Source organism: Sphaeramia orbicularis, chromosome 8 (assembly GCF_902148855.1).
Source record: "Sphaeramia orbicularis chromosome 8, fSphaOr1.1, whole genome shotgun sequence".
NCBI classification, from domain to species: Eukaryota; Metazoa; Chordata; class Actinopteri; order Kurtiformes; family Apogonidae; genus Sphaeramia; species Sphaeramia orbicularis.
This window is the reverse complement of record NC_043964.1, coordinates 29793046-29930359: the sequence shown is the minus strand read 5'-3', so window position 1 is coordinate 29930359 and position 137314 is coordinate 29793046. Positions and strand designations below refer to the sequence as shown.

The 137314-nt window shown below is 38.2% G+C and overlaps 8 protein-coding genes across 11 annotated transcripts; 6 read left to right on the top strand and 2 right to left on the bottom strand.

Moving 5' to 3' along the window:
• The first annotated feature begins 15745 nt into the window (after positions 1–15745).
• Positions 15746–23448, top strand: rac1b (Rac family small GTPase 1b). The gene is made up of 6 exons (XM_030140155.1): positions 15746–16086; positions 18161–18232; positions 18849–18966; positions 19237–19299; positions 19798–19957; positions 21776–23448. The coding sequence occupies exons 1-6, from the start codon at positions 16052–16054 to the stop codon at positions 21904–21906; spliced, it is 579 nt and encodes a 192-aa protein (XP_029996015.1). The 5' UTR covers positions 15746–16051; the 3' UTR covers positions 21907–23448.
• Positions 23449–24084: 636 nt separating this feature from the next.
• whr1 (winged helix repair factor 1) lies at positions 24085–26606 on the bottom strand. Of its 2 annotated transcripts, none has more exons than XM_030140154.1 (7): positions 26509–26606; positions 26035–26130; positions 25816–25958; positions 25501–25736; positions 24737–24834; positions 24472–24619; positions 24085–24341 (listed from the first exon to the last, which is right to left on the bottom strand). In XM_030140154.1, the coding sequence occupies exons 2-7, from the start codon at positions 26126–26128 to the stop codon at positions 24296–24298; spliced, it is 765 nt and encodes a 254-aa protein (XP_029996014.1). In that variant the 5' UTR covers positions 26129–26130; positions 26509–26606; the 3' UTR covers positions 24085–24295. The 2 variants fall into 2 exon arrangements, with proteins under 2 accessions (XP_029996014.1, XP_029996013.1); XM_030140153.1 differs by having other exon boundaries at positions 26470–26592.
• A 43-nt stretch (positions 26607–26649) lies between these two features.
• On the top strand, positions 26650–34909 carry dxo (decapping exoribonuclease). Of its 3 annotated transcripts, none has more exons than XM_030140150.1 (7): positions 26650–26867; positions 28451–28929; positions 29050–29276; positions 31419–31638; positions 32641–32776; positions 32886–32980; positions 33718–34909. In XM_030140150.1, the coding sequence occupies exons 1-7, from the start codon at positions 26856–26858 to the stop codon at positions 33851–33853; spliced, it is 1305 nt and encodes a 434-aa protein (XP_029996010.1). In that variant the 5' UTR covers positions 26650–26855; the 3' UTR covers positions 33854–34909. The 3 variants fall into 3 exon arrangements, with proteins under 3 accessions (XP_029996010.1, XP_029996009.1, XP_029996011.1); XM_030140149.1 differs by having other exon boundaries at positions 28451–28932; XM_030140151.1 differs by having other exon boundaries at positions 28448–28932.
• On the bottom strand, positions 34405–64886 carry slc25a17l (solute carrier family 25 member 17-like). The gene is made up of 9 exons (XM_030140152.1): positions 64543–64886; positions 41309–41369; positions 39311–39377; positions 38807–38961; positions 38610–38726; positions 38375–38520; positions 36689–36784; positions 36521–36603; positions 34405–36440 (listed from the first exon to the last, which is right to left on the bottom strand). Exons 1-9 carry the CDS (start codon positions 64615–64617, stop codon positions 36293–36295), a joined length of 948 nt encoding a protein of 315 aa, XP_029996012.1. The 5' UTR covers positions 64618–64886; the 3' UTR covers positions 34405–36292.
• Positions 64887–67118: 2232 nt separating this feature from the next.
• Positions 67119–71026, top strand: anks4b (ankyrin repeat and sterile alpha motif domain containing 4B). The gene is made up of 2 exons (XM_030142306.1): positions 67119–67477; positions 69556–71026. Exons 1-2 carry the CDS (start codon positions 67317–67319, stop codon positions 70688–70690), a joined length of 1296 nt encoding a protein of 431 aa, XP_029998166.1. The 5' UTR covers positions 67119–67316; the 3' UTR covers positions 70691–71026.
• A 771-nt stretch (positions 71027–71797) lies between these two features.
• Positions 71798–79038, top strand: LOC115424493 (kelch-like protein diablo). The gene is made up of 12 exons (XM_030141796.1): positions 71798–71918; positions 72250–72552; positions 72630–72764; positions 72851–73042; positions 73438–73581; positions 75074–75260; positions 76111–76257; positions 76378–76506; positions 77222–77398; positions 77516–77662; positions 77746–77911; positions 78184–79038. The coding sequence occupies exons 2-12, from the start codon at positions 72271–72273 to the stop codon at positions 78338–78340; spliced, it is 1863 nt and encodes a 620-aa protein (XP_029997656.1). The 5' UTR covers positions 71798–71918; positions 72250–72270; the 3' UTR covers positions 78341–79038.
• Positions 79039–79568: 530 nt separating this feature from the next.
• uqcrc2a (ubiquinol-cytochrome c reductase core protein 2a) lies at positions 79569–86259 on the top strand. Its single transcript, XM_030141853.1, has 14 exons — positions 79569–79692; positions 81223–81324; positions 81433–81582; positions 81733–81797; positions 81906–81962; positions 82111–82235; positions 82399–82496; positions 82712–82769; positions 84146–84241; positions 84335–84534; positions 84619–84699; positions 84795–84871; positions 84977–85130; positions 85939–86259. Exons 1-14 carry the CDS (start codon positions 79660–79662, stop codon positions 86020–86022), a joined length of 1380 nt encoding a protein of 459 aa, XP_029997713.1. The 5' UTR covers positions 79569–79659; the 3' UTR covers positions 86023–86259.
• A 1893-nt stretch (positions 86260–88152) lies between these two features.
• Positions 88153–110001, top strand: mosmoa (modulator of smoothened a). Its single transcript, XM_030141356.1, has 3 exons — positions 88153–89146; positions 99641–99853; positions 106823–110001. The coding sequence occupies exons 1-3, from the start codon at positions 89041–89043 to the stop codon at positions 107005–107007; spliced, it is 504 nt and encodes a 167-aa protein (XP_029997216.1). The 5' UTR covers positions 88153–89040; the 3' UTR covers positions 107008–110001.
• The last annotated feature ends 27313 nt before the right edge of the window (positions 110002–137314 follow it).

Below are 137314 nucleotides of genomic sequence, written 5' to 3'. Positions count from 1 at the left end.
TGGGAAGTTCCAAGGCCACATTCCTGCTGTATTTATACCCTAAAAACATCTTAAAAGTGAGGCTGTCATGGGGTTTCCTGTTGCAGAGGGTGAAGGGGTTAATCTTTAGGTGATGGTGTGTGTGTCACAGAGGTCACAGGAAGCAGAATTCAGCAGGATTTCCCCCTTCACTTCCACTCCTTTCCTGCCACCATCCAATCGAAGGTTAACACTGTGCTGATTTTTTTCTCTGCTGGATCCAAGGACATATATGAGTGGAGTCTTTATTTGGATTCGTTGTGCACAAAGGCTGCAGTGTATCCCTAATAACCTGTAAGTAAAGCTGTATGTGTGCGTGAGAGCGGCCTCCCAGTCCATACACACAATCTTCCTTAAACCTGCTGTGGTTACATAAGGAGCTGTAAAGGTTACTGCTCACAAAACATTTCACTACAAATTATTTTGGTGGTTCTTAAGCTTTTACAGTGCAACACACAGGCCGCATGTCGTCAGTTGTGGAGTAAAGAAAGATTATGCGATCAGGGTGAAGTATACATGAGTGCAACCGGGGTGCAACATGAGGATCAAACAATAACATGAGATAAAAGCTGGAATATCCCATCAATAGCTATAATGCCTCTCGATAACTATGATCCTTTAATACCACTTTAATGCATGGAAATAAGCTGCACAGTCAAACACAGCTGACAGTTCACAGGACACTCACTTTACATACTTTGACTTATCATTATGTGCAACCATTATCTGATAGATATTAATATTCGGCACGTTTATTCTTGCTCCTGCATATGTATTTTGGTGAATAATTTCCCTTACAGCTTCAAGAACACACAAGAAACTGAACAATTCATGAATGATGGTTTCTTTTCTATATGGGTGCTTCTGTGAAACTATGAAACTAGTAAAACAGGACAGAGGGGCTAAAAATTCAAACCAGATGTAGACTAATGTTATGAAGCAAGTTTGGAAGCACTTTGAGTCTATTTTAAAAATAAATACTGAGATAAAAGAGAAACTATTTTTCAGAAAAAGCACATTTTTTATATTATTTTACATTATATTTAATACAAAAATCTGTATGTAACAAGGTCAAAAGGACACAAAGATTACACGCTACTATTTTTTAAAAATATCTCTTTATTCTCTTACAGGTACATTTTAAGAATTGAACTAATTATGCAAGGCAGAGTGTTTCACAAAAATGACCGCTGTTGCAAAATCCATCGTGGTTTATTTGTGTTTAAATGGGCAGGTTTTGCATGTAACACAAGTGGACACGATGGGTTACACACAAAACCTGGAGTGACACTGCCAATTCATGAAAAACCTACTTGTCTGGATCACAAAATCCACTAGGATCATCAAATTTAACACAATGTCTTTATTTATAGTGGTATATAAGACCATTTCAAGCCATGTTTTCCAGATCAAATGCACTGACACCTGGGTAGTTTTTCATGTCCCAATTTTGGTCCTATGTTTGGCCCCAATATTTCATTAAAAAATCATTAATTTTGGGATGGCTCAGAGCAAGAATATGATATTTTTGCATTTATCTGAGGTCATCATTAGGTACATCCTGGGGAAATATGTCTAAATTTACCTTTTATTATTGGGTCTAAAAAGCTGACAAATTGCCAGGTACCAAAATGAACCCAGTGTCATAGAGGCACCCATATTGTAATTGATTTATAGTATTTTACCTAATGAATTATATTGATATAAAATGCAGAAAAAGGTCACAACCTGGATTTAACTAAGCAAACAAGTAAGTTTTGATTAATGTGTTTCAGCTGCCACAAGTTCTTCAACTTTATCTGACGCAGTAGCTTCACATATATTAAATACTAAAGCGTAAAGAGCATAAAGATTGGGTGGTTTTTCAATGCAAAAGGTCATGTGGTCTGATGAGTCCAGACTGACCCTGTTCTAGAGTGATGGGTGCATCAGGATGAGAAGAAAAGTGGATGAAGTGATTACCCATCATGCCTGGTGCTTACAGTACATGATGATCATGGTTAGAGGGGTCGCCAGTGATCCGGTGGAGTTCCAAAGACTACATGCAATAGTAAATTAGAGCAGAAATTTCTGTTCAAATCCAGAAAAAATATTTTTTTCTATCACTATCTTTAAGTAAATTTGCATAAACTGCATATCAGTATGTTCAGCTGAGTCTGCTCTCCCTCACTGTGTTTTATTAATATAAGGCGCTGACTGTGACTGAGAAGGGGCAAATCTGCAGCGAGCGGTTGGCTGATTAAAAATTTCTGCCAAATTCTCATCCTTACATTTAATATTTTAATGCAGCTTAATGGGAAATGTCTTGGTTTTCCTTACAGTCCTGCAGGAACAGCTTATTTAGCATTTCCGTCTTATTAAGACACAGCAACCTACCAATAAAGCAAATAAACCCAGTTTGTATTTTCAATAAATCTGCATCTACTTACCCCACACATTAATGCAGAAACAATAAAGTTCACATTATGAAAACAACTCGTGTAAACACTAACGCCTCCCCAAAATAAATACGTGTGTGAATGCTCTTTTGGCTGTGTGACCTATTTCAGTTCCACAATATGAATTCAGTAAATATAACACTTCCTCCTCCCTCCCCTCCTCCACATTTCCCTCTCTCCCTCATTCACCCACTCCTCTCCTCCTCCCCCACTCCTTTCAGTTTTGAGGTCACTTTGGAGCTCATCTCAGCACCTGATCTTATCCCTTTTTAGTGCTTTGCATACGCCTCTCCCACCCAGTCAACAACAGCGTTTCAACCGGCGGTGGCATTCAGGCCCTATTTTAATAAACCACAAAGAAAGAGCGTTGGACACAGTAATTCTCTCCGGTGGCACTTCCTCCAAAACCTCAAACTGGGAGTGAGAGGGATCAGTATAAATCACAGTTTAAAGACTAATGCATCAAAGCTCCAATCAAGTGGATTAATGTTTGATTACATTTAGCATTAGTAATCCATTCTCTGTGCAGGCATGTGGCGTGTTAATGTGTGTCACTTTAAAAATGTCCATGTTTCCTGACTATTATGCTGATCAACAATAGAAATCATATTTATTTTTAGTTTTGTGCTATTTATTTGGATTTTCTACAGGTAAGAGAGATAAATGCATATAACATAAAAACATGCCTCATTACTTGTTTGGTCATGAACTACAAAGTTGATGGCAGATGCATGAACAGTTTGGATTTTCAGATGTGTAGTTCAATGCTTTTGATTAAAATTGGATCCATAACAGTAACAACTGCCAAAATAAATAGAAGTTTCTTTCTGGCCTAGTTGGATGAAAACTCTGGCAGCTGCAGAGTTTACTTTTCCCAAGATGCATTTTGTTTTGAAGTAGAAAAAGAAAAAAATTTGAAAGAAAAATGGATGCTTGACCTCCCCCAATGCTGATTCTTTCTGATAAACATGAGCAGTAAAAGAATTGGCTTGTGGTGCTGAACATATTTATACTTCAACTAAACAAAGACAACTGTGAGCATGAGAAAAGCTCTTTCACTTTCAGAGTTTTTTTTTTTTTTGACAGTACGTCTGCTGTTTTACATCTACGTTACAAGTGAGCAAACGTCCTAAGCTTAAACAAAGTACAGAAGACAACATTAAACAACTCTGAACTCATCTGTGTAATGTGTGTATAGAAGCTGTTGTTCATTTAATATACTGCATTGCAGCTTTGACTGAATCCCTGCCATATTCATTTGCAGTATTATCGCTCCCTTACACACAATCAAATAAAACACATGTGAGTGGCTGCAGATGCCAAAGGCTAAAACTCTGTAATCTTTATACCACAACCCCTTTTTTTTCTGAGGGTACAAACTGCGGTTGGCACAAACAGAGTAAAGATAACCCGACTTATCCTTCATCTATAGATCTCACTCTCTCTCTCTCTGCCAGTCCTCTATGATAACCCTATTAAAATATTTTCCTCTGGCAAATCCCTGAAAAATAAATCCTCTTTTTTTCCAGAAAGAGGGGCGGGCAGGAAGGTTTGTCTGTCATATGGAGGAATACAGTTGCCTTGGCAACCGGTGATGATTTTGCACCACAGCCTGGCATCAGAGTGACTGGTTAGGATAAGTTTGCTGGGGACATTTCTGATCGAGGGTGTCAGCAGTTTGGAAAAATCTACTTAAAAGAAGTGCAGATTCAAGGGAAGTGCCAAATGGACCTGCTGGCTAGAGTTCACACTTTACAAACATTGACTCACTGTGCAGATTTTTAATTGACAGAGATCAGAGAAAGATGATACAAATAGTTATTAGTGAAAGCTACATCTGCATTTCCTTCCAGAATATGTCTATGAAAACAATAAATCACTGTGGCAGAATAATATAAATTAGTTCCAGGAGCTATTATTTCAATTATAGCTGTGATGTCTTGGTGTCTTTAACACTGCTCCGGTAACACCTTTGTCATCTTTGTGGTTTTTATCAGCCTGTATCCTAGAGCGGCTGACAGCTGCTGTTTTCATCTGACAGGAAGGATGGTCAGTTGTGTTACAGTCTGCCTCCCCTATGTGGACAGATGTGGTACTACACCCACTGACTGAACATTTGAGTATCACAGAGTAGTTTATGACATGATTCTATCTCAATACAGTGAATCTATGATACTGGAAGGGGCGTGGCTTTGGAACTGGAGGGACGCCGGTTCAAGTCCCATCCCGGACAAGTTGTTGCATGTGGACTGGTACTTGGAGAGGTGTCAGTTCACCACTAGGGCACTGCTGAGGTGCCCTTGAGCAAGGTACCAAACCTCCAACTGCGCGGAGCACTCAACCAGATGGCATTTGACACTGCTGTATACATCAAGTGCAAGTATATTGTTCCTGTTTGTATGTGTGTGATGCTTTGCAGTACAATCATCTATGATACATCATAATATAAATAAAAAAGAAATATGTCTCTACAGAGCAAATAATGTTTTTATTTACTGAACCACAGTGACATTTTAACAATTATTATTTTATCCGGGTGCTGTAAACAGGTTTGATATGATATATTCCAGTGTCAACATTTTGTCTGATCCCTGCAACTGCTGTGGACGGTATTTAGATTGGAGCCTGTTTGCATTATTAAAGGACAGACGGGAATTACTGATCATGATAAAATGAATATTTCTTCTGTCAACTCAAATGACCTCTATAAACTTTAACTATTTTTTCAAAAATTACAAAAGCTTAAAAGAGGGGTGGCTGTCAGTCTGCGTGTTTTATACCATTCATCTCTCCTCACTGTCATTAAATTCAACACATCCCCATTCCCACAATAAATAAATTGCTGCCTTTTTTGCGAGTATGTAACTGCACAGGATAGTATTTTGATTGAGACAGATTGCAATTGTTGAAAAAGCTGAATAATGCTTGAAAGTGTAATTGATGGATTATTTGCCTTTAAAATAAGAAGTCTAAAGGATGGAAAAAGATGTGGCGAAAAGCTTGTTTTGTTTAATAATTCTGTAGAAAATGAGGTGGATTTCAGATCAGATTAACTTTATTGATTCCCTCTAAGAAATTCAATTAGAGAATGCAATTGTCAAATTGGATTTGTAGACATTTCCAATAACTGCACTGATAGAACAATGCAAATGAGAGTAAAATAAATAACCTTTACATTGGTATGGGAGTTAAAAAACAGTCTCTCCAAGAAGATTAATGTAAATTCATCGATCCATCATTGTGTCTTTTTCTACTTATCTGAGTCCATGTGTTGAGTAATTGGGGAAAAAAAATGGACAGATGGATTAATGGATGGATGGTTGAATATCCATTAAAAATGGCCTTTTTGGGGGTGTTTGGTTTGGTTTTTTTGGAGCTTTTTCGAAAACTGGAAAATTGGAAATATTGAGAGGATGTGTGTACTGAAAATGTGTCCTAATAAAAAGATTATCAAAAAAAAAAAAAAAGATTTATGCTTTTCCCACTTGCCTGGTTCCATTACACACTGTTGTTGCTTTTTTTGTTTTGTTTTGTTGTACCTGTTTAAGGTCAGTAGGTCTCATAGCCAACACCAAAAATAAATCTTGCTGTGAAGTCGGTGAACACACATTGTTGGTGTTCCTAAGTGCACACCTAGCGTCAAGTGCAACACACCCACAAGCGTAAAGACCAGGACAAATCTCCATATCTCATACATCTAGAAGGCAACATGTATGGAGCTGGGAGGAGAGGATTTCTTTATTTGCACTTGATAAGGGAGAAGAGTTGAGGAACAAGTGATTAAATTTATTTACAACACCATCAGTCAACAATTCAATCCCAGCCTTTGACTGTGTTTTACTGTGACGACTGCTTTCATTATCGGCCGCAGTTTGAAACTGGATTCTAACTGTGTTTTCTGCTGAAGGATAGAACAGTTCCCAGTTTATTATGCCCAGATCCAGAATCATATTATCTAAGTATACGTGTGCTTTATTATTTGTGCATTTGCTTCGGTAGAAATGCAGATTTGTCATTTAAATCCAGTTGCTGTGTTGTCTAATATTATTATGTTCTAATGATTATCTCTTCACATCAGCTGCTGATCCACCGTTACTTAAACTAATGTGGAATCACAGCAATGTTTCCTTTACTTGTAACCCTATAGGTGGAAAAGGTGGCATCCCCCCCCCCTCCACAAAAATGTCCTCTGTCATTGTATTAAGTTTCTTCACTAATAAACATATCAAGTGATAACATTAGGTTGTTTAATCTTCCTGTATGTGCATTGATGTCAGTACAAATCAGGCTAAAATGACAGTGAGAATGGAAATTGATAGAAAAAATCTACATACATGGAAAACTGTCGCAAATTACTTTACAAATCTGCCATATCACATACAAACAAATGCCGTTACCTAGAAACTTTCAACATTAGGAATGCAAAAATCAATACATTCATGGGGTAAATTTGACCCAGGTCAGAGGTAAAAATGCCCATGTTTTTAATTTGAATTTATCTTGACTGTGTTTAACAACAGGGACTTTAACATGATGTAATTTTAGAAAAAGTAAAAAACTGAGCTTCAACATTTTACAATAGAAAAACAACCGCTACCCCATGGTGATTCTAGTGTTAAGAACTGAGTTATGTTAGAGTTAAAATGTGATGTTTACCTAATGAATAATAATAAAAAAAGACAGTTAAAGTAAATGAAAGGGTATTTTATATTAAGATAATGTTTAAATACAATCCGTGGTGTGGTCCTTGGTTTTGTGAGCCTATCATGTCTTCATTGTTCACTATGAAACTGCATTAGGTGCATTTGAAAGCGTTAAGAAATGTAGCCGTGAGACTGTGGAAGAATCTGCTTCGTATCAGCAGATTCACACCAGGGATTCATGTCAGCTGAGTCACTGATCGCTTTCAAGTCCTATTTTACAGCAAAGCACAGTTTCATCTGAGACGTTTAATATAATTGAACTGTTCTATGATATGTTCATTAATTGTGGTTTTATATAACAAACTGTTTTTGTCTGCTTTCTTAAACCCTTATAGACTTAGTGCTATTTTTGTGGCAACTTCCAAATGAATTTGTCCTTTTCTAGCTTATTTATTGTCATTTATTATGTTATTCTCTGCATTTCTTCCATGAAAAGCAGGTATGTTCCTATATTTAATTTACTGACCATATAGAGCTCAGAGTAAATGCAAATATTATTATATCAGAGCAGGAAAAACTCAAGAAAACATGACCTTTTCAGCAAAATATATCATTAACTAAATGTAATAACAAATGTCTACGAACTATAGTTGTGCTCATAAGTTTACATACCCGAGCAGAATTTATGATTCTTTGGCCATTTTTCAGAGAATATGAATGATAATACAAAAGCTTTTCTTTTACTTGTGGCTAGTGGTTGGATGAAGCCATTTATTATCAAACAAATGTGTTTGCTCTTTTTAAATCATACTGACAACAGGAACTATCCAAATGACCCTGATCTAAAGGTTACATACCCTAGTTCTAAATCCTCTGTATTGGCCCCTTTAACATCAATGACAGCTTGAAGTCTTTTTTGGTAGTTGTGGATGAGGCACTTTATTTTCTCAGATGGTAAAACTGCCCATTCTTCTTGGGAAAACACCTTCAGTTCCTCTAAGATTTTGGGTTTTCTTGCATGAACTGCATGTTTGAGACCTCCCCAAAGTGGATCAGTGATATTGAGGTCAGAAGACTGAGATGGCCACCCCTTCACCTTCACTTTTTTCTGCCGTAGCCAGTGACAGGTCGACTTGGCCATGTGTTTTGGGTCATTGTCATGATGGAACATCAAGACCGTCCCATATGCATTTTGTCAGGGTATGTAAACTTATGAGCACAATTGTACGTGGGTTTTACTGGTGAATCAGTGTGGCAGATGATGACGGTGTTTCCATGTTCACTACAGAGCCCCTGAACATCTAATTAAGAAATGTTGAAAAGATGAGAAACTGTATTTTACCTGAATTGTTTACATATACATATATTTATAGGATTAATAGTCCAAAAGTTATAAAACATTATAAAACAGTGGATGCTTTTAATCACCAGAGGCTGTTTAGGGGCGAAGTCAAGGGAAGGTTAACATCTGGTCAAAAAAATTAAATTACAATAATCTACACCAAATTTATATTTTTGAGTAGGTAATTACTTATATTTTCAGGGAAATGTATTTTGGATTGAGAAAAAAGTTTGAGGAGTTTTATGAGTGTGAATGTTTGGAAAGTGACAAAGTTTTCTGCCGTCATTCTGGGTTCATTTTACAAACTCTCATAAATAAACTAAATTTATTCCAAATACATTGATATTTGACTTGTTCCTTTTTCTGTTATCCTATTTTTGTTTTATTTTTTTCCCTCTGTTTTGTATTATGTTTGTTTGAAATAAACTATTTAATTATTTATGTCATATTCTAAACAGTGTTTAAAATTAATGAAGCATATATCTATGCAAAATACATTTGAATTTAATGTTAATATTATTTGTATATTGTAATTACTGTAAAAAGTATATATATGATATTGATAATTGAAATAAAAAATGTTTAATTTGATATTTACTTTTGTTGTCCATCCGTGACGCTGGCATTTGTCAAAACTCTTGCTATTTAGGTATGATAAAATATTTTTTTCCTCTAACCAATTATCAGGTTGTGAAAATGAGGGTTTAAGGTATACATTGAATACATTTTAGGATGAAAATGTCATAGGAACTTCACTTTTGAGATCTTTATAATTCTTGCAAAAAATAGACGTTAATTTTTTGTCCATCCGTGACACAGTAGTTTTTGATATTTTTCATTTAAAAATATTTGAAACTAAATTTCACCCTTTTAGTATGTTTAAGATGGCATTTAGACCTTTCCAATTATGTGTAATATTTGTCTTAAACTTGTCTGGTTTGAAAGTTGTGAATCAAAAAGTAGTGGACTGTCCATCTGTGATGCCCTTGACCTCCCTCTTAGGTCTTTGAGGGTGAAAAAACAATGATTTTAATTACTTGTCTCTCTTCTTTTACTGCCTTTATGTCAATAATCTGTAAAATGACCACTGATGTTCTTCAAAACATATCTGAAAAACACGCACAAATCAACCTCAAGAAAAGACAAACAGCTGTGATCTCATTAATTTATTCCTTCCTAAATCCAGCAACCCATTTCTTCTTTACAATTATACCAAGCACACATTTTTCACAGACATTAAAAAAACTGTCTGTTGCTAAAAAAAAAATATTTTACAAGTAACATTTCACTCCTGCCACCTCTTTAGTGCCACTGATCTGTAGAAACACAACATTAAGTGTGATAACCTGTATGTCTGAACGTTACATGACAGAAGATATATGGGGATTCCTATTTTGTGACAAGCAGCGTAAACGCAGCGTAAACGCTCAAATATCAAGAATGACGGTTGTAGAAAGGTACCTGTGCTGCTCTTCTACAAAAATCCTCCGTTAAAACATGGTGTACCATACACACAACGAACTCAAACCTCTATGAAGGTGTCAGAGCCAACGAAAAACATGCTTGCTTGTGACATGCCGCGTAGGTATTTACTTTTAAATTAAAGTATGATGATTCCACTTATTTCTGTGAGATGTTTACACTGGAAGCCTAATAAATACACGTCAGACAATAAAGAGTAGCTACAAAGTTCCACAGTAACAATCATCTGTGTTTGCAAATTCACACCGCAAATCCTTGATACCCAGAGAGGAAAAGGCAGTGTCAAAAATCCACAATCCATCCAAAACAATCTTCACAGTTATGACGAGCAGGTGCTGAATCTCAGGTGGCACGTTAAAAGCGTGACTGCGAGGCATCTCTCCCCTCCACCCTCACACATCATGGCTTGCTCTAGCACTTTTTTTTTTTTTTGTTTTTGTTTTTTTTGCGGACATCACCATCACTGTCATCCTTCCCCTGCGAAGGCACTGGGCTCACGTGACCGGGTCCGACTGCGATGGCCGGCCGTGTCACTTTGTTGCATTGTCACACCAGTTTGCAGAGTCAGTGTCCTCCTCCTCCTCGGTGTTGTGCAGTGTCACATGTCTTTTTTTTTAGAAGGTGTAAACATGGCAGTGCTCATTATTTAACATGTAGGTAGGTGATGCGGGCTTTAGTGGATTTCGATGTGGACCTGCGGACAGATAGGAAGACTATCAGAGACCAGACTATGTCCAAAAACTGACGAGAAAAGTGAAAAGCAGTTTTACAAATAAATTCCAAGTGAAGACATGCATGACAGTGGGCCTCATACCACTCATAATTTGCTCTTAAATGCAACATACCAGTGATTTTTCTCGCTGCATTCACAATTTATTCTCTAATGTGAATTCATTTCAGGTATGAACACAATTTACAAGTGGTCCAGGCTGGTTGTAGGAATGGTCTCTAAGTCCATCCAAAGATTTTCACAAAAACTGAATCATCCTACTCAACTGTAAAAATAGAGCAAAACTATCAATAAAGCACTGGCTTAACATACTAACAGACCACTCAAACCTGGAAAAACTCAGTGTAACCATGCAATACAATCTCATCTCATCCCATAAAACACTGGCTCCTTTCCTACAGTCCATCCAGAGCTGACTTCTCTTTACATCACCACAAATAACTACACTTTTATGTTTGTTTGCCATATGACATTTTATTCTATAATGCGCTTGCCTAAATACCACCAGTCAAAACTGTTACCACACAACCAGCCCCAACCTCCACATTTCTAAATTAGAAGTTTGTTTTATTTCATTTTTGTTTAATTTCTTCTTAGATATGTATCTCTTCATCTTATCCATGTACATATATGCAAATATTTATGAATTGGATGTCATGTCTGTATCACTGTGTTTGTCGTGCTTCACTAACAAACTACAACAAACAACACTAACTAAGAACAGTTTCTGAGTTTGTAAACCCTGCACTATATAATCTGTTGACATTCAAATTGACACAGCTGGGATTTATGATTATGTGGGTCATTTACACAGTTTTTGGTGAATCTGATGTGGCAGTTCTTAAGAGCCCATCATACTGAAAACAAATATAAGTATAGTAAGTACAGTCGCGGAAAAAATTATTCGACTACCCCTTGTTTTCTTCAATTTCTTGTTCATTTTAATGCCTGGTAAAACTAAAGGCACATTTTGTTGGACAAATATAATGATAACAACAAAAATAGCTCATAAGAGTTTCATTTCAGAGCTGATATCTAGCCATTTTCCATGTTTTCTTGATAATAACCAAAATCACTTAAGTTCTTACATCAATAGCTATGACATTGTACTGCCAAAAACAGTGCTTTTAGACATTCCATGTTTTCTTTTCTGTTTGTTTTAGTCACATGATACACACAGGAGTTAGTACTTGATTGCATAACCACTGTTTTTGATGACTTTTGATGGCCTAATATTTTTTTCCGCAACTATTAGTAACGTATAAGAAAAAGTTCAGATACAACGAAATATTGTTGCATGAGGTCCATTGTTTAGAGATTATTGAGCGCAAACTTCAATAAATAATAAAATACTAATAGTTGCTGACTCAATATAGCTTTAAAAAAGTTGTGAAATTCTTGGTCAATACTGATTGTTCTGCTTATTTTGCTGTTTGAAGTCTTTCACCATTTAATCAGTGTCTTTGGATAAGCACAAATTCAATGAAAGACTGCAACCTTTAGTACAACACAACAGATGAACATTCTCTACTGCTGTCAGTGATGCCCATTAGATGATCACAGACAATAAGGGCAATGTTTGACATTATATTGCATGTGCAGTTTTCCAAACACTGAAAGCAGATGAATTCCAAATGAAGAACAAGTGACTATTACTGGACAAGTGAGTGCTGAAAGCTGGTAGGTTATGGGTTCGTTTAAACAGCATACAGTGTGAGATCAATAATAACAAATAAAAAATAATTCAAGTTTAATTATTGATTTCTTCATCATCTTCATTTTCTTTGTCTATTGACCTTAAACCAAGTTTCATTACACTATGTGGAGCAATCTTAAAAAATATATATATAAATACAAGTGTTCTAAAAGAAAATTAGATGCAGACTTACTTGCGTTATAAATAGGAATTATTTTAACATCTCCTGTCATTGATATGCAAAGAAAAACTAAAACTAAACTACAGGTACTCCTCAACCTTACGATCTGAGTATGGTTTCACTGATACTGTTTACATGAAGATGTTTATCTGTTGTGTCATCAATTCGTTGGACTGAATTCAGTCAAAAATAGTGTAATGAACGTCTAACAGACTTTAAACAGTTCAGTTATTGATTTACAAAGCAGATTTATGTGGTTTTCTGGCAGTAAAGGTGAATGAATAACAACAAAAACAAAATAAATGATCAGCAAAACAAAGAGCAGCACCTGAAAGTAAATAAATGTAAATAATAATAGCAAATGATGACAGTGGTTATAGCTGACTAGCTTTAAATCTTAGCTGTTATTCACATTAAAGCTGGAAACCCCTTCTAAACACTGAAGTGGACGGTGTTTACATAGAAGTAATTACCTGCAATCTGACATTAAACATCATCGAAGCCACAAGGTATATATATGGGAATCTGATTCGCAGTCGCCATGCAAGATCAAAAAATATCAACAAAGTCCTCGTCAGTCCTTTGGAAAACACTCCGTAGGTCCGACCAGCGGAGCCCGAGAACCGGACCACCAAATAAGACAGACCGGCCATAAAGGCGAAGTCTGCCCCGGTGGCGTCTACGGCGGGGCGGCTACGGTGTTAGCTAGCAACGCGAACGGCCGAGGAAGACGGTGGATGGCAAGTGACAGTTCATATTTCTATCTGGAACTGACGCCGAGGTCCATTTTTCGTACTGGCTGGTTGTGTGTTGGCAGAGGTGCTCCACCCCGACCACCGCTTCTCCACCGAGTCCTGTTATGGGCAGAGGGAGGACCCCAAACGGTGTGACACACGGAAGGAGAGGGACACGGCACGAGGAGCCCCGAGTACAGACTCCCAGGCAAATTTAGATACATAAACATTCATAAATATAAACATCCAAACATACATACAGGCCCATATAATCGTACATATACATAAATGCATACAAACTTATAAGCATAAACATACATACATACATACATACATACATACATACATACATACATACATACATACATACATACATACAAACATTCAAACATATAAGCATAAACATACATATGGGCCTGTATAATTGTACTATACATACATACATACATACATACATACATACATACATACATACATACATACACACACAAACATATAAACATTCAAACTTATAAGCATAAACATACATACATACATACATACATACACACACACAAACATATAAACATTCAAACTTATAAGCATAAACATACATACATACATACATACATACACACAAACATATAAACATTCAAACTTATAAGCATAAACATACATACATACATACATACATACATACATACATACATACATACATACATACATACACAAACATATAAACATTCAAACATATAAGCATAAACATACATATGGGCTTATATAATCGTACACACAAACACACACACACACACACACAAATATGTATAAACATAAATGCATACATACATACATACATACATACATACATGCATGCATACATACATACATACATACATACATACATACATATAAGCATAAACATACATATGAGCCTATATAATTGTACATATACTGTACATACATGCATAAATACATACAAGCATTCAAACATATAAACATAAACATACATACATACATACATACATACATACATACATACATACATACATACACACTTACATACAAACATTCAAACATATAAGCATAAACATACATATGGGCCTATATAATCGTACATATACTGTACATACATACATACATACATACATACATACAAACATTCAAACATATGAACATAAACATACATACATACATACACACCCTACATCGTTCCATAATGCACCTCCTCACTTCATAACTATTACTGTTTTACACCACCCCTACTATCGTAATTAGATTTGATTTACATCTTTCCTATGCTATTATAGTTGTTTTTGTTTTGTTTTTGTTTTTTGTTTTTTTTTTACCACTTATTTAGTGTTAATCAATTGGTACCTGATTTTTTTTTTTTTTTTTTATTGCATGGCATATAATGGCAGGGTGAGAGAGAAATGCTATCTCAATTCTCTGTATGTCCTAACCCTAACCCTAACCCTAGTGAATTGACATTAAAAAAAGTTTTGAATTTTTGAATACATACATAGATACATGCAAAACTTTTCTCATTATAACAGCATAAGTTATCATGTTTTAACAATATACTATGCCGCTATAAGGCAAAACATGATCAAGTTATAGAATGATAACATTATATGTTGGAATAATAGGAAAACTTCTTGTTAAAGCAATAACTTCAGGTTATAACATGAACCAAATATTTTTTTCCTGTCCTGGCAGGAATGCCTCTGTTTTGTTTCCATCTGGTTGTTTTTTCTGTATTAAATTTGTAAAACAAACATTCCAGGCATTTTTGCAGGATTTTTGACTCATATTTACATACAAGAAAACTCTAGTAGTAGTAGTAGAAGAAGAAGAAGAAGAAGAAGAAGAAGAAGAAGAAGAAGAAGAAGAAGAAGAAGAAGAAGAAGAAGAAGAAGAAGAAGGATTTCAAGTGTTTTATGGTTCACATGCAAATGAGCAAATAATAATTACAATTCAATATATCTAATCCAATAAATGTATGTATTAGACCTTTTTCATTAAGAATGTTGATTCTTATAACACTAAATTTCTTTCATTTGTGCTGGATGGTAAATAGGACGGTGGACAGCGTATTTTTTTTTTTTTTTGTATTATTTCATTTTATTTTTTTAAGTAAAGCTGCAAAGCTCCTGTTCACTACTGAGGACAAAAATGCATCGCTGGGTCTCAGGAATCAAGAAAAGGAAAGGAAAAAAAAAAGCCTGGAAGAACACACTCCAGTTACAAAAACCCTTTACATGATATGACGTAATTTCCGGCTGTTTGTGTCACACTCTAAATAGTCCAGTTTTTTTAATTATCAGTTTTAAATAGTCAAATACAAATAAACTATCTAAACCATTAACAGCTGGTTTAATTTGCTGCTGTACATTATAACTAACAGTGGCTGACTCTCTGGTTGTGTCGAAGCCGTTTGGGGTCGTACCCTCTGTGGGCGTGTCCAACCGGAGCACCGGATGCACCATCTGCTCGCGGTGGATAACTTCATTTTTTTCCTTAGGGGTGGTGGCCGCTGTTTTGCTTCATAGCCTCCAGATCAGCCCACGAAAGCATGGGAATGTTGCGAGGGAATTTCTGAGTAAACTTGTTTAAAAGTGACAGATAAGTTACAGTAAGTTTCCGAGAAGCGGTTCCACATCCTAGGAGTTCCGCTGTAACGCTAAAGGCCGGCAAAGACACGCTGTTGGGACACTTTTCCAGCGACCAATTCCGGACAAAGGAAAAGAGAGTTGTGAGCTAACGTTAGCTGGTTCCAAGCTAACTTAGCATTCCTGTAGCTGCGGCGCAATGCAGGCCATAAAGTGTGTCGTTGTCGGAGACGGGTAAGTTTATAAATGCAGATTTAGCTGACTACTAATCTGTGCCTCTCTTATTTTATTATCACTGTATCTTAAATGTGCAGTAATAGAAAATGCTGTCAACAGATTAGCTAATGTTAAAGCCTTTTCCTCCAAACTTAATGTAGCTATCAAGCTTTTACGACTACCTGTTTATGTTACACGACCACAATCTGCACCTTTAGAGAATATTAATTAATGTCTCTTGAACATCATTTTGTTATTTTCCTAAAACATAGCTAGAATACGAATGGCTAGAATGTCCCATGTTTCGCATAAGTTATCCCGATGACATTGTTTTCCTCACATTTGGGTGAGTCAGACATCACCTATCCGTTTAAGCCACACTTTAATATTGCATTTGGTAACAGTTGCTTTTCAGTTGGGAGATTAGAAACAGCTCCTTGTTTATGTCTGTGTCATTTCAGAGGTATGTAGTTTACTGCTGGGTAAACGCACTACTGTGTTACACAAATGGGGTGTTTTCCTTACTGTCTCAGGACAACAAAACATAGAAAGGACACAGTTCACAATTGGTAGAAGATTAAAAAAATAAGTTAAGGATGTCATTCAAATGTGTGGTAACATGGGAGGTTAAATACAGTCAGAACTTGGTGATATGGGTGTGGTGAATACCGCAGGAACAGAGTCATATCTGTATTTATTTTCCAATTTCATTTTGTCCAAGGATATCATGGTAGCAGATGAGACATATGAACTTTCTTAAATCTACTTCCTCATTAAGTCAATGAACTATAAGTGTATTTTTATGGCATTTTTCTAAAAGCAGGGGTTAGGCTATAGAGTGCTAATATGCAAGGAACACAGAAGATTTATCAACAATAAGGAAAATAGGAAATGCCTAAACAAGGGTAACTGAAATAAGAATAAAAAGTGAAGTGGCATATTACAATGACAATAAAACCAATCATAACAATAAAATCAAAATTAGAGAAGTTGTATTTTTTTTTATATTAAGGTTGATCTTTTCAAGCAACAATACCAAAATTAACCTGGGGTTTTCCCTACATTACTACATTTAAAAGTGCTTTTTCGTGCCATCTTAGCCAAGTGACAATGAAATCCGATTTTTTCTTCTGTTCTTTATATTCACACTAGTAATATTATTCATTTTACTCACATTGTACATTTTACATTTTGTTTAAAGTGAGATATTATGTGTTTGTAGTGATTTCATTGTTGTAAGGCTCACTGTACTAGAGACAATAATTAGTTAAATTTTAAACATAAATCAATTGAGGTTATTATATTTAAGGCACCCAGTGCATTCACTCCAATATAATGAAACGATTACTTCAGGACATTGTGCTTACTGTGGTTTATTCATATTTTTGCCTACCTATGATAATAATAATAATACATTTTATTTGTAACATACATTACATTTGACACCAAATCTCAAAGTGTACAGTACAAAAAGAAAAACACAGAAAGAGCAACAATGTACAATAAAAAAAAGAGATAAATCGGGTAAAATAAAACAGATAAAATCAACCAGAAAAGGCTTTACTTATAATCATTATACTTATGAGCATAATCTGAAAACATTACAACCTGTGACTCTTTGTAATAAATATTGTAATCATAATATTGTTAAATTATATGAAGATATTTTGATTAAAGACCACATTTAGACCCCCAAGCCCCACAAAGTCCTAGGATTCCTCCACATAAGCACAGCACCTTTGGGCCCCCTGAAATCCTGTAACCACAAATATATCAGACTTGTTATATAAAAGTGGGCTTACAGGAATCAAGTTATAGCCGGTGTGATAACTGATTATAAGTGATTGCATTTAGGAGACCTGTGATCTTATCAAAGTTCATTCATATTCATATCTTTCTGTTCATATCTGAACAGTTTGCTGAGGAAAATAAGGCACTTTAATACTATTATCTGATATTGTGTTCACCAGGTACTTAGAAACATAAGTGACACATTAAGGATTAAATAAGATATCTTTGCTTGAAATCTACAGCTGTCTTTTGTGAAATCTCAAAAGGAAGGGAGTCATTATTCTCTGTTCTTCCTTTCCAGAGCTGTGGGTAAGACCTGCCTGCTCATCAGCTACACCACCAATGCCTTTCCTGGAGAGTACATCCCCACAGTGTGAGTATCTCGGACAGTAATCCAGTGTGAATAATTCATGTAAGACTAGTGGGTCACATCATTTGCATCCACTCTTTTTCATTACTACCATTTCCTGTAGAGTCAATTTATAGATCAGATAGCATCATACTCTTGCATTACTTTATAGATAAATTTGTGGCTGGTTGCAGAACAGATTGCAGTAACAACTGTGGATGTAACAAAGCTTTACAGTAGTTGCGTAAAAGATGTTTTTGGAAGGTATGAGGAAAGGCCGCTTCATATCTGGTTGTGACTTACTGTAACAGCTTAGTTGCTCCAAGTCACTGCATTTATGGCATGGACAATTCAGATAGTAGCCAGTAAACATAACTGTGGTCCTGAAGAGCCACAGTTTGTTGTTTATAAGTCTTTTTGAAGAAGTGGATAAAGATGCACAGTAGAACAACTGGTAATTAGATTAGATTAGATAGAACTTTATTGATCTTTTGGGCAGAACTCTCAGGAAATTGAAGGCTCTGGAGCTAGTTTTACACTTAAAGAGTTAAAATTTGTGTTATTTTCTATTGTGGTGCTCTTTCAATGTTTTTATATGAAGTCTGATGGGTTAAACTCATTCTTATGCGACTTCCATCAGGTTTGACAACTATTCTGCCAATGTCATGGTGGACGGGAAGCCCGTGAACCTGGGCCTTTGGGATACAGCAGGCCAAGAAGACTATGACAGACTCCGCCCACTTTCCTACCCACAGACGGTACAATTACTGACAGTCAGACAATGATGTATTATACTGCAGCAATTGTGGTTCTTTGTGTTGTGTGATATTTGTCCTAAAGCATGTTTTAATGTGGGTGATGATGTTACATAATCCATCTGTTAAGTTAAGGGTAGAATGAATAAGGAAGTTAGAGGGGGCTAAAAAAAACACCACGCCTTTCTGCTGCAGAAACACAGGAGGGCTTTTCTTTCTCTGAAGGAAGGGATTGTTATGGGCTCTGATTGCATTGTTTTTTTTTACCCCCAGGATGTGTTTCTCATCTGCTTTTCGCTTGTGAGTCCTGCCTCATTCGAAAACGTCCGTGCCAAGGTGAGTTAGTACAGTATCAACATCGCATATCCATCCCCTTTAGGACATGACAAAGTGTTTTTAATCAGCCAACCACCACAGCCTGTAATGCTGTCGTGTTTTCTCAAGATTCAGAATAATAAGATTATAGCAATCACTGAGTGCACATCATCTTGAAACATAAAATAAAACTCTTATCCTGTTTTGTAACACAAACAAAACTGTACCTTGAGCAGAGGCACTGTCTTTTCAATTAAACTGAATTATATGCAGTTGTGTGAAAAGTTTAGATCAAGCTGACAATTAGTGTCACATTATTCCTGACTTGATTATTGACAGTAATTTGTCTCAATCTGCTGCTGCAGCCCAGAGAAGCATTGGGTGAAATTATTGGTATATTTTATACTCCAGACACCATCTTGTTATTTGCCCATCTGTTATTTCCGTTGTTAATCCTTTGAATGTTTAAGATAACACCCCAGGATTAGGAGATTTATCACTGTCGTGTTCTCCTTGCAGTGGTATCCAGAGGTGAGGCACCATTGTCCCAACACCCCCATCATCCTGGTGGGTACCAAACTGGATCTGAGGGATGACAAGGACACTATAGATAAGCTGAAGGAGAAGAAGCTGTCTCCGATTACCTACCCCCAAGGCCTGGCCATGGCCAAAGAGATTGGTAACGCTGCTCTTCATCTTTATAGTTTTTATTGACAGATTAGAATGGGATGTTTAGGCTTGGAGACACTTAAACCATAGTTTAAGAAGTTTTAGGTCTGCCCTGTAAAGCTGTCCAAATGATTATATAATGGTCTTATTGCAGCACTGTAATAATCCTGATGATCATTTACATTCACCTGGATAAAAAGAGCTGGAGAATCTAATACAAATGTTGTATTTCAATAGCTATATCCACATCATTTTCCACTGTGAGACACTTCTATTGTCTGTAATTAGAGTTCTGTCATTTAAAGGTTGATATAATAACCATAATTTGGCATGACCCCTCCACCCACTCAGTTTGACAAACTGAACAAAGTTAAAGCTCCAAATACCTAAATTATTATATCTGAACAACTGAATATCAAGTGGGAGAAAAATCTGTTAGGAACCAAGGTTTAGCTTTTGGGGTAACATTTCCTTTTACAGTCAGTAATTCCAAATCAGAAGCCTAATACCATCATCCACTGCTGGAGCCTGTACCGATTGTTTATAAAACATCGTCTTGACCAAATTGATTAATTGGTTCATCTCTATCTGTGATTATTAGGATTTTATTTCGATACTGGGCTTTGAAATTTCAGGTTATCTCATATTTGCCGTGTGCAGTTTTTGTTAACGAAGCGTAAAAAACAAACTGTGTTCCACTGTTCAGTATCAGTAAACGGCTTTTAATTGACTTATATTTTAAGGGGCATAAAATGAAAAGAGTGTGTTAGAAAAATATCACTGGAAACCAAAATGTGAATTAAAATGGACAATTTATTCTTGCAAGAAGGAGAAATAAATGTGAATTATACAACAGTAACCAACAAGCTCAGACTCAAAGGACTGCCTCCTTGGGCCTCAGTCGTATAGTTGTGGAAAAACAAAGCAAGATCAGTCTGGGAGAAAGCATTCTCTGCCATCCTGGGAACAGTTACCTTGGCTTATGATGTATCTCTAGCAAGGGTGCAATGATTATTTTGTCTAAATGATAGGAGACCAACACATGGCTGAGGCTTTGGTACTTTTCGAAGATCACACATGAATGAACACTTGAACACTGTAATTGAATTGAATGAAGTGTCTAATTAACTTCATTTGGATAGCAAATGACTTTTGTATCGGAGGTACTTCTATTGTCTGTAATTATAGTTCTGTCATTTAAAAGGTGATATAATAATCATAGTTCAGCATGACCCTCCTTCTAATCAGTTTGACAAAAATATACATGATGCAAATGAGCTACAAAGTGTATTAGTGTTGAACTAAAAGTCAAAGCTCCAAATACCTGAATTAATTTATCTGGATGACTGAACATCAAGTTAACTGTAAAAAAATCTAGTTTTATTCTTTGAGATATTATTTTCTTTTACTGTCAGTGAGTCCAGTTCAGAAACTGAATAATAACCATCATCTACTACCGGAGCCTGTACGGATAGTTTGTAAAGCACCCTGTTGGCCAAATTGATTTATTGTTCCATCTTAACCTGTGATTATTAGTATTTTATTTGAATTTCAGGATTTAGAAACTTCGGGTTATTTCATATTTACCATGTGCAGTTTTTGTTTACAAAGTGTGAAAGGCAAATGGTGTTTCACTGTTCAATATCAGTAAATAGCCTTTAATTGGCTTTTATTTTAAGGGGCATAATAAAAATAAAACAAGTAAAACATAGTTAATTGCATTTATTTGTACAACAATTTACCATCAACTAAATGTAATTTTTGTGTTAGTGTGCTAAACACTAAATCTTTTTAACTCCTAAATCTCATATTTTATGTGCTCTTTCAGGTTCTGTCAAGTACCTGGAGTGCTCAGCCCTGACTCAACGTGGCCTTAAAACTGTGTTTGACGAGGCCATCCGGGCCGTCCTCTGCCCCCCGCCCGTCAAGAAGAAGAAGAGGAAGTGCTCTCTCCTCTAAGAGTTCCTCCAGTGGAACGGTTACAGTGGAACATGATCGCTAGCGACGAGGGTGGCTACAGACACAGGAGAAACACACCAGTATACACACACAAACTATGTACTTCAGATTCTTTCCTTCCATAAGTGTAGCTTCAGCAGTTAAAGCAGCTGGTTCCATGATAAATTGGGCATAGGGTCAGATTAAAGAGATTGGGTACAGACCCTAGTTTTTCCTTAACGTCACTCCATTCATACTGTATAGACGAGTCTTTGAAAAAATGAAACTCTTGAGGCCTTCTGAAAATGGATTGGATGTTTTGTAAAACAAACCGTGGAATGTTTTCAATTCGTTCTTCCACTGGTTGTCCACCTTGTCCTTTTTTTTTGTTTACAGTCGTAGTTGTTTGTTTTGAGTGGAAGAAATATTGCCAAATGCATTCTGCAGAAAAGGTGTATTTTAGCTGACAAGAAAACCTTTTGTTCCATTGTCTGAAAACCGTTTTAGCACAGCTGACAGTTTGGTTTTGTGTGCTGCGTTTTGTTCAGCTGCAGGATCAAAAGCATTTATTAATTTCACGTTCACATGCGAGGGCCGTCATGTCATTGCATCGTCAACAAGGAACTTACGGTAAACATCTGTGAAGTTATTTTTGCCGCAAATTACTGTTCATGTACCATAACCTTTTTAACAGTAGTTTTCAGTCTTAGCACATGATTCTTGTTAAAGCATTCTCACTGACTGAACAGCACCTGAAATGTACTGAACCTTCAGACTGTAAGCAGGTTTGCTGACACCGACAGTGCTATTACCCCCTAAAATGAAGACGACCCAGTATTTTAAGTGTTCAGCTTCCATTGGACCTGTCGACTTAATGGTATTTTTTCTTTCCTGTTTGCAACATTTCCCTGCAAGTGTCTAAACTGTATCGCTGCCCAAGTGCAAAGCTCCAACCTTTCTTAGATATAACGGATTAGAACTATTTAGGTATTTTGGTGGTGGGAAACAAGAGCACCTTTAAAGCTCTGTGGGCATTTATCAGAAAACCTTCGTGCAGCAGATTTTAATAGCATCACTACTGGCTAAGCAATGTCACTAAGAAGAGCATTTATGCCTGCTAATAACAGTAACAAAGCTACTGTCGGTTATGGTGTAGTATCTTTTGTTATAATCATGTGATTGACTATTTTTTATCTCTCTTTACAGAAGTTACACTTCACTCACTGTATTGTTAAACTAACACTATGAATATCGTTTGTTTATTACCTCTACAGTTAACGCTACCTTAATCTCCCTACAAGCCTAGCTTTTTGTAATTAATGCTGATAGCATGTATGTGCAACATATACTGAAAACTAAGATTAGAATTGCTACAGTTATATTTTTGCCTATTTACAAATGTATTTGAACTACTAGATCAGGGGTTAAGTACATGTTGCTCATCTGTATTGTATTCAGACATCAAGCTGTGCTTTAATTCAAGCCAATGTTGTGACTCTTTAGTTTTATGAATAAAAGCTATTGTCACTTTTTGAAAAAGCCAATAAAGTCCAAAAAAATAGACTCAGTTCTCTTCCTCTGTTGTGCAGTAGAGTGTGGTGGATGCATTTTAAAGGTATATACTATAGGTTCAAACTAACTTGGCCTGTGCACTGCTCAGTAGACTGAGCAACCAATGGACTGAATGAGAACAGAGTGTAATGAGGAGAAATCGTAGAGAAAAATGAATTACTTCCTTGTTCTGTCACAGTGGTTACATTCTAAACACAGTACACAAACTACTAGAGGCAATATACAGCTGAAAATGTGCTTCCTCATTGTGATGTCTGGAAAAGCAGAGATCTCTGCCAGTAAATATACAATCACATGCTGAAATCTGCCAGTAAACGATCATGCTGAAATCCAGTCTCTGTATTTTACCCATTGTAATACACACAGTACCCAGCATTAGCACATAGCACACATGAGCAATGAGCTGCCATTGAAGGACCACAGGGACCAGCTACAGAGGTGAGGGGCACTGACAGGAGAATTAACCTGTATGTACCTGAACTTGTAATGGCTCACAGTGATTTATGTTTAATATTAGTTTAGTATTTAAGATAAATGTTTTATTTTGTGACTGAAAACCAAAACCAAATTGAAGATGCAATCACAAGCTTAATTTAAACAAATCAGACACCACACAGAAGGCAATGCTGTTTCAACCTTGTTGAAAATAATTTCATTTTTATTACAAGATAATTGAAAACCTGACAAGGTCATGTAAATACATCTCTTCATTCACAAACCCACAAGGTTTTATAACACATTTGGCACAAAAAAAATCTGAAATCTTAAATTAAGTCACTTTCTCACATTCTTAGTTTCACTTCTTCGGTCCAATCAGGAGCCTTGTCTGTTAGTGGTTCTAGGAATCAACAAATCGTAACAATATCCCTGAAGTTGTCTGTATGCTGCAAAAAAAAAAAAAAAAAAAAAATCCAATGAGTGACTTAATGTCAAATTGAGTATGCTGTAAATAGGAACAGAAGAAACAGTTGGCTATGGATTTTTTGGGATTAAAACTCAATATAAAATACGTACCTCTCCACTAGTTCAGCACCAACAATATCATGAATGTGGTATTTCATATGGAATTTCACGTGTGCAGTTGTTCGTCGCTCCTCTAAATCTGCCTTTAAGACTTCACCATATTTCGATTTCTTCACCATGTTGAGCACCGCCTTACGACCTGACAAAAAACAAACGCATTTAGACACAACGAGCGCCCAAAGTTCAGATACTCATTGATTATCTGATATCATTTAAGCAAAGTATTGTTGAGCTTTTCTCCAACTTTTCTTCACACCTTGTATGAAATACTTGGTAAATTTGCCAGAGTTGGGAATGGATAACCACCAGCTGCCTGCATCCCTCACAGTCAGAACCCCCGACTTCACCAACTGCCTGGATGGTCAGAAAACAAAGTATGTGCTGATTGTTAAAAATGCCTTTGACAAGTCTTACAGGTATTTTCACAAAACAGTAGCTCTGTTTACAAGCTGAACTGTAAAATTTGCAGGTCGAGTACAGTTTTCTAATTGATAAGAGAGGTGAAGCGATTATTAATGTCCTGTTTATAGAAATCATGTTGTGGATTTAAAGTTCTAGATATATTATGCATAATTTTACACAAAAATTTGATATTTTTCATCTTAACGTATCTTGAAAAACTTAATCTTGGCTTGGAGTTTGAAATAAATATCCAATGTTTTCGGAAGAATATCTTATTTTAACAGGAACCACAAGGTTATTTTACAAGATTTCATTGATCATGTTCAAGGTACAATATTAATGTTTTTTTAAGGTGCAACACTATGTTACTTTTAACACAGTTCAAATTTCTTATGACTCCTGTGCATGTATATGTACATTTATTATCTTTTCCCCTTATTATTTATATTCTAACTGTTTTTTTTTTTAACATGCACAGTGTGAGACATTTCTCTTTTTTTCCTTAACTCAAGAGCAACACAACAGATTCCAATGTACTTGTACTGTAATGTAGATGTGTAAATGGCAATAAACCCTATTTATCTTTATAAAAAAGATGATACTGAAGGTTTTTCATACGTTATCTCAGAATCTGTGAAAAGAAACTCCCGGAGCATCTTGTCTTTGCTGAAGCTCAGTTCTGTGCAAAATGCCACCACTTTGTCCAAGAACTTCTGCACCGTCCCTTGTGTGTCTCTGCCTTCCTGTTCTGCCAACACTTTGGCCTTGTAATCAGAAGCAAAAACCAGCCCGAAAGCGTCTGCATCAAAGCCTAACTGGAACATCAGCAACTCTCCTTGTTCCCGCAGTTTATTCTGCAAACCAAATAGAGGAAGAAGAGTTATGGTAAGAGAGTCAAAGTTCAATTCAAAGAAACTGACTGCGGCTTCTTACCAACTCCCTATCCACCATAGTCTTGTCATTGTGTATACTGTAGAGTTGGTGCTTCAACACAATCTGAGGTAAGGCATCATTGAAGACCTTTCTAGGGAATAGTGTCATGAGATACTCCAGTGTGGATCTGATATCTGCTGGTCCTGTAAGACATTAAAGCTTTGTAATTAACTCATCACTTTTAACAATTAAATGTCTTTATAAGGTAACAACACTTACCATCCCCTTCACTGACAGTCCCAAACTTCTCTGTCCCATTTTTTCTTTTCTTTGTATTAAATGTGTCCAAAATCAGAGCACGTTTCCGGTTCATTCCTAAAGTAGAAATTTAGCATAAGGTAAAGAAATCAAACACTCCCATTCAGTCCTGTCACCTGTTCATTTAGACAAATAGATCACTTTAATGTAGCAACGACTGACTCAAAAGACATACAATTCAGGCATAGTTATTATCTGAGATTTCAGTTTCTATTGTTTCTTCTAGGACATGTGCGACAGTTTTTTTCCACAATTAAAGCCATTATAAACTCATTTTCTTCTCCATATCTGGCAACGTTAGCCGAGCTAGCAAACAGTTGTTCTGTGACTTGCATTAGCTAGTAACAAAGAATAGGAGGAAAAAAAAGAAATCCGTAAAAGTACTTAAACACTTACCTATACGCTGTAACATATGTAATGAAGAAATCACATTACCTTGGTCTCATTCAACACCACAAACTGCCAGCACCTCAAAAGATTAAATTAAAAAGTCGTCTTTTATGCCGATATGTCAATATGAATATGTAGCTAACTTCTACCCCCTAGCGGACTGGAGGTTACACTGCTTTACGGAAGTAGCGTTAGCGTGTTGTTAGCATTGTAAAGCTAGTTAGTATCGCAGCTAGCTCCCCATTTACGTCTTGTAAACCCCGTTTTTATTTTATTTCTAAAATACACTGACACCAATATCAGCCGCTTGTATTAAATCGAAGTCATGATAGTAATAGAAGCTTAACTAACCCAGCTTCTGTGGCGTTTACTGTAATTTAACCTATGTTTGAATGCACTCTAAGGTAGGTAAAATGTAATTTTAATATGATTTAATATGATGTTTTGTGGCTAAGTATTTTATTATAATGGCAAGAAAGTACACGAAAAAAATAAAGAGCATAAAATATTGTAGCTATTTAGCTATGGATTAGTATCATTTTTAATGAGAATACTTTATAAATTGTTGAAAACTGTGGTTAAGACTAACGTTTTACTTGTTTATGTACAGACCACGTGCACATAAGTGTTTGTTTAGACTAAAAAGGGTTTGTGCATACAGCTCTGGGAAAAATAAAAGACCACTGCAAAATTATCACTTTCTCTGATTTGACCATTTATAGGTATGTGTTTGAGTAAAATGAACGTTTTTTTTTTATCCTCTGAACTACCAACAACATTTCTCCCAAATTCCAAATAAAAATATTGTTATTTAGAGCATGTATTTGCAGAACACGACACATGGTCAAAATAACAAAAAGATGCAGTGTTTTCAGACCTATAATGCAAAGAAAACTAGTTCATATTAATTTCTAAACACAATACTAATGTTGTAACTTGGGAAAAGTTCAGACATCAGTATTTGGTAGAATATCCCTGATTTTCAATGACAGCTTTCACATGTCTTTGCTCTCCACCATTGCTGTTGGATAACTTTATGCAGCTCCTGGCAGAGAAATTCAAGAGGCTCAGCAATGTTTGATGGGTTGTGACCATCCATCTTCCTCTAGATGTTTTCAAAGTGGGTTCAGGTCTGGAGATTGTTCTGGCCATGACAGGGTCTTCATATGGTGGTCTGTCATCCACACCTTTATGGACCTAGCTGAGGCCAGGAGCATTGTCCTGATAGAAAAACCAGTCCTCAGAGTTTGGGAACATTGTCAGAGCAGAAGTCCAGTAGTTTTCAATAGTTATTTTTTGATTCCAATTACTTTTGCGGTACTAATATCACTGTTTTTACCTATTGTAAGAAGATAGTGATGGCCACAGTAGTGGTTTTTATACTTCTCCTTAAATAAGACATGAATCAGGTGTTTATTAAGGGTCAAAACACACTAATGTCCAGTCAGAGAGCGAACTTTAATTGATTGCCATTCCAACATTTATTTCAGTATAAAGTAGCTCCTTGTTTCGGATAATCCCTTATGGTCCAACTAAAGCAAAAATGAATTTAAAAGTAAAAATGTGTGTCATTTAGCAACACTAATTTGTCAAATTGTCTCGACTCGACTCGACTAAAATGTCCCATTAGAGAGATTTCGAATACCGTGTTTTGACCCTTAAGTAGAGTAAGTTGTGCTTGTGCTGGAATTCATCGGTCAGGAATGGAATGGCTGTCATACATGCAGACATTCTGATTTCAGAGGAAATTGCAGTGGTCTTTTTCCAGAGCTATTTTGTAGTTACAGACAGAAAATTACTTATGTGGTAAGATTGCAGCTTAAAACTTTTGTGGCAACAGTGGGAATGAGTTAAAATAGCATTAGTAATAACACAAGTGATAGTGATGAAGAGGTTTCAGACTCTTGTAGAAAACCAAGACTGTCAGGGAGATCGGCAATGATTCAGAGTCATCAGTTCAATTCATTTATTCTGTTTTCTCCACTAGGCTGTAATGAACCAACGGTCCTACAGATCCCAGAATCCCAACTCCAGCTACAAGCGCCCCTCAGAGTATCGACCAGAGCAAAATGATGATGGAAGAAGTTACCGTGAGGCAAAGCACCGCAAACAAGATGACCACCACCATTATCAGTCTCAGTCCAGGTCATTTGCAGGGAAATATACACCCAGCTCTGGATCCTTGAGCACCAGAAGGGAGCTGTATGAAAAAGACTTTCCTTTGTACAAACAGCCTGTGGAAATAGGATGTTTTTCCCTTGATTGTAACAGAAGATTTTTCAATGATGGGAGGCAGATGAGATATTATGTAGAACCTGACAGGAATCCTAACTTTAATCTGAGGGATGGATACAAGGACCGCTTCACAAAGAGAGATGAAAGCCAGAAGGAGAAGCTGGACCACATCCTGAGGTGGATCGTGTCTAACAGATCAAAGCTCAACTCAAAGGGGGTCGCAGCTTCATCATCGTAAGTGTCAAATGTAGTATACAAGGGTCAAAAGTCTATAGACAAACACACCACACATTCAGAACTCCTGCCAACAATAACTGTGTCTCCTCTTGGACATCATTCTGTTCTTTCCAGTGCTATCGATTTTGACTTTGTGACATGGCGTGGTCATTTGACAAAGCTGCTGTGTACACCCTATGAGATGCGGGAGGGCTGGATGCTGGCCGTCACCAGGTTTCAAGGCACGATTTACATCAGTGAAGTGGAAACAGAGGCTGCTCGCAGGGATTGTGAGAATCGCACTGAGAAGCATGAAGAAATGATGTACTGGGGTTACAAGTTTGAGCAGTACGCCTGTTCAGGTAGATATGCTTTCATAATAGTATTACAGTAGCTATATTGTTTTGTGTCAACTGATTACTGACTGTTTATTGGATCTGATGTTCACATTTTTATGATGATGAGTATTTCTTTTTTTTATCTAATTAAATAAATTAATTGACAAGTAAGGGCTGATCAACACTGAAATAAGAAAATAATATTTATTTATTATTTCTCATCATTTATAAGGTTCTGTATGAAAACTCACAATAAATATTGCTGAAATAGTGTAAATAATTTGATCTGACTTTCAGTTAAAGGGCATTTAATGGCGTTTTACTTTGGAATTACTCAAACAGTTGATACCAAGATTTTAATCCTTTCATGCATGAATTATGAGAACCTTAGTCAAGATTTTTTTCCTGAGTGTTTTCATTCCTCTCTAGGCATGAAAAAACAATGTGATTGAATTTTTTTTAATGAACCTATTTTTCATGGAGTTACATGTCCACTCAGTTGGACACCATGTGTTTAATTTTGAAGCAAAGAAACATGCATTTAAAACGCAATATCAGAAAGTGATATAATGTGTGAAAACTATGAAATAAAACATTTTTAATGCAGCTAATCTGATGTTTTCTCACATTTTAACATACTTTAATACTAGCTATTACTCATTTCATGGAGATATTATGCAAAAAAAAATCTTTTTGTTTAAGAATACTATTATTTATAGTCTAATAACCATAAGCAATTGATTTACACTCAAACATGTCACTGCAGATCAGGTTTATCAAGAACAGCAAAGTTACAGTAATGGTATGAATTGCCATGTTTGGGATTGTGCATAAGTGTCCAATATGTTGGCTGATATGCAACTAAAACGACAAAATCCATGAATATACAAGAGAACAGCTGTAGAACAGCTGTCCATTGTAGTGACCACTATGCATGAAAGGGTTAATATTTGCCACAAATGTATCTCCAAATGTTGGTCGTTGATCTCCACAATTACTAACAATTGGTGCTGTATCAAATGTCTGTGATTTCAGTCACTTTTCCCTTACAATAAAAAAACATTTGGTGTTACATTTAGTTATATTAGTAAAGTCCATATCATTTAATTTCAGTTCACTTCAGCATAATCATTATTATACAGTAAACAGAACCTGTACAACAAACATTGATAGTAGCTCCTCGAACTAGTGAAGTAGTTTTTCCATTTTCAGTCTCTGATGTTCATCCAATTCTTATCTGAATTCATCTGTTATTATTATAAAAGATCAGTTAAAAGCAATTCTAATCCAAATTTATCTTTCAGCTTTTTTTTATATTCAATTTTGACATCAAGATTTCAAAAGGCTGCCTGTTTTATTCAGTTATGTTGCTTGTTGCAATATTGTAACTTCGGCACTTAAAGGGTTAATATATGATCATGTAACTAAATAGACCACATCGGCAGCCAGTTCATTGCGCAGACAGAGGTAATGACTGAAGAGAGAGTCCAAGGTTTATTGATTAGGATGTTAGAAGTGTGTTCTTGGGCTCAGAGTTCAGGTGTCATTGGGTAGAGGCTATTTCTGACCTGGAATCTCCATCCTGAGGGCAAAAGTGTGAATAGTCTTTTGTAGGAGTGAAAGGGTCTGTTTGGAAGCAACATCCCCTCTCTAGGCAACATTCACTTCAGATGTTCTCTACTGATGTTCCTGTTATTGATGCGCTGTGTGGGTGACAGTCGACAAATGCATATATACACCAATAAGACATAATATTCTGAGCACTGACAGGTAATAATATTTAATTTCAACGGTACCTTTCGCTGGGTTGGATATACTTTGCCTGTCAGTGGTCATAATGTTATGGGTGACTGGTTTAAAATCAAACACGAGATGGTTTGTATAAAATAAAGTAAGAAGCATGTTAGTGATTAACTTGCTGATGTAATTCTGATTTACAAGAGTATTTTTTATCTGTTCTCTTCCGACCATTAATGTTTTTGGCACAAATTGGTTGTCATATACAGCAGCATATTGCACCCATATCTGATAATACTGTATAAATCACACACAAATATAGCCCAGTATTACAAATCACAAATTCCCCTCATGTTTTAAAAATCTGTACTGAATTGAATGAAACAGGTTTGAAAAACTCATGACTCTGGCTCTTGTTCATTCCTTTAGACGACGTTGACGGTTCCCCTGACCCGAGTGGGGTGGTGAACACTAATGAGGCATTTTGCACAGTGGTGCAGACTCGCCTCGCAGATCACAGACTTCTGTTTTCTGGTGAGGTCGACTGCCGAGATAAAGACCCCAACGCTCCGGCTCCCCCCGCCTGCTACGTTGAGCTGAAAACCTCTGCAGAGATCTGCACCCCCAAACAGCGCAGTAACTTACACAGGTACATGTCTGACAAAACACTTTACTTCTCATTAGGCTGTGTAACTGTGTGTTGACAAGAATCTGGCGATATGATACAAATCACAACACTAGGATCATGATATAACAAGGCAATATTTTTTTTTCTTTTTTGAAAGGATTTCCTGGAAAAATGTAATTACACCAGAAGTAAATAATGTAAATATATATTTTTTCTCTTTGTAATAGTTTAGATTTGTAGGCTTATTTTCTTTTGCATGCCATTCTTAAATTCCATTTTGTTGTTTTTAATTTCCTAGTTATATTATTCTATTTTAAATTTTTATACATCTTATATTCTCTTAGCATTCAGTGTGGATGGCAAAGTAAGATTTTCATTGTACAGGGAAACCTGTTCCTTTACTGTACACACATGACAATAAAACTTTGAATCTTTGAAATATGCACAAATACTACAAAACTTTCCTCTGTAAAAACCTAAAAGTGCAGGATTTGGATAACTAAAGTTTTAACATCCAGCTTTACCAGTACAAAACGCACACATACACAAAAAATAAATAAATAAAATTATGTTTTACAGACATTAGTTCAAGATCCTGCTCAAATGTTATTTTTGTGCAATCCCAACAAAGGAACTAATATCTGCCTCTTTCAGACAGTAAAAAGGGCTTTTAGAATGCTTGAAATAAACATTATTTCACAAAACAGTGTTATCAATTTCAAAAAACTACATGCAAGACCTGCAATATCACAATACTACTTTTTTAGTATACAAACAACAGAGCAAACACCCATGTGAATATGTAAGTAAAAAAGCTTGCTGGATCCCCAAAAATATAAACAAAAAAGAAAAGCATGAAACAAAAATGAGCCTCTGCCTTGTCTGCATTTGAATAAACACCTAAAAATATTGATACAGTATCGTGAATGAAATATTGCAGAACTGATATTTTCTTACATCTCTACTTCTCACATTGTGTTGATGTGACTTTTAGTACATTTTCTGTGTTTGGGTGGTATGCAGGTTCAAACTGCTGAAGTGGTGGGCCCAGTCTTTTCTGCCTGGCGTCCCTCGTGTTGTAGCCGGTTTCCGGGATCATGATGGGGTGGTAGTTGCTGTGGAGACGTTTCACATCTCTAAAATTTCACAGCTCATCAAGGTACAGTGTGTTTTTGTTAGAGAAATAAATGTCTACATTTCAGCTGGTAAATGTAGATTTACTGACACTGGTATGTAACACTGAAACCCTCTTTACTGTATGTTGTCAGAATGAGTACAACTGCTGGAAGCCAACCGTTTGCATGAACTTCTGCAGCGACTTCCTGTCTTTTGTGAAGCGAGTGGCTACTGAAGACAATCCTTGGTGAGTGGACATGGTAGACTATTCTTCAACAGATAGATAAACACAGGTGACGTTGGTCCGTGTACATGGCGGCCATTTAATTTCCATTTTGATATCAATAAATGAAAAACAGAAAACGACTTATTCCATTTTAAAATTGGTAAACGAAAAACAGCTTGTATCTTGTTATTACCTCCGCCAAGGAGGTTATGTTTTTGCCAGGGTTTGTTTGTTTGTTTGTCTGTCCGTTAGTGTGCAACATAACTCAAAAAGTTATGGACAGATTTTGATGAAATTTTCAGGGTTTGTTGGAAATGGGATAAGGAAGAAATGATTAACTTTTAGGGGTGATCCGGAAGAAATCCTGGATTCTGGATCACTTTGAAATTTTCGTTAACATTGTGGTAAATGGGGCCAAAATTTTCGTTTCCCAATATCTCGCTTAATTATTGACCAAAACTCATGAAATTTAACTCAGGAATTGACAATGGGGTCCTCTATCACATTTCAAAGGCTGATCCGGATCTGATCCAGAAGGCGGATATTATTTTAAAAAATAAATGTAGGATTTGTATCACCGATTATGTGGGGAATTTTTGCGCTTGGCGGAGGTCTGCGCTCTCTGAGTGCTTTTCTAGTTTGTAATAAAATCAAAAAAAACGAATGAGTCATTTTCCCTTTTTCATTTATTAAAATCAAAAGAACCATACAGGGACTGACCTTTATCCCTCGGCCATTGACTTGTTTTGCTCTTTCAGTGTGGTGTACCTGTTCTCCTGGGAACCCCGGAGAGATGTGACCTACTCCATCCACAGGGACTCTGAGTTTTCCTTCCTGCCTCACTGGTATGTAGAGGAGATGACCAGAAGACCAGATTCACACACTCAGCCCTGATTTTGAAGGACTGTACATAAAACGTAAATCTCCAATGGAGGGTTTTCTACCAAAATGCTTTTACATTTGATGTGTATAGTTTTACTTTGAATTCACAAAAGAATTTACTGTAAATGATAAAATGCTTCTCCATTACCTTTACAAGCAACTTTGTCATAGAATGTCACGTTTTGTTTTGTTTTGTTTTTTTTAAATGATCCACCACAGCATTATTATTGTATTCAAACTTTATTTTGGGGTTACATCAATAATTTAACTTGCGAAAACAATAATACGTTCATGTGTTAAATTAATTCTGGTTTGTAAATACGTGAAGAGGACTTCAAGTAAGATTTGTTTTTAAGTATTTTCATAATAAACAATTTCCAAAACAGTACAAAGATGTCAAGTTCTTGTCTAAACTTTACAAAAAGGAATGAAATTATACAGAAGACAGTAAAAAGCATGACCAGAATTGAGCTCCTTAACCATTAAATGCACTTGTTTGGTCCTTTTCCTTTGGCTGAATTAGTCAAACTTTGTTTTGTGAGTGGTTTTTTTTTTTTTTTTTACTGTTCCAGACACCTGCCATTCAAAGTCTCCATTTTTGTCTTATTTATTACTCCATAGTCACAGACAATAGCAGCTAATCTTGGACCTCTTGTATACTTACTTAAGTGCACCTGTGAAACAAGGTCTGAGAAAAGTCAATCCAGAACATGGATGACTTTAACTTTCATTATTAACACATATATTGTGATTTTGCAGCATATTATAGGTTCAGCGGAAAAGTATAAAAGCAAAATCAAGTCACAACAAAGATAAGTTAACTGTGAAGGAGCTCAAATCTGGTTTTTTAAACTAGTTTTCAGTTTAGAGTGAAAACAAACAGAAAATCAATAACGGTAGAGTTAACGCCGAGCACTGTAAATTAATGCGAGCCCTGCCTTTCTCAACCTACAACGAACGCCTGCATGACAATGTTCACACTGACCCGAGCAGTCATGAGGACAGTAGACGAATACACCAGTGCATTATGGGTTTCCTACATCAACAGTCACAGCACTAAGTTATGTTGGAGTAGTTCACTGTGATATCAGTTAGAGGCACTTAGCACCAACTCCAGTATTTATGCATAACACATCCAACTGTTCACACCCATTTATATTAAATTAACATATTCTGACTAAAGTCATACCGCTACTGAACTGAGAGGAAGGTAGTTGCAGATTTTATATGTAAACTATATCTCATTTCTGTTATTTATGTTATTACTGGTCAGTTTTTGTAAGTTTGCACTTAAAAAAAAGTATATGACAAATTTGAGACAAGTCAATCTTCTAAAACAGCAAACTTGATTAAATTCACAGTTAAAAACATAAGACACAGGGTGAGGAGGAATCAGGTGGTTTAACTGAAGGCGATATGTTTCACTAAGTAAAGGTTGGTAACTTGGGCAGCATTTGCAGTAAACTGTCATTGTAGGTGGTATTCCTGAATAAAGGCAAATCTGTGATAAATTTTGCCTTCAGTTTCCAACATGTACATGCTTTAAATGTCAAAAAACTGTGCCTCTTTAGTTAACTAGTTAGTTTTTGACTCAGGCAAAACCCATGCTTGTCTATCATACTGTAATGTTTTGGGTTATGTGAATCCCAGCTTCTGTAAAATCACTTCAGCTACGTTCACACTGCCAGCGTTAGTGCTCAGTTCTGATGTGATTTTTATTTTTGTTTGGCATTCACATTTTTTGTGGCCAATATCAGATTCCAGAACATTCTCTTTTGTTAAAGTACTGAGACACAGTGAAAACACTCCACTCAAGTAAAAGTTGTGCATTCAAAGTCTTACTTTTAAGACTCATCGATATTCATTGCATAATAAAATGGTATCTGTCTGTTCAAAAATTCATGGGAAGGAATGCCTCTAGAACCAAAAAAGAGGTTGTTGGAGGTGCTCTTTGGAAAAAGGGATTCATAAAGTAGATGACAATCTATCCTCTACGGTATCTGTCAGTGTTTTATTATTACATGATGTTTTGGATTCATTCTACTTTACTTCATACAATGCAAGTGACTTCTGACAAATTGATGAATTTTGATGTCACCATTCAGACTGAGGTCACTTTAAAAAAAAAAAAAAGATCAAATCTGATTCAGGACCAGAGTTATAAAGATCAGATTCTGTCTGATTTATCTTGGGAAAAAAAAACATAAATGCGTGAAAATATCAGATGGGACACTTGTGCCTGCAGTGTGAACGCAGCCTTAGAGAGGAATTTACCTACAGCGATGAAACCACTTGCTAATAAAGACGACGTACTGGAAATATCACAGCTGTCTGAAACTAGTCCTCGCATTAACATATTGTAAAAGTTTTAGGCATGAATCCTACTGACGCTGATTAAAGGTGTAATCTGGTTCCTGGCTTTCTGACTACCAGACTATTTAACTGAATGTCTCATTTCTTCAGGTTCTTGTTCAGGCCCATGACTTTGAATGTGGTCGCTGTGATCTTTTCATACACAACAAACATGAGGGCAGCTGTCAGTACCGTCTGCAGCAGCTTTGCCTCCAGGCCTTTGTACAACCCGAGAAATCCGTGTCGCCTGTAACACACAAAAAACATGTAAAGTATGAACAGCTAGCTCCAGAATGTGTTTATGTTGCTGTATGTGGCAACACTCACTTGATTCTGTCCATGAGCAGAGTCAAAACGTTGGAGAGGCTTCCCAGGATGCCACCCTTGCCCTCACATTTATACTGACCAAACTGAGGAGAAAACGTCCAGTTGGTTATGTCATTTGCTTGAGGTAGGTATCATCCGAACACAAAGGTTAATTTTCACAGTACTTACCCTTAGAATGGCCTGAACTGTCTGCAGGGGGTACGTCGCTGTGGTAGCAATGGCCTTAGCGATGGCTCCTATGAGGAATATCTCTGCTGAGGATATCTGAGGAAGGGCACAAAGATTGAACCTACACGCACATAATTACAAGATATTAGGCAGAGTTATTGAACTTTTTGTACATTATGCATCAGTCCTACTACATCTACGGTAAGTGTCGAGGGACAAAACCGTAGCAATATAACATCTCCCTTTTTTCTTTTTTTCAAATGTTCAAATGGAAGATGTGGCCTATGCTATTAAATTGGCTTAAATAAATCTTTACCAGTGACACACCATTATTTTTTTCTTAGTGTCTTTTTGTTCTAATTAAAGCTGAAAATCAATACAAAATGGTACTTACATGAAGTAACTAGTTCAAGATAACTTCAATCTGGTGATCGGTAAGTTGCACTTTGTCAATTTCTTTGTGCAGAACTCATCAGAAGTCACAATTTAAAGGGTTATTTTGCAAAAATTTTCCTCTGGGGGAGCATGCCCCCGGACCCCCCTAGTGTTAATAGGTTACCGATACAGCACCGCTGCGACAAAAATTTCTAGGGGAATCACTGATTCGTGATAAGTCAAACTGTTGTTTATAATGAATGGACATATATTATTCTACTCAGTAATGCATTATTATTGGAGACAAAAAAGTTAAAATTAAGATATACAAGACAAATGTCCAGGTCAGAAATTAATCTACATGATGACTGTGAAGGGAAAAAAAAATACTACCATAATGTGAAAGGGCATTATGTTATTTGTGTTAATGAGGGTAGAAACAACACTTCAAGAGCAAAGCAGATCATCTGCTTTCACTTACATAATGAAACAAACAGCTGCAAAGTTCATTTCTGTAAAAATGTCATCTTTCTATTTTTTTAGTGTCATAAATAAACACAATTAAGCATTTCTTTAAAAATAATTATGTTATAATACCTTATTCAAATGTGCAACACAGTCACAGAAAAAATTATTAGACCATCAAGTCATCAAAAGCAGCGGTTATACAATCAAGTATTAACTCCTGTGTGCAACATGTGACTAAAACAGAAAGAAAAGAAAACATGGAATGCCTAAAAGCACTGTTTTTGACAGTACAATGCCTTAGCTATTGATGTAAGAACTTAGGCGATTTTGGTTATTATCAAGAAAACCATGGAAAATGGCTAGATATCAGCTCTGAAATTAAACTCTTATGAGCTATTTTTGTTATTATATTTGTCCAAACAAATGTACCTTTAGGTTTACCAGGTATTAAAATGAACAAGAAATTGAAGAAAACAAGGGGTGGTCTAATAATTTTTTCCCCAACTGTATTTCAGAATTATCATTCCCTTATGTTGCATAAAAAGTATCCTAGAGGAAAACCATAACTCCATTTAAATAAGAAGTTTGTAATTTAATAGGTAAGCTTAACAGTACTCTGCTGTGTATTCCTATAAAACCCAATATTAAGTACTTTTTAGCCTCACAAAATTAACTTTGTAGCCGTTATGGTTATGATTATAGAGCATTAACTGTACTAACTTGCACAGTCCATTCTCCACTTTATATATTGAACAGAAAATTGATTATACGTCAGTGAGTCACAGTTCATTCACGTGTTCTTGATTCAGAAACCGTTATCTGAGGTTCTGGTTGTCATCTGACCTTCCTGCCTCCTTTTCCTGCCTTCCTCTTCATGGCCTCATAGAACATGAACTGCACTGCAGGGTTGAGGACAAGGATGAGCGAGGGCAGGGTCCCATTCCACAGCGTCCTCACCCCTTCCCTGGTGATGATCTGTGAGAAGGCATCTGAGGCACAAACACAGCAGAGTTTCACATGTGCACAAAACAAACAGCATGTCTGATTTTTAACACTGATCTGATCTCCAGGAACACACCATATATGCCTCTGTACTGGGTTTGCTGCAGGTCTTCATTTCTGAACTTTGCCCCCTGCAGCTTCAGTCGGGTGTTGACCACCCACATGGGAGTGGTCAGGATCACATTCACTACCCCTGCATCAACAACACACAGTTAGCTCCCTTCAGTCATTCTTACATCTCTCTGTTTAATAGATTTTACTCTGGGTTTTTACCTGATACGACACCAATGAGTAGGTCTTTTCCAGGTCTGGACCCACGTGGACCAGCAGCGGTGAGCTTCTTCAGGGTGTTGAAGGTGTAAAAGTACACAAAGTTGGAGCAGCAGAGACTGGAGATAACTGGGAACCAACCTCTGTACAAAGACAGTCTGGGAGGAGTAGCAGAGTCTTTTTTTAACAAATTGGGTGGGTGTTTTTTTAATACTCTTAATTACACCCCCCCCCCCCCCCCGAAGGGAAGCCAAGGGCTATTGTTTTTGGTGCAGTTTGCTTGTTTGTTAACACTCTAGCAGCAAAACTATTGGTTGAATTCATACCAGATTGGGTTTATAGATTGCCAGTGATGCAGAATTGATCTCAATACATTTTGGGAAAAATAGGTCAAAGTTCAAGGTTTTTTTTTTTTTTTTTATGAATTTAAAAAAAAATTACAAAAATATGACTTAGGCAATTATGCTATGAAGCTAATGTATGTATAATATGTTATATGATACTTACAGGCCTTCTTCTTTTGCGATCTCAGCCAGGATGACAGGGGTGGATTTAGATTTCCGACTCTCATCCACTTTGGGAGAAACACAAAAGTCAAATGTCAGAGAACAGGTCTTGGTTTGATGTTAAAAGGCCGATTCTCATGAAGGCCATGTCATTCCAGTCCGAAACTTCAGGGTTAAGAGGATGTACTGGTTTCTGTTGGACGTGATTCTGGACTTTTCTTAATCTGTCCTTTCAACATCCTTCAATTTTATGGAAGTGTGACATATAAGGACTAGCAGCTGTGGATATTGATTTTTTAAAAAGTTACAGTTAAATTGCTTTGTCCATAAAAAAAAAAAAAAATCTATATACTCTCTCACCATCAGTGCAACCAAGACTAAAGACATGATAATTGATTTCAAGAAAAATCCTCCACCATTGTCTCCTATGGTCATCCAGCCAGTTGGATGATTACAACTTTATACTGAACTGAAAAAAAACAAAAACCCACCAGTGTATGTATTTTTTTTTATAAGATTTGTGTTTTTAATGTCAACCACCCTTTTATGATTATAAATTTCTTTGGTCCTTTACATTCATTTTTTTTTTTTTTTTTTTTTGGTCAAATGTAGATATATGTGTGTTTTTAAGTACATGACGCCCATTATCCTTGTTTTAGAAACTCAAGCTCCACTGCCTATTTCTGCTCTCTATGTTTATAGTCCTAATATGACATTTGCGCCCATCTTTAATTGGACACTGCCCTTGTCTCTCTGCTAATATGGTACAAATGGCCATGAGCCACCTATTCATTTGCAAAATTCATCTTTGCAGTTACTCTAATAGCTGCTCAGTTTGTGGATGTGCAGGATTGAGTGTTTTTCTTGGGGTTTTTTTTTTTTTCATTTTTCCTATGTTTCATAGTGCTGGACATCTAATTCCTGACAACCCTAACAAAGGCCACTAAAGAAACGCATTGATCTTCATTTAGAGTGAAGTAAAGTTCTTCAATACGACAGTTTGATGGAGTTCTTGACCTGTATTTTCATGAACCTTGGACGTAGGCGAAGGTGTGCCAAGAACCTATTTAGATTTAGACCAGATTGTTGTTTTATTGCCCCGCGACCCCGGTGAGGATAAAGCAGGTTCAGATGATGAATGAATGAATGCTGTTTTATTGCTTTAGTAATCACTTTTTCTCTTATTTGCTGGTTTGGATCACTGTCACTTAGAAGGAATAACTGACTGCAAAGCATCGTAAAAATGTAAAGTATAAGTGCAACCATTCATTCATTCATTCATTATCTGAATCCACTTTATCCTCACTAGAGTTGCTGGACCATATCCCAGCTAAACCCTGGACATGTCGTCAGTTCATCGCAGGGCTGACATACAGACAATCGCTCTCACATTCACACCTATGGACGATTTAGATTTACCTATTAACCTATCACTTAACCTAAGTGCAGACACAGTTTTGCATTATCTCCCATAACTTTACATGGTGACGTGTTCGAAGAGGCTCAGTCAATGATAGCTGACATAAACCCATCCACTCCACAGTGAGTTTGTGGTGCTTCCATCTGGTCACCAACATGCACATAGAAGAATTCCTATGGCCCTGCTGTGATCAGTTCTTTTTATTTTTAATGATTCAATAATGATGGATTGATTTATTATTGTTTTGTTGGTTGTACTTCATGCTCTTCTGTTGGCTGCACCCCATTTGCTTCCTTTGGTGACTGTAAATATTTAATGAACTACACTATTCTTTAAACCGGATTATTTCAATAGCACCCACACCAAACATTAACTCAGTCCATCTGCAGATACTTGTGATATATAAGTAAAGAAAAAGTGGAATGACAAAATAAAGAACCTATGAGATATGACCAAAAGTTTACTTCTTGGGATCAATGGGCCAGAGTTATTATGAGGTTAACATGTAAACTTATTAAACTCTGTGTTTGCTGCTTTATCAGTTCACCTCTAACCAAGATAATAAGACCTCCAACTCACCCTGCAGTCTGCTTTTAGCCGTGTCCAGAGGGAAGAAGACGCTCATAGCTGTCACACTCCCCTGAAATAAAATCCATTATGACTGACACTGTGTGGTACAGATTATACTAAGGCAACACAGCCTAAAAGCTCGGTTGTTGCTCTGCACGTTTAGCCAGTAAAACAACTTTAAACATGACAGTTCAAGTTAATGTATCCTGTTTGTGTGTTTGATTTGGGTTTTTTTTAAAAATTGATATTGGCACAAAGCAAACATATCAAAAATGGGAAAATATTATAGAAGAGTAAAACAGAAATACACTAGGATACATGGTGGAATAGTGAAACAGAACCATTGCAAACATCTGAAACATAATAAACAAAAAGATTAAGACATTTGAAGTGTAATGAAAAGAGAAACAGAAGAAACATAAATAAAAAGATTAATCTGACTGGACAATTTAGCACAAAGGACCAAGGCAAGATACAATTAAAACAGCAAGGACTTAGATCAGGGGTGTCAAACTCATTTTCGTTCAGGGGCCACATTCAGCCAAATTTGATCTGAAGTGGGCCGGACCAGTGAAATAATAACATAATAATATAGAAACTAGACAATTTCCACACGCGGAAATCGTGAGAGGGGCTCGGGGGTCGGGGGGGGCATGTCGGTTCGACGTTACCAAAGACTTCATGGTCGGAGGGGAATTGTGTGTTCTGAACCCCCATTCACTTTATATGGACAATCTGTGTGTCAAAGTTTGGCAGCTGACAGACGTCACCGTTAGTAGTAGTAATAGAAGTAGTAGTAGTATTTTTAGTAGTAGTAGTATTTTTAGTAGTTGTATCAGTAGTAGTTGCCACAGCGACGGCGCTTCACTGACACACACACAGAATGAAACTGACACAGAGCAGCAGGAATAGGCATGAGACTGGAGCAGAACAGGTCCCGAGAAACTGCTAATTACAGGAAAACCGTAAAAGATAGGAGAAAACTGAAATGACCGTGAGCGTCAGAGAGACCTGGGGAACATACAGATGTAGGTTTTTTCCCGTACTGTGAAAAATGACTGAGTTAGGGCAGTTTAAAAACAGTCAACTGACCAAGACAAGAAGGAATCCGCTACAATGGAGAGTTAATGGGAGAAAGAAGGGATGAGCCTCCAAACTAGTGCCTGTCATTTCACTTTAAAAAGAGCTAGGTCTTCAAACATGGGTTCATATGAAGCCCAGGAACCATGGCTACGTTTTTGGAAAAGATCATTTGCCTGCGATGTATCGTTTGGCCGGGAGGGCGATTTATTCAGAGAATTTTCAGTTGAATTTTCACTGCTCTTCCACTCTAGTGTGATGACATCACACACTCTAACTCAGGAAATTTGGACAATTTTCACTCAACCCAGGGGTTTTTGAAGACTCACCTATTGAAAACCGTAAACCCCATCCTCATACCAAGTACATTCGTGCGGAGAGGACAAAAAGGCCTGCGTTTTAAAGTTTCAATGAAGTCTGTAGGTCAAAGTATGGCGAAGTAGTAGTGTCTGGAAAAAAGTGGACTTTTCTGGCTGATTTTTTCCTCTCCCCATTAGTTGTAGTCATGTGTGACCTGATTGGCTGATGCTGATCACCTGACACCTGAGCTTCAACTGTCTGTGTTCTATACTCTGTGTGTGTGTGTGTGTGTGGTGTGTGTGTGTGTGTGTGTGTGTGTGTGTGTGTGAGTGTGTGTTAGTTTTTGAGTGTGTGTTTGTGTGTGTGTGTCAGTGTGTGAGTGTGTTTGTGCATGAGAGAGAATCAGTTTGAATCAGTTTAACAGTAATAGGAGGAGAAGGAGTACAAGTAACAGTAATAGTAGTATTTTTGGTAGCAGTAGTGGTAGTAGTAGTAGTATTTTCAGTAGTAGTAGTAGTAGTATTTTTAGTTGTAGTAGTAATAGTAGTAGTATTTTTTGTAGTAGTAGTATTTTTAGTAGTAGCACCTGTAATAGTAGTAATAGTATTTTTTAGTAGGAGTAGTAGTAGTATTTTTTGTAGTAGTTGTAGTAGCAGCAGTAGTAGTAGTAGTAGAATTTCTAGTAGTAGTAGTAGTAACATTAGTAGTATTTTTAGTTGTAGTAGTAGTAGTAGTAGTAGCAATTGTAGTAGTAGTAGTAATATTTTTTAGTAGTAGTAGCAGTGGTAGCATTTTTAATAGTAGTAGTAATCATAGTATTAACAGCAGTAGTAGTATTAGTAGTAGTATCTGTACTTAACAGACACACAGCGTTGCTATGGACTCTCCAGGGTTGCTATGGGAGGAGAAACATGTCAGACTGATTCAGTTTATTGGACACACCTGGGACACACACAGAGCAGTGGCGCCGTTGCCGTGGAGACGCTCAGTGCAGGTCAGAGAGACACAGAGAAATGGAGCAGGAATAGACTGAGTGAGGCACTCAGAACAGGTCCCGGAAAACTGCTAATTATGGGAAAACCGTAAAACATAGGTGAAAACCGAAATGACCGTGAGCGTCAGAAGGACCTGGGGAACACACAGATGTAGTTTTTTTTCACGTACTGTGAGAAATGACTGAGTTAAGGCAGTTTAAAAACAGTCAACCGAGAAGGACAAGAAGAAATCTGCTATAATGGAGAGTTAATGGGGGAAAGAAGGGACTTGCCTCCAAACTAGTGCCTGTCATTTCACTTTAAAAAGAGCTAGGTCTTCAAACATGGGTTCATATGAAGCCCAGGAACCATGGCTACGTTTTTGGAAAATATCATTTGCCTGTGATGTATCGTTTGGCCGGGAGGGCGATTTATTCAGAGAATTTTCAGGTGAATTTTTCACTCCTTTCTCACTCTAGCTGCCGTTACCATGGGGACCACACACTCTAAAATGAGGATTTTGAGTCAACCTGGGGGTTTTTGAAGACTCACCTATTGAAAACCGTAAACCTCATCCTCATAGCAAGTACATTCGTGCGGAGAGGACAAAAATGCCTGCGTTTTAAAGTTTAAATGAAGTCTCTAGGTGAAAGTATGGCGAAGTAGTAGTGGTTGGAAAAAAGGCAAGTTTTTTGTCACTCCCATTAAAAATGAATGGGGTTTTTCTTCGCATATTTGTGCGAAAACCGTAAGTGATATCGTTACCACGTGATGACACAGATAATCTTTGGGCCAAGCTGAACATTTCTGCGTTGACAGAATATTTTTAGGACAAATCGTTTGGGAATGGTAGCCACTTGAAAATGGCCCCATTCATTTCGGATGGAGAAATTTGACTGGTTTTTTCGCAATTTTAACGAAATCCGTGCATCGGAATGGAACGCCTATAACATAGCACACGATTCCCGAGCAGGACGCACATTTTGTAATAACATGTGTTGGTCTATTTCCAGCGGTTCGGGCCGCATTAACGGACGAAATTTTGTCCGGAAGATGAATAATATACTAGACAATTTCCACACGCGGAAATCGTGAGAGGGGCTCGGGGGTCGGGGGTGGTGGTGGGGGGGGCATGCCAGTTTGAGTCCATGTTCAGGCTGAAGCAGCATGTAGCTGGAGAATGACACTGAGAAATGTTGGAGAAACACAGCAGACATGACAGGAGACTGTATTCATTAGATATTGTCATGTGTGACCTGATTGGCTAATGCTGATCACCTGACACCTGAGCTTCAACTGTCTGTGTTCTATACTCTGTGTGTGTGTGTGTGTGTGTGTGTGTGTGTGTGTGTGTGTGTGAGAGAGAGAGAGAGAATCAGTTTGAATCAGTTCTATCAGTAATAGGAGGAGAAGGAGAAGTAGTAGAATTTACAGTAATAGTACTATATGTAGTAGTAGTAATAGTAGTAGTGGTATTTTTAGTAGTAGTAGTAGTAGTTGCCACAGCAACGGCGCTGCACTGACACACACAGAGAATGAAACTGACACACAGAGCAGCAGGAATAGGCTGAGACTGGAGCAGAACAGGTCCCGAGAAACTGCTAATTACAGGAAAACTGTAAAAGATAGGTGAAAACCGAAATGACCGTGAGCGTCAGAGAGACCTGTGGAACACAAAGATAAAGTTTTTTTTCCGTACTGTGAAAAATGATCGTGTTAGGGCAGTTTAAAAGCAGTCAACTGACCAAGACAACAAATAATCCGCTACAATGGAGAGTTAATGGAGGAAAGAAGGGATGAGCCTCCAAACTAGTGCCTGTCATTTCACTTTAAAAAGAGCTAGGTCTTCAAACATGGGTTCATATAAAGCCCAGGAACCATGGCTATGTTTTTGGAAAATATCATTTGCCTGCGATGTATCGTTTGGCCGGGAGGGCAATTTATTCAGAGAATTTTCAGTTGAATTTTCTCTGCTCTTCCACTCTAGCGTGATGACATCACACACTCTAACTCAGGAAATTTGGACAATTTTCACTCAACCCAGGGGTTTTTGAAGACTCACCTATTGAAAACCGTAAACCCCATCCTCATACCAAGTACATTCATGCGGAGAGGACAAAAATGCCTGCGTTTTAAAGTTTAAATGAAGTCTGTAGGTCAAAGTATGGCGAAGTAGTAGTGTCTGGAAAAAAGTGGACTTTTCTGGCTGATTTTTTCCTCTCCCCATTAGTTGTAGTCATGTGTGACCTGATTGGCTGATGCTGATCACCTGACACCTGAGCTTCAACTGTCTGTGTTCTATACTCTGTGTGTGTGTGTGTGTGTGTGTGTGTGTGTGTGTGTGTGTGTATGAGAAAGAATCAGTTTGAATCAGTTTATTCTATCAGTAAAAGGAGGAGAAGTAGAAGGAGAAGTAGTAATAGAAGTAGTATTTTTAGTAGTAGTGGTAGTAGTAGTTGTAGTAGTAGTAGTAGTATTTTTAGTAATACTAGTAGTAGTATTTTTAGTAGTAGTAGTAGTAGAAGTAGTTTTCATAGTAGTAGTAGTATTTGTAGTAGTAGTAGTATTTTTATTAGTAGTAGTAGTAATAGTAGTCATATTTTTAGTAATAGTAGTAGTACTTTCAGTAGTAGTGGTTGTATTTTTAGTAGTAGTAGTAGTTATCATAGTAGTAAAAGTAATAGTAGTGGTATCAGTACTGTCTCACACACCCAGCGTTGCTATGGACTCTCCAGGGTTGCTATGGGAGGAGAAACATGTCAGACTGATTCAGTTTATTGGACACACCTGGGACACAGAGCAGAGGGGCTGTTGCCGCAGCAACGGCGCTGCACTGACACACACAGAGAGAGAGAGACACACAGAGCAGCAGGAATAGACTGAGTGAGGCACTCAGAACAGGTCCCGGAAAACTGCTAATTATGGGAAAACCGTAAAAGATAGGTGAAAACCGAAATGACCGTGAGCGTCAGAAGGACCGGGGGAACACACAGATGTAGGTTTTTTTCACAGTACTGTGAGAAATGACTGAGTTAGAGCAGTTTAAAAACAGTCAACTGACCAAGACAAGTAAGGAATCGCTACAATGGAGAGTTAATGGGGGAAAGAAGGGATGAGCCTCCAAACTAGTGCCTGTCATTTCACTTTAAAAAGAGCTAGGTCTTCAAACATGGTTCATATGAAGCCCAGGAACCATGGCTACGTTTTTGGAAAATGATCATTCACCTGCGATGTATGGTTTGGCCGGGAGGGCGATTTATTCAGAGAATTTTCAGTTGAATTTTCTCTGCTCTCACACTCTAGTGTGATGACATCACCCACTCTAACTCAGGAAATTTTGAGAATTTTCACTCAACCCAGGGGTTTTTGAAGACTCACCTATAGAAAACCGTAAACCCCATCCTCATACAAAGTACATTCGTGCGGAGAGGACAAAAATGCCTGCGTTTTAAAGTTTAAATGAAGTCTGTAGGTGAAAGTATGGCGAAGTAGTAGTGTCTGGAAAAAAGTGGACTTTTCTGGCTGATTTTTTCCTCTCCCCATTCATTTCTATGGGACTTTTTTCGCATGTTTTTTGCGAATAAGTCTGCGAAAAATTCACGAATCTCTACGAAAAATACATAGCCCGCTATTCCCGATGAAACCGCACGTTTTAATGTATAATTTGCAGGGGTCTTTCCAGCGGTTCGGGCCGCATTAACGGACAAAAATGTGTCCGGAAGATGAAGATGAAAAATAATAATAAACGAGCGGAAGAACAATAGGTGCTCGTGGCTTCGCCACGAGCACCTCTCTCCCATTGCTTTGCAATGGGGGAGAGGTGCTCGTGTCGATGCCCGAGCCCCTAACTAGACAATTTCCACACGCGGAAATCGTGAGAGGGGCTCGGGGGTCGGGGGGGCATGTCGGTTCGACGTTACCAAAGACTTCATGGTCGGAGGGGAATTGTGTGTTCTGAACCCCCATTCACTTTATATGGACAATCTGTGTGTCAAAGTTTGGCGGCTGACAGACGTCACCGTTAGTAGTAGTAATAGAAGTAGTAGTAGTATTTTTAGTAGTAGTAGTATTTTTAGTAGTTGTATCAGTAGTAGTTGCCACAGCGACGGCGCTGCACTGACACACACACAGAATGAAACTGACACAGAGCAGCAGGAATAGGCTGAGACTGGAGCAGAACAGGTCCCGAGAAACTGTAAATTAAAGGAAAACCGTAAAAGATAGGAGAAAACTGAAATGACCGTGAGCGTCAAAAGGACCTGGGGAACATACAGATGTAGGTTTTTTTCTCGTACTGTGAAAAATGACTGAGTTAGGGCAGTTTAAAAACAGTCAACTGACCAAGACAAGAAGGAATCTGCTACAATGGAGAGTCAATGGGAGAAAGAAGGGATGAGCCTCCAAACTAGTGCCTGTCATTTCACTTTAAAAAGAGCTAGGTCTTCAAACATGGGTTCATATGAAGCCCAGGAACCATGGCTACGTTTTTGGAAAATATCATTCGCCTGCGATGTATGGTTTTGCCGGGAAGGCGATTTATTTACAGAATTTTCAGTTGAATTTTCACTGCTCTTCCACTCTAGTGTGATGACATCACACACTCTAACTCAGGAAATTTGGACAATTTTCACTCAACCCAGGGGTTTTTGAAGACTCACCTATTGAAAACCGTAAACCCCATCCTCATAACAAGTACAGTCGTGCGGAGAGGACAAAAATGCCTGCGTTTTAAAGTTTCAATGAAGTCTCTTAGGTCAAAGTATGGCGAAGTAATAGTGTCTGGAAAAAAGTGGACTTTTCTGGCTGATTTTTTCCTCTCCCCATTAGTTGTAGTCATGTGTGACCTGATTGGCTGATGCTGATCACCTGACACCTGAGCTTCAACTGTCTGTGTTCTATACTCTGTCTGTGTGTGTGTGTGTGTGTGTGTGTATGAGAGAGAATCAGTTTGAATCAGTTTATTCTATCAGTAAAAGGAGGAGAAGTAGAAGGAGAAGTAGTAATAGAAGTAGTATTTTTAGTAGTAGTGGTAGTAGTAGTTGTAGTAGTAGTAGTAGTATTTTTAGTAATACTAGTAGTAGTATTTTTAGTAGTAGTAGTAGTAGAAGTAGTTTTCATAGTAGTAGTAGTATTTGTAGTAGTAGTAGTATTTTTATTAGTAGTAGTAGTAATAGTAGTCGTATTTTTAGTAATAGTAGTAGTACTTTCAGTAGTAGTGGTTGTATTTTTAGTAGTAGTAGTAGTTATCATAGTAGTAAAGTAATAGTAGTAGTATCAGTACTGTCTCACACACCCAGCGTTGCTATGGACTCTCCAGGGTTGCTATGGGAGGAGAAACATGTCAGACTGATTCAGTTTATTGGACACACCTGGGACACAGAGCAGAGGGGCTGTTGCCGCAGCAACGGCGCTGCACTGACACACACAGAGAGAGAGAGACACACAGAGCAGCAGGAATAGACTGAGTGAGGCACTCAGAACAGGTCCCGGAAAACTGCTAATTATGGGAAAACCGTAAAAGATAGGTGAAAACCGAAATGACCGTGAGCGTCAGAAGGACCTGGGGAACACACAGATGTAGGTTTTTTTCACGTACTGTGAGAAATGACTGAGTTAGAGCAGTTTAAAAACAGTCAACTGACCAAGACAAGAAGGAATCCTGCTACAATGGAGAGTTAATGGAGGAAAGAAGGGATGAGCCTCCAAACTAGTGCCTGTCATTTCTCTTTAAAAAGAGCTAGGTCTTCAAACATGGGTTCATATGAAGCCCAGGAACCATGGCTACGTTTTTGGAAAATGTCATTCACCTGCGATGTATCGTTTGGCCGGGAGGGCGATTTATTCAGAGAATTTTCAGGTGAATTTTCACTGCTCTCACACTCTAGTGTGATGACATCACCCACTCTAACTCAGGAAATTTTGAGAATTTTCACTCAACCCAGGGGTTTTTGAAGACTCACCTATTGAAAACCGTAAACCCCATCCTCATACAAAGTACATTCGTGCGGAGAGGACAAAAATGCCTGCGTTTTAAAGTTTAAATGAAGTCTGTAGGTGAAAGTATGGTGAAGTAGTAGTGTCTGGAAAAAAGTGGACTTTTCTGGCTGATTTTTTCCTCTCCCCATTCATTTCTATGGGACTTTTTTCGCATGTTTTTTCGCGAATAACTCTGCGAAAAATTCACGAATCTCTACGAAAATAACATAGCACACTATTCCCGATGAAACCGCACGTTTTAATGTATATTGTGCAGGGGTCTTTCCAGCGGTTCGGGCCGCATTAACGGACAAAAATGTGTCCGTAAGATGAAGAATAATAAAACTAGACAATTTCCACACGCGGAAATCGTGAGAGGGGCTCGGGGGTCGGGGGGGCATGTCGGTTCGACGTTACCAAAGACTTCATGGTCGGAGGGGAATTGTGTGTTCTGAACCCCCATTCACTTTATATGGACAATCTGTGTGTCAAAGTTTGGCAGCTGACAGACGTCACCATTAGTAGTAGTAATAGAAGTAGTAGTAGTATTTTTAGTAGTAGTAGTATTTTTAGTAGTTGTATCAGTAGTAGTTGCCACAGCGACGGCGCTGCACTGACACACACACAGAATGAAACTGACACAGAGCAGCAGGAATAGGCTGAGACTGGAGCAGAACAGGTCCCGAGAAACTGTAAATTAAAGGAAAACCGTAAAAGATAGGAAAAAACTGAAATGACCGTGAGCGTCAAAAGGACCTGGGGAACATACAGATGTAGGTTTTTTTCTCGTACTGTGAAAAATGACTGAGTTAGGGCAGTTTAAAAACAGTCAACTGACAAAGACAAGAAGGAATCTGCTACAATGGAGAGTCAATGGGAGAAAGAAGGGATGAGCCTCCAAACTAGTGCCTGTCATTTCACTTTAAAAAGAGCTAGGTCTTCAAACATGGGTTCATATGAAGCCCAGGAACCATGGCTACGTTTTTGGAAAATATCATTCGCCTGCGATGTATGGTTTTGCCGGGAAGGCGATTTATTTACAGAATTTTCAGTTGAATTTTCACTGCTCTTCCACTCTAGCGTGATGACATCACACACTCTAACTCAGGAAATTTGGACAATTTTCACTCAACCCAGGGGTTTTTGAAGACTCACCTATTGAAAACCGTAAACCCCATCCTCATACCAAGTACATTCATGCGGAGAGGACAAAAAAGCCTGCGTTTTAAAGTTTAAATGAAGTCTGTAGGTCAAAGTATGGCGAAGTAGTAGCGTCTGGAAAAAAGTGGACTTTTCTGGCAGATTTTTTCCTCTCCCCATTAGTTGTAGTCATGTGTGACCTGATTGGCTGATGCTGATCACCTGACACCTGAGCTTCAACTGTCTGTGTTCTATACTCTGTGTGTGTGTGTGTGTGTGTGTGTATGAGAAAGAATCAGTTTGAATCAGTTTATTCTATCAGTAAAAGGAGGAGAAGTAGAAGGAGAAGTAGTAATAGAAGTAGTATTTTTAGTAGTAGTGGTAGTAGTAGTTGTAGTAGTAGTAGTATTTTTAGTAATACTAGTAGTAGTATTTTTAGTAGTAGTAGTAGTAGAAGTAGTTTTCATAGTAGTAGTAGTATTTGTAGTAGTAGTAGTATTTTTATTAGTAGTAGTAGTAATAGTAGTCGTATTTTTAGTAATAGTAGTAGTACTTTCAGTAGTAGTGGTTGTATTTTTAGTAGTAGTAGTAGTTATCATAGTAGTAAAAGTAATAGTAGTAGTATCAGTACTGTCTCACACACCCAGCGTTGCTATGGACTCTCCAGGGTTGCTATGGGAGGAGAAACATGTCAGACTGATTCAGTTTATTGGACACACCTGGGACACACAGAGCAGAGGGGCTGTTGCCGCAGCAACGGCGCTGCACTGACACACACAGAGAGAGAGAGACACACAGAGCAGCAGGAATAGACTGAGTGAGGCACTCAGAACAGGTCCCGGAAAACTGCTAATTATGGGAAAACCGTAAAAGATAGGTGAAAACCGAAATGACCGTGAGCGTCAGAAGGACCTGGGGAACACACAGATGTAGGTTTTTTTCACGTACTATGAGAAATGACTGAGTTAGAGCAGTTTAAAAACAGTCAACTGACCAAGACAAGTAAGAATTCGCTACAATGGAGAGTTAATGGGAGGAAAGAAGGGATGAGCCTCCAAACTAGTGCCTGTCATTTCACTTTAAAAAGAGCTAGGTCTTCAAACATGGGTTCATATGAAGCCCAGGAACCATGGCTACGTTTTTGGAAAATATCATTCACCTGCGATGTATGGTTTGGCCGGGAGGGCGATTTATTCAGAGAATTTTCAGTTGAATTTTCACTGCTCTCACACTCTAGTGTGATGACATCACCCACTCTAACTCAGGAAATTTTGAGAATTTTCACTCAACCCAGGGGTTTTTGAAGACTCACCTATTGAAAACCGTAAACCCCATCCTCATACAAAGTACATTCGTGCGGAGAGGACAAAAATGCCTGCGTTTTAAAGTTTAAATGAAGTCTGTAGGTGAAAGTATGGCGAAGTAGTAGTGTCTGGAAAAAAGTGGACTTTTCTGGCTGATTTTTTCCTCTCCCCATTCGTTTCTATGGGACTTTTTTCGCTTGTTTTTCACGAATAACTCTGCGAAAAATTCACACATCTCTACGAAAATAACATAGCACAGGATTCCCGATGAAACTGCACGTTTTGATGTATAATTTGCAGGGGTCGTCACAACGCCCGAGGCTGTATTAACGGACAAAATTTTGGCCGGAAGATGAAGAATAAGTGAAAGAAACGCGCGGAAGAACAATAGGTGCTCGTGGCTTCGCCATGAGCACCTCTCTCCCATTGCTTTGCAATGGGGGAGAGGTGCTCGTGTCGATGCCCGAGCCCCTAACTAGACAATTTCCACACGCGGAAATCGTGAGAGGGGCTCGGGGGTCGGGGGTGGTGGTGGGGGGGGCATGCCAGTTTGAGTCCATGTTCAGGCTGAAGCAGCATGTAGCTGGACAATGACACTGAGAAATGTTGGAGAAACACAGCAGACATGACAGGAGACTGTATTCATTAGATATTGTCATGTGTGACCTGATTGGCTGATGCTGATCACCTGACACCTGAGCTTCAACTGTCTGTGTTCTATACTCTGTCTGCAGCTGAGAACTGAAGAGCTGTGTGTGTGAGAGAGAGAGAGAATCAGTTTGAATCAGTTCTATCAGTAATAGGAGGAGAAGGAGAAGTAGTAGAAGTTACAGTAATAGTACTATATGTAGTAGTAGTAATAGTAGTAGTGGTATTTTTAGTAGTGGTAGTAGTAGTAGTAGTAATATTTTTAATAGTAGTAGTAGTAGTATTAGTAACATTTTTAGTTGTAGTTGTATTTTTAGTAGTAGTAGTAGTAGTAGTACTACCTGTTATTGTAGTAATAGTAGTAATATTTTCTAGTAGTAGTAGTAGTGTAATAGTATTTTTAGTAGTAGTAGTAGTAGTAGTACTAGCAGTTGTTGTAGTAGTAGTAGTAATATTTTCTAGTAGTAGTAGTAGCAGTAGTTGTATTTTAGTACTAGTAGTGGCAGTAGTAGTAGTAGTAATATTTTTAATAGTAGTAGTAGTAGCATGACTAACATTTTTAGTTGTAGTTGTATTTTTAGTAGTAGTAGTAGTAGTAGTAATCATAGTAGTAAAAGCAGTAGTAGTATTAGTAGTAGTATCAGTACTCTAACAGACACCCAGCGTTGCTATGGACTCTCCAGGGTTGCTATGGGAGGAGAAACATGTCAGACTGATTGGGTTTATTGGACACACCTGGGACACACACAGAGCAGAGGGGCTGTTGCCGCAGCAACGGCGCTGCACTGACACACACAGAGAGAGAGAGACACACAGAGCAGCAGGAATAGACTGAGTGAGTCACTCAGAACAGGTCCCGGAAAACTGCTAATTATGGGAAAACCGTAAAAGATAGGTGAAAACCGAAATGACCGTGAGTGTCAGAAGGACCTGGGGAACACACAGATGTAGGTTTTTTTCACGTACTGTGAGAAATGACTGAGTTAGAGCAGTTTAAAAACAGTCAACTGACCAAGACAAGAAGGAATCCGCTACAATGGAGAGTTAATGGGGGAAAGAAGGGATGAGCCTCCAAACTAGTGCCTGTCATTTCTCTTTAAAAAGAGCTAAGTGTTCAAACATGGGTTCATATGAAGCCCAGGAACCATGGCTACGTTTTTGGAAAATGTCATTCGCCTGCGATGTATCGTTTGGCCGGGAGGGCGATTTATTCAGAGAATTTTCAGTTGAATTTTCACTGCTCTCACACTCTAGCGTGATGACATCACCCACTCTAACTCAGGAAATTTTGAGAATTTTCACTCAACCCAGGGGTTTTTGAAGACTCACCTATTGAAAACCGTAAACCCCATCCTCATACCGAATACATTCATGCGGAGAGGACAAAAATGCCTGCGTTTTAAAGTTTAAATGAAGTCTGTAGGTGAAAGTATGGTGAAGTAGTAGTGTCTGGAAAAAAGTGGACTTTTCTGGCTGATTTTTTCATCTCCCCATTCATTTCTATGGGACTTTTTTCGCGTGTTTTTCGCGAATAACTCTGCGAAAATTTCACGAATCTCTATGAAAAATACATAGCCCGCTATTCCCGATGAAACCGCACGTTTTAATGTATATTGTGTAGGGGTCTTTCCAGCGGTTCGGGCCGCATTAACGGACAAAATATTGTCCGGAAGATGAAGAAAAATAAACGCGCGGAAGAACAATAGGTGCTCGTGGCTTCGCCACGAGCACCTCTCTCCCATTGCTTTGCAATGGGGGAGAGGTGCTCGTGTCGATGCCCGAGCCCCTAATAATAAAAATAACTAGACAATTTCCACACGCGGAAATCGTGAGAGGGGCTCGGGGGTCGGGGGGGCATGTCGGTTCGACGTTACCAAAGACTTCACGGTCGGAGGGGAATTCTGTGTTCTGAACCCCCATTCACTTTATATGGACAATCTGTGTGTCAAAGTTTGGCAGCTGACCGACGTCACCGTTAGTAGTAGTAATAGAAGTAGTAGTAGTATTTTTAGTAGTAGTAGTATTTTTAGTAGTTGTATCAGTAGTAGTTGCCACAGCGACGGCGCTGCACTGACACACACACAGAATGAAACTGACACAGAGCAGCAGGAATAGGCTGAGACTGGAGCTTAACAGGTCCCGAGAAACTGTAAATTAAAGGAAAACCGTAAAAGATAGGAGAAAACTGAAATGACCGTGAGTGTCAAAAGAACCTGGGGAACACACAGATGAAGGTTTTTTTCCCGTACTGTGAAAAATGACTGAGTTAGGGCAGTTTAAAAACAGTCAACTGACCAAGAAAAGAAGGAATCCGCTACAATGGAGAGTCAATGGGAGAAAGAAGGGATGAGCCTCCAAACTAGTGCCTGTCATTTCACTTTAAAAAGAGCTAGGTCTTCAAACATGGGTTCATATGAAGCCCAGGAACCATGGCTACGTTTTTGGAAAATATCATTCGCCTGCGATGTATGGTTTTGCCGGGAGGGCGATTTATTTACAGAATTTTCAGTTGAATTTTCACTGCTCTTCCACTCTAGTGTGATGACATCACACACTCTAACTCAGGAAATTTGGACAATTTTCACTCAACCCAGGGGTTTTTGAAGACTCACCTATTGAAAACCGTAAACCCCATCCTCATAACAAGTACAGTCGTGCGGAGAGGACAAAAATGCCTGCGTTTTAAAGTTTCAATGAAGTCTCTTGGTCAAAGTATGGCGAAGTAGTAGTGTCTGGAAAAAAGTGGACTTTTCTGGCTGATTTTTTCCTCTCCCCATTAGTTGTAGTCATGTGTGACCTGATTGGCTGATGCTGATCACCTGACACCTGAGCTTCAACTGTCTGTGTTCTATACTCTGTGTGTGTGTGTGTGTGTGTGTGTGTGTGTGTGTGTGTGTGTGTGTGTGTGTATGAGAAAGAATCAGTTTGAATCAGTTTATTCTATCAGTAAAAGGAGGAGAAGTAGAAGGAGAAGTAGTAATAGAAGTATTATTTTTAGTAGTAGTGGTAGTAGTAGTTGTAGTAGTAGTAGTGGTATTTTTAGTAATACTAGTAGTAGTATTTTTAGTAGTAGTAGTAGTAGAAGTAGTTTTCATAGTAGTAGTAGTATTTGTAGTAGTAGTAGTATTTTTATTAGTAGTAGTAGTAATAGTAGTCGTATTTTTAGTAATAGTAGTAGTACTTTCAGTAGTAGTGGTTGTATTTTTAGTAGTAGTAGTAGTTATCATAGTAGTAAAAGTAATAGTAGTGGTATCAGTACTGTCTCACACACCCAGCGTTGCTATGGACTCTCCAGGGTTGCTATGGGAGGAGAAACATGTCAGACTGATTGGGTTTATTGGACACACCTGGGACACAGAGCAGAGGGGCTGTTGCCGCAGCAACGGCGCTGCACTGACACACACAGAGAGAGAGAGACACACAGAGAAGCAGGAATAGACTGAGTGAGGTACTCAGAACAGGTCCCGGAAAACTGCTAATTATGGGAAAACCATAAAAGATAGGTGAAAACCGAAATGACCGTGAGCGTCAGAAGGACCTGGGGAACACACAGATGTAGGTTTTTTTCACATACTGTGAGAAATGACTGAGTTAGAGCAGTTTAAAAACAGTCAACTGACCAAGACAAGAAGGAACCTGCTACAATGGAGAGTTAATGGAGGAAAGAAGGGATGAGCCTCCAAACTAGTGCCTGTCATTTGTCTTTAAAAAGAGCTAGGTCTTCAAACATGGGTTCATATGAAGCCCAGGAACCATGGCTACATTTTTGGAAAATGTCATTCAACTGCGATGTATCGTTTGGCCGGGAGGGCAATTTATTCAGAGAATTTTCAGGTGAATTTTCACTGCTCTCACACTCTAGTGTGATGACATCACCCACTCTAACTCAGGAAATTTTGAGAATTTTCACTCAACCCAGGGGTTTTTGAAGACTCACCTATTGAAAACCGTAAACCCCATCCTCATACCAAGTACATTCATGTGGAGAGGACAAAAAAGCCTGCGTTTTAAAGTTTAAATGAAGTCTGTAGGTCAAAGTATGGCGAAGTAGTAGTGTCTGGAAAAAAGTGGACTTTTCTGGCTGATTTTTTCCTCTCCCCATTAGTTGTAGTCATGTGTGACCTGATTGGCTGATGCTGATCACCTGACACCTGAGCTTCAACTGTCTGTGTTCTATACTCTGTGTGTGTGTGTGTGTGTGTGTGTGTGTGTGTGTGTGTGTGTGTGTGTGTGTGTGTATGAGAAAGAATCAGTTTGAATCAGTTTATTCTATCAGTAAAAGGAGGAGAAGTAGAAGGAGAAGTAGTAATAGAAGTAGTATTTTTAGTAGTAGTGGTAGTAGTAGTTGTAGTAGTAGTAGTATTTTTAGTAATACTAGTACTAGTATTTTTAGTAGTAGTAGTAGTAAAAGTAGTTTTCATAGTAGTAGTAGTATTTGTAGTAGTAGTAGTATTTTTATTAGTAGTAGTAGTAATAGTAGTCATATTTTTAGTAATAGTAGTAGTACTTTCAGTAGTAGTGGTTGTATTTTTAGTAGTAGTAGTAGTTATCATAGTAGTAAAAGTAATAGTAGTGGTATCAGTACTGTCTCACACACCCAGCGTTGCTATGGACTCTCCAGGGTTGCTATGGGAGGAGAAACATGTCAGACTGATTGGGTTTATTGGACACACCTGGGACACAGAGCAGAGGGGCTGTTGCCGCAGCAACGGCGCTGCACTGACACACACAGAGAGAGAGAGACACACAGAGCAGCAGGAATAGACTGAGTGAGGCACTCAGAACAGGTCCCGGAAAACTGCTAATTATGGGAAAACCATAAAAGATAGGTGAAAACCGAAATGACCGTGAGCGTCAGAAGGACCTGGGGAACACACAGATGTAGGTTTTTTTCACATACTGTGAGAAATGACTGAGTTAGAGCAGTTTAAAAACAGTCAACTGACCAAGACAAGTAAGAATTCGCTACAATGGAGAGTTAATGGGGGAAAGAAGGGATGAGCCTCCAAACTAGTGCCTGTCATTTCACTTTAAAAAGAGCTAGGTCTTCAAACATGGATTCATATGAAGCCCAGGAAACATGGCTACGTTTTTGGAAAAGATCATTCACCTGCGATGTATGGTTTGGCCGGGAGGGCGATTTATTCAGAGAATTTTCAGTTGAATTTTCTCTGCTCTCACACTCTAGTGTGATGACATCACCCACTCTAACTCAGGAAATTTTGAGAATTTTCACTCAACCCAGGGGTTTTTGAAGACTCACCTATTGAAAACCGTAAACCCCATCCTCATACAAAGTACATTCGTGCGGAGAGGACAAAAATGCCTGCGTTTTAAAGTTTAAATGAAGTCTGTAGGTGAAAGTATGGCGAAGTAGTAGTGTCTGGAAAAAAGTGGACTTTTCTGGCAGATTTTTTCCTCTTCCCATTCATTTCTATGGGACCTTTTTCGCATGTTTTTTGCGAATAACTCTGCGAAAAATTCACGAATCTCTACGAAAAATACATAGCACGCTATTCCCGATGAAACCGCACGTTTTAATGTATAATTTGCAGGGGTCTTTCCAGCGGTTCGGGCCGCATTAACGGACAAAAATGTGTCCGGAAGATGAAAAATATTAACTAGACAATTTCCACACGCGGAAATCGTGAGAGGGGCTCGGGGGTCGGGGGGCATGTCGGTTCGACGTTACCAAAGACTTCATGGTCGGTGGGGAATTGTGTGTTCTGAACTCCCATTCACTTTATATGGACAATCTGTGTGTCAAAGTCTGGCGGCTGACAGATGTCACCATTAGTAGTAGTAATTGAAGTAGTAGTAGTATTTTTAGTAGTAGTAGTATTTTTAGTAGTTGTATCAGTAGTAGTTGCCACAGCGACGGCGCTGCACTGACACACACACAGAATGAAACTGACACAGAGCAGCAGGAATAGGCTGAGACTGGAGCTGAACAGGTCCCGAGAAACTGCTAATTACAGGAAAACTGTAAAAGATAGGAGAAAACTGAAATGACCGTGAGCGTCAAAAGGACCTGGGGAACCCACAGATGTAGGTTTTTTTCCCGTACTGTGAAAAATGACTGAGTTAGAGCAGTTTAAAAACAGTCAACTGACCAAGAAAAGAAGGAATCCGCTACAATGGAGAGTCAATGGGAGAAAGAAGGGATGAGCCTCCATAACTAGTGCCTGTCATTTCACTTTAAAAAGAGCTAGATCTTCAAACATGGGTTCATATGAAGCCTAGGAACTATGGCTACATTTTTGGAAAATATCATTCAGCCTGCGATGTATCGTTTTGCCGGGAGGGCGATTTATTTACAGAATTTTCAGTTGAATTTTCACTGCTCTTCCACTCTAGTGTGATGACATCACACACTCTAACTCAGGAAATTTGGACAATTTTCACTCAACCCAGGGGTTTTTGAAGACTCACCTATTGAAAACCGTAAACCCCATCCTCATACCAAGTACATTCATGTGGAGAGGACAAAAATGCCTGTGTTTTAAAGTTTAAATGAAGTCTGTAGGTCAAAGTATGGTGAAGTAGTAGTGTCTGGAAAAAAGTGGACTTTTCTGGCAGATTTTTTCCTCTCCCCATTAGTTGTAGTCATGTGTGACCTGATTGGCTGATGCTGATCACCTGACACCTGAGCTTCAACTGTCTGTGTTCTATACTCTGTGTGTGTGTGTGTGTGTGTGTGTGAGAGTTTTTGAGTGTGTGTTTCAGTGTGTGTGTGTGTGTGTGTGTGAGAGAGAGAATCAGTTTGAATCAGTTTTAACAGTAATAGGAGGAGAAGGAGAAGGAGTACAAGTAACAGTAATAGTAGTATTTTTGGTAGTAGTTGTAGTAGCAGCAGTAGTAGTAGTAGTAGAATTTCTAGTAGTAGTAGTAGTAACATTAGTAGTATTTTTAGTTGTAGTAGTAGTAGTAGTAGTAGTAGTAGTAGCAATTGTAGTAGTAGTAGTAATATTTTTTAGTAGTAGTAGCAGTGGTAGCATTTTTAATAGTAGTAGTAATCATAGTATTAACAGCAGTAGTAGTATTAGTAGTAGTATCTGTACTTTAACAGACACACAGCGTTGCTATGGACTCTCCAGGGTTGCTATGGGAGGAGAAACATGTCAGACTGATTCAGTTTATTGGACACACCTGGGACACACACAGAGCAGTGGCGCCGTTGCCGTGGAGACGCTCAGTGCAGGTCAGAGAGACACAGAGAAAAGAGCAGATTTAAGCCTCTGAAAAGAAAAAAAACAGCTCCCGCAAAACTGCTAATTACGTGAAAACCGTATAAGATTGGAGAAAACCGAAATGACCGTGAGTGTCAGAAGGACCTGGGGAACACACAGATGTAGATTTTTTTCATGTACTATGAGAAATGACTGAGTTAGAGCAGTTTAAAAACAGTCAACTGACCAAGACAAGTAAGAATTCGCTACAATGGAGAGTTAATGGGGGAAAGAAGGGATGAGCCTCCAAACTAGTGCCTGTCATTTCACTTTAAAAAGAGCTAGGTCTTCAAACATGGGTTCATATGAAGCCCAGGAAACATGGCTACGTTTTTGGAAAATATCATTCACCTGCGATGTATGGTTTGGCCGGGAGGGCGATTTATTCAGAGAATTTTCAGTTGAATTTTCGCTGCTCTCACACTCTAGTGTGATGACATCACCCACTCTAACTCAGGAAATTTTGAGAATTTTCACTCAACCCAGGGGTTTTTGAAGACTCACCTATTGAAAACCGTAAACCCCATCCTCATACCAAGTACATTCGTGCGGAGAGGACAAAAATGCCTGCGTTTTAAAGTTTAAATGAAGTCTGTAGGTGAAAGTATGGCGAAGTAGTAGTGTCTGGAAAAAAGTGGACTTTTCTGGCTGATTTTTTCATCTCCCCATTCATTTCTATGGGACTTTTTTCGCGTGTTTTTCGCGAATAACTCTGCGAAAAATTCACGAATCTCTACGAAAATAACATAGCACACTATTCCCGATGAAACCGCACGTTTTAATGTATAATTTGCAGGGGTCTTTACAGCGGTTCGGGCTGTATTAACGGACAAAAATGTGTCCGGAAGATGAAGAATAAAAATAAAAATAAACGCGCGGAAGAACAATAGGTGCTCGTGGCTTCGCCACGAGCACCTCTCTCCCATTGCTTTGCAATGGGGGAGAGGTGCTCGTGTCGATGCCCGAGCCCCTAATAAACGAGCGGAAGAACAATAGGTGCTCGTGGCTTCGCCACGAGCACCTCTCTCCCATTGCTTTGCAATGGGGGAGAGGTGCTCGTGTCGATGCCCGAGCCCCTAATAAACGCGCGGAAGAACAATAGGTGCTCGTGGCTTCGCCACGAGCACCTCTCTCCCATTGCTTTGCAATGGGGGAGAGGTGCTCGTGTCGATGCCCGAGCCCCTAATAAACGAGCGGAAGAACAATAGGTGCTCGTGGCGAAGCCACGAGCACCTCTCTCCCATTGCTTTGCAATGGGGGAGAGGTGCTCGTGTCGATGCCCGAGCCCCTAATAAACGAGCGGAAGAACAATAGGTGCTCGTGGCTTCGCCACGAGCACCTCTCCCCCATGGGGGAGAGGTGCTCGTGTCGATGCCCGAGCCCCTAATAAACGAGCGGAAGAACAATAGGTGCTCGTGGCTACAATGGAGAGTTAATGGGGGAAAGAAGGGATGAGCCTCCAAACTAGTGCCTGTCATTTCACTTTAAAAAGAGCTAGGTCTTCAAACATGGGTTCATATGAAGCCCAGGAACTATGGCTACGTTTTTGGAAAATATCATTCACCTGCGATGTATGGTTTTGCTGGGAGGGCGATTTATTTACAGAATTTTCAGTTGAATTTGCACTGCTCTTCCACTCTAGCGTGATGACATCACACACTCAAACTCAGGAAATGTGGACAATTTTCACTCAACCCAGGGGTTTTTGAAGACTCACCTATTGAAAACCGTAAACCCCATCCTCATAACAAGTACATTCATGCGGAGAGGACAAAAAGGCCTGCGTTTTAAAGTTTCAATGAAGTCTGTCGGTCAAAGTATGGTGAAGTAGTAGTGTCTGGAAAAAAGTGGACTTTTCTGGCAGATTTTTTCCTCTCCCCATTAGTTGTAGTCATGTGTGACCTGATTGGCTGATGCTGATCACCTGACACCTGAGCTTCAACTGTCTGTGTTCTATACTCTGTGTGTGTGTGTGTGTGTGTGTGAGGGTGTGCGTGTGTGTCTGTGTGTATGAAAGAGAATCAGTTTGAATCAGTTTATTCTATCAGTAATAGGAGGAGAAGGAGTACAAGTAACAGTAATAGTAATAGCAGTACTAGTAGTAGTAGTAGTAGTAGTATTTTTGGTAGCAGTAGTAGTAGTAGTATTTTTGTAGTAGTTGTAGTAGCAGTAGTAGTTGTAGCATTTTTAGTAGTAGTAGTAGTAGTAGTAGTAGTAGTATTTTTAATAGTAGTAGTAGTAGTATTAGTAGCATTTTTAGTGGTAGTTGTATATTTAGTAGTAGTAGTAGTAGTATTTTTAATAGTAGTAGTAGTAGTATTAGTTGCATTTTTAGTTGTAGTTGTATTTTTACTAGTGGTAGTAGTAGTAATCATAGTATTAACAGCAGTAGTAGTATTAGTAGTAGTATCAGTACTCTAAAGGACACACAGCGTTGCTATGGACTCTCCAGGGTTGCTATGGGAGGAGAAACATGTCAGACTGATTCAGTTTATTGGACACACCTGGGACACACACAGAGCAGTGGCGCCGTTGCCGTGGAGACGCTCAGTGCAGGTCAGAGACACACAGAGAAAAAGAGCAGATTTAAGCCTCTGAAAAGAAAAAAAACAGCTCCCGCAAAACTGCTTATTACGGGAAAACCGTATAAGATAGCTGAAAACCGAAATGACCGTGAGTGTCAGAAGGACCTGGGGAACACACAGATGTAGGTTTTTTTCACGTACTATGAGAAATGACTGAGTTAGAGCAGTTTAAAAACAGTCAACTGACCAAGACAAGTAAGAATTCGCTACAATGGAGAGTTAATGGAGGAAAGAAGGGATGAGCCTCCAAACTAGTGCCTGTCATTTCACTTTAAAAAGAGCTAGGTCTTCAAACATGGGTTCATATGAAGCCCAGGAAACATGGCTACGTTTTTGGAAAATATCATTCACCTGCGATGTATGGTTTGGCCGGGAGGGCGATTTATTCAGAGAATTTTCAGTTGAATTTTCGCTGCTCTCACACTCTAGTGTGATGACATCACCCACTCTAACTCAGGAAATTTTGAGAATTTTCACTCAACCCAGGGGTTTTTGAAGACTCACCTATTGAAAACCGTAAACCCCATCCTCATACAAAGTACATTCGTGCGGAGAGGACAAAAATGCCTGCGTTTTGAAGTTTAAATGAAGTCTGTAGGTGAAAGTATGGTGAAGTAGTAGTGTCTGGAAAAAAGTGGACTTTTCTGGCTGATTTTTTCATCTCCCCATTCATTTCTATGGGACTTTTTTCGCGTGTTTTTCGCGAATAACTCTGCGAAACATTCACGAATCTCTATGAAAATAACATAGCACACTATTCCCGATGAAACCGCACGTTTTAATGTATATTGTGCAGGGGTCTTTCCAGCGGTTCGGGCCGCATTAACGGACAAAATTTTGTCCGGAAGATGAAGATGAAGAAAAATAATAAACGAGCGGAAGAACAATAGGTGCTCGTGGCTTCGCCACGAGCACCTCTCTCCCATTGCTTTGCAATGGGGGAGAGGTGCTCGTGTCGATGCCCGAGCCCCTAATAAACGCGCGGAAGAACAATAGGTGCTCGTGGCTTCGCCACGAGCACCTCTCTCCCATTGCTTTGCAATGGGGGAGAGGTGCTCGTGTCGATGCCCGAGCCCCTAATAAACGCGCGGAAGAACAATAGGTGCTCGTGGCTTCGCCACGAGCACCTCTCTCCCATTGCTTTGCAATGGGGGAGAGGTGCTCGTGTCGATGCCCGAGCCCCTAATAAAAATAATAAACGAGCGGAAGAACAATAGGTGCTCGTGGCTTCGCCACGAGCACCTCTCTCCCATTGCTTTGCAATGGGGGAGAGGTGCTCGTGTCGATGCCCGAGCCCCTAATAATGTCAACTCCAAACTTTCTTCTATGTTTTAGAGCAAAAAAAGTAAAATTCTGCGATGAAAATGTTTACGTCTACCAACTATCCTTTAAAACAATGTGAATAACATGAACAAACTGAAATTTCTTAAGAAAACTAAGCACAATTTGAACAATATTATGTCTCAGTTTATCATTTACACATGTAAATTACAATTTACAGATCACAGTGGATCTACAAATACACACAATATTTAATGACAGGCAGAATATTGTTAAAATTACACTTCAGACATTTCAAAATGTTAATATTTGTTGAGGTTATTCGTGTTTTTCTGAAATGATAGTTTGATTTAGTGTAAATACAGTAAAATGACATGAAAATTTTTACATTTACAAGGAGAAAAATTTGGAGTTGTAAGTATTTATAGGTTATTATGATAGGATTTTACTGATCTGACCCATTTGAGATTAAATTGATCTGTATGTGGAACCTGAACTAAAATGATTAAAATCTTAGTGTAATTTTTGCATTTCACAAATTCATCCCCGGGGCCAGACTGGACCCTTTGGTGGGCCGGATTTGGCCCCCGGGCCGCATGTTTGACACCTGTGACTTAGATAAACTGAAATAAAGTTTTCTGGCTTTTTTGGACATATTTTCAATATACTGTAGAGATCTGTAATATCTGATAATAGCCTGTTTGTGTCCTGTTTGTGTGTGCTCACCGCTGCACCTGCCACAGCATGGACCAGAGTCTCATAGGACAGAAGGCCGACCGCCGAGCCGCCGTTGTCGGACATGTCTGCAGCCTCTCCCGGTCAGACGAACCGAACAGCCCACGGTGAAGGCACAGAGCGCTTCCTCTAGCGGTGAGACAACTTAGGGGTTTAAAGAATTTATTAAATATACTATTTCATTATGCTCTAAACTCTAAAGGCGAGAAGAGGAAGAAAGCTATGCAGAAAAAAAACAGGTAAAACTAGGTTTGTCCGGTTTCCTCCCAGTCTCCATTCATTGGCTGCTTCAGGTGGTTCGTTCGCTCTTCTTCTACGGACCCTTCGACCGCCTCCTCTTCTTCTTCTACGCCTTCTTTTCCCACTTCTTCTTCCTGCTTTTGACAGCTCACGTTTACACATTACTGACCCCTACCGCACCGGAGGATAAACACATAGGCATACCATCTAAATTAGCCTTCCAAATAGAAAATAAATTACCCGATTTGATTTCAAGTAAAATAATATTATAACTTGTAAGTAATATTCATTTTTTTTGCTTCAGAGTGAAAAAAATAAAATTACTCTTAATGAAAATGTGAATGACCGGAACAACCATATACAACCTGAAATTTGTTAAGAAAAATAAGTGCAATATCAACAATACTATGTCTCAGCTTATTATTAACACAACAAAAGATTTAGTAACGGGCGTTATATTTTAAAAAAAAAAAAAAAAAAAAAAAGAGAAAGAAAGAAATTGCACTTATTTTTCTTAAGACATTTGAGGTTGTTCATATTTATTCACTTTATTCACATTTTATTCTGAATAGATAGTTTGTAAATGTAAATATTTTTATAATGTAATTTTACTTTTTCTAATAATGGTGATGATAATGATGATGGCCATTGGCATCTTAAATTAAGCCAAAAAAAAAAAAAAACACCAACAGATAATATAACTAATATATAAGGTAAATTATATAATATATTTAATATAAACTAAGCAGATAACATAACTAAGCAGAATTAAAGTTGTAAAATATTTATTAGAATATAGTTATTTGTTTGTTTGCTTGTTTTTATTAATCAAACACACTTAACTTACATGTAATATCAACCTTTCAATCATAATTATCATCATTACAAACATTATGCTTATTTACTTATTCTTTATTATACCAACAGATGTAAGTGAACATTGAAAAATGTGTAAAATACAGAATTTTGAAAAAAGTAAACCCAATTTCCTGACTGTTACTGTTATTAACCCTCTAACACCTAAACAGTCACTAACAGTGTCTGCTGATCTAAAATGTTTAATCATGTTTCAACCACTAATCCCATCAATACAATGAAATAATTCAGGTAAAATGCAGTTTCTCAGCTTTTCACTGACATCAGTTATGAGACCTTTGGATGTTCAGAGACTCCATAACAAATTTTGGAACATCATCTCCTGTAACAACCCATATAGTATGACATTTAACAGTGGTTGTAGACGTTTATTTTGATATTCAGTTAATGATGTATTTTGCTGAAAAAGTCACTTTTTCCTCAGTTTTGTCTATTTTAAAATAGTAAACTTCAAATTTACTGTGAACTGTAATGAATATCCACACGGTCTGTAAAGATGCAAACAAATACTTTATTTTCTCTGAAAAATACATTTGAATGAATGATAAATCACTCAGGAAAGGTTAAATGTAGAGGAAAAATTATTTGTACGTTACCACCAAAACAGTTCTAGGTCTGTGTAAGGTTAAAGTCTACACAGTATTATGTAGTTGGATTTCCCTATTGAAACTGGTTAAAATACAATCAATAAATTAGCCTACACTACAATCAATTTAAGTAATAGGCTTCTACATTTATCTTTTTTATTCACAAAGAACATTTATCATTATTAATCATAGCATAGTCTCACTTTTTACAGTGTAAATGAATGAAGCCTGAATGAAAATCTTGTTAATACACTCATCATTTTAACCCATAAAGACCCAAACATCCACCATTGACCAAAACCATCTACTGATGATTTAATACCTGTTGATCCACTAATCCTATCAATCCATGTAAATAATTGGTGTAAAATACAGTTTGTCATCTTTTTATGGTCATCAGATATGACCCATTTGGATGTTCAGAGGCTCTGTAGTGAACATGGAAACACTGCCACCTTCTATAAAATTGATTCATCAGTAAAACCCATGGAGTTGGATCAATGACAGTGGATGGACACACTTGGTTTATGTTCAGTTAATGATACATTTTGCTGAAAAAGTCACTTTTTCTTCAGTTTTTTCTGCTTTGATATAACTTTTGAATTAACTCTGAGTTTTCATGAATATCTAAATCAAATATAGAAAATACATGATTAACAGTGAAAAAAAAAGTTAAATATAGAGGATGACATAATAAATGGTGATAAATCACTTTAGAAAGGTTAAATAGAGAGAAAAATTAATTTGGGAACTGCCATAAAAGTAGCACTGGGTCTTTATGACTTAATGGGATCAGGCCGTTTTTAGCATATTTAGGTAAAGCAACAGGAAACAGAAATGTTTTAATCATGGATGACTGAGTGCTGGACGCTGATTTGGAGATAAAACTGCCAGCTGACAGCAGCGAACTGGACTTTGCTTTTGTTTTATGGCTCTGAGCTGCTGATAAGTTGACGCCCAGAGCTCACATTGTTTCCTCGGGTCCTGGTTGATGGGAGTAGGGGGTAAAAAGAGAGACAGAAAGGGACTGATTTGTATTGAGCTCACGCTTTGAATAAAAAGATGTCGAGGTACCACAAAGCAGCCATCGACGGGTACTTGGATCTGCTGAAGGAAGCCACGAGGAAGGACCTGAACACTAAGGATGAGGACGGCATGACTCCCACCTTACTGGCAGCTTTCCATGGACATGTCGATGCTCTTCAGCTCATATGCAGCAGAGGGTGAGCACATGCACTCTCCTCCAGCCCTTTTTTTTTTTTTTTCTAAATTTTCACCATTAAACATGCCAATATTAACAATCATAGATCAGTGTGATGTGATACAGTTTCTTTTCTAATATTAATGTAATGCCTTAAACCATTGGATCAACATGTTGGTGTTCTCTGATTGTTCTTTGGAAACTTTTTCGAGAACATTTGCTGAACTAAACCCCCCTCACTCACAGTGTTTAATCAACCAAAGCCATTCTGTAAAACAATAGGGCCCTTCATTTCTCCTCAACCCCACCTCCTCCATCTCCCATTCAGAGAAACAAAAGACACACTGCAGCTTTTCTTTCTTTTTTTTTTCTAAAAAATGCTTTTCACTCTTAGGTTTACAAAAGATATAAATAACTGAAGCATTTTCATTTCTGCCTCAGTCATTACCAAAGTCTGTTTTATGAGGAGCAGTTTGAGATACAAGCAATCTAGATGTTTATTGCACTGACAATGACGCCCAGCACCAGAGGACTTTATATCCTAATAGTTCACCAATTAACTGAAACCATAGTTTATATTTTGGATTTTTCAACTCAGTATTGAGGAAGAAGTCTTAATGTTAACACTTTTAAAGCAAAAAACAGACATGAAATCCACTTTAATGTAGTCCAAGGTGCATCATTTGTAATATCTGGGCATTTCTCTGAGAGATTTTTTTTTCAACTAGATGTTTTATTGTTACACTTTCTGGAAGACAAACCTATATATAATGAAAATGGTTTAACACTTATGTACTCTCTTTGACCCAATCTGACATTGTTATTATGCCATTTTTAGTCTAAAATGTATTGGCTTTTCCTACAGTGACCTAAAGTTCACCAAACATCACCACCTATGTGGGTAAAACTTGGGACTATGAAACATCATTGAACCTATTCTGATTTGTTTAACATAAAAAAACATAATTTCTTAAACAAAATAATCAAACAAAAAATAATAGCAAAAAGATAGCATAAACAATGGCAAAAAAGTCATCAAAGCATACACAGGTTATTATGTTAATTTTACATTCACCTGATTGTTTTTTTTAGCAGGTTTAATACTATTAGAGTTATACCAACAGATTTAGTTTTCAGTTTCATTGAAATATATGATATTACTGATTAATTCTATCATGACAGTGGTTTACGTACACAGAGAACACCATTATGATGGAGTTATTGTTACTTATTTTTATGGTTTTACTGTTTTTCTATACTTATACTGTGTTTTTATTGTATTTAGTTGTTGTCTGTTTTATTATTGATGAGTAAAAGGGTGCAGCCAAACATGAATATATACAAGAATTTCCTTTGAGGGATTAATAAAGCACTGACTTATCTTACCTTATGTTAGTGTACAGTCTAAAAAACACAATGTCTCTTCATTCTGAGACATGAAGTAAGGATTAAACACATTTTTGTTCATGTCAAGACTTGCTTTTTTTATTCATTCCACATTGATTTGTTGTTGAAAATATGTTATAGACACTTGATTTTTGTGGGATTCTTGATCATGGTAAACACTGATTACCATGTCTACAAGGAAAATGCTTCCAGAATAGAAGTAGTCATACTTAAAAATTAAAATTAAGTTAAAAATGCTGGTTGGCTGTAATTTCAAAGATAGAGTCTTGAAAATGTGAAATTCTGAGAATGAATGAGAATGGGTCTTAAACAAAAGGAATGTTTGTCTCAGAGCAACCAGATCTACTTCAAAACACTGTCTGTACATTACAATGCATTCACTTTTCAGGTTCTTTCTAGTGGAATATTTACAAATCTATTGTATAAATGTACATAAACCAATATAAATGTGTAATAACACTTCATCATACAAACTGAAAACATCAGCTATCCAGCACTTTTGTTGTTTTGTTTTCCCAATTCATATTATCGTTTCATGTCGTCATATTATTATTAAAGTATGTAAGATTTAGCACATTTAATCTCTGAGGCAGATAATTTCTAAAAATGACCATTTGTTACGATGATTAACTGTAAGGATTAAAAAGTGCCATGTTATCACTGCTATTATATTTTCTCTCTTGTGTTACACAGTGGTGATCCCAACAAGAGCGACATCTGGGGAAACACTCCATTACACCACGCTGCAGCCAACGGCCACATGCACATCCTCAGCTTCCTCGTCAACTTTGGTGCCAATCTCTTTGCACTTGACAATGACTTCCACACAGCTATGGATGTTGCTGCGTCACGTGACCGCATGGACTGTGTGCGCTTTCTAGATGATGCCGCCTCACAGCAGACCAACCAACATGCGAAGAAGGTTGCCAACCTAAAGAAGGAGGCGACCAAGGAAGCAGAGAGACGTGTCAAAGAATGTGAGAAGGTTAAGAAGAGACACCAGAGCAAGATGGATAAAATGTACCGAGGAGGAAACAGTGGGTCAGTTCCAGAGGACGGTGTGGCATCAGGAGTCTCAAATGCCGGCAACTTATCTGGTGTCAATGAGCAGTTCTCCAAGCTTATTGCCTCTGACAAATCTGGCTCCTTAACAGCAAGGTTTAAAGGGACGTTCCAGAAGAAGCTAGGAAAGAAAGACAAGAATACACTGCAGAGATCAGGACAAGATGGGAATGTTATTTTCGTCAAACAAGAGAACGGATCGTCTGAGAAGCCAGAGTTTTTAGATGTCTTCAGTGAGCAAGATGAGCGTATGTACGATGATGATGGAGGGGCTGGTTTTGACAGCGCTGATGACAGTGAAGAACCAGGTCAAATCCAACAGTCCATCTTTAACCGGCCTGGCCTTGGAGGTCTCATATTCATGAAGAAGATGGGGCTGGAGTCAGATGACTTCCCCAGCAGCAACAATGAAAATCTCGGCTACCTGGTCCAGAACGAGTTGTTTGAGGCAGATGAAGATTTTGCCGGCTTAGATGGGACAGGTGCTGCAGACATACCCTGGGAACAAGAAGATCTGGGACTGGATGATGATGAAGATGAGGAAACCTCTCCTTTGGATGCATTCTTGTCTGCCATCTCTTTGCCAGAGTTTGCCCTTGCATTCAGAAGAGAGCATCTGGACCTGGAGGCGCTCATGCTTTGCTCTGATGATGACCTCAAAGGCATTCGCATCCAGTTAGGGCCCAGGAAGAAGATCCTGGAAGCTGTTGCCCGCAGAAAGAGCGCCCTGGAAACTCCTGGCATTATAAAGGACAGCTGCCTGTGATAACAGACAAATAAATACAACGTAGAACAACAGTTCCATTATAAACTATAAATGAGACTGTATCCATTGATAAGAGCCAACAGGTTGATTTCTGGTTGATTCAGAAAAGTGTTACCCAAGATGATCAGACTTGTACAGTAATATTCTGTTTAAACTCTTTGTGCCATAATATAGCCACTTACTACCCTCCACAAGCCAGAGTCAAAAATCATGTGACTGGACAAGACAAAAAATCTGCATGAATATGAATTGGATTAAAAAATAAGTCCAACATCAATGTAAAGACAACCAAGAGAGTCTCTGGAATAAAACAGATACAGATTTGTTGCATCCATACTGTGCTTATGCTCTTCTTTGCACAAAAAACAAACAAACAAAAAAAAAAAAAACAGAATAACTGTGGATGATTTGGTTGTATCTGTTTCTGTTGTCAGCAGAATGTTTGTGAATGAAATAATAACATGGCTATTTTAATGGGTCTGCTAAATATATTACAACCATGTTGCCAAAAAATGTGTCTGTGAACATTTACTTACTGCTCTGCTCTGATGTACTACAAGTTACATCACACTGTAGGAGGTTGAACTACAGCAAAGTTGAAAAATCTAATTAGGTTACATGAAAGTTTATAGATAAATTGTTTTGTGTTGTAAGTGAAAGATATCAAAGTAACAATATACATGTAACACAACAGTCAAGTGAGTTTTGTTTTGTTTTTTCTTTACAAATTATTCTAGTTTAGTTCAGGATGAAATATAAAGGAATCAGGAAGAAGTTCAATTATAGATGAGACATGGTAAAATAAGTAAAAACTGTAATTTTCTTTTACGGCCCTGCCTTTTATTAGTTTCAGTAGCTAGTGGCTGTCTAACCACATAGTTACTTACCAAGTGGTAAAAGTCACCTGTTTAGCTCAATTTAGTACACTTCTCACCAGATATAGATTCTGTCTCCGCAGATACGTCTTATTTTTACGTTATTACTGGCCCAACACTGATTTTTCACATTGGAGAGGCCAAAATATATGTTTCAACAAAGAAAAACCGAAGAGGTGGAAGAGTTGAAGCGAAACCGGAAGTTCAAGTCGGTACACTATCTTGATTTACGGCGGAAGTGGGAGGGGCTTCCGGTGAGAGGCGTTAAATTCTGCTCCTAGCGACAGCTGCGAGACTGGACTGTACGCGGGGGAGCGGGTCTACACCGTACCAGTCACGATTATGAATTTCAGGTAATATCACCGTAATAACACCTGAACGTTCAGTCTCACCCACCTTTACAGCAAACGCATTCTCTTCAGACAATACAAATCTGTTAGTCGATAGAAAGCAACTTTGCGCCGCCAAGTCGCAGTCTCAGCTAAGCCTTATTAGGGAGCTAATAGACACAATCTCGGTTCGTCTCTCCGTTAATGCTCTTGTGCAAATTACTAAAACAAATCACATCAGAACGCATTCATTGTATCTTTCTTATTCAACTTTCTTGTGTACTTCCTGTGGTTAAAATCTGAACTGAGCTGTTGACGTCAAAGTGACCCTAACTATTTGGACTGTTTGCCCCAGGCTTGCCTAGCATGCTGAGATATGGCTGAAATTGTTGCAGTCAACGCCGGTTTGCCCTCATCGTCTACTCTGAACGCCAGCTTCCCGGTTCAGGAAGGAGCTGTCACAATCTCTGCTGCCCCCCCTGCTCCTCTGAGTACGGAGGACTACCTGTTTGTGGAGACCAGACACCCCAACACTGTCCTGCAGGGCCTCAACAGTCTGCGGCTCAACAACGCCTTCTGTGATGTGACACTGTGCTGTGGAGGGCAGGAGTTCCCATGCCACCGCATTGTACTGGCTTCCTTTAGCTCTTACTTTCAGGTAATCACATCCATCCTCACAGACACTGATAATCCATATTCATTCACCTAAAGCTATGTTTTCAATCGTCTCCACAGGCAATGTTTTCCACTGACCTGATCGAGTCTAAACAGGAGCGTGTTGCCATTAATGGAGTTGAACCCCAGATGATTGGCATGCTGGTGAGCTATGCCTACACATCTGAGGTCTACATTTCTAAAGCAAACGTGCAGGTAAAGTGTCACTTCTTGCTTTCCTGTTTGCACTGCTGCCCTCTTTCAGGTGATATCTGCTGATAAACGCATTTCATTTGGATCAGGCACTGCTGGCAGCTGCCAACCTGCTGGATGTTATGGCCGTTCGAGAGGCCTGCTGTCGCTTTATGGAGCGTCAGATGGATGAGATGAACTGTGTGGGGATTCACTGCTTTGCTGAAGCACATTCTTGCAAGGTGCTGGAGAAACGCAGCATGGACTACATACTTGAGCACTTCAGCAGTGTGTATCAGCAGGTGGGTGACTGATGCAGTCACATATTGCATTTTATCTATTAAAAAGTTTGCAGCAGTGACAAAATGTATTATGATATAGCCTCCAGCATGGTGTATATGCCAAGAGAAGCTTCCCACTGTCAGCAGATGTGAGCATGAGCAGCATTATGAAGACAATTCAATCAGATTTTCTTCTCTAAATTACAAAGTAGGAATTTAAGGTCCACAGGGTAAAGGCTGTTGCTGCCTTGATTACCATCATTCTAAGTGAACCTGGCATTGTTGTGTTTTTCATGTGTGAAACCATCTGGGTAAAGATTTCTAGCCTTCCTGTCAGCAGTCATACCAAAGCCCAAGGCGTTTATGACTTACGACAGGTTTCTTGTTCTGACTTCTCAAATGTCCCTCTGCCTCAGGAGGAGTTTCTGTCTCTGTGTGTTGACAAACTGACGGAGATCCTTGGCAGTGACCATCTCAACGTGCCCAAAGAGGAGATGGTTTTTGAGGCCGCTGTATTGTGGTTGAATAAATGTCCCTCTCGCAAACAGAGCTTTGAAAAGGTGAGTTTAACTGAAGACCTTTTCTTTTTTTTTTCGTATCTGACTTTGCGTACTGTTCATCTACAGCAGCAGAGTTTTGACCAGTAGGCATGTCTGTTTGTGGTCCACTCATGTGTATGGCTGTAATATGAGCGTAACTCAAAGTTGTTGGAGCCATATAAAAGAGCCCTCAAGTCAGCAGCTGCTGATCTTTAAAAACCCATAAATTTAAAGACTATATGTGTCTGTTGTCACTTTATCCTTGACAGGCAGTTAATTATTAAATAGTAAAATTGATTCAGTCATTTAAATATAGACATATTTTATTTTGGTGGTATTTTGTGGGCTGGAATATGTGTGCATTCAACAGCAGTATTTGTATGATAATAATTAGGGATGCACCGATCCGATACCAGTATCGGGCATCGGCTCCGATACTCAATGTGTGTACTTGTACTCGTGAAAGTAGTCTGATACAACTGCACCGTTACCACTTACGGCCGTGTGACATCCAAAGTTCAGTGCAGCAGGTACGCGGTGGAGGAGTAATGTGTGGGGAGTGTGAAGAGTGTGGAGATTTTTCAAAATAAATGACGGTGATAAAAGTAATGTTGACTGCAAGTAACATTAAAGACACAAACGGATATGGATGGAGCGTTCTGTCCGTACTTTGCGTACATTCCCTCCGTTTTCCAGGCGCTCACGGATGTGTACCCAGACGGAGAATACCACCGGAAGCCGTGGAGGTAGAGGATCTGTTCAAAGAACGACTGTGTGAGTTAGAGAAAAACTACTGACAGATTTATGACAGCTACCCAGGGCTGGGCCGGTTTCCATCCTACTTATAATACTATGGGGGTACGGAGCAGTGCGGACCGCCATCAGCGGAAGTGGAAACGAAACTTATCACTCATTTCTCTTTTCTCTACCTCCTGAAGCTAAGCTTTTAAACCTTACCAGCAAAAACACTGCAATATTAGTATCACATTAGTGTTACCTCTGTCTCCATGTTTGTTATTACTGACTTTCTTCTTCTCAAAAATCTTTACTCTTCTTCATGGTATTTGCCCAGTATGGTTAATTAAGAGCGGCGGCCCCTGGTGGATTAATTGAGAAACGCTCATTCCAACACATTTAATGTCAGTAGCAGCACTTTGTTCCAGTCAGACTAATGACAACGACAATAAAGCACATTTACAAAAGGAACTAAGAACTGGAATGGGATTATTAAGTACTCATATCGGTAAGTACTCAAATGTAAGTACTTGTACTTGTACTCGGCCTGGAAAAAAGTGGTATCAGTGCATCCCTAATAATAATGATAATAATAATAATATATTAGTAATATAATAATAATGATAATAATAATAATAATAATAATAATAATAATAATAATAATAATTGTTATTATAACCATTATAATAATAGTCTCTGTTCATTCAGGATAAAAAAAGGACAGGTGAGCCCTGTGACTTTGTAATTACACTTCTCTCCTTTAATTTTTTCCTTAAAGGTCTTAGAGCACATACGTCTGCCTCTTATCAGCCCCTACTACCTCCATGATGTGATCGAATCTCTGGACGTGGTGATGGAGAACCAGAGCTGCCAGAAGCTCATATCCGAGGCCAAGGACTACCTGCTGCTAAAAGACCGCCGTGGAGAACTCTACTGCCCCCGAGCAAGGCCACGGAGGTCCACAGGTAAACCCACTTTCATCTGTCCTATGTATCTGCATTAAAAATGGAAGCCTTGTGTGCATATATGAGTCAGATCAGTAAAGCAGAGCTCTGACTATAGGAGACTAATGTGGTGCATCAACTTGCTGCAGGAAAAAACAGACAGAACACTTATTGAATCATTGTTTGGTTGAGAAAGTGGTTGGCAAGACATGGCCATCACAGGAACCGAAGATGATATTTTTGCTGTCAATTTAAATACTCGTCAAAAGAAGTATTCTGTCTAATGTTGGCCTTGTTAGCTTTAAGGAAGAAAGTTTATTGTTGCTTGGTAACTGTGCCGTCACTCTCATTGGATGTTGTGGGCCTGCTTAGACAGTACTGATATAATCATCCAGATTTTAACTCATGAATAGCAGCTCTATTTAGAAATTTTCAATCAGTCTGAATACTTCGACAGGTCTAAGATTGGGTCTGTAAACCGCTCACTTTACCAGATTCCTGACCTAGATCAGGTTTCTCCAGGATATCAGAAGGGACCAATCTAAGGTAAAACATCCCACAACTCTTTGAGTCCAAGCCCGTCTTAAGTGTGTTTGTGTCTTGGTGTGTTTGGGTTTGTTTTCTCCAATATTTAGCTTAAAATATTAGTGTCTTGGTGCATAAGGAACAAAGAAAATCAGTTGTGTAATTTAATTTTTTAGGAAAGTACATTTGATGTCACACTCACTGCAGCAAGGTTGACAAAGCAATAGTCCATTACTACTCACTACATCCCCACAGGGTGTAATAGTCTTAAATTAACATCTATCAAAGGCCGACATGCCTCTTCTCACTGCTATCTTCTTCCCTACACGCGTTGCCATGGCAACAGGGACAGCTGAAGTGATTGTGACAGTTGGCGGGGAGGATGACAAGGTGGTGTTGCGCAGTGTTGAGAGCTTCGATCCTGTAACCAATCAGTGGAAGAATCTGGCCTGCCTGCCCTTCGCTGTGAGTAAACACGGACTGGTCGTGTCAGGTGGGTGAACTCCGTCCTCTGCATACACAGCATGTCACTAGTGTAAAATGTGTCTACTCAGACATGAACGGGATGTAGGGCATATGAAGCAATGTGTTTCTTTCCCTGATCTGTCTGCAGACTCCACGCTGTATCTGGCAGGAGGGGAGTTTCCTGACGGTTCAGCCAGCAGGGAGATGTGGCGCTATGACCCCTGCTTTGACTCCTGGATGGAAATGGCTCCTATGAATGTAGCACGCTCTGAGCTAGGTAACACTGTCAGATTAATTTGTGCCAGTACAGAACACTTGCATAGGGCTGTCCTTTATGATTCAGATCTGTTTGAAGACCCCTCAGTATTCTGAGCTTTTCTCTTTTTTTGGAAGTCAAAGTGTGTTAGAGTGACGGTGTAAAGTGCATAGAACCAACAGAAATGCACTGGGATAATGTGAATTATTATACATAAGGGTTGACGTAAAGAGTTTAATAGAGCACTTTAGATTCAAAATCACTCTTAAAAAGTGCAAGTTCTAAGTCAAGCCCAGGGAGGTTGGAGCTGAACCTGTTTAGTGACCTGAAAACATAACTGTACCTGAGTGGAGATCTTAATGAAGTTAACTGTTAGTTCATTGGCCATTGTTGACCAGCTTTAGTGGAGTACAGCTACTTATGACAGGGCTACATGCGTCATATGTGGCAAACTTTTTTTGTATGACTGTTAACAACTCATCACTGGACTTTTCTGCTTGTGAGGAAAAAAGATTACACAGCCCTACTATCATACACTCTGGTGTAACTGTGTTGTAATAGGACAGCTATACCTTTCTATCAGCTCTAGAGAACCTTATCTTTTAATTTTCACTCATTCGCAGTGCAACTCATGCTTGAAGGACTATTACCTCAGATTGTTTGAGGGCTGGGTTATTTTTCATCTTTATCTAAGAAGGTGTTCTCCCCAGTGACTTGATAAACCCTCTTCTCTCAGGCCTGGTGATGCTGGATGGCTTTGTGTATGCAGTGGGAGGATGGGAGGGGCGGTCTCGTCTGGACTCGGTGGAGTGTTACAACCCTCACTCCAACTCCTGGCAGTTCACGGAGTCTGTGAAGATGGCCGTCACAAGTCCTGCTGTGGTGGCCTTGGATGGACTGCTTTATGTTACGGGTATGAAACACAGTTTATACACATGAACCTCTTGATTGTGTGCTTTGAAATGTTTAGATGGGACACATTTAATCTATCATTTTGCCATTGTGTTGACATTTCTGCCTGTCCTGGTAGGTGGTGCTGTTTTAGAGGATGGCGATGGTACAGATCTCGCCCAGGTGTACAACCCTAAAACCTGTGTATGGACAGAAGTTGCCCCGATGCAGATTGCTCGCTCTGGTTCAGCAGCTTGTACACTCAAAGGAAAGATCTATGTTATAGGTAAAACACTTTAACCCAGAACATTAATGGAGTAACTCATGAAACATTAATAAACCGTTGTAAACAGTCATTCTTACTTGCAGGTGGGTGGCACGCCTCAACAGAGAACACAGATAAGGTGGAGTGTTATAATCCCAAGACCAACCAATGGACTATGTGCGCACCCATGAAGGAACGACGATACCGGCCCGGTGCTGCTGTAGTGGATGGAAAGATCTATGTGCTGGGAGGAGAAGAGGGCTGGGACAGGTACGGGATGATAGTTATGATATAGAATCAGTACTAGGAAGGAATAAAAATCTGAGTTTAATTCTTTCACCACAACTTTACAAGTGATTTAACAGTTACTGTGTGAGATAAAATATTGTCACCATGTTTACAGACACTGATTCTTAAACCCTACCTGGCATTTTTGTTCCTGATCTACCTCTTATTACGAATTTGTTAATCACAAAAAGGCAAAGCGCGTTTTTTTTTAATTGGTGTCAATTTTACAGCTGGTTAAATCTGTTCACCCACAGATATCATGACACTATTGAGCGGTACTGTGATGAGACGGACACATGGGAGATCGTCGGGGAGATGCCCACCAGTCGCAGCTGGCTCAGTTGTGTGTCTCTTCAGCTGAGAAAGGACATCCACATGAGCAGCTGTCCCAGTATGCCAAATGACAACTGAGGGACATTTTTAAGGGAGAAATCTTGGGTAGTTATTTGCACCCTCCTTGTTGTTGGTGCACTACAAAGCTCAGTGTTCTGCAAGAACGGTTTCACTGAGCAGAGATGGGCGCTTCGGATATCTTTTTAGTGGCAAAAAAGTAGTCTGCTTTTAACCAGAAGCAGCTTTTAGAATGAGCCTTGCTTATGTGGGTCGTTCCTTTCCTTTGATGCTAAAGGAGACATGGTAAACCCACATGAGAATCAGCATTTGACTCAGTCTGCAGTCTAAATCCACTTTCTGGATGATGTGAACATGTTTAGAGTATTTTATGAATGGAGCACCTGAAATCTGTGAAGATTTTCCAAGCCAACATAGTGTATTTTTGTATAAACTGTTACTGTACGTGATGTATTTATCTGGGGTTCGATTAGCTGTGAGAATTGTACATCTTGCTCCGTTAAAAGATGCTCTATGGGCCAAAGAGTTCAATTGTGAGTATTTTTGAAGGTTTCCTGTGAAAAACTGACTACATGTGAGCAGTGTTTTTTTAAAAAAAAACAAAAAAAAAAAACAGTCAAGCAAAAAAAAGATTTGTAGTTAATGAAAGATTTCTTTTGACCTGTTATATTGTACGTGGAGTATATTTTTGTATGTAATGTGTGTCAGTTGGTGAAATTAAATGGAGTTGGGTGCAAATGAAGATGTTTAATTTTAGACTGGATGTTTTTGTTGAATTAAAGCCTGTTTGAAACCAAATGGTCAGAAAAGTAGAACCATTTTTGTCTTGTAATGAAGTGAAAGTTCTAGTAATAAATGCAGTTAAATACAATGCAGAAGAAACATGTTTCTGCTACATAAAGGAATTAATCAGTTGAATAATTGACAAGATGCTTAATTAGTTCATAAGAAACTGTTTATAAATCACATGTAGTGGAATACGACAGTGCCTTACTTTATGGGAACAAATATGAGTTACTTCACCTGAGTATTTTAAATGAGTATTAGATATAGCATAGAATGTGTTCCATAAAAAGTTGAGGAAAATCAAACTACTTAACCATAACTGGAAAATGTGACACTCTCAAGAATAAAACAGTTTTTATTTGTTTTGGGGTTTTTTGTATTCTCACACTGTGGTATTAGTACTTTTACTTAACTCAAGTATCTGAATAATTCTAAGTCTAGAAGGTTTTAGTCTATGTTAACTCTATACCTGTTGAACTTTGTCTTCAAGTCCTCAAGTATCTATAATCAGCGGCGCCGCGCATTGCATTGTGGGTAAGAAGTCAGTCCCTGCCGCCATAGCTGTCTACCGGTGAAGGAGAGGTCCTTGAGTCATGAGAGGAATCCGGTATTTTAATAATGTCCCGGTGAGTCCTCTGTTGTTTGTATTTGACTTAAGCCTAGAAATCATGAGGACATCCGCTTGTCTCGTTTTAGTTCACGACCCGCTTGAAAAATTAAACATTTTGCTCCAGTTAGCCCGAATGCTAGTTAGCCTGCTAGGTAGCTAGCACATGTAAGTTAATCTAAACGCAGTGTCTGTTGTGTCTTCGTGGACAAGATAAGTCTCTAAAATAAAAACAGGTGTGTAAAATCACATACAATGCAAGTTCTCCTTAGGAAGCCTTTAAGACGGCTTCGCTTAGGTGTTTATACTTTCTTTGGGTTTTGTGCTAAACGATTCTACCTGAAGGTCATCTCGGGCTTCGTTTATCACATATTCCTGATGTAGAGGAAGTTTCGAGGGAAATAAAACGTCTACTAGGTCAGTTTTTAGTGACGGTAGGTATTTTGCAGGAGCACATTCGCATTTATCTTCATCTTTGTTTACAAGGATCAAGCTGTATGGACGTGGCCTCTGTACTAAATTTACACAGGTTATTTCAGGTCACCCACTCCCACAACCCCTACTGTTCCTATTACTACTGCTTAATGACAGCTGTTCAGTGTCTAGAGGTGTCAGTGGCCAGCAGAGTATGTTTGATATTATGTCATGTGTAAGTATTAGAGACAGACTTAAATGCACTCCTGGCAGTTCATAGGAAAGCCTTGTTAGTTGTTTCTTTATCATATTGTCATTTATTATTCATTATGATTATAATGGCTAAAGAAGCTGTAAAGGTAGAACTAAATACTGAAAGATAAGGTTGTTGGGATGGGATAACATGTTTATATTTTAACATTTTATAAGTGATTTTTTTAAATTGAAACTGATAATATAGGCCTATTAATCTCTGCTAATAGGACAAACCATCGTTTTTGGCAGAACATGGCTTCAATAAAGGTCAACTATGAATGTCAGAACTCTTTATTTTTTGGAGAGAATAATGATTCAAAGTTTGGTGTGCATTCACAGATTCATTGATTGATTATTTTGAGTTTGATATCCAGATCCAGGTGTTTTTATTACCTCGGCTTGATAGTTATTTGACATTATTGTTAAATGATTTTACACTTTCTAGAGATGTTAATTGATGTTGCAGACTAAATGCCAAATGAGCAATTTCATAGTGCAAACCCTGGTTATTATATTTGCCTTTGTCGACTTCTATCTGATTATTACAGTGAGCCGCCTTCTCAGTGGTTTGCAGCATATCAAAATGATCCAAATGTCTATTGGCTCATAGAATATATTAAAATGTTCCCTGCCTGTTGTCCAGATAATGGATAATTGCACCTCTAGATCATTTTATCTAGATATTTTTCCATCATATTTAGGATATTTATAGCATGGAAAAGTTTTCAGCTGAACTAAAAAGCAGAATCACTGAACTCCATTGTGTGCATCACTCAAACTCAAAAACAGCGTAAGTTGCTTAGCACTCTCTTTTCCCTGTTGCCTCTTATATATCTTAATAAAGAAATCGCTTAAAACTTGCTGTCACCGCTTCCTGCAGAAACGGTGCTATGCTGCTGCCAGGAGGAGTGAACCCCTGACTGAACCCCTCTCGGGCCGCAAACCCTCCCCTGCGGCCCCTCTTCCTCCCCAAAATGTCCAGGTAGGGTGTAGTTAGTGTACACATGAATAGCTGTAAGGTGTACACCAGAAAAACATAATTTTAACAGCTTGCTTGCATGTTTCTGTTAAATTTTCTTGGCTGCTTCAGGTCTCCAAGCTTCCCAACGGTCTTGTGATAGCATCACTGGAGAGCTACTCCCCATTGGCCAGTGTCAGTTTGTTTGTCAGAGCCGGGAGTCGTTATGAAACTGTGGAAAACAGCGGGGTTGCTCATGTGCTTCGACTGGCAGCAAACTTGGTAATTTATGAATATTTTTGAAATGCACGCAGGCATTAACTGTGTTAGGTATACTCATGAACATCTTACTTTTTAAATGATTCTGACATTTTACTTTTGCAGTATATTACACTCATTTATGTCCTGGACTCATGTGTTTGTTATTTGTAGACCACTAAAGGTGCATCTGCCTTTAAAATATGCCGTGGTGTGGAGGCACTGGGTGGCAGCCTTAGGTAAATGAGAACGCTCTCCACATTATGTTGTTATTCAATAGAAAGATAATTATGTAATTATAGCCTACCAAATAAACCAACAGTGTGTCAATATCTTTTTACCTGTAGTGTGACATCTTCAAGAGAGACCATGGTTTACAGTGCAGACTGCTTGAGAGACAACTTGTAAGTGCTTCTATAGTTATGGAAATCAGTTTTTCTCCTCATTCTTCTGTCTGATGCCGGTCTTTTATTTTGGAAAATAAAAACACAACACGGGGCTACTTTAAGTTCGAAATTATGTTTTATCACACCCATATCTCTGTGTGTCTAGAGACTCACTATTGGAGTATTTGGTGAATGTGACCACAGCTCAGGAGTTCCGGCCATGGGAGGTAGCGGAACTGACGTCCAGGGTGAATATTGATAAGACACTGGCTCAGCAGTGTCCTCAAATAGGTGAGTATCAGAGGCAGCAGTTCAGCTAAGAACCACCTGCATTTGCGCTGTATATACTGTTTTGGCAACAAGCTTAAAATGCAAGTATAATCCATGTGTGGAAAACCTGTCTCCTTAATGGGCTTTTTTATAGCTCAGCATACCTTTGTGTTCTTTCCTTCAGGTGTAATTGAGAGACTTCATGAAGCTGCATACAAAAATGCCCTGTCCAACTCTTTGTACTGTCCTGACTATATGGTGGGCCGTGTCTCACCTCAACAGGTATGGATCTGGAATCTGTTGGATTCCTGTTTCTAAGAGAATTGTTAATTGTGTGGTCCTAAAATAAAATAAAACTACTTATATATGCTTTTTTTTAGGATAAACAAAAAACAATTGGTTATAATATGACTATTTATCTAAAAATCTTTTCAGAACAACTTTGTTAGTTTTGCTTTGCTCTCACCCCCTCTCCTGTTCCTTATGCTCCCTCGTAGCTGCAGTCATTTGTTGATGAAAATTTCACCACTGGCAGAATGGCTCTTGTAGGACTAGGTGAGTGTCAACTAGTGCGTCACGCAGAAGAGTGTAGTGCCTGGTCTAATCTGGAGTGAAAATGATCTCGAGTGTGACTCCTAAAGCGCATTTAACAAACCTTGATCTCAAATCATGAACTCTGAGGTGATGAACCTTGAGATGAGAAACAACAATCTTCAGCTGCAGAAATGCTAATCAAAGATAGATGAGACAACTCTCAGTATATTTTCAGTGAGTTAAAGATAAAAAAAAGCGCCATTAATTGAGTTAAGACACACAGATTCATCATGACAATGGGTAATCAATACTGAGCTGCAAAGTTAATTGACTGAAGGTAATAAGTAAATAGGTGAAGGCTATATTTGTTCAGCTATGAGCAACCTGAAGAAAAAACAATGAACAGGAGGTTATAGACGTATAGAACTGAAAGTGGTATAACTACAGTTGAACATAAAGTCAACTGTTTTATCTGCAACTTGGCGTATATCAGCAGTATACTTTGTAGCTTTCTAATTTGAACTCTGCACTTTCTTTCTCTAAATAATTCTCAGTTCAGTAACTATTTCAGTGCAGTCTCTCTTGACAACACAACACCCGCCTTAATATGCACAACACAGTTTCAGGGAGAATGAAAATTCACATATTGAATTCTGAACTGAGAGTAAATCTCTGATGTGTAATATGTGGTGTAAGGTAACAAGCTAATATAAAACTAACACATAATAAAAGTGAAGGTGATCTCCCACTTCTCAACTGTAACATAGTTGTGTGAATTGTGGCTGTGTCCATGGTTTGGGTATGTGCAGTGATATCGTCTGTGTGTATATTGAAATGTGCATCAGAGAGCTCCTTCAGATGGCAGGAGGGTGGAGACCTGCAGAAACTCACAGTTTGTTAGAGAAAACCTGCTAGTAAATATGTTGCCACAGACTCAAAGTAACTGACTCAGAGTTGCTTACTCACTTTATGAAACCAAAAACATAGTTTATCATTATTTCAAGGTTAATAAATTCATGGGTTTTCACTAAACTTACTTTTTTTAAACTTGCTTTTTGTCATATCTGTTCTAAAGAGTGTCTCGATGCTTTAACACAGCTTCATTGTATGAATGGTTAGCTCAGAGGATGTGTGTGGTTATGGCTTTTTCAAATGTCATATGTCTTCTGTCCTAAATATAAGAGTACTGTGTTAAATGTGAACAAGAAAGCAAAAGTGGTACAGATGTTTTTGTTTGTGTCATTTTGTATGTAATAGGGTCACTTCAGCCCACATGCTGCTTGGCATGCAGTCAGTTTCTGTCCTGGGAGTATGTTGTTGTGATCATTGGGGTGTTAGTGTCACACATTAGAGTTTGTTTGTTTGTTAATGTTAGTATGTTTAACTCCCGTGTCCAGGTGTGAAGCACTCTACTCTTCGACAGGTCGGTGAGGGGCTCCTCAGCGCTCGCTCTGGACCTGGAGCTCCTGTGGCCAAGGCCATTTATCGCGGAGGTAGAAGCTTGTGTTGAAAAACATGCCGCACTACAAAATTTGTTACTGTGCTGTTGTGTTAATGTTACTTCTTCTCTGTGTGTAAATGTGAAGGTGAAGCCCGGATTCACAGCAATGACAACTTGGTCCACTCACTAATTGTAAGTGAAGGGGGTGTTGCAGGCAGCGCAGAGGCTAATGCCTTCAGCGTGCTGCAAAGGGTCCTGGGAGCTGGGCCACATGTGAAGAGGGGCTCCAACATCACCAGCAAACTGAGTCAGGGCATCGCCAAAGCTACCACACAGCCATTTGATGTAAGTTCAAAGAAGAAATAAATGACTTTGTTTTGTTCTAATAATAGTTCTGAAAATCTACCATGACTTCTGTCTGTCTTGCAGGTCACAGCGTTCAATGCTTCATACTCTGACTCTGGCCTGTTTGGAGTCTATACCATTTCACAAGCAGATGCCGCTGGAGAGGTGAGGCCAGGTTTTCTACATCCAAGACACACTCAGCCTCATCTTTATGGTGTCAGATTACACTGTACCTCTGCTTGTTGCCCTCCTCCACACAGGTGATCAAAGCTGCCATTTCTCAACTTAGAGGTGTGGCTGAGGGAAATGCATCAGACGCTGACATCACCAGAGCAAAGTGAGTTCAGTAGATGGCACTAGTCGGTTATATTTAGAGGCTGTCATCATAGATGTTATTGATTCAACTCTGATGAATATATTTGTTCACTCTGGGTTTTCACAGGAACCAGGTGAAAGCAGAGTACCTGATGTCTATTGAGAGCTCTGAGGGTCTGATAGAGGAGATCGGCGCTCAGGCTCTGACCACAGCAACGTACCAGGTCCCTGAGACTGTCCTCCAGGCTATAGATGCTGTCACCCATGATGACGTGATCAAGGCAAGTGACTGTATGACATGTGGGGTCTTCAGTACATCAATAGCCATCATACCCAACACTCCCATTTTTATCACACTGTCCATAATCTGCTTTAAACATAAGTCAGTTATGATGCATGAATCACATTTAAATCAGCAAACCCCGCATTAAATCCACAGATTCGGTGGGCTAGGTCATAAAAATGGATATTCTAATAACCATGAGTGAATAGATTCAGGGTCGGTGACAAAAATATGCAACATCAATGAGGACAAATTAAGGCCTAATCAGTGTCAGCTTAGTGTGTAAATTTTTTTCTGCCATAATGTAAAAAAAGTCATTCAGAGGCACCAATATGGACTCTGAATAGACCCTCTCTCTCAGGATATTTGAATTTCCAGACCACACAGGAGTTATCAGTGATGGAAATGGTAAATAGTTATATAATTTTTAAAAAAAGTTGATGATTTGCAATCCCTGAGATGACTCAGGTGTTTGCACCGCCCACTGGAGCTACACCTGTGAAATGCAGGTGTCCTGAGATCCAGTAGGGCAGAATAAACACCTTGGATGTGGGTTTGAGGAAGTTAGTTTGAGTGGGTGGCATATGTGAATATGTGTGCATGCAAATTGTGGTAGTATCACAGCAGATTGATATATGATTATGACATGGTCACATTGGTAAAAACCAAATGAAATGTTACAATGACAACATTATTTCTGGAAATTTACCAGTGACACTTAAAAGTGATACTTTTTTCAGGAGTTTAATATGAATCATTTAACCAGTGTATTGCTCAGCATCTGAAAAGCTGTTATTTCTTCACAGGCTGCCAACAAATTTGTGAATGGCAAGAAGACCATGGCGGCTAGTGGACTCCTCATTAATACACCATTTGTGGATGAGTTATGAAATGAGATATAGGAAACGCTGATTTTAACTTGGGCATACAATGCTGGGCTGCTTGAAATGGAAAGAGGACCTGAAAAGCACAGCCTCCTGCAACAAATCATTCAGTGTCATCAATCGCTTGTTTTCTGTCGTGCAGTAAACACCAACATGGAGCTGGAGAAAAATAATGCTATTTTTCTTGGTGTTTGTCATTTTCACTGTATATCTATGTAAATTAAAGTAACAATGGTAATAACAGATAGTTGTCAGTGAAATTTGTTTCCGTAGTGTGACTGAATCAAGAATCAGGAAGCAAGATTGTACTATTTGTAAACCAGTAGAGGGACCCAAAGATAGATTAATCCAGAATAGAAGACATGGATGAGTGATGCAAGTAGTAGAATCTTTTACTTTACCAGTAAAACATACATATTTATACAGTAAACTACTGCACAGTTTTAATCTCAACTGTATTGAGTCATATTCTCAGATGGTGATAGGTGACTGATTGTCAGTATTGGAAGTCAATTGGGAGATGTACTTTTGGTCTCAGTGCCCTTTTGCTTATCATAAATGGAAAAACTAAAATCAAATAAAGACTTCCATAAGAAAAACTACCAAGTATTTGAAGGTACCACACTCATCTCTACAAATAATAGTACACAAATATACACAACCAGGGACCACATAACTATTGACTCGCAGTGAGATGAACAAAAGCATCCCATATATACAGTATATACACACATTCAACAGAGCAGGCATAAAGTTAATTCCCTGATCAGCCAAGTCTGATGAAGGACGCTTATTTGAAACATCTGCTCCAGACAAAACATAATGCATTTTGCTTTGGTTTGGTCTCCTTGGGTTCTCACTGGGTTTTCACTCAATGCATCACTAACTCCCCCTGCAGAAAATCCCAGATGACTAAAAAAACCTGTAAAAATGTACATATTTATATATTTATTTTAGTAATATGCAGATTTTTTTTTAACCTTGTGCATTCAGTTTAACTGTCTCATGCTTTAAACAAATGAGTTTCACATATTGAAGCATACATCAAGAGAAAATCTAACAAGGCTGCAAAATAAAATGTCCCATGTTCCTTCAGTGGCTTAAAAAAAACACCAAAAACAACAGATTTTTCTTGCTCATTTGTAAAATTTGCCATCAGAATGTAGTAAACAGGACAAAACAAGGACATACAGACACAATGTTTGTTCGTCTTCACTAACAGCTGTTTCCATGCAGCTGTTTTATGGATATTTTCATTTCCCATTGCTCATCATTTATGCAATAAAACACAACACTCGGAGCTAAACATCATAAAAATGGAGCTGCAATCAAAACCCTCGCAGTCATCAAGAAAAATGGCATTTTTGCAATAAAATAATACACACATCCACCATCTGAATTCCTCTTTCAAAGCAGCAATGACACACTGTACTTTAACAGATTATAATATTACAGGTTAAGTTTTTTTTTTTTTTTTTATTACCATTTGGCCTTCTCCTTATAAGCTCTTCTGTATCACAAGTAATGTCATCCTTGAGTGGATAACAAGAAAAATATGACTCTGACGTTGAATTGAGTTGAACTTACCTTTGGTTTGTTTGTAGATCTACTCCTCAGACTGTTCAGAGTGTTTTGAAAAGTTTGTACAATGCTAGTTTTACTGTTATGTTAAATAGAGGTGATTTTCCAAAGACCGTAGGAGTTTTCATATTTTTCTTTTTGTTTAATCAAAGAAGAAACTGTGTATTATTTTGCAAGAAGAGTGTTGCAAAATTGCAAACAAAGTGCAGAACAGTAAGGTCTGTAGGCACTTTTGGCAGCTGATAGTGTGTAAACAATCAGCAAAGACTGTGACACTATCTGTGGCATAAATAATAAAACAATTGAACAGAAAGTAGACAAATTAGTAATACAAGACTGTGTTTGTGTCCTTAGTCACAAATCTGCAGTTCATCAGATCAGAGTTTGACACATGTATTCTTGGACTGACAGTCATAGAATGATAAGATTAGGATCATGTTTTCATGTTGCGTTTAAATGCCATATGAAAAGATAAGACGACACCCCCCTCGTTTTGTCTATTATCGCGAGAAGAGGTCGAATGCCCCCCTCCTGAATGTGAAGACACTCTATGTATGTGTGTGTGTGTGTGCGACGCTGCGTGGGGGTGTTCGCCTGATGTCATTTGGTGGAAAGGGAGGCTGAGCTAACGGTGCGCACACGGGTGGAAAGCATAACAATAACGTTCCCGTTCAGCAGACACTGTGGGAGCTTGAACGTCGCTGTGGGTTTAACACCGTCTCCTGTCTCCTCACCGCGGACCAGGACCAGAGGAAGAAGAGGAGGTGGAGGTGAAGCTGCTGGCTAACGGACTCCCAGTACCAGATGCTATTCCAGCGGAGACGGAGAACGGGCTCGAATAAGCAAGAGAGGGTGATGGGTTCTCGTTTTCCTGACGGTTAGCGTCAGACTGTAACTGTGAACCCGCATACGGAGAAGTGTGGGGACTTGTTTTCCTTTACACCGCTGTTTGTGTAACATTGTGTCTGAAATGCTAACGCAGTCGCGGTCTCGGCCGTCGAGCAGCCACTGGGCCGCAGCTCGGCACTCCGAGCCCGAATCTGGGAAATAGCTAGCTAGCTACCTGCTAGCCGCAGCTATACCCGATGCTGCTGCTGCGGCTGCTGCTGCTGCTAAACGGATCTAAAGGACAACACAAGTGGTTCAGGGCTCCGGCGCTGAGTGAGGCTTTGTTTTACCTACTGGACTACACCGGGCATTTGAGATGTGATGATTTTGTGCGTCTTCTTTGAGCCCTTTGTAGTTGGGGGCTCTCGACTGCTTGACGCAAAGGAGCTAACGTTGCTGCAAAATGCACAGCAGAACCACAACAGCAGGCTCTTGTTGAAGGGGGCGAGGTTAGACTGATAACAGCCCACCCTGTGTGTTTCAGCTCTCGGGGTCACATTTGGACAACGACCACCACATTTTTCCGCGTCATTCACCGCTTTATCAGCTGGCGTTATGGATAAACTCACGATCATTTCAGGGTGCCTGTTTCTGGCAGCAGATATCTTTGCAATAGCCAGCATTGCAAACCCAGACTGGATCAACACTGGTGAATCAGCAGGTAAATGAAGCACACCGTGTCTGCCTTTTAAAAATGGTGTTTTATGTGTCTATTTTAACAGTACATCCTGTTTCTGAATCTAAAGCAGCGTCCCGACTTTTGTCATCAGATAATCTCCACAACTAAGATATGACCCATTGTGCACAGGGTTTCATCTGCATTAGCATCTTTTGTCCCACACAGCAGTGTTTTCAGTGTATTGTATCCAATTCATCATCAAACCAAAACTAAATATCTCTGCATTGTAAGGTATTGATCAGTACTATGGATGTGTTTTCTCAGAGAGATTCAACTAAGGATATTTTTACTGTTTTGATCATTATGTGGTTGACATGTCAAAAACAAAGTATTAATCTGGCACTGCTAGATCACATTTAGGTTCATTTATGACAGGTTTTCTGTGGACTGATCAGTTTCTAATAGTTTTCCATGTAAACCTGAAAAATTTGAGAACATACATTATGTGTATATTTTACATCAAGAATAGACAACCTGTATTTTGTTTGAAGCACTTTTGCCATTTTCATCTAGATTTTATTCAGTATTAAAGCTGAAACTGCTGAACCTGGAATAGGTGAACAATAAGAATTGACTGATGTTCTAATTAGGAATTATTTATTTGCTACAGAGCTTTTTTTATAAATGCTGAAATGATTCAGCATTTATATACTTAAGCTTTTTTCAGGTGTATTTAGTTTGAGTGAAGGTGAGTTCATTGGTCATGGTCTGGACAAATTAGTGTTGGATTGTTTGTGGGATTCTTGCTGGGTTTGGGCAGACATGCTGTAGGTTTCATTTGTTAGTCATGAAAACATTCATGCTGTTGATAGACAGCTGCTCCTCTTTGTTCCTGCTGCAGAATGACAGCTTAGTAACTGGGTCATGAAGGGTTCATCATTCACCAGCTCACATGCACACCGTATAGCTCCACAGAATAATCAGGCTACACAAAAGTAATTGTATGAGTGGTACGTTTCATCTCAATATGTTCAAGTGCAAACAATGTTTTTTTAATGAATCTCAAGCTGTGCTGGAGACACACTTTTTTTTTGCAATTTTGTATCTAAAAGTAGCCTACAACAACCAAACAATAGAGTCAAGGTACAGTAGCCTTCAACTGAAATGTGCAGATGTATCCCTGAACAGAACCATGATCTTTTTTTTTATTTATTTATTTATTTATTTATTTAAACTCCGGTGTTGTGATGACTGTGGGTGTTATTGACCAGTAGGCGTAGTAGAGCCAGCTTTCATCTTGCTGTCTCTGTTCTCACCTCCACTCCCCACACTACTTTCACCACTCTGGTTTTTGTGATGTGACTTGACTGCTGGTTTTATGAGAAAAGTGGTAGACCAGTCACATCCATTCACCATTTCCTACCTCATTGAGAATTTCCTGGGACTTGTCTCATATGCTATGTTACACTAAACTAATGTTTGATTCCTATGTATATGTATTAGCTCAATACAGATGGGTAGAGAAACAGAGTCCTTATTTAGGAAAAATAAATGTGAATGGTGTTGAGTGGTGGGACACAGACATTTTTTGACCCTCTTTGCGTTGTGCCATCAGCTACTCACACAAAGTTCGTCTTTTTAGAGTATAACTGCACAAGGTACTAAAGCCTGAGTTTATGGTAAAGATCATAAAGTAACATCAAAGTTTGTGACTGCATCTGTCATTGCATGTGAGACATGACAACACCAACATGACCGTTACCACAACACATGTAACCTTGTTTTTGTTTTTTGTTTTTTGTTTTTTTACGAGGTGAAAATCACAAGTCTGGTCATGTTGAAGCTGCAGAGGCTGCTTCAGCACTTCTGAGTAGACTGTTGAGACAAAGTTATGGTGACTTCACTTACAAACAGCTTTACAAACTTTGACTTTCTTGACATGTTAAATTGTCTTCTGTCTTCAGGATTCAAATTCATTAAATGTCTGTCTTAGACTAAATACACACCCTGACAGGGGACTTCAGTTTACAGCAGGAACATCATTACTGGCAAATCACAACCTTTATGACGTTTTAGTTTGTCTCAATGATCCATTTTGTAAGATTTAAGGTCTTTTATGCACCAGGGATGGTTTTGCATGTGATTGATTTGTATATCTGTATTTTTTTTAACAGCTGATGGTTGTGAGTACTTTCATACACAGAATATTTCCCAGCAGATAGTAGATTTTTTTTTTTTTTTCTGATTTTTTTTCTTTTTGGTGTGACTACAGGCATCAGCCAATCATTTGTGTGAATTCAGATGTCATGACAATGATGATAAACCTGTACGCGTTGACTTCTAGCCAAAGCGTTTAGTATGAAACACACAAATGACAAGGACATTTAACTGAACAACCACCAGCCAACCTAGGAGCTAGGCAGGGGGTATTCAGTTGTTTGCAGCTGCACCTCTTGCTGTCACTAAATATCACACACAGAACCTTTAGTTAGTGACCTTTAGTTCCTCTTTTTCTGATGTATATGTTGCACGTTATGAGTCTTTGGAACCTCAAAATATGTTATTGTAAAGTCTCTTCAATAAGCTTATCAGTTTGAAGACTTGTAACTGACTCTGAACCTCATGCTTCCCATGTTTGCTGTTGTCATGCTTACATATTTTCTTTAACCAACTGCTAATATGTGGTTAAAAGCCATATGAATACAGAGTCTCTGATGATGCTTCATTTTGTGTTGCAATCAGTTGATCTGAATCTGATTCCCAGTGTTGACATGTTACCTGTGGGGCTAAGTGCAGCCTGTCCTTGTAAGACCTCATCTTTTTAAACAGTGTTAAGAAACAGACATTTTTCACCGGGCAGTTTGCACTGATGAAGGCAAAAGTAACTCAAAATGTATGTGGCTCCTTTTCATTATCAACGCTGATGACTCCACCGGCGTTTTTTTTTTTTTTTAATGTCTGCAATAATATTGAAGTTGTGATTAAAATTTGACACCAAGTCAAACCTTTGCATGTGATTCAGGTGGGAGAATCAGAAGGGCTGTCAATGAACACATTGAGTGTGGAGTCATGACAGTGTCCTCACTTTTCACTGTGATATCCCCAGGCAGTCACAGTGTAGATGGTTTCCTGTGCTGAGCTTCAAAACAAAGCATTGTTTGCAGTGTCAGACAGAAGCTGTGATTCTCGGCAGCTCTGTCGCTGACTTGTCACTACAGTGGGTATCATTCTTTAGACCTTGAATAACTTCTGAAGCACTGTATGCGCATGCTAAAACTGCTAAATCACATCCTGACTGCCTTTTCGTGATATTATTCAAGGTCACTGAGGATACTGGCTTGTTGTGCCTGTCATCTCTGTGCAACTTTTGCACGCGATCTGTTTCAGTCCTAAACCTTACATTTCTGCTGAAATGACTTTGAAAAGCATATTAGTATATACATGGAAGTACAGAATGTCTAGTGGCAGAAAGTGATGGTTGTGACAGAACGATTGACCCTAGGACAGTCCTCATCTAATCTCGCATTAGCAACCATTACTAGGGCGTTGAACCTGCGACAAACAATTAGCATTGAGTGTGGTAAAGCGGTGTGCCTATGGAACCTGTTATTCTGACAGCGGATATCCTGAACATTTGGAAGAAGGTGTTCTCTTCCACCCATTCCCAAAGCCTAAAACTCAACTACAGAAATGTCTTGTAGATTAAACATTGTGGCAGACCCCACTATCAACATCTTTGAACCAGCATTGTTCATAGTAGCTACCATTTAGCCTATCATCCTTAGCTTAGCTAGTATTTATTGTCATTTGTAATTTGTACTCTTAAGACTGATCTCATGAAATCACGTTGTATGTCACGCCGGCACTTATGGCATGGTATATGTATGCATTTTCGACCTTTTGCGTGTTATTCAACGCCATTTGATTGCGTGTCAATTTATGCCAAGATCTCCGGTTCACCTAACCCTAACCATAACCCTCAGTGCGTGGTATGTGACACAGCGTAAGCACACATGTAGAAAGCTTATAATGCGTACAGACAACATGCCAATTAAAAGTGGTGTGTCTATTTATGCGAGTCATGATATCACGTTGTCTAATGAGGATGCTACGGCTTTTCAATTAGGACAAACATAATTATGATTTACAAAAAATCTTACCCAGCAGTGCAAGAGCATCACTGGTCCAGAAGGGTTTGCTGATTGCATTTTATATACAAATTGTGGGGCTTCTCTTGTTTCGGTAGGGATCAGTATGCTTTTACCTCGATGAGAGTTATGTCCCCATCCTTTCTGAAGTTAATGTAGTGGATGTAGCACTCAGCTGCATATTGCACCTTCGACCTTGATGAAGTCTTGGAGTTATTACTCCAAAAAAGCATCACTGACACTTGAAGATACAGCTGCCCATGCCATGACACTCAACTTTCCCAGGAGTTTCAAAGAACATGCAACGATAATTAACTTGTGGATTTGAAGTACCAGTTCATTATGTTCCTCTGTAGAATGCATGGTTTAGTTTTAAGATGCGTCATTATTTCACAGAAGTAGCAGACATTTTTTTCATCAATGCATCACATTTTCAGTGTAAATCTATGGAGAGATTCTGAAAGCTTGTCGCACGTAGCAACAGTAGCTATCGGTCAGTTGATTGGTCAATTCCAATTGGAGAAACTTTTTTTTGTATTTGTTTTTTCAACCTAGAAGCACACAAGATGAGATGAAAACATATAGTGCATTTCTGTTACGACTTATTGTATATTTTCACTGCAATCAACGTTTCCTTCTCCACAAACCATATTTATTCACTGAAACACTGTGCCAATAAACACTATCGGCCTAATGTGGAGATGAATTACTTTTTCAGTGAACAGCATTAGTACAAAGGAACTAAACTGCATTAATGTATTTCTGTAAGTGGTATCAGTGTTAGATGTTGAAGGAGTGCAGAAACATCATGTCAGTGTACAGAAATACGCAACAGAGAAAAATAGATATAAGTACTTTATAAATATTACATTTACAGGATTTGCTGAAAATGTGCACAGAAACTGCTACTTGTAATATGAGTCTCACATTGTCTAAACCGGACAAAATGAGAGCGTATTAAATTGTTATAAATTTAGGTGTCTCTTTTCAAAGCACAAGGACGCTCAGTGTCATTCACATAAAGCAACTGAAACCGACCACATAATATCAGCCTGCTGGAAAGCTGCATTGCCAAAAAAAGGGAAAGAGCTGGTCTGAACTTCACATGTAGACGTAAATGTGATGGGATACTTTATATGCTAGTGTAATATGGACAGTCCTCAATCTGAATTTTGTTCATTAAAGATTCAGTGCACAATATTTTTTGGTGCCATTGGTTTAAAATTATGTTATAACCTTTCATCATATTGTAATTCATGTCAGCTTAGAGGAAAAGAGAATTCTGTACCTCCTCTTCACTTTCATAATGTAACAGAATATATTGACCAAACACAGGTGGATATAAAAGCAGGTGATGGACAGGTGGAGTGACCAATTGGTGGCTCCTCACAGAAACAACATGGCAGCCCCATCATGGTGGTATTTTAACTCCACTCTTCCATAGCAGCTTGAAACGGTGTTGTTGTATATCATTATATTCAGTCTGTCCTTGCAATAGATGAGCTACAGGAAGATGCTGTACCAAACACTGTGTATTTTAAAGTCTGTAATTTTTGGCCCCTTATTTCTAGTTACTTCAGCTTCAGCATAATAAGTAAAACATAAAACTATTGAGCAAAAGAGAAAACAACTCCACACCTTTCAAATGTAAAGCTGAAGAGTTAAAACTCTAGACTGCAGATTGTGGTGGTCAAAGCAGCTGCTCTGTATTTACCTTTTCTTAGTTTCTACAAGCTGTTGTGTACATATCTTGATTGACAGCAACTGAACAGGCTGTGGCTTAATCTGAGGAATAAGTGAATTGTTGGCTTGTTTCTCAAGGTGCTTCATATCTTAATCAAAATGAATCTGCTTTTGCATTAGATTAACTGGCGGTAATAGATGCAGTACCTACAAGCTATCAAAAAGATAATATTATATAACCCACCTATGACCTTTGATAATTACTCAACTTCTATTTTAGCAATTGCATTTTCTCTTTTTAGCTAATGTGGTCACATGTCCTCTTGAAACATGGATCTGGCCATTTCTCTTTGGTTGAGAACAGTACAGCTGTATTAATCATATGCCTATGAGTCCTTCCTGTACCATAAATCATAATTCACTGTCCCTGTAAAATGGAAATTATCAGTTCAAGCTGTGAATTGGTTTTGAGTTCTTGTAATATCACCACTTAAGCTGGTAGCACGTAGCCATAAAATGTTAAATTCGGTTTCCTGTTACCAAGAACCAAGGGCAGCTGGTGTTCAACATTGGATTTGTTTGCAGTTTGTCTTTTTGCAGACTGTGTATTGTGTGGGAACAAATGCTCTGTCTATTTTTCACATGGGTTCTATCTTTTTGTAAACCCTTGGAGATGTTGAGAGGTGACTGATGCTGCACCTCTGTTTGGGCATTGTTGTCTGCAATGTTTTGTATGCATGTTTAGACCGTACATATCTGTGCTCCGGTGCCCCTACAGTGTAAGTGGGCACTGTAAAAGCCTCTAGCTGCAGCAGAAGAAGCAGCTGTTAAAGCAGCCGCTTTAGCTTTGCTACTTGCCGCCCACCATAGTTCAGAGGCCTGTTTGACTCATCTCTCCAGAGCTCACAAACAGCAGCACCCCCAGTGCTCCGCTAATGACGGCATCACCATGCTGAAGATGAGCAGACACGGCCCTCATTTCCTCTCATTTGGACCGAGAAATGGTGCGGGGAGTATTTTGATCATGGTGAGCCTTGAGCTGACTGCAGGGTAACAGGGCATGATGGGGGCGTGAAAGTGATCTTGGACTCAAAATGAAGAACTGGCCCGTTGCACGTCATGGAAGACACAAAAGAACTGTTAGGGAATTGTTTGTAACTTATGACTGATTATCACTCATTACTTATCTCCATTTGAAGCATTTCCTGTTAGTGTGATGTCCAACCTGACAGGCGCTTGCATTGAGACACTTAAATGACTAAGGTCGGCCAGTCTGACCCTTTCCTACCATCTCACCTTAATCTAAAGTAATGGCTCAGTGTCTATTCGGTTACAGATGTGCTTACAGGTCCTGCCCATGTTGGTAGATGGGACTTCCAGTTATCACCCATGTTAAAATGCTACATACGCATCATAAGCACTCCTTTACTTGACCTTAAGACAGTTTTGAAGTGTTTGTGTGGTTGTAGTTGTTTACCTGTGTCTGTGTACCATAGCGTGCCTGCCTGCTGTAGGGCAGGAATTCCACTGAGAGCCTGTGAAACAGCAGGAGGCCAGATGATCCAGTGGAAATAGTCATAAAACAGTGCCATTACCTACAGCTATCAAACTTTTGCTCAATAGTCGTCTTTTCTCAGCAGCACTACCTGATTCTTTTACCTTACTCAGTCGCTTCTTATATCTGTTCAGAGTTATTCTTTAATATGGGGCTGTTCTCTGAAATAGCCTATTGAGTAATTCTGTGAGCTATTTGAGCCTTGACCTCCATTCCTTTCTTTTTCACTGTTAATGTGCAAGTGTTCTGCACAGCACGAACTGAGTTCGTGACAAGTAAAGATAAGCAAAGAGACAAGTGATGAAATAGAACTTTAGAATCTGAACAATTTATTCATTGAATTGTTAGTTGAATCCATGAAAACAGAAACATCATGAATATTTTGATGGATATTTTAACATAAGAATGAGAAAGGAATTTTGCATTTCATTTGAAAGGAAAAAAATATTGTTTTTTCTTGTTTCTGTACAAAACACACACATTCCCTTCCATTTTGAGATATTTTTTATAAGCCAAGGAATTTCTGAAATTATTGCACATTTTAACGTTTCTAAGAACTTGCAGCTCCTGCAGTTTGAATATTGCTCATTTTGATAATATTTACATTAATGCGCTATTATGCTGTTGCCCATAAAATTGGAATTATTTTGTCTTTGGGCACATTCCTCTTTTTGTTCCTATTTATACACATCAGTAATCACCTTTGACCGGGTACAGTGGTTACTTACTGAGTCTCAGTTACACTTTATCTATCAAGAATAAATCACATTTCTCACAGACATTTCATGAGAAAACTTTAAGGCATTTTATTCCAATTTTATTGGCAACAGTGTAGTTTCCTCATCAGCATTGTTTCTGTGGGAGGGGTCTGAAGATCTTTTTTGTGTGGAGATTCTGCAAAACCACATATGGCTCACCTTCACTTGCATGCCCTTGACGTTGTTTGCGTGGGTTGACTTTGTGTTTTGCTGTTGCTGTAATAGCAGCGCTTTCACTGGATGTCATAAAGGGGACAGGATTTCCTTCCCACAGCCTGCAGAACCCACCACACCCCCGGAGCAACAGGAGCACTTTTTCTTCTTCCAGGTTCTATTGTTTGTGAATTCAAATGCTTTCAACTCAGTGTGGTTGTTTGCAGCATCATTTGCTTTGTGTACATACACAAAGGTTATAACGGTTATAAAACATCTCAGTTGGGCTGCCAGACAGAGTAAGTAACAGGTTTGACCTTCTGAAATTCTAGCCTGCATACTTGTCTTGTGTATATGTCTGCCCACCTGCAGAGCCACTGTTGAACTTTTAGGTCGCCTACACAGGCTGGCCCTCAATGAATAGGTTATTTTGTGGTCAGTGGATTGAGTGTTTACCTCATTAGATTTTTTTTTTTTAGTTCATGCCTTACACAGAAAAGGAAATTCTGCTGTATTTTTCTCAAGAGGCATCAGTTGGAAATGACTATATGACAGTATAAGCATTTTACAGATAAAATTGAGCATGTTGAATGCTCTGAGTCTGTTTCCTTAATATGTAGCTATATCTGTTGTCATGGCAGCGATTACTTTTAGAGCGGCATCACTTCATTATTGCAAGAAACTATTATTGGCAACTGCTTTTTTTAATCAACTAATTACTCTCAGCTACTAAAATGTAAAGATTTGCTGCTTTTCTTTGTCACATGAAAAAGTAGCTGATCTGGAGCTTGGATGTAATGTTGGATATCACTTTGAGAAATAGCCTAACATTTTTTGACAATTTACAGATGAACCGTTGATTCATTAATCATGGCGATCTGCAGATTAATGGATAATTTTAAAAAATCAAAATTTTATCCACAGATATGCCATTTGACAGTCCTTGTGCAATTTGTCTTTTTATTTGTCTACATAGAGGAAATCAGCCAGAAACATCAGCCAGGTGGCAGTACTCAATCCTCTTTCACCAACTTTTCACAGAAGCCCTCGTGTTCCTGCAGTCTCATGCTTAGAGTCTGCCTCTTTATTGTGTGGCGCCTGTGATCAGCAAAGGCCTGAGTGATGTGATGCTGTTCTGCTTACTCAGGTAGAAATTCCCCTTGAGGACGCGCTCTAATTGAATGGCGTCCCTCCAGAGCGGCTGCAGAACAGGAGCATGTTTCCACTCTGAGTGCTGGCCTTCAGCCTCTGGCAGAGCAGTGGATCCATTCGTCTATGTCTCTGATCAGTGAGCGATGGATGCAGAATGTCAAGTCATGCCATGTTTTGTAATAGCTTTCAAAATCCAAGCCAGATACCTCTATTCTCTAAGTTTTAAAGGCATAAAGATCATATCATATATCATATCATATCATATTGCAGTATATTTACAGCCTGTAATCATCAAAGCGTCATACCTGCGTGGGATAGATTCAGTAAATTGGAAAGGTTGTTTCAGCCCCCATTCTCTTCTCTTTTGCATGAAAGCACTAAAAAGATGATGTCCACTGGCATAATTGGGCCCACCAGTGTAAAAAAAAAAAAAAAAAAGTAAATCCTTCCCTCACAAGCACAGAGTTAGTGACAAATTAACGAAGTCTCTCTTCTTTTTCCACTTCCTTTTTCATCTGTCACTGATTCGCTTGGCAAGCAGCTGGGCTGCTCCGTCAGAGCTCCCCCGTCACAGACATTCTCATTAATTAAGGTGTGAATTCCTCTTCGCTACTGCTTATTTTGCCATCAGTAAGCCACATTTATGTTTTTGTTATAATAATTTTTTCTACCTTTTTTTTTCACATTGCGTCTTTGCATAGTCACCTTCTAAGTTTGGACTCAAGCGTTGGTGATTTTAAGTAATTTATCTGGACTTAATTTTTAATTCTGTGTTGTATTAATATAGGTCTGTCATTTCTCATATGTAAACATTTGACCTTCGACTGAAAGAATATCCAGGGCCATAATAAGAGATGATAACAGTTGACTTAATATTTACAATTCATTGTGTTACCAATAAGTGTCAGACATTTTAATGTGTTGCATGCGCAGTGTGACTTCATTATATTTATCAGTATAACTCGGCAAAAAGCTGTGTTGCAGGTACAAAAGATGTATAGAGTTGGAGAGCTGACTGTTTTGTGCAGATTCGGTGTTTTCCTCATATGACCAGATAAAATAACAAAGATTTAATCTCACCTCTCAGGTGCCCTCACCGTTGGTCTAGTCCGACAATGTCAGACCATCCATGGACGAGATCGGACCTGCATTCCACCACGGCTGCCTCCAGAGTGGGTCACCACACTTTTCTTCATCATCATGGGCATCATCTCCCTCACAGTCACCTGTGGGCTCTTAGTGGCATCACACTGGCGCCGAGAAGCCACCAAATACGCCCGCTGGATCGCCTTTACTGGCAGTAAGTGAACAAAACAGTGCCATTCTCTTCAAATACAAATGGGTTTTACTTCACTAGATAAAGCTGTCGGCACATTTCCTCGGGAGCTTTCTCACTTTACTCCCTGTCTCGGTACATCTGTCATGACAACCTTTCAAGAATCACTTTTGCCGCATTAGCACAACCTCTTTAGGGTAGACAATATTAACTGGATGGGAATGGTGGGGGGATGAGGTGGAAAAAAACTGTTTTTCTAGTGTAGTTATGTACTGTTGATTTAGTGTAGCTGACTTAGGTGTATTTGCATTTCTGTGTGTATTTGCTTTCCTGTGTGTAGCATAAAAATGTGCACAGACAGTTCACGTGTTTGTTTTCAAGACTCAAGTGAGAACCTATGAGTCGGCATGTGCAGTGCGTTTTCTTCGCACATTAATAGGGATTTATTTTTTGCATGGTTGAGGACTTTTTTTTTTTCTCCATGAAGCTGAGATATTGAGTAACGCAGCTCCTCAGTTACCTGAGTGGGTGGCTTGTGTGCCACAGCATTTCTCTAGTGTTTTTCTCTCCCTCTTTGCCTTGAACATCGCCACTCTTTTTCAAACACCCTTTCTCTATAGATGCACTTCCAACACTCGATAATAACTCAGCATCCATCTCGTGCTCCGCGGCTGGGCTGGTTTCATAAGGCTGTGTGGGAGGGTGGAGCCTGATTGGTCGCTTAGTTAAGGGAATTGGCAGCCTCGAGCAACCTCATACAGATGGAGGCGTGGCGTGACCTATGAAGAGACAGTGTGCTGTATTATTGTTTAAAAGCTGCGTTTCATGACACTGTGACTTCTTTGTTCTACAGAGGACTAGTAATGAGCACCCATTTCTTTTCAGGTTTGTTGCACAACAGGCTAAATCCAGACTCATAATTGGGATTTGTAACTTTGCTAATCACTGGCAAACAGCTGATGAATCATCCTTTTACATGATCCCAAACCCTCTACTAACTGTCTGTCCGGTAGGCACCAATCTGTGTCACAAGCTAAATTGGAAGGCATTGAGTCATTGTTTAACAATCGCACTCATAGGAAAGTAAGGAAGTTGCCATGGCAACAGTGAGCAATTGTCACCCCTGTCACTTGTTAAGCTTCTGCTGGCCATATTAGAAGAGATATATTATTAGCACTGTTTGTTTCTTACTTACTTTGAAATGGTTTTACTGCATGAGAATAATTATTGCGTCAAATGAGGCGATCAGGCTGAGGGAGGGGGGGGCTTAAAGTGCCAAAGTAGGACCAGTATGTTTTCAGAGAGAGAAAGGAGAGGAGAGGATCACTTTGATTTAATGCAGAACATTAGTAACAGAGACTGATGTTTTTCTAGTGTCGAAAATGAAGAGCTTCATTCAAGTGTAGGAAGAAGTGACTAAACCAGGGATATTTTTACCCTTTGATCGTGCTGAACACTGAGGTTCTCTGCACCCTGGGTCATCAAAGGTTGGCTGTCCGGGGGAGAGGCCGAGAGGTTAAGTGAGGAAAGAGAGGTGGGGGCTTTAGATGAGGTGAGTGAAGGAGAGCTGAGTGAGTAATAATGTTTGTCCAGGTCCATAGCTGAAAGTGTTTGTAGCTGAGATTAATGCTTATGTAAAGATGAAGTGGAGAGGAAAGCAAAGCAAAGGGATGGGGGTGGTTCAAACAGGTGATGAAGGTGGAGACGAGGACGGCAGTCTGTAGTGGATCTGGCTCCACGCCTCTAGCACCTGAATGGACAGCTTTGTATGGCCGACACAGGCCTGACTCTGTCCTTGCATCAACACACAGCAGCAGTGTTTCTGCCAGGTGCAGGTGTGCAGGAGTCATCTATGGGAAGTTAATAAATTGTAAACATACATATAAAAATGTATTTATTCACAAATGTCAAAAAAATTATAACGGATTCTTAAGTATTTTATTGTAATATTTGGAAGGTGGGCAGTAGGGCTGGGTGATATGACCACAAATGTTATCACAATAAAAATAATCAAGTTAGATGCTGATGATTGTCAGGGTACATATTTTCCCAACAATGATCAAAAATGATCATTTGGGTTTTAAGAATAAAGAGCCTTGACATTATGCCTAAGACACAAGGATGGAACAGATATGAACTAAATGTATTCACATCGAGGGAGTAGTGAGTCACTCTGGTCTTTTATGGTGAGGAAAACTAACACCACAGAGCCTTTGGCCAAAGCCTCAGAAAATGATGAGATGGGATGAGAACCAGAGTCAAAGAATCAAAGAAAGTGATAAAAGATAGAAGCTGGACACGGCTCTAAATTGAAAGAATGGAGTTTGTTGCTGAAATCATAGCATTTCTTCAACACGGTTGAGTTTGATTATGAGACTTATGATGGTATAAAGTTATTATTTGATTCTCAAGGACACTGTACACCATTCAAGAATCACTACAACAATGGATAAAATCAACATACAATAAGAAAAGAAGTGCAGGACAGTGTAATTGCAGTGAAAATTGTTATAGTGAGTAGGCGATCTTGAACAGGATGGTTGTTTTAACTTACAATATAAACAAAACCCAAAAGAATAATTACCTCCGCCAAGGAGGTTATGTTTTTGCCAGGGTTTGTTTGTTTGTTTGTCTGTCCGTTAGTGTGCAACATAACTCAAAAAGTTATGGACAGATTTTGATGAAATTTTCAGGGTTTGTTGGAAATGGGATAAGGAAGAAATGATTAAATTTTGGTGGTGATCGGGGGTGGGGGGGCCCACGGGGGGGGCGCAGACCAGAAAATTTCATCAAAATCTGTCCATAACTTTTTGAGTTATGTTGCACACTAACGGACAGACAGACAGACAGACAGACAGACAGACAAACAAACCCTGGCAAAAACATAACCTCCTTGGCGTGGGGGGGGCCCATGGGGGGGGCCACTGATCAGCCTTGGCGGAGGTCTGCGCTCTCCGAGTGCTTCTAGTTTATAGTGTGATAGTCAACATCATATTGTTTCCAGTCATTCTAGACAATGGTGGAGTTTAATGTGAAGAGGCCAAAAGCAGTTAAGAAATGGATACACATGGTGCATAAAATGTGTGTGAAGGAAAAATGTGATTAATTTCATAACTGTGTACATTTTCTATGGCAACTGTTAGTTATAAATTGATTTATTGAGATGCTGTAGGTTCCTGAGCAGCAGGTGAGTGAAGCACTCTGTCATCAATTTAGCCTCATAATAAAGCAGTGGACCATGTGGCACACTTGCAGCTTGCAAGAACAATGCTGAGCCACAAATTTCTGACAGCACTTTAGCTTATTTTGCAGTGCATCTTTTGGCAGCAATAGTCACAGACGAACACAAGGCTGAAGCAACGAACAGGCAAAAAGACAGACTGGTGTGGTTAGTTAGGCTTAAGGCATGTGATTTTTCTCTCAGAACGCAGCAACCGAGTCTTAATTAGATCAAACTATTCCACAAATCCAACACCGCCATTTATCTGTCACGCATTTGGCTGTTAAATGCCACTGTGTGTTGCATAACTGGACCCTGAAGTAAAAAAACATCTTCACAGTAAACAAGAGGAAAAGCAGCATTTTTAATTAGTGATATCTTTGTTATTCAATCGCAAAACTCCCCTTCACATAACGCCTTCACATTTGACCTCAACTTTGCTCAAATCCAATGCACCGCATGCTGAGGAATACACGAGTACCTGCTCGGTGTCTTTTAGTGGGGTGTGTTTTAATGATTTTAATGATTCTCAGCATGTGGTCAGCTCACCCAGCTAATTGATCCCAGTTGGTTTGTAACAGTTTTCAGGACTCAACAGCTGGTATGTTTTACGTGCATCTGTGAGACCAGGCTCTTGAGGAAACTGAGTGTGTTTATGCTCACTACTACTGTTTCCTGAACCTAAAAGTCATATGGAACTAGAGTAAGACATTTGTAAGTAAGGAATTATGAGGTCAGGGATGGTATTAGCTTTAAAAACTAAAATAAATCTAAAAGCTTATTTGCCATAATGAGGATAAAACTACTGGGTCCGATCAAGCGAAAGTGAACATCAACATGAAAAAGTAACTTTGCACACATCATTTATCAAGTGGGCTCATTTTTTAGCTAAAGATTTCTATTGTATGGAACTGTTATCCTTTTTAAAATACCACTTGTAGAAAAAAAGTTACAACCAATTGTACTTTTTACACCGTAGCTATAGCTCGAATTTGGCGCAAAAAATGATATCTAAAAAATTAGAAAATGTAGTCAGTCTGTTGATTATATAGATGATTGTTAAGTTTCAAGTATTAGATTTTCATTATTTTGTGAATATTAATGATATTTATGAGTTTGAACATTTGTGAGTTGCTTAAAAGGCCCTGTCCATGTGTTACCACAAAAATACCAATTTTCAAGTTACTAATAATTCAGATATTTGAGTGAAACTTTCAGAAAGTAATGACCTTTTGATACATTCTGGGTGATGCATACAATGGCAAAGAGTCGTCCACATGTTACTATGGCAGCCTGTCCACATGTTACCACATTCTCATGCCAATAAAACAGAGACTTTTCAATATTTTTACTCCAAAATTTATGTTCATTATAGTTGAACATAATATCTAAAAGGTTTTGTTCTACTTGATATCAATTTCTGTCGAGAACCACATCTTCTGAATGTTTGCGTAAAGCTTAAAAAAATTGATGTCCGTTTCAAGTCCATGTGTTTTTGAGCAGTAATTTGACATTTTTCACCTAAAAATTTTATCTCCCCAAATTTTTTTATACATAATGTTAAAGTGCTTATAAATACCTACTCAAATATGTATAATACATGCGTATAAGTTACTCCGATTACATGACAGAGACTGTTGAACATGAAATGTGTCCACGTGTTACTGCTTGATCAGACTATTCTATTAGTGTTACACTATGATGTTACTGGTTGAAAACCTACTTAATGTGTCTCATGCTGTAAAGGTGCTGTTGGTGAGGTGTGTCTCTTATGTACCATCCACTGAAAGCCTTAGAAAACGACTACATCAGCACACATCCGCCTGTTTCCTCAGCCCATAACATGTCTTTTTTTAGGATCCGACTTACTTGCTGCCGATAAACAGAGCTCGATGTGCATGAAATCTGATTTGCACCTTTGAGCTCGTCTGGAAATGTTAAACTGTGATAATTAGCCCGAGGTGGGATAAAGAGCTTATTTGTGGAATGTACCGGAACCAATGCTGCATTCAAGTGTAGTGGGAAATGCTGTGAGTTTGTGTCGAGCTCAAGGACACCTTCCTTCCAGAGGGTTTTTGTTTAGCCTCAACATTTCACTGCTGAGGAGTGGTGCATTTAAGTGCTGTTAGAAGTGTTGTAATTTTAAAGTTGAGAGTACAGAAAGAATAGCAGAGACCATATCTGCTGCTTCATAGTAAAAGTTGTCAAAGCGCAGTGTTTCATTCCAGCTTTGTCATGGATTTTCTCACAAAAAAATACATCGTTGTCACTTGTTTCATGTTTTCATCATTAGCACTGTATGTGAGTTCTAAAGGCTTTTACACCTTGGGGGCACGGTGAATAAATTAGATGAAGGTGTGAAATACTCACCCATGAGTATTCATCAAGACTATTCTCACCAGTTGTGATGCAAGTTTGCAACACTTATAAATCCTGTTCAGTAAAAGGTTGGAACTCGAATAGTAACTGGTTCGACACCACCTGTTGCCTGTGTCTGATCCAGTGTCCTGTTCCTCTGGGTCATGTCAGGACACTCCACAAAACTCCTCCTCACCCAAGTAGTCTAGATCTATTGCGATGGTGATCCACACTTTTATCATTTCTATATTTCACAGTAAACTGTGTGACTCAACATCAACAAGTCAGGGTCCATTGATATTGTAACATGACATACATTTCACACAAACGATTCCTAAGGTTCCTAAGGTTTTGCCCCATGAATAAACGCATCAGCTAACCTTGTTCCAAAATATTAAATGTTGCTTCATTTGCATTCTGTGTGAATTTTCATGACATAAAAATCTGTGTGAAGTAATAGGATTATGTGTAAACTAATCGTAACAAAATCACGCCCCCTGTGTAAAGACGTTAGCTTCACCAGTTGCTTATTTTAACCCAGATTTTAATTGCAACATATATCAATTAAAACAGTTGTAGCGGGAAACAAATCATTTGTTACCCCATTCATTTAATTTTCAAATACTAAGTGTCTTTTTCCCACTTTTCACTTTCTTAAAAAACAAATTTTTGAATGTCTTTAGTATTAGTACAGATACTACTAGCATTAAATAAAGAGCTGATTCTAAACTGAATCTAAATATAGGTATAATAATATTTTTCTCTGCAGAGGTAGGTATTTGTACTATGTAGACTTTAAGCTTTTCCGTCTCTGCGTGGTGCCTATTGAGCCTGTTTTTCATTCATTCAGTTATAACCTCAAGGTAAAAATCCAAATTTAATCAGCTTTTCACTCCTCTTCTATTCAGCCGACAGTGTTCTTCATTTCTGCAAAACACTGCCACATTTTGCTTTTGTTGAACTACGCTTTTATTTTACAGTATAATATATAATTTATTCAGCATGTAAGCTACTTTTAAAGGAAAAGTTGAACATTCAAGTGTTAGGGAGCATCAGATTATTTTCCTCTCAGCTACCTGATACATGAGGCTGAGCCATGTAGACTCTGCTACACTGCATGAGTCTGCTTTGTGTAATTGCTCTTTCAAAGCTATTTTCAAAGGCTCTGTTGTACAACGCTAATGAACTTTACAAGATTGAATTAAGTTCGAGCCGCCTGTGCTTCCTGCGCAGGTTAAATTAGTTCATGTAATTTTGTGCATCCTGTGCAAAGTTAAAAGGCTTATGTTAAGGTTGGGACCGTGTAATATTTTTTTCCTCGATGATCTGTGTTGTTCCAGAGACATACTGTGTGCTGGTGCAGATGACTGATTTTACAGTGCTCTAACACTTTGTTTCTGTCTCTTTCCTTCCAGTGATCCTGTTCTGCATGGCGGCGCTCATCTTCCCCATAGGTTTCTATATTAACGAGGTGGGGGGCCAGCCGTACAAGCTGCCCAACAACACGGTGGTGGGCTCCTCGTATGTTCTGTTCGTCCTCTCCATCTTCTTCACCATAGTGGGACTGCTCTTTGCAGGCAAAGTTTGCCTCCCGGGCTGAGGACCCAGTCTCGCCCGCCTCTGGACTAACACAAGAGGCTCTGAAAATTTTATGGGATTTACAAAACACACAATGACTGAAAATCTAAAACAACAAACTCTGACCAGAAGCCTGAAACAGGAAAGTCTGATTACGTGTCAAGCGACCGCAGCACCACGGAGTATCTAACTACTAAAAGATGCAAATGAACAAAACACTAAGTGGACATGGGCACAAATGGGTGGAGGAGTGTGTGAGAGGGCAGCAGAGGCTGTCGCAGCACCCTGCCACTGTTGATTTAAAATATGGCCGGCTGTCTGTTGTTGTTCTATTGGAAAGGGTGCCTAATGTGCCGCTGTCATGGCAACCATGGCCACAATGCTGGCACACATTTCTTGAGGACCACTACAGCCACTCTTCGACTTGACTCCCCGTCGCCTGCCCTGAGTACACATCCGCGCTGTCACGACCGCTCCTGTTGCTATTTTTGGTTCCTCTGAGCTATTTCAGTTGTGTGTTTTTCTGTTGTTGTACATTTTGTGTTCTCTCTTTTCACCCCCCCCCCCCCCCCCCGTTCTCCCCCGCCGCCTTTCCACTGAAGTAGTTTGAGTGTAATTGAGGTTCAATTGAACTGAACCCTCGAGGGGGTCGAAGGGGGGTTTTCTGCCAGCTTGGCTTAAGAACAGGGTTTATTCTCGCCTGTCTCGTCACCCGGCCCCCCCCAGGTGTTCGCGTAGGTTGTGGAACACAGCTGTGATGGCAGCTGTCGGGGCCGGCGCGTAGGCTGCTGCGGACGAGAGGAAGGCGCAGGTGTGCTGCCTCGGTCTCCAACCAGCCCAGCTCAGGAGCAGGTAGCAAGTTAGAGATGACCTCCCTGCAATCTCTGAGCCGAGATGGCACAGGAGGTCAAGTACTATAAAGGAGAATGCCACTCAATATAAGACCATGCATAATGTTACTTATATGTTCTACTAGAACCGCAATAAAGTATTAGTAAATGTAGACAGCCGTTTTTCTAAGCTAAACTTATGGATATGTAGACTAATAACACACTGATACACATTATTTGCCAATACATAGAAGACTGTGAATATACACATTATTAATCCCAACATAAACACTTCTTGTATTTGTAGTAATAGCCTTTTGGGAGTATTTTTCATAGGTGTACATCGCTGTGGTGTTACATCTTTAGTGTTCGAGATGAAGTCATATTTCTAATACAGCAAACAGTATTGATTTTTATAAATAGGAGCTGAAGTTACCTGAGGTGTGAAAATAACATATGCTGAAAAATTGGTGGTATTCTCCTTTAATGTTGGACAGGATATATGAGCGAGCCAGGAGCATTTTCGTCTTGTTTTGTATTAAAAGTGAAGGCACTGGGACTGCAGGTCAGGTCCATGCATGGGGCTGGGCCTCAGTGTGCTGCTCTGGGGCTTTGGGATCATTTCACACACACACATACACTCACACTAACGCACCACACCGTCTGTACTGTAAATCCACAGGCTGCAAATCATACACACACACACACACACACGTAGACGCCTCATCGGTCGCTTCATTGCAGCTGTGATATGTCAGTGCATTCCCCAGGTCTGGTCTGAGCTGTTCTGTTAACACATATGAGTACACAGGGGAGCTGTGGTTTTCCCAGTAAAAAGCACTGTAAGATTTATATTTCTGAATCAGGTTCAATATAGTTTTTATACGCATGTTTATGATCTATCTGGGCTACAAACAAAAATCTTTCTCATTTTTAACTCATGTCATCCCCGAGGGTTGAGTAGCTGTAGTGGATCACACAGATCTGAGCAGGTTCAAACACTTTTTATCCAGAAAAGTAACAGCTCAACCGTTTACCTGTATGTGTTTATAGAGCAGTTTTGACGGGTCCTGACGGCTACAAACATACTGGTGTACAATCCAGTGACAAATGTGGCATCTACGTATTCATTTCAATGCTGCAAGTAATGCCTATTTTCCATCTGGATTCATTTTTCTGATATTGTTTCAAATACATAAATTCATTGTTGTTAGATTTTGTTAAACATAATCTGAGGTCAGCATCAAGTTTTGCCCCATGATTAGCTCATAACCCACTGTTAAACACTTCTACGTATTGCCAATCAATAAATCATAATTTTATGTGAGATTAACTAATTCCAAAAGTCTCCCTGAATCACATTGTAGACCACACATTCACATTCAGGTTGTGAATGTTTGACCTTTCAGAGGAAAGAGTGTTTGCAATAATTTATTCCACTTTGTCATAAACTAGTCAGTATTGGGGTTTATATTAACTGAGGACGTGTACTAATACACACATGTCAGTATTTATTCATCACAGCTCATTTCATTATCACAATAGAACAATGTTAATGCACATCACAGACGTTCATGATGCAGAGCAGACTGAATTTAGTATTATGGAAGGCAAAGAAACGCAGCTGTTGGAGTAATCTGTAAATGTTTCAGCTCTATCACAAATACATGGTAGCTTGTACTGTACATTTTTACACATACATTCACATTTGAGGAGCGTCTAGCCTACTGGTGTGTATGTGTGTGTTTGAAAACAGTCCCAAAGCTCAATCACTAAGTCTTCGGGTTTTGTTTTGTATTTCTGTTTCCTGCTCAGCTTTTCTGACTCTCGATCTGATGTAAACTGCTAACTGTACGCTCTGCAGTGCCCTGTCTTGGTTGGTTGAGTATTGTGCCATGACCTGTTTTTGTTTAATAATGTACAGACACAAAAGGCAGGATCTCTGTATTAGGAAGCACTGTGCATTCAACAGTATAGGTAACAGAAATAGAAGCACCACAAATGTATAAAAAAAAGAGAACTTCTTACCTCATTGTTTTTGTTTCTGCTATTATTTTCTAATGGTGGCAATGTGTGCCCTCTAATTTGTCTCTTGCCTTGATCGGATGTCTACACATAAAGCCTATGATCATAGGAAATTATTTATCACTCAATAAAAAGAGAAAAATGGGTGTGTGTGACTATGACGCCGTCTGTATGTTTTATTTTATGAACGATAGACAAAAGAGAAACAACCTGAAAACATCAGTTCAGGTTCTTAGTTTTGGGCCCCATACATGCATTTCTCAGTTTCTATGACAAAGTACTACCAGAATATACAAGAAATATGCAGACAGCATTTAAAGCAAACTACCCACAACAAAAATAAGAACAATAGATACTATATATGATCTGTATTGGATAGAGAAAAAACACAACAGCCTATTTATCATGAGATGACTGAGAAAACATCCAAGCAGTCGAACCAAGACAGTTTAACACTAAGTCCAAACAGAGTCCACACTAAATACAGACATTTACCAGTAGAAACTATTCAGCTCTGCTTTTTGTGTTTTTAATACTGAAAGTGTATTTTTTCTTGCATTTCTTTTTTTATCCTCATAGAAACTGAGAAATGCATACACAATATGGACAAAAGTATTGGGACATGTTGAATTTTCTAATGGGCCTGGGCTTCAAAACAACAATAAATGTCATAATATAGTTTTATATTGTGATAAATATCATTTCATTGCATTGATTAGTTTTGTCAAAATTTTTGTTCGCTTCTGAAATTCCTCAGACGGTTTTTACTTTATTTCTCTCAACATTGATTTAAAAAAAAAAAAAAAAAATTCTCCATGACTGATTTTAAATGTTCTACCACTAAAATTTCTAAAATATTTCTTCATGCCCTGACTAAATAATTTTTTTCTACCATTACTAACCATCTACTTTCTTCACGTCTCACTTAAGGAGAAAAATCTCCCATTAAACTTTAAGGAAATATTGACGTTTATATCTTAAATCACCATGAACGGGACATCTTACGAGCTGTAGCCGTGATGCATCCTGGTATTTTTGTCCATATAGTTTATAAACATCAGTCAGTGCAAAATAATACAGAAGATTTAGTTAAATAACAGCAACAAAAGCCATCAAAGCACCTAATCCCTCTGCCAACCCTGTAACCTGCAAAAACAACAAAGCTGCTCCGTTGGGCCGTCAGTGTTTTTGTCTGGTGAGCTATTAACCTTCAAATCAGCATAGTCCTTTTTGCTCCAGTGTCCCCCTCCTGCTCCATTAAATTTACATTTCCAGATCTCAGACACAAACCCACTGTGATTCAAGGACATCCACACAAGATGCATCAGTGGACGGGCTATCAGTGCACCGAGTGCATCCCTTTAAAAGCTCAGTAGATAGTCTCATTGAAAACAGAACCTCTTCTTCTACAGCATTAAGTAGCAGTTGAGATAAAACTGTCTTGATGAATGTGTTTCACTTTGCCAACTCACCTCTCAGCGACCTTTTAAATCTATGTTTAGAGCAGTGTTGTCTGGGCAAAAAAGGACTAATTAGTGTTTGGCATGGCAGACGTCTGAGGCTCACTTTAGTTTAGTTTAGCTTAGTTTAGTTTAGTTTAGCTTAATTTAGTTTAGCTTAGTTTAGTTTAGCTTAGTTTAGTTTAGCTTAGTTCAGCTTAGTTTAGTTTAGTTTAGTTTAGTTTAGTTTAGCTTAGTTCAGCTTAATTTAGTTTAGCTTATCTTAGTTTAGCTTAGTTTAGTTCAGATTAGTTTAGCTTAGTTCAGCTTAGTTTAGTTTAGCTTAGTTCAGCTTAGTTTAGCTTAGTTTAGTTTAGCTTAGTTCATCTTAGTTTAGTTTAGCTTAGTTTAGTTTAGTCTAGTTTAGTTTAGCTTAGTTCAGCTTAATTTAGTTTAGCTTAGTTTAGTTCAGCTTAGTTTAGTTTAGCTTAGTTTAGCTTAGTTTAGTTTAGTTCAGCTTAGTTTAGTTTAGCTTAGTTTAGTTTAGCTTAGTTCAGCTTAATTTAGTTTAGTTTAGCTTAGTTTAGTTTAGTGTAGTTCATCTTAGTTTAGCTTAGTTCAGCTTAGTTTAGTTTAGTTCAGCTTAGTTTAGTTTAGTTTAGTTTAGTTTAGTTTAGTTAGGGTCTGAGTGCACTGTGAATCAGCTGCAAAAGTCCTCCTGTATCTGTGTTTTTTTTGTTTATTTTTTTCCCCTTTTTGTTGGTTTGCAGGAAGTTTTGAAGGGCTACAGATGAATGAATGGACGGACAGACTTTATTTATTCCAATCTGGGAAATGACATGCATGAAATATGGAGGAAAAGTCAATAAAAATTTGCTAACACATGAAAAATGGCAACATTTTAATAAATAATTTAGAGCAGGGGTGTCAAACTCCTTTTAGTTCAGGGGCCACATTCAGCCCAATTTGATCTCAAGTGGGCCGGACCAGTAAAATAATAACAGTGAAAAAATTAAAATTATATTATGATCAGGTTTACATCAACAAAGTTTCCTTAAAAATCTGAATAACATGAACAACTTGAATTGTCTTAAGAAAAACAAGTGCAGTTTTAACAATATTATGCCTCAGTTTATCATTTACACATGTGCATTACAATCGCACAAAACATTTAGTAACAGGCAGAATATTGGTAAAATTGCATTTATTTTTCTTAAGACATTTCCGTTTGTTCATATTTGTTCAGGTTACTCATGTTTTTTTGTAAACGTGCAGTTTGGTAATGTAAACATTTTCATGTAATTTAACTTTTTTACACCGAAAAACCAAAGAGAAAATTTGGGGTTGTCATTATTTATAGGTTATTATGATCATATTTTACTGCTCTGACCCACTTAAAATCTAACTGGACTGTATGTGTCTGTATGTGAAACCTGAAATAAAATGATTTTGACACCACTGATTAATATCTTCAGTGTAATTTTTGCATTTCACAAATTCATACCGCAAGCCAGATTGGATCCTTTGGCGAGCTGGATTTGGCCCCCAGGCCGCATGTTTGACACCTGTAATTTAGAGGGTAAAATGCAAGCGTACTGTCAAACTGACTTTGCAGCGCCCCCTAAAAAACATTACTCCTGTCTACCTTCACCAATCAGAATGAACTTCAGCACACGTTTATCACATCAAGATCTACAACAAAGTCAATCAAATCTACAAAAGGAAGTCAGCCATACTGAATTTTGTGTGTGTATTTTATGATTTACACACATATTTTAACAAACTCCTTCCAGAGTATTTATTCAGAAGACATCAAATTTGGTCAGTCAAGACTTTACACGTTGAAGATGAAAATGAATGGAAATCTGGAGCTGTCATGGTACTGAATGGTCAGGACAGGGTGGCAAATCTGAAAACATGAAATTATTATAACTGCAGTTTTTCATCTAATCTGCATCAACCTTCATATGTGGGATACAAGTCCAATCCTGACCAAAACTGAATCTGACAAAGATAAATGTCATGGTTTTCTGTTTGAGGAGCTTCTCCTAGCTTGTGGAAGATCTCCAGAAGTCTTCAGACATTCCAAGGCTCGCACTTTAAAAAAGCTTAAATTAGTGGTTTATATGTCTTAATGTTTTGTTTCCCTTAAATACTTCAATCTTTATTTCGAAGTGTGCATTATTTTTAATATAGTAATACCAGGAATTCCATCTGTCCGAGACTGTTCACCTGATTCTTTTCAAATCTGACACACACCAGGAGAGGTGCAGCGCACAGTTTGGTGAATTTCAATTGTTTTTTTTGTTTTTTTTTTATTTTTCTGAACTTAGAAAATTTGTCCAACCAATTTGTTGAAGACTGTTCATCCATATTGGCAGAGATTGGGTCCAGTAACTGGAAGGTTCCAATTCACCTTCTCCTTTATTTCTTGCAGATGAGATGAGATTGTGAAATATTTCTAACACAAGTTTAAAATGAAATGAGATTCTCAGAACTTACCATTTTCTATTTATCTACCATCCAAAACCAGGTTTGACAGTAAAACTTCCACCACAAGTCAAAGAAAGCAACTGATTAAAGTGGAATGGTGTTAGTACCTTACGTTTACCATTCTAGACTGTCAGAATAAAATGAATTGCTACTGAAAAAAATGACACCACCCATCATAGCATTGCTTCTGTCATTGCCACGTGTCCTAAGTCATTTATAAAACTGCATTTTTAATCAAAGATGTGTCTTTACTTTACAGCAAAATGGATTTTAAGGCTCATGAAGTCTGCTCTAAGCCTCCAGCTGCTGAGAAAACACTTCTGTATCCGCAGCACTTAATGGATTCTTCTAATTATGTTAACAAACAGCTTTGACGTTTCTCATTCCTGCAGGCCTGATGCACTACAGTGACCACAACTGAGCACACTTCAAACCCAGGACACTTGAGTTAGAATGTAAACAGATTTTTTTATATATGAAATCTAATATTAGTGCCCCAGTCTACCATAAATAGGTCTCTATTAATATTTGCAATGCATTCAGCTGGATGAGTCAGGACCATTGTCATTGACTCACCGTCAGAGATAAGACAGCGCTCCTCCTCTCTGGACTGCAGCTCCATTAGCCTCAGTGACCTGCAGCTCAGAGTTGAGTGTGTTTAGTGCTTCCATTTAGAGTTTCAGAAGGTCACAGTAACACAGCTCAGCAGATCACATCAGTTCAACCATACTCCACTTTCTGAAGACAGCTGTGGGATGTTTGCAGAGCTGCCTTGTGTAAATCAATCGTATTGGATTATCAACAAGGATACAGGAGAAAAGCAATAATGTAACCCTCTGTAATTCCATTAGTCTTTTTGGTGAATATAGATTATCACTATTGATTGATTGTAATGGAAATGTCCATAATCACTGAATGTGTGCTTTCAAAAGCTGAAGTAAGTCTTAATCTGTAGGAAGGAACAAGGACCTCAGCTCCAAAATGAAGCCAATGCAAAGTATCTTAAAGCTGTAATACCACTGATAGCCACTAGATGCTGCTTCGAAAAGTCTGACTCCCATATTTTTACATCGGGCTTCTCTAAGATAAGTTAAGATAAGATAAGATAAGATACTTGATTTTCATTGTGTTTCCATACAACAAAAATTGGGTGCACCTCAAAAAATACTGTAAAAACCATACATACACACACACATACATATTGTACATACTGTACACACACACACATACACACACACACACACACATATATATAGACTACACATACATACACATATATACACACATTTATTTGACTGTCTGTCAGTTCTAAAAAATCTAAAACAAAAAAATAAAAATGCAAATTTCAGTTAATAAGTTAAAAGTAAATAAATATTATTGCACATCGTCATAAATCTGGCTTCATTTCAGTTAAACAATAATTTAATATGAAATATAATTTCAAAAATGTATGTGTCCGTCCAATGTTCCATTTGCATTGAGAAAGAGGGTATTTTTGCAATTACATACAAAAGGCTAAGGTTTTCTTGTAAAAAAAAAAAAAAGTTTTTCTGTTAAAATTCTGTTCATCTCACTTCTTTAATTATGACTTTCATATGACTTTCTTATATTTCATATCATCTGGTGGCCAGAGACTCAAGTTTCAGCTAAACCCAAAATTTATCAGCATTTGTCTCTTGATGCTGAAACTCATACATCACTCTACATAGGCATTCTTCACTCTGGGAAAAACCCAGGCAGTCTGTCTCTTGATCCTTGGTATGATTTGGTCACAAATTTCCTGGGGCACATTAACTTAGAAGTTAAACTTTGAACGCTGACTTTGGTTTCCTCTGTGTTTACTTCCAACAGTGTGATCTGCATGTGAAGTCAGCTGAGGATCCAAACTGGTTTCTTACACTGGTCACATTTAGAAGATGAATGTGAACAGGCAGGTGAGATCTGACTGATGAATCTGAATTCAGATTTCAGTGTAAAGGCAGCTCAGATGATTTCTGCTCTGTCTTGAAGTGTGTGTACGTACATTATACTGAGGAGACGAGTCATAAACCAAGAGGACCCACAGATGAGAATGTTAGATCTGATTTAGTCAGACCTTCCTGATATTCAGCAGATGCTTAATAGTGAGTTATTGGATGACAGATCAACACTGACAGAACAGATGGAGAGGAGATGCTTTTCTGGTCCAAACTGAGATCCAAGTCCACTAAAAAAAACAACACACACACACACACATGGCTTTGCCTTTAGCAGGAAAAGAAAGTGGTTTCATGGTATGTATGTTCCAGAGGTGATTTCTCACAGACTGCAAGGGAAGCTCGGCTTCCCCTAAAATTACGAAAATTAAATGGTCAAATATGTACGGTTGTGTTGACATTTCATTAACTACAAATGTGTTAGAACATGTTCATCTCAAAGATGAGTTCGTTCAGAATCAGCTTTATCACAAATCAACAGACTCGATGTTGTTCACTTCTCATACATTCCCGTTGCGCTGTTTTCTCATACGATCTCTGCTCAGTGCGTTTGCCCGTAGACGCTCAGCGTCCATGCACTTCAATGGGACTGAGTGGAACAGTTTTTTTCATTGCCTCAAAACTGGACGGTAATTGGATAAATGCCACGATGTTGTCCCGCCCCTGGACGCCCAGTGTCTCTGGGGGTGAATGGAGCTGTGGGCGGAGCTTGGCCGGGCTGGACGCTGGGCTTCCACGTGCTGATTGGAGGATCAGTCGAAAGGCTGAATCACATTTGATTGACAGCTATTTTTAGATCTACTCTACTTGACAGAGTTCAGTTTAATACCATCGCTCATTCTGCTGTGAAATCAAGAGAGAAACCACTGCGAAATTACTTGTTCATTTCTTGCACTGTAAATAAAACACACTCATTGTACTTCCTTGTTTCAGTATAACAGAATTTCAATGTTTTCTTGTTTAATTGGTACGATAAGGTCACTGACCATTTTCTTAAAAAGGAACGGAGGGCCGAATTTATGTTTAAATAACTTGACTTTTTTTAATGTAAGCTGACAATGAGCTTCCCCTCTCTGAAAGACGAGCACCCGCCACTGGTATGTTCCGTTACTTTAGAATAAAATGGGCATTTGCTATCTGAGTGGTGCTTCCTTACATACCGGGTGGCAATAAAACTAAATGGATTCCAAATCATTATCCAGACCTCATTTAAGTTTAATTAACAAAGTTATCAGTTTTATGTGCATAGTCTAACTCTTTAGAAGTAGCTCTTGGCATTGTCGCGCATTAAAATGGATTAGTGCAATAAAGCTAATACAATTAGTGATATCTTGCAAAATATTTCAATTACCACTGGGACTGCAATGTGTTTAATGACACATCATAAAGCAGTGATGTCGTTCTAATTTTGTGGAAATGTCCATCATTTATCTGCCATCTGTTGAACCGCTGGACCGTACAGAGCAGATTAAAGCCACCGCTGTGTCACACTGAATGTACATTTAACATGAAATACAGAGGATATACATTTACAAAGAGAAAATAAGCAGGTTTTATCAGACGGAGATAACATTCACAGCTGTTACACTCACCACATAGGGATAAAAACCCACTCTACTACTGTGGAACAGGATTGATTCACTAGTCTTTGCCTTCGCCCATAAGTAGCTGGGATAGGCTTCAGTGACCCCCGTGACCCTAGTGAGGATAAAGCGGGTTCAGAAAATGAATGAATGAATGAATGATTCACTAGTTAAGCACTTGCACTGTTATAAAAGCTATAAAAGCTCAAATACTGTAAACCTTAACTGTCTGGATTCATTGACCATTTCATCTGTTAACAAATTTATGAGTCAAAGCTTTAGTTAATGTGAAACAACACAATGAAAGACAAAAAAATTGAACTTAAAAGCTGAGTGATACTTAATATAGATGCTACATAGTGTATAGACCTTGTGCATAATTCACTCCTGGTTGTTGCAGCTTACACTGATAGGTGCTCACTGTGACATAAGTTGTGTGGGTGGAAGACGCTGTGAACAGATTCTCCGTGGATATGCTGCAGCAGATATTTCAATATTTGATGTTTTTCATTTGCAAATGCGTGGACAGGGATCCGTTCAGGAATGCTGTGTTCATGGGTTACTGTGTGCTGTCCTTCTTCCCACTAAGATAGATTATTGTGTCAGAGTTGCCAAGCACACTTAGATGGAAATATGGCTGCCATCTGTTCATGAAAGGCCGATCCAGCCCCCTACTGCACCTGAAGAAGAGATCTATCTATCTATCTATCTATCTATCTATCTATCTATCTATCTATCTATCTATCTATCTATCTATCTATCTATCTATCTATCTATCTATCTATCTATCTATCTATCTATCTATCTATCTATCTATCTATCTATCTATCTATCTATCTATCTATCTATCTATTTTTTACAGAATAGATTTAACTATATTAGTAAAAATGACTTATGAGAAGCCTAGACAAAGTGATCTTGGTTTCTGTAAACAGCATTTTTTAAAAAATTTTTTTATTTGATACTTTGGTACACTCATTAAAGTTTGCACAAATGGAAGTGTGTTTCTCAACAATGTGTGAAAACTGCAATACAGTAGACTGACTGCAAAAGCATGTCATTTGCTGATAACACTTATTTTCTCCAAATGTTTTTTTTTTAAATTAAGCCAAGATATCTTACACATACAGAACTGTTGTTTCAATGCTCATTTTTGCTTATATTAAAAAAAAAAATAAAACAATTAAAAGGAAAATAAAAAATACAGAGGTATTGGATTTGTATTTCTCACAAATATTTAACAATTACAAGTAGGGCAGGATTACCTCCTAAGACTTGAAACACTGTCAGGGCTGATATTTTAAAGAAAAGGGGTACATAAAAATAAAGGAAACAACAAAAACAGGTAACAGGCACATAGGAACACTAGCCCTTCATCCTATTTTCCCAGTAACCTTCCCCTTCATCCTTCCCCTCACCCATATCCCTACCCTCTACCCTTTACTCACTCATCTCCCTCTAATTGATATGTCCAAAAATATGTAAGACTCGATCATAATTTAAGAGCTTCTGCGTTCAAGGTGTGCTATGAGAGGTTGCCAAATGTTATTACACTGTCCAAGTCTGTCTTTTAAGATGTGTCTTATCCTTTCCAAGTGTAAAGTGCTGATTATATTATGTAGCCACATTTTGGAGGAAGGAGCTGTTGTTTCTTTCCATGACATTAGCAGTAATGTTTTTGCTGTAATGAGGTAGTAAAAAAGGAATTGTTGTTGAGCAGAGGTGAGCTTTCTTAACCCATAAAGACTAAAAACACCAATCAGTAACCGAAAGCATCTACTGATCTAAAATGTTTAATAACTTCTGAATCACTAATCCTATCAACACATGTAAATAATTGGTGTAAAATGCAGTTTGTCATCTTTTCATGGTCATCAGATATGATACATTTGGACGTTCAGAGGCTCCGTAGTGAACATGGAAACACCGTCATCTTCTACAACATTAATTCACCAGTAAAACCCATAGAATGTGATAAATGACAATGGATGGAGAGGTTTAGTTTTTTTTTTTTTTGTTTTTTTTTTACATTCAATTATTGATCTGTTCACTAGAAAAGTCACCTTTTCTTCATTTTTTTTCTCTTTCTGATATAATATTCCACAACTTTAATCTGAGCTTTTATGAACATCTACATAATCAGTAAATTGAATACAGGAAAAAACATGATTTCCACTAAAAAACGAGGATAATATTATAATGAATGGTGATAAATCACTTAAATTTAGAGAAACAAAAAAAAACTATTTTAAAACTGCCACATAATAACACTTGGTCTTTATGGATTAACGTTTCAGATACACCTAAGACAATCAATAGAGGTTCCGGTTCAATTTGAATATTAATGATTTCTGAAATATTGCTGAAGATATCTGTCCAAAAAGATGCAACTTTAGGGCATACTACAAAACTGTGAAAAGAGTTGTGTCTGAGGATTGACATTTGTCACTTGTAAATGATATGTTTGGGTATATGTTATGTAGTTTTACTTTGGAGAAATGGAGTGTATTATTTTGAATTGTATGAGGCAGTGTCTGGTGTCATTTTAGCATGCATGTCTCTGTTCAAGGCTTTCTTCCCATATGTCCTCTGGAATCTGGACACCCATTTCATTTTCCCAGCCAGTCTTAAATGTTTCAGAAGATGGAGAGGTTATTGTTATTAGGATGTCATATAGGTGGGAAATACGATAACACTTATTTTAATGTCAAAAGCAAAGTGTTTATACCAATGAAACTGTTAGTACCATCAAAATGACAAGTCCATATGCTATTGTTCAGCCATGTTATGAAAATGCTGCAGTAATTTCCAATGAAATCCATCAAAGCTTTTGGTAACAATGACTGAAATGTACAAGGCAACACTTATTTTTGTGCTGTATGACAATGTCAAAAACTCAAAGTTAGACATTAATGTGTGTAGGGGATTGATTCGAGGACACTGGATATGAGTTTTTACTGCACTTTTTGTACTATGTGATGGGCACATTTTCATTTAATTTAATTTTATTATATTTTATTTGTTTATTTCGAGCATTACAGAATATGTGCAAATTCAAAATTTCAAAATCATTCATCTACGCTCAAAAAGGAGTGGGATGAAGAAAAGCTTATTTAATCCCATCCCCATCTCCCTTCTCATTATCAGATAACATAATAACATTTTAAATACTCACTCCTGTCATTAGACTTCAAGCCAGAACAATGAACAAAATAGGCCTAAATCAAGAATAGAAAGAATAAACTCATTCAACAGTATTAACATTATAGAACCAAATGTGTGTGAAAAATAGAACAAAGTACATTCCTGGCAGTGTTTCCATGGGTAACAGTTAACTGTCAGCCTACATTATAATAATTACATACCAATAATGGTAAGAAAAAAAACTACAATACCACTAATGGTAAAGGGCAGCAACAATTACATACCAACAATGATAAGAAAGACTACAATACCACAAGTGGTAAAGAACAGCAATAATTACATACCAACAACGGTAAGAAAAAACAAACTACTATACCACAAATGGTAAAGGGTAAAGGGCAGCACATACCAGCAATGGTAAGAACAATACCAGAAGGTAAGGGACAACACATGTCAACTAGATGAGGAACAACAAGCACACATTAACATTATAAGACAGAATATTGATGTAAAATAAGTATTAAGACCCTCTATCTTCATACTGGGACCAGACCATATGTTTAAATAACAGTTTAAATCATACATATTGCCCCACAATTTTTAATTTTTTTTTTTTTACTCTGGGTTAGGAGCTTGACCACAGCTCATCTGAGATTATCAGGTTCACCTGCAATGGTGCCCTCACCTGGCTGGAGTTGGTCAGGTAGGCTTTAAAAGGAGCTGGAGCTCAGCAGCTCTGGCCATTTAGTTTTTCAGCCGGCCACATTTCATCCCTTTGGTCTACCCTTCATCCTGACCACTGGGTCCTACTTCCACACTAGAGTTTTTGAGGCCCACCTTTTCATTTCTTCTATCTTTACAATAGACTTAGTGCTCCTTTTAGAAACCATGTAAAAGGGCCCTACTTTGGTCTTACCCCTTTTCTTCGGTTTTGTGCAGTTTTGTTAGTTTGCCAACTTCTGATCTCTGTCCATGTTCCGTTGGATTTTGTTTGGGGGGAAACATAATAACTGTGAGACTTTTATTATAGAAAAACTCAAAATTATACAATCACAGTAAAAACATAGGTGTGCAGATTTGTACATGTAAATAGCAGTACAGTATCTTTATTCATCCTCATGGTCCTGTCTGGTAGGCAAATGATTTACATCCACATCGTTATGGACACTATTCCTACCAATGCAGCGATGGAAACATCACCTTTCATGTCTGAAGTATTCTTTGCAAGAGTCCACTGTGATGTTTTCAAACAATGACATATTTCCAAAAAATTTAAAAAATTAATAGCAAGATTTAATGACAGATCTACATGACAGATTAGGATAGCTAGTTGAGTAATAGTCAAGACCCAATGCCTAAATGTTTTGAGAGGTAGGACTATTCAAAAGAAAACCTGTAGAGTGTTATATAGTGCAATTTTGACTAACATGACAGTAGTAATTAATTATGTAAAAACAATATTTATATAGACAAATGTACACAAGCAATGGCATTGATGTGTGAAAGCTATTTGATTTTATAATGGGCACACATTACTTGGTGATGTGGAAGTTGAAGTAATAATTTAGGAAAAAATGCACCAAAGGTGTAATATTAAAAGTACCAATGGCTGAAATTCACCTATAGGCTGCAGCTGATTTTTAATTGTACATTATTCTGTTTTAATAAAATGTTACAATTTTCTTTTTTTTTTTTTTTTACTTATTTTTCTAAAATTATATTTGTATATTAAAATCAGTCCAGGTAAATTCTGATTTAAATAAAGGGATTTATGTCTATAACAGCCACCAGGTCAAATTAATCCTTGTAGAGATACATTGATTTTCACGTCACTCATGTTGAGATATTCTAGGCTTTTAGGCAACAGTATTTACTCTCATAAATATAAAGGTTAAAGGTCAACTTGCTTTATTAACCCTTGTAGAAAAAAAATTGGGCTCTGCATTTTATCCATGCTAATACTGAGTTGCTAAACTAACACAGACCCTATAATTAAACTCCAAAAAAAAAAAAGCTATTAGAGTAATAAATAAAGCTTGTTATCTTCAATCAAGTAATCCATTTTTTGTTGGATCTGGTATATTAAAATTTCCTGATATTATATATTTAAAAACAATGGAAATTATGTTTTGTGCTAAGAGCAAAAAAATAAAAAAAAAACACTGTAAGTTAAGAGAAGGGAATTATAATTTAAGAGGGTTTGTGTTTGAAACATGTAAAGCAAGAACAAATGTTAAATATCGCTGTGTTTCAGTTATTGGTGTCATATTATGGAACCAGTTGAAGGATGAAGTGAAACTGTGTAGCTCATTATCGAGTTTTAAAAAAGCTTTAAAATTTGTCAAATTCTCAAGGGCTATGAAAGTACAATGATCTCTAAATGATTTCGGAAACTGAATGTAGATTAATTTGTGTTAATGTTTTATTTGCTGCAACTTCAGGTATGGAGTTGGAGTAAGGATGGGCGTAGGAAAAGCAGAAATGAGCTCTGACTTCAGCTTCTTCCTTCTTCAGTTACCAGTTGTGTTAATTGTATGTTCTTTATATGTAGGTGTTTTTGTACATAACTGAAATAAAAATATTCATTCATTCATTCATTCATTCATAGTACACACACAGCACCTAACATTAGCATTAGTGATTAGCATTAGCACGTGCCACATTAGGAGCAGCTGGTTGCCATCGAAGGCGCTCAGGGACCAAATCCAGAACTTCATCTGTTACGTGGTTGGGGGCACTGACATGAGAATTAAACATTGTCATAAATCAAGTTATTTGTGACTTGATTTAATGAGGCAGAGATTTATGAACCAAAGAAATATGCAGATAATTACTTCTAATACCCATTTTCACTGTAATTTTTTAATTGATTTGTAATAAGGTCTGTGTGAAATGATAAGTGTTTTGTACTCTAATTATAAAATCAGACCAAAACGCAGGCAGATGATTGAACCAACTCATGTCATGACTTGAGAAATTCCTTACTGAAGAGAATGACACAGTAAAATGACAGGATATTTTTGTGGACTAGAAATGGTGTATGTTTAAATATGACCTGTTTGGCTGTTTCAGGTATGTGACTTCAGGTTGTTCTTGTGTTAAAGCAGGACAGAATGAAGATTTGTTTTCCATGGAAAAGTCTTGTCTGAGGTTGAGAAGTAAAACAATGAAATATATCAGACTGTGTTGAGAGTGATGGTAAAGGTGTTGGTCTGAAGCTGTCGAGATGCTTGTTGTTCTAACTTTGGCTGCCTTCGGTATCGATCAGTCAGTAGGTGGGAGGAAGAGGCCCGGCTGAAGACGCTTTGATGCTTCCTCCCAGATGGATGTCTGTTTGCTGTTTGTCAGCATCCATCACACAGCAGACCTGCTGCAGAGGCAAGAAAAACAGTCGGTTAAGAGAAGGTAAGAGTTATCTCAACAATGGAGGAAATGTGAATGTATGTCCTCATGTAATACTTTTATGAACAGGGTCATGGATTGATCCATCTCTGTCATCATGTACTGGCAATTGAAGAGCACTTTTAGCCTCTGCTCCACATGCTTTGTGTTTATTTATAAAGTATGGGAGTTCGTGTTTACTGCCCTTGACCCTGCAAAGGAATAGCTGTCAGGTCTGTCTTTATGTCTGTCCATGCCTCTACCTTTAAATCCAACACATTTTCACTTTCTACACAAAGTAGATCTGTCTCACATCTCAGTCCTGCTTGAAAATGATCTGGATCTGATTCCTTCACCACTGCAAGATAGAATAGAATAGAATAGAATAGAATAGAATAGAATAGAATAGAATAGAAAAGCCTTTATTGTCATTTTAATTAAGTAAGATAAGAATAGAGCTTAGTAGAATAAATTTTTTTTTTTTATCTTTAGCATTTTTCAGTGAAAATCAGGTATTATTCTATATTTAATTCACTAATCATATAGACGTTCCAAAAAGCTCAGAGTAAATTTAAAGGTTATATCAGAACAGCGACTTTTTCAGCAAAATATATCATTAACTGAACATAAAAACAAGTGTCAACAACCACTGTCATTTGTCAAACTACACAAACTACAAGGGTTTTCCTGGTAAATCAATGTTGTAGAAGATGACAGTGTTTCCATGTTCACTATGGAGCCTCTGAACGTCCAAATGGGTCCTATCTCATCTCTTCAGTTGGGGGCAGCCATGGCTCAGACAGTAGAGCGGGTCATCCAATAACCGAAGGGTTGGCGGATCGAATCCTGCTCTGTCCCAGTCTTGTGCAGTTGTGTCCTTGGGCAAGACACGTCACCCTCCTTGCCTCCAGTGCTGTTACTCACACTGGTGTATGAATGTTCAGTGGTGGTCGGAGGGGCCATATGCGTAAATTGGCAGCCACGCTTCCATCAGTCTGCCCCAGGGCAGTTGTGGCTACTTATGTAGTTTACCACCACCAGATGGAGAATGTGAGAGTGAATGAATAATGGATCCACTGTGCGCTTTGAGTAGTTCATAGAAAAGCGCTATATAAATCTAATCCATTATTATTATCATATCTGATGATCATGAAAAACTGGGAAACTGCATTTTAACTCAGTTATTTACATGTATCGATAGGATTAATGTATCAACAGTTAGTGAACATTTGAGATCAGTAGATGTTTTTGGTTGCTGATAGTTGTTTAGGGTTTTAAGGGTTAAAGGCTTTTAACATCTGTGCCTCAGTTTTTTCTCAGTAACATGCAACTGAGAGCCCAGACTGAAGGACAGTAACTGGGGCTTTTTACATATCAGCACATAAAATGTAATATTTAACTAAAAGTGTCTGGAGTACCTTAATCGTTTGGTTTTCTTTTTTTTAATTTCTTAACCCATAAAGACCCAAAGACCAAAAACATTTACTCATCTATAATGTTTAATGCCTGTTGATCCACTAATCTTATCAGTACATGTAAATAATTGGTGTAAAATGCAGTTTGTCATCTTTTCATGGTCATCAGATACGACCCATTTGGACGTTCAGAGGCTCCGTAGTGAACGTGGAAACACTGCCATCCTTTACAACATTGATTCACCAGTAAAAACCCATGGAGTTTGACAAATGACAGTATATGGAAATGCTTGGTAAATGTTCAGTTAATGATATATTTTACTGAAAAAGTCACTTTTTCTTCAGTTTTCTGTGTTTCTGTTATAATAACCCTCAACTTTAATCTAAGCCTTTATGAACATCTACATAACCAATAAATTAAATAATGGAAAGTACCTGATCTTGACTGAAAAAAAAAAGTAAAATAGAGAGGATAACATTTTATTAAATGGTAATAAATCACTTAAGAGAGGGTAAATAGAGAGAAAAAAAAATCCTTTTTGGGAACTGACACAGAAGTAGCACTGAGTCTTTATGGGTTAAGGTCTTTCATATCAGGGTGTGGAAGCATGGCTCTCATAGTTTTCCATATTATATTAAATCTGCACTTATAATTTAATACTAATACTTTGAAGAGCCAGACATTTCAGATAGTTGCATCTCTATTTAACTTAAACTTGTCAATTTATCATGGAGTTAAACCTGAAGCAGCTCTTGTTCACTCTTTCCATTCCTTCATGTTGGAGGCATGATCATGTGGTCCTCTCTGTCAAAGCATATTTTTGTTAATACAAAGAGGCTACACGAATAAAGTAGAACACATTACCACCACACGATTAGGAATGCAAAGGACATCTGCTGTCACTTAGGTGTACCAAGGTATACGAGCAGATGGTGTGGAATGTTGCCTGGAATGTCTTGTCTTCTGTCACATGCAGCTAAACACAGCTGTCACAGATCTTATATAGAGCAGCTGTGCGTCATGTTTTCTGACATCACATCTGGACTGTTTAAAGCATGAATGAACAGCGAAAGGGAGGCTCAGACGGCGGGGCATCGTCTCATTTTGTGTCTTGTCTGTGTTCTAATTGAAAAGCAATGGTATGGTAAAATGAAGATAATGAAGATAACGTCAGACTAGAGCTCGTTAGATGGTTAAATTATGCATCTTTTCAGTGACTATTGTGCTGATATGAAGGCAGTCGACGTCATGAGTCCCACTTTTAAAATGTCAAAGGTTATTGATTATATGACTGCTGATCAATAGAGCTTTACAGCATAATAAAACCCTTAGCATTAGCATATCGATTCTGCCGAGCTGTTCTGTTGTCTGGCTTTGTAATAAACAGACAAAAAAAACCAAAAAAAACCACACAGACACAAAGAAAACAGAGCTGAGTCATAAACGCCTCATGATGTTACATCAAGCTTTGTAGCTTTAACCGAGCCAGAGAACACAGTATGACACAAAGCCAGGTTTAACAATACAGCTCAACTGAACACTTCCTGTAGATATTGAAAAGGGAAATGTGGATTTTTTTTTACACATTAAAGCTCAGAGTAACAGTTTGATGTGGAGTGAAAAAGAGTGACTCCAGTACAGTTTCACATATCTGCAGTATGAGAAATGTAAGATTTTCTTGTTCTTTTCTACTTTCACAAGGAAAATATTGTTGATGGTGTTAATTTGGTTCTTATTTTGACCATTTTGTTGATTTAATCCCAACCTAGCTCATTATTCGTTTTATCAGGTATTTTGTGAAGTTTTCTTCATCTTGTTGATTTAGAGTGTATTCTGTTCATTGTTTAGTTCATGTTTGGTCATTTTGTTAATTTATTTTGTAATTTGTTTATTTTTGTGCAATATTCTCATGAGTATTTGGTTAATTTTTGTTTGTTTAGACAAATTAGCTCTCATTTAATTCATCAGTTTAGTTTACTTTATTGACTATTTTGTTCATTTGAAGAATTATATTCAAGTGTTGTGTTAATTTTTGTTAATTTTATTGTTATTTTGGAAATTTTTACCTCCGCCAAGGAGGTTATGTTTTTGCCAGGGTTTGTTTGTTTGTTTGTCTGTTTGTTTGTCTGTCCGTTAGTGTGCAATATAACTCAAAAAGTTATGAACAGATTTGGATGAAATTTTCAGGGTTTGTTAGAAATGGGATAAGGAAGAAATGATTAAATTTTGGTGGTGATCGGGGGTGGGGGGGCCCACGGGGGGGGCCACTGATCAGCCTTGGCGGAGGTCTGCGCTCTCCGAGTGCTTCTAGTTCTTTTTTTAATTTAGTCCTTATCTAGTTCATTGTTGCTCATTTGTTGTTGTTTTTTTTAAAAACTATTTTGTGATTATTTTTGTTAATTGTGTTGATTTACTGCTCATTTACTTCACTATTGTTCAATATTATCTTCATTTATGTTTTTAATTGTTTTTAATTTAATGAAATAAAGAAAAGAAATTGTAGCACGTCTTTGCAATATGAATATTGCACACTCCGTTATCGCGATATTTTTTCAATATATTGTGCAGCTCTGATCTTTATCTGTCTCTGTCTCTGTCTCTGTATCTGTATATATACAGATACAAAAATACACATTCATATAAATACCAGAGGAAGCCAGTAGCCTAAATGCCCTTGTCTTATTTTCTTCTGTTGCTTTTCTCAGCATTTTACCTTTACCCCAGATCAGTCCAATCAGACAAATCTCGGCCAAAGCCCACCAGACCTCTGTCAGTCATCACGGCCCAGATATTACTGCTGACACACATCCCTTGAAGTGCTTTGCTCGAGTGAAAGGGCCAATTATTCACTACACAGTCTTGCGGTATCTGCTCAGTCACTTCAGTTCCCTGCGGGTGTCAGTGTGTTTGGTATGTTGCTGTAACAGTAGGAGCTGGAAGAGAAGCTTCAGACTCTGCAGTCTCACAGTCCACAGACCAGCACGATGACCAGTGTTTATTTCTGCTGGGCCCCTCCGTTTATTTTCAAGAGGGTATTAATGTCTATTTTGATATGCCTCTTGTGTTATTTTAGATGAGTCACTGGGGAATGTGTGGGTACGTGTGAGAACAGTCTGTGCAGGGACGGCGAGAGGCAAGCACAGAGGGAATTATATGTATGCAGAATCAACAGGCATGAGAACAGACGCTACATCTTTTGTGAAGGGAAATGAAAAGAATTGACCCAAAACATAACATTTCAGCACAAATGTTAGTTCATATACAGCTCATATTGGAAAATTTCCTGCAGAACAAATAAATGAGCTTCATCTTTGTGTTGCTCGCTGGTGGTTTTGTCCAGTTATAGTCCTTCAGGGGCAATAGATTTGTCTCTTGCTTTTGTACATTTAATACATTTTGGTGTTTGCTTTTGTATGTTTTTTACTTTACAGGACTCTCCAATAAGTCATGACTGCCTCAAAAGGCCTTAGCAAATAAGAGATGAGACAAGAAATGTATATGAAAAGAAACATCAAAATTGAGAAAACAAAAGAAAAGAATTAGATGTAGATGCTAAATATATACAGGGATCAGCCATAACATTATGACCACTGACAGGAAGTTTATTGCTCCCACATTAATTTCCTTCAAACAAAAATGTAGTTTATCGAAATAACTCTGTTGTCTTATGTGCCCTGTTTAATGCAGATATTTTACCCTATTTCACCCACACATGGACAGCGTTTCAGTATAGAAACATTCATTCATTCATTTTCTGAACCCACTTTATCCTCACTAGGGTCACAGGGGTCGCTGGAGCCTATCCCAGCTACTTATGGGCGAAGGCGGGGTACACCCTGGACATGTCGCCTGTTCATCGCAGGGCTGACATATAGAGACAAATAATCACTCACACATTCACACCTATGGGCAATTTAGATTAACCGATTAATCCAGTGGTTCCCAACCTTTTTTGTCTCATAACCCCATTTTAAAATCACAAATTTCTGGCCACCCCAGATAATACAAAACGGAGACTTTTTTTCTTTTTTTGTTTTTTGCAAAAATTAATTTGTTTTTGATCATGTAATAATTTCCTATACAATGTTGCAAATGAACATTAATTTTAGACATTTAGTCTATATAATGTATATTATTATGGACAGAGGCAGAAAAGCTAGGTTGAGATTACTGCACAAAGTGAGAATTCTATTTTCCTTAGTCAGGATATGTACAGTCAGTCCAGCTTGTATTTACAAGGCTGACAATTAATGCTGAACAAACAATAACTCAAACTATGAATTATGAAAGAGCTGCAGCATCTGAAACCGACCACAATGAACATTTGACAGATAAACAGTACCACAGTGCTTCAGTTTCAGTTTGAGAGTTTGTCATGTCTTTTATGGATTAGGATTGTCTCTGTCAACTCAACATACATTTTTTTTATTAGTAAGTTTTTTTTTCTTTTTTTTTTTTAACAATTACTAGAAATTTCAGGCGACCCCATTTGATTTCCAGGTGACCCCACGGTTGAAAAACACTGGATTAAATGAGTACCTGGAGAGAACCCATGCAGACACGGGGAGAACATGCAAACTCCACACAGAAAGGTCCCACCCCCATCAACTGGTGTTGGAATCAAACCCCTCTTGCTGTGAGGCACGAGTACTATCCACTGTACCACTATGTCAACCTAGATACAGATCTAATTTTTTAAAGCATTCCAAACTGAAGATTTACTGTAGTGTGAGATTGGACAATGATTGCATCACACTCCATTTTCCTCATGTCTGCTACTGTTTTGCATAGTAAAGCTGCACCTACAATATCAAATCCAGGTGAATAAATCGGCATATGACCTGCAGTAGATCAAGGTCAGCATGGATAGCTTTAGGAGGCAGACTAGAGTGTTAGGGACAAATCTGCATAATATACAGAATACACTCGACGCAATCCTCAATCTCAACCAACACTTAACGTAAACTACATTTTTGACCTAACTTATTGCTACTCACCTTCATTACAGATTAAAGCCTCTGCATCTGCTACATTCAGTATTATCCAGAATGTACAGACTTTGAAATCCAACAGAAACAGTAGTTTGTCTGTTTGTAGCTGTTTTGGCACATTTTGCAAAACAGTCGTGTGAACAGAATTTCTTATAAAAGCAGAGGAAGAAAGTATTTGTTTAGAAAAATGTCCATTTTAGTATGGACAGGGCATACATTTTCACTCCCTGCATCACCTCCATTTGGAGTGCTTTTCTGTGGCATCAATAGTTGCCACAGTTTGATGAATAAAATGGTCTGAACTGAATTTCAACAAATGGATGGCTCTCATTCCCATGTTATCACATACCGCTGCTCGGTCATGACCCCTCAGCATCTGTTTCCAGTGCCCAGGTTACCCCTGCAGCGTCAGTGTCTGACAGAGAAGAGATGTTTTCAGTAGAATAGTTTATCTGTGTGTTCATAGATGTAGTCATTTTTGCATACTAGAGATGTTTTGCAAACACAGATTAGGTAGACATAATTTTAAAAAAAATGGAGGAGGAAATTACCTGTATCAGTGTTGAGAGTATGTTGTTTCTTACAGTTATGAAAAACTTCAGCCATGGTTGTATTTACAGTTCTCTCCTTGTCAGAGTGTATTAACCCTCTAAAACCTAAGCCTAAAATGGTCCGCCTGGACTTTTTTTCTTATTCTAAGTAAAAAGTTAGAAAATATGCTGAGTCCATTTGCCCATTTTTCCAGAGCATTTTTCCCCCAGATCTTTCCAAATCTAGCAATCATTCACAATTTACTGCATGTTATAATTCTGCTAAAATGGCTTCTTCTCCAGCTTCTAGTACAGGAATCAGTGAAATGACCGTAATGACCCAATAAAACCTAAAAACATCTCAGGTTTCATAAACCATAGGAATTTTTCCAGTTGCACAAAGAGTGAAAGAGTTACAGTGATCCAAACTGCATATGTGCAGGGTGTGTCAGCGCTGATCTGTCAGGTTTTAAAGAGTTAATGTGTTTAAAGTGAGGGCAGACTCAAGCCTACAATGGCTCATAACTCACTTCAGTGGTATTGAGGTAATATCGTATGCTGACATTTATAGCATGACATTAAAAAAGGTCACTCTAACAATAATTTTACATCATTTTTAATGGTAAAATTAGAAATATTACAAATGCAAATTACAAATTTGCAGAACAGTTCCATCTTGTACCTATTTTTGGCTCAAATTTCACCAAGTTTCATGAAAAGTTTTTGGATAATCCTGCTGACAGAAAGATGGATGGACAAACAAACCAGTCATAGCAGTTTATATTTTAAGTGTCTAAAAAGTATTTGGGAAGAATAGTTTAAAATGATAAAACCATAACTGTTTTCAACAGAATAGTTAATGTGTGTTCATAGATGTAGTCATTTTTGCATACTAGAGATATTTTGTAAAAACAAAGATGACTTGGACATATTTTTTTTTAAAAATGGAGGAGGAAATTACCTGTATTAGTGTTGACAGAGCATGTTATTTCTAACATTTTTGAAAAACTTCAGCCAGGGTGGTATTTACAGTTCACTCTCTGTCGTTGTGTATTAATGCATTTAACGTGAGGGCAGACTCAAGGCTACAATGGCTCATAACTCACTCTAGTGGTGTTGCGGAAATATACAGTAGTATGCTAACATTTATAGCATGACATTAAAAAAGGTCACTCTAACAATAATTGTACATAATTTTTAATGATAAAATTAGAAATATTACAAATGCAAAATACAAATTTACACAACAGATTTGTCTTTCACCCATTTTTGGCTCACATTTGACCAAGTTGCATGAAAAGTTTTGGATAATCCTGCTGACAGAAAGATGGATGGACAAACAAACTAATCATAGCAGTTTATATTTAAAGTGTCTAAAAGGTATTTGGGAAGAATAGTTTAAAATGATAAAACCATAAATCTCTGATCATCTCTCTGCTTTCTGTCACTCACTGTAAACTGTGGCAGCTGCTGTCATGAATAGACTTTTGTATCACAAACAATAACTGCTGAATACACAAAGGAAATATTGTTTTTTTTGCCAGTGAATATGAAAGATTAATATGGACTGAGTCTGAATAAAGGAACGTGTGCATGTGATACAGGGTTTGTCATCTTCTTACCATCTTGCCATCTGCACATGGAATGCATTTCTTGTTTTTGGTTGTGTTTCTGTGTGTATTGTGTTAATGCAGGTGGGGCTAATAATAGTACAGATGCCAGTGTGTTATAAAGGGAGATCAGAGCTGTGGCAGACTGACGGCTTCTGTCAGGGACGACTGGAGGTTAATGTGATAATACAAGAGGTGACTGTAATCCTTTTTGTCCTTTCCCAGTCTCTGTCCTTCACTCCCACTCCCTTGTAATTACACATGCATGTGTGTATGGGTTTTGTATGTTTAAACAACTGTGTCTTACCGTTTTACTGCACAGTTAAAACAGAAAGCTAGCTATTTTTATCCTCCTTTCCATTTTTCATTATGAGCCATTGTTTGGACGGCTGCATGGGACAGCAATGAAATAGACTGAAAGACAACAGCCAGATATTGATTTGCTGTGAGCCACAAACAAGGACAAGCTTAAAGCAAAAGGGGTCTGTCAAATTCTACTTGTCTGAGCTGATCTTTGGCCTTCTGCTAGAAAACTCAGACCTACATACGCTGACAAAACATCATACTGAATGTCAGACAGAAGCTGAAATAACAAACTACAGTCAAAATCAGGATATCCTTGTTGATTTTGGGGGGAAAAATGTGTTGACTCACATAATAAATCTTTTACTCCTTCTCTTTTTTGGCTCTTAAAGTCTGTTGGTCTTGTTACTGACAAAACAGTGAGTCTGTGGTACACCAGCAGGAGGTTTTTCCTCTCCTCTTGTATTTTATCTGTCCTTGAAGCAGCGCCGCTATCATCTCTGTCCCCAGCTTCCCATTTTTGCCCTCTAAGGAATTGTGTGCTTGTCTCCCGCTCTCTCAATTTCACTCACTTTGTGCAAGATAGAGAGCAGCTTCATTCAGTCATCAGAGGCATTTTTACTTCCAGCAATTCATCGTCGGTTTTCCCTCTTCTCACACCTATTATAGCAGCGTGTGGATATGTGGGTTAGTGTGGATGCATTTTGTGGCTAAGCAGCAGGAAAAACTTAATGAGCAGAGTAAACACTTAACCCATAATGACCCAAACATCCACTGGCGACCAAAGCCATCTACTGATCTAAACTGTTTAATACCTGTTAATCCACTAATTCTATCAATACATGTAAATAATTGGTGTAAAATGCAGTTTTTCATCTTTTCATGGTTGTCAGATATGACCCATTTGGATGTTCAGAGGCTCCGTAGTCAACGTGAAAACACCGTCATCTTCTACAACACTGATTCACCAATAAAACCCATGGAACTGGATTAATCACAGTGGATGGAGACACTTGATTATGTTCAGTTAATGATATGTTTGCTGAAAAAGTCACTTTTTTCTCAGTTTTCTCTGTTTTGATTTGGGTGCTTCTATGAAAGTGGTCCCTAAAAACAGGACATGGGGGCTGAAAATTCAAACCAGACTGATGTTATGAAGCAAGTTTTGAAGCACTTTGGGTCTATTTTAAAAATAAATACTTACTGAGATAAAAGAGAAACCATTTTTCAGATAAAACACATGTTTATATTATTTTACATTATATTTAATACAAAAATCTGTATGTAACATGGCCAAAAGGACACAAAAATTACGCGCAACCATTTTTTTTTGGAAATATCTCTTTATTCTCTCACAGGTACATTTTTGGAATTGAAGTAATTATGAAAGGCAGAGTGTTTCACAAAAATGACCACTGTTGCAAAATCATTGGCTATTTATATGAGTTTAACTGTGCAGGTTCTGTATGTAACGCAAGTGGACATGATGGGTTACATACAAAACCTCGAATGAGACTGATTTATGAAAAACCAGCATGTTTGGATTTGAAAAAACACTAGGATCATCAAATTTAACACATTGTCTTTATTTATAGCGGTAAACAAGACCATTTCAAACAATGCTTTCAAATTAAAATGCGCTGACACCTAGGCAGCTTTTCGTGTCCCAATTTTGGTCCTATTTGTGGCCCGAATTTTTATTATTATTTTTTTTTAATTTATTATTTTTTGGGATGGCTCAGAGTAAGAGTATAATTTTTTTGCATTTATCTGAGGTCATCATTATGCACATCCTGGGAGAAATATGTCTACATTTCTCTTTTATTATTGAGTTTAAAAAGCTGGCAAAGTGACAGGTACCAAAATGTACCCAGTTTCATAGAAGCACCCATATACTATCCTTTAAACTCTGAGTTTTCATGAGCATTTAAATAAAATATAGAAAGTTATAGAAAGAAAAACACATAATTTACAGTGAAAATGCAAAATATAAAGCATATTATTAAAACAAATGGTGATAAATTGGTTAAGAAAGGTTAAATAGAGAGAAAAATTCATTTGGGAACTGACATAAAAGTAGCTCTGGGTCTTTATGGGTTAAATCCCATAGACCAATACAGGTACCTTTCCCTTTTTGTCCCAGTTTGCAGAACTAGCTCCATGTACAGCTGTTTGCTACACGCTAACACTACTTCATCATGTTGTCAGTTTCCCTGCTCCATGCACTTGGTAACGTGGCTCAAACACAGTTTCAGCATCAACATAAAAACACCTGAATCACATCGTAGCTTGTGATTCCATGGAGCAACTAAAACCTAATCTCATGTGTTGACAAATAAAATGCAACCACTGCCTCACTGCTCATCCCCTCTAACTGAACAGCTTTCTTTCTCCTAGTGTCCCACTTTATCGCACAAGTGATTTGAGGAGGTTATACATGAATTCAAGCTAATTGATTTCACTTAAAATCCTCTCAGTGCATTAACTCATCAGGCTGTGTGACCTGAGAGCACTCACTGCCTAAAATGAGCATGAAATGAGATGACTAATCCCTCTCATTTACTCATTTCGAATAAAAATACACCTGCCAACACAATTTTGACACTAACAGAGGGATTTTCAAAGTGACGATGTTGGATGTAGAATTGAGGACATCAAGTATTCTTTGATGACATAATTATATACAATCCCTGTGGCTGTATGGAACTAGGAGTTAGACTATGTCATGTGTAAAGGAAGACACATTTTTTCTGATGGAGTGCAGTTTTCTTTGACCTTTTTACTTCCACCATTTTAGCCCAAAAAGACCCAGTGCTACTTTTGTGGCAGTTCCCAAATTGATTTTTCTCTCTTTTTTTAACCTTTTTAAAGTAATCTATCACCATCTATCATAGTATTATCCTCTGTATTTTGTGTTTTTCAGTGAAAATCAGGTATTTTCCAATATTTAATTAATTGATCATGTAGTTTAATTATCACGTTGAGTTTACAGTTGAGGGTTATTATATCAAAAACACAGAAAATTGAAGAAAAAGTGAATTTTTTCAAACTTAATTTTTATTTAGTTTTGCTCATACAAATATACAAGGCATTTTACATATATACACATGTCTAATCAAACATCCCCGTATGGCATATATGAAAAAATATGGATATCTGCAGTAGATATTGATTATACATTGAATGACACTATAAAGAGACAAAAACAACAACAACAAAACATACATGTAGATGACCACTTCTGAATGCTTACTGCATTAAAAGGTTAATCATGGGACTCCATCTCTTGGTAAATAGCTCTCCCTGAGTTTTAAGTACATAAGTAATTTGCTCCATCTGATAGATTTCCCTCACCTTCTCAATCCAAATGTTATATGTCAGAGGTTCAGGTTTTAACCACTCGACAGTGATGCATTTTATGGCTACCGTTGAAATTCGCAAAAGGTATTTTTAGTTATTTCCCTCTAAACTTTCTGGGATTACACCTAAAATAGCAAACTTTACTTCTTTAGAAAATGTTTGGTTGAAAACTGTGTTCACAGTGATAAATATGTCATCCCAGAAATGTCTGACCTTAGGACACATCCATAACATGTGGGTATGGTTCCCCAAGTGAGTTCCTCAATTTCGCCAACAGGTATTGGGGTTCACGGGGTTCATTTTTGAAATTGACTCTGGCGTCCAGAAAAACCTTGTGACAATTTTCCATTTGAACTCTCTCCATGAACTAGAATTAATGACCATATGGGCTGCAGAGCATATATCTACCCACACCTCATCTGGTATGTGTGTGCTAATTTCCAATTCCCATCTACATTTTAGGTTAGAAGAGTTAGTAATTGTAAAGTTTGAAAGTGCATGGTAAAACTGGCTAATTGCTTTTGGAAGTGAAAAAGTGACTTATTGAGTCAAATATATCATTAAATGAACATAAACCAAGTGTGTCCATCCACTGCCATTGATCCAACTTCATGGGCTTTATTGGTGAATCAATGTTGTAGAAGATGACGATGTTTCCATGGTAACTACAGAGCCCCTGAACAAGTGGGTCATATCTGATGTCTATGAAAAGATGACAAACTGCATTTTACACCAATTATTTACATGGATTGATAGGATTAATGGATCAACAGGGATGGAACAGTTCAGATCAGTAGATGCTTTTGGTTGCCAGTGGATGTTTGGGTCTTTATGTGTTAATGGAACTTTAACTCAGATTTTAGCTAAGTTCACATCATATGGCTGGTCTCATTTCTTATTTTTTGCTCATGAATTGTCACAACATTTATTTCAATTGTTTATGGATGCATAGCTGAACCTAGACCTGACCAGCTGAATCCACCCCAGATCAGAACACTGAGAGGTAATGATAAGCATGATGGGTAATCACTTTATCATCCTGATTTACCCATGACTCTGGAACAGGGTCAGTCTGGGCTCATCAGACCACATGACCTTTATCTATTGAAACACAGTCTGATCTTTATGCTTCTGGGTCCAATCAAGTGAAAGTAAACATCAACATGAAAAAGTAAATTTGCACACATCATTTATCAAGTGGTCTCTATTTTATGGAACTGTTATCCTTTTGAAAATACCACTTGTGGA

Coding starts and splice junctions, on each gene's coding strand:
- slc25a17l (XM_030140152.1), bottom strand. CDS start 64,617: ATGTCCGACAACGGCGGCTCGGCGGTCGGCCTTCTGTCCTATGAGACT. Junction 41,370..64,542: donor ATGCTGTGGCAGGTGCAGCG/GTGAGCACACAC, acceptor ATTTTATTTCAG/GGGAGTGTGACAGCTATGAG. Junction 38,727..38,806: donor ACTCATTGGTGTCGTATCAG/GTAAAAACCCAG, acceptor TTGTTGATGCAG/GGGTAGTGAATGTGATCCTG.
- anks4b (XM_030142306.1), top strand. CDS start 67,317: ATGTCGAGGTACCACAAAGCAGCCATCGACGGGTACTTGGATCTGCTG. Junction 67,478..69,555: donor CAGCTCATATGCAGCAGAGG/GTGAGCACATGC, acceptor TGTGTTACACAG/TGGTGATCCCAACAAGAGCG.
- uqcrc2a (XM_030141853.1), top strand. CDS start 79,660: ATGAGAGGAATCCGGTATTTTAATAATGTCCCG. Junction 79,693..81,222: donor GGTATTTTAATAATGTCCCG/GTGAGTCCTCTG, acceptor CGCTTCCTGCAG/AAACGGTGCTATGCTGCTGC. Junction 84,242..84,334: donor CAAGGCCATTTATCGCGGAG/GTAGAAGCTTGT, acceptor GTAAATGTGAAG/GTGAAGCCCGGATTCACAGC.
- whr1 (XM_030140153.1), bottom strand. Junction 24,835..25,500: donor TTCACAGATTCTGAGATAAC/GTATGAAAAACC, acceptor CTGACCATCCAG/GCAGTTGGTGAAGTCGGGGG. Junction 24,342..24,471: donor GGTGCTGAACTAGTGGAGAG/GTACGTATTTTA, acceptor TTTTTTTTGCAG/CATACAGACAACTTCAGGGA.
- LOC115424493 (XM_030141796.1), top strand. CDS start 72,271: ATGGCTGAAATTGTTGCAGTCAACGCCGGTTTGCCCTCATCGTCTACT. Junction 72,553..72,629: donor CCTTTAGCTCTTACTTTCAG/GTAATCACATCC, acceptor TCGTCTCCACAG/GCAATGTTTTCCACTGACCT. Junction 72,765..72,850: donor TTTCTAAAGCAAACGTGCAG/GTAAAGTGTCAC, acceptor CATTTGGATCAG/GCACTGCTGGCAGCTGCCAA.
- mosmoa (XM_030141356.1), top strand. CDS start 89,041: ATGGATAAACTCACGATCATTTCAGGGTGCCTGTTTCTGGCAGCAGAT. Junction 89,147..99,640: donor CAACACTGGTGAATCAGCAG/GTAAATGAAGCA, acceptor CTCACCTCTCAG/GTGCCCTCACCGTTGGTCTA. Junction 99,854..106,822: donor CTGGATCGCCTTTACTGGCA/GTAAGTGAACAA, acceptor CTTTCCTTCCAG/TGATCCTGTTCTGCATGGCG.
- rac1b (XM_030140155.1), top strand. CDS start 16,052: ATGCAGGCCATAAAGTGTGTCGTTGTCGGAGACGG. Junction 18,967..19,236: donor CACTTTCCTACCCACAGACG/GTACAATTACTG, acceptor TTTTACCCCCAG/GATGTGTTTCTCATCTGCTT. Junction 19,300..19,797: donor TCGAAAACGTCCGTGCCAAG/GTGAGTTAGTAC, acceptor TTCTCCTTGCAG/TGGTATCCAGAGGTGAGGCA.
- dxo (XM_030140149.1), top strand. Junction 28,933..29,049: donor GGGGTCGCAGCTTCATCATC/GTAAGTGTCAAA, acceptor TGTTCTTTCCAG/TGCTATCGATTTTGACTTTG. Junction 32,777..32,885: donor AAATTTCACAGCTCATCAAG/GTACAGTGTGTT, acceptor GTATGTTGTCAG/AATGAGTACAACTGCTGGAA.